Below are 144179 nucleotides of genomic sequence, written 5' to 3'. Positions count from 1 at the left end.
CAGAAGATTATGGTCTTCCAAAGTTAAACCACTTAAATCTGTCCTTCTAATGGAAATGCTTTTTTTCAGTAGTTAAGAAGGACATTGCTCTTGACATGACTGAGTCTAAATTTCCTCCCTCATTCTTTTATGTAGCTTTTATTTTCTCACTGTCCACATTTTTCCCCAAATGCCATTTTACGGTTTGCTTTTGGAGTAACATTGCCAGTGTTATAATACCTGTTATTTATATGGTGTTTTACAGCTTTATAAAGCACCTTTATTTCTTTGGTTTATTTATTACATTTTGCTTCTTCCAAATGTATTTGTCAAAACTTTTTTCATGTGGAAAATGAGTCATGAATGAGGCATATATTGTTTTAGACCATCTATTGTCAGAAATAGTTTTCTTTTCACTACTTTCAGAATTATACTAATCCTGGAGTTTATATCGTTTCTGAAATATACCAATCCTGAATTTAAAGCTACAAAGCACTAAAGGCCATTATCATAATTTCTCATCCTAAAGTTACTTTAGATAATGGTATGATTTCTTTATTATTATTTTCTACAGACTAACTATTAGAGATATTACCAGCTTCAGTTTTGAAGAACCATGCCAAGATGTTAGTGTCTTAATAGATAAGTATTTCTTGGGGAATATTTCTGGCTATGCATATGTCATTGTCACACATTGGATCTATTTTAAAGTGAGTGCTGAAATTATGAACGTAATTTTGATTTTGTTTGTTTAAGTTTATTTATTTTATTTGTTTATTTTTGGCTGTGTTGGGTCTTTGTTGCTGCACGTGGGCTTTCTCTAGTTGTGGCGAGCAGGGGCTACTCTTCATCGCGGTGTGCAGACTTCTCATTGCGGTGGCTTCTCTTGTTGCAGAGCATGGGCTCTAGGTGCACGGGCTTCAGTAGTTATGGCATGCCGGCTTCAGTAGTTGTGGCTCATGGGCTCTAGAGCTCAGGCTCAGTAGATGTGGTGCACGGACTTAGTTGCTCCGTGGCATGTGGGATCTTCCTGGACCAGAGCTCGAACCCGTGTCCCCTGCATTGGCAGGCGGATTCTTAATCACTGCACCACCAGGGAAGCCCTTGATGGTTTTTTAATCCTAGCAGGGTTATTATCTTCTTAGTGCTAAAGAGCAATAACTCTTCTCTTTAGTGAGGAATAGTAAACATTTCTTTTTTTTTATTTCTAAAGAAAACAAATGACTATAGTTCAACTTTCACTGTGAAAGCAGAACAAAATGAATTATGGATTGTCCATAGTGGTGAGCACAGCTTGTGATACTTCAGATATCTTTTATTTTACTGAGATTTGAGGATTTCATAGCTGAATTTGTTATGCTGAAATTTCTCTTTAGACACTTGAGGCATTCTGTCTGTTATTAGAGTTACTGGGAGATGGAATTACCCATGATGATATGTTGGCCTTTGGATAGTACTTTTATTATCGTTTTTTGGGAGCATTTTCTTTTATTTTACCCTTGTAACAGTTTTCCGAAGTAGGTGCTATGTAAGAAATTATATTCAACCGTAGCAGCTTAAACCATTTATTAGCTCACAGTTTCTGAGGGTCTAGCATCTGGAAGCAGCTTACCTGGTTGGTTCTGGCTCTAGGGTCTCTCTAGAGGTTATAGTCAAGATATCAGCTAGGGTTGTAGTCACCTCAAGACTTGACTGGCTGAAGAATGTTGTTTCAAGTTCACTCACATGGTTATCAGGAGGCTTCAATTCCTTACTACGTGTTGGCCAGAGACTTCAGTTTCTTGCCATGTGTGCCTCCCCATGGGCAGAATCAATGTTAATGGAAACCGTCTTATTCCAGAAGAAAGAAAGAGAATGAGAGAGAGAGAGAGGAAGATGCAAGGAGAAGAAGAAGAAGAAGAAGAAGAAGAAGAAGAAGAAATCATGCAAGACAGAAGCCCAGAAGCCGCAGTCTTTTATATAACCTAATCTCAGAAGTGATATCCATTACTTCTGCTGTATGCTGTTGTTCAGACCTCCCCTGGTACAGTATGAGGGGACTACACATGAATATGAACACATCACTGGGGGGGGTCATCTGGGAGGCTGGCTACCACAAAAGGCAATCAGACATTACAAGGCTAAGTCAACTGAGGCTTTGGGAAACAACTGACTTGCTGTAGATCATATACATGATTTTGTGGCTTTGAATGTGGCAGTAAATTTTCCACATGAGAATCTCATGCTCTTCACAAGTTTTTCCCCCCATAATCATGGTTTCCTACCTTATGATAAAAATTTACAAGTTAAAAAAATTGTTACTGGATTCTATGAAATATTTTTCAATCCACAACTAGGTAGTTTTTTAAGCACAAAAAATGAGGCCTGCTGCACGTCTACCATTCCCATCATTTGTGCATTGAACTAGGGCACCACTCAAGTAGAGAATGTAATACCTCCTGTATGATTTTTGATCACACTCTCTTCCCTAGTTTCATCAGCCAAACCAGGAACTGTAAGAATGGACAGCTGTGACTACAAAGGCCCTTTACACCCTGAGTGCAGAGATTTGGAAAAGCTGTATGAGAAAGCAATGTGAATGGTGTCTCAGAACTTAAGCATGGTTAAGGTTTTTATCTACAAAGCAGTAAGTGACAAAATATGTGGTAATTACCAGGAGAATTTTCTACATTGTTCAGTAACACTTGAAAAAAGCGCATATAACTAGAAATTTACAGTAATCAAATTGATGATCTACTATTTTCCATCACAAGACTGTTACGCCCAACACGCGGTGTTAGTCATCGTACTTTCTGCTAATTATTGTTTATAACTTCGCAGCGTGGCACCCGTGGTCCTCTGGAATTGGATTTTTACCTCTCTCAACAGCTTCCATTCCTCAGTTCCTGTGATTTGTATTTGATGATTCCTGACATTGAAAGTATTTTCCCCTATCTGTATTTCTTGCCACCTTTGTGCAGGCGTTCATTTACCTGATAAATGCAAAAGCATGTGACTGTGCCAGGCACAGGGTTAGATGACGGGAGAAAATGTGAAGAAGGCAGGCTACTTCCCTCCTCTTAATCTCTCTGTGGGAGATATTCCTGAATAAATGATTATAGATAAACTTATCAAATTATAATTGTAAAAATGGTATAAAAAGGGAGGACGAAGTGTTGCAGTACTGCGCAGGAGGGGGTCTAACCTAATGTGTATGGTGGGGGAAGGAAGTTGACAAAGTTCTCCCTGAGGGAGTTTTTAATAGTCGGAGACTTACATGAGGCTCGACACAGGCAGATGCTTAGGTAGGTTCAAGACTGTTCTTTAATATCCAATTAATTTAGTGGGAATTTCCGAATTGCCAAGTGCAAAGTTACAGATGTTATACTGCTATCCCCTGAATGTTACTGTAAATGCTTAAGTATTGGCCAACTGTTTCACGCAAAATAGGTGAAAATAAAGTATACATTTAAGCATAGAGTTAGTGATAACTTTATATAATTCGTCATTACAATTAAAGTGTTTATTCATACATTTAATAAACTTCTATTAAATAGTGTCTCATGGTGGCAAGAGAATGAGCCTTAGAATCAGAGATTTGGGGTCAGTCTTCACTTTAACATTATTGGTTTGGGGAATAAGCTGAACCTCATTGAGATTTAGTCTATTCATCTGTAAAGTGGGGACAGTGATGTATACTTTGAGAGCTGTTGAGATAACGAGATGAAGTATCTACCAGCAGTTGGGGCATTGTGGGTCTTCAATACATGGTAACTATCATCATCATCATTATTATTGTTAATTATTATTTGCCAGGGTTGAAAATAAATCAGATTTAGCTTGAACCATCAGAATTTTTCTGTAATTCAGTTGTGGAAATGTTATCAAAGTTTAAATATCTTAATACAGAGCCCAAGAATTACATCTGTAATTATCATTATCCAAGAATACCTGACTACTGTGTGAGCTTTAGAGAATGTTGTAATATATTCTAATTCAATAATTAGAGGTGTTGAAGAACCACAGGTTGTGCATAAAAGACCGGGAAATGACTAAATAGCCTTGATTTTGGTAACCTGTATTTATGGTTATGCTAATGTATGTAATTAGGAACTACTTAGTGAAACCAGGGGTGGTGGGAGTTGGCGGGAAGGAGGTGGTGGAATCTTAGAGGACACTGTCAGCCCTGCTAAAGCTCTATGTGGTGTGGGTGACAGAGAGAGTGAAATGTAAGCAGAAGTGTTATACACGGGCCGATCTGTTTTCGATGGCTTGCTTGGGGGAAGGAGTGGAAGATGGATTGAGTGAGAAGAGGAGTCAGCTATGAGTCCCTTAGTAGACTGGGTGAAAACTGTTGAGGAACTGAACTGGTCAGGAGATTACAAAGCAATAAAATAATCAGACTGAGAAATGGTGATGGCCTGAGCCAGATGAAATTAAAATGAATCTTTAGGAGATTTCATTGGCAGGGGTTTTTTGATGAGTTGAATGGAGCAAAGGTAGTCGTGTTTAAGGAAATGGATTACTGGGAGGTAGTGACAATACTGACAGAAAGTCAAGGACAGATTTGGAAAAAAAAAATATTTCAAAGGTAAAAATCAACTGGACTTGGTGATTAAGTGGATAGGTGGAAGTGAGTGAAAGGACTCACAAATGATCCCTGGGAGGGGCCACCTTTTGAGCAACAGAACATAGTTGAGAAATGCATTTAGAGGAGTTTACGATTTCTACTTTAATCCAACCTGTTGACTTTGAAGTGCTTATGGGACATCCAGGTGGTTATACAGGTAGATGCTGGATAACGTTCATCTGTCCTGTATATGTAAGTCTGGGAGACACAAACAGGTACGTGACAGCTGACCCCATGATTGGGGGATATCTCTTAGAAGTATGGGTTGAGTGAGAGCTGTGCCACCCTTAACTTCTTCCTTGCCCTTGTTCATCAAAAGAAACATCTTGCAAATGGGTCCCCTTTATTACATTATTCCACGCCAGGATCCTGATTCAGGCCCTTACTATCTGTTTCTCAGAGAGCCTCCAGAAAACTCTCCCTTTTCCCAGTTTTCTCCTCTAGTGCCACCAGAATTTTCTTTCTGTAATAAAAATTAAATCTGTAATCATCTGATTTGGTGATTAAAGACTGGTAATGGGTCTTCACTGCTCACAGTGTATAAATCCCACTTTGTAATGTGAAAATACAAGGGGTGCTGACCTCATATTACACCTTCCCACGTGCCCAAGATCTCACCAAAGTCACCACCACCTCCTGCACACACCATGTATTTTTATGCATCTAACATCTTTGCTCACGCTCTTGGTACCCACTAAAATATCCCTCTCTACCTTGTTTGCATGATGAGCTACTATTCAGGCTTCAAGAATCACTTGGATGCCATTCTACGTTCTGAACTTTTCCTTGATTCCTGAATTCTCATCCCATTCCCAATTCAACTGTCTGTATGTGCACTACTACATATGTGTTCACGTTTGTTTACATGCGTATGAGCTTTTTAAAGATAATGCATTGTCTTTTTCATCTTGTTATCCCATTGCTGGTACATAAAAGGCATCTAATAATTGCTTACTGAGTTGAATATGGCAGAAATGAATTCAATAAATTCTGTGGATAAACATATGAAAACAATGACTAAATTCGGTATTTGATTGCTGTGAAGAGAGCAATTTAGACCAGGGCTTGATTATTAGAAGTATATGTAGAGATGCTCATCCTTTCCCAAGAATCTAAATCGTGAGAGAAACAGCTCCTGCAGTGGTTTAAAGGAAGAAGTATGGTAAACTTGGAAGAGGGCTGGGAAAACAACAACTAATAGAGACAATCTTTATCACTGAGTGAACTTGGGCCAAGGGAAATTAACTGATGTGAGACTGTGAAAGTAGACTTTACCTGTTATCCACAGTTAATCACACTTTATCCTGCATAGTAAAGATGAGCTATTGCCCCTATGTGAACTTTAGACATAACTGAAGCTTAAGTTGTAACTGGTGATTTTAAATAATATTAACTATTTCCTGAAATAAATGCCTTTTAGAAAAAACTTAGGTACTTTTTACCCTTCATAAACTGAATAGAAAAACATTTCTTCCTAATTATCTCAGGAACATCGTTATAAGGATCAAATATAGTTTAGAATAAGTTTGTATATGTGTACATATGCACACATATAATTTATAGAAAATTAACACAGAATTTCAATAAAAAGAAACAATCTTTACAAAGTAACTTTTATTACTTTCTCTGTTTATAAAAATTGCACATATTCACTGTAGAAAAATTAGAAGTTATATGCACATTTAAAGAAAATGAAAATCACTCAAAATTTTTCCATCCAGAGTAAACAATCATTTTTAACATATCACGGAATTTCTTTTATATGAAAATGTTTTTTAATAATTGGGGTCACATCATGTATGTCATTTTTATTCTAGCTTTTCACTTTGGTATTGCAAAGTAAGTCTGTGAGTCAGTAAATATCCTTCAAAAAATCTAAATTTAACAGGTTTGCCATATTTCATCACACTGTCATTTCTTACTTTAATAATTCCCCTATTCCAAGCATTTGTGATGTTTCCATTTGCTAGTTATTAAAATTAGTCATAATCTTCATTTCCTCACTGCCTGCGCTCTTTTTTTTTAACACATTATACCCTATACTTCTGTTTGTAAGTCACCAAAGAAGACATTATGGCAAAGGTCACCCAAACCTTCCAATAGCCCAAATCATAGGATTCTTTGCAGCAACAGAGGCACAATGACTACAGACTCTAGAATTAGGTGCAACTGAGTCTAAATTCTGTCTTCACCACTTAGAAGCTATGTGATTGTGGGAAAGTGATTTCATTCTCTGTGGATCAGTTTTCTTATCTGTAGAATGGAGCCCATTTTTACAAATGTGATTTTCCCAGGATTGCTGGAGAATTCCTTGAGCTATCCATCTCAAGTGCTTGAGGAAACGTCTGCTGTGCGGTAAGCACAAAATAAGTGCTACGTAAGATGTTTAAAAACCCTTTACCCATTAATTCTTGTCTAAATTCTCTCCTCTCTCAGCTTCTGTAACTGTCTAATAGTACTTCCTCCACTTCTTTCTGTCCAGAGTCCTCAAGGTTCTTCTGTTAATTTTCTAACTCCATTCTACTTATGGCCCTTGGATGACTCTCCTCGTATTTCTCATACCTCTCTAGCTGCTCCTTTACTGACCTTTAACAAACTCACCCTCTTCTACTCACCATGAATTAAACATTGTAGCTCCTCAGTGTCGACACCTTTCCTGCCTGACACTCCTCTCTCTCCCCTGCTATTTTCTCCATGTGTTAAGAATTCAACTACCAGCTATGCAAAATTGATTCACAAACATGTATTTCTAGCTCAGACCTCTCCTCTGAGTTTCAAATTTTCATCCCATATGGGTGTATTTGCCATCATTTGACTGTCTATTTGATATCTCCTCTTTAGTTCCCAAAGGCACCAAAAATTCAACACGGCTCCAAAACAAAATTTTGATCTTCCCAATCCTATTCCTCTTTCAGTATCACCTGGGCATCATTCTTAACCCCTTCTCCCCCATCCTCATCCAATCAGTCATGAATGCATTGATTTTACCTCCTGAGTATTGTTTGAATCTACGTACGTTTCCCCACCAGCACCCTGGTCCAGACAACCGCCACAGCTTACTTGAAATTTTAGTAGCTCCCTGTTCACTCCATCCCCTAAGAGTGGTCACAAAACTCCATCATCCAACCATAGTGAATTTTTCTGTATACAAATATGATTGGGTCACATTCCTGCTTTAAAACTTCCCCTGGCTTCCTAGTGCTTTAAGGATAAAAAGGGGTGGTAGTGGATGACAATCTCTTTAGCAAAACATCTAAGACATTTTCCCTCAGTGTGTCCTTCCAGTTACAGCTTTTACAACCCTTTCCCCCCTTTTCCTTCCTCTTCCCCCATGTTTAGTACTCAGTCACACTAAGATCCCTTTTGATTTCACATCTTTGTTTTTCATGTAACATCCTCTGCTTGGAATGATTTTTTTCCATACCCCAAAATGCCCAGCAAATTCCTAATCTTCATTCAAGACTCAAATCAAAGGTTACCCCCTGTATAAACCTCTGGTCTAAACCAGTTGACTACTTCTCCCTCTGACCCATCTGTGCATGGCCAAAATTTAACTATACCACTGCAACATTTTATTGTGCTTATTTATTTATAGGCCTTATGTCCCTCTACTAGAAAGTAAGTTCCATGATGATAAGATTTAAAAGAACACACAGCACATTGCCCAATACGAGGTAATAAGAAAAGCTAACATCTATTCTACTCTTAGTAAATATCAGGCAGTTTGAAGTGCTTTACGTGTTTTAGCTCATCTAACTTTCAAACAGTCCTATCAGAAAGGTAGCATTAACAGATGGAGAAAGGGTTTCCCTGGTGGTGCAGTGGTTAAGAATCCACCTGCCAGTGCAGGGGACATGGGTTCGAGCCCTGGTCTGGGAAGATCCTACATGCCGCGGAGGAACTAAGCAAGTGTGCCACAACTACTGAGCCTGCGCTCTGGAGCCCGTGAGCCACAATTACTGAGCCCATGAGCCTAGAGCCCATGCTCCGCAACAAAGAGAAGCCACCGCAATGAGAAGCCTGTGCACTGCAACGAAGAGTAGCCCCTGCTCACCACAACTAGAGAAAGCCCCCGTGCAGCAACGAAGACCCAACACAGTCAAAAATAAATAAATAAAATAAATAAATTTATTTAAAAAAAAAAAACAAATGAAGAAAAAGAGACACAATTAGTAAATGGTGCCTTCAGACTTTGAAATCAGAGAAACTGGCTCCAAATTCTAGGTTTTAAGTGCCCCCCATATCGCCCTTCACAGTCAGTACTTAAAAATATTTGCTGACTGAATTAATGCATTTCTTTCTAGCAGAGCATCTTTGATTGACTTCTCTTCCCCCTTGCTAGAAACTAAGCTGAACCAAAACTAGGCTTAAGATAATTAGGCTACCTGGTGACTGCCCTTGTGTCACATGTGATGGGCACAGAGCTGAGGGTGTCCCCAGTCATACTGCAGGGAGAAGTTTTATTTCATGGTTGAGGAAGCACTTTCCTCTATCTCTTCTGCTTGACTTGAGCAAAGAAGATGGTTATCCCAGTTGTGCTGGCAGCTGTTTTGCACCCATGAAGGGAGCCAGCGTGAAGATAAAGCTAACCCAGAGAAGAGGACCAAGAGCATTGCCGAGATAAAACTGAAGACTTGATACTACCGAACCTGGAACCTGGCTTATTTCTAGATTCCTGTTCCTATAAGGTGATTCCTATTTTATATGCCCACTTGAGGAGATTCCTGATTCTTGCAGCATTTCATTTCCAAGCTGCTATGATTTTGCAATAGCTAACATTTCTTGAGTGCTTACTATTTGACATTTACAGCACTGAGTGCCATAAGCCACAAGGTAGGTGCTATTATTAGCCTCATTGTACACGAGGAAGCTAAGGCTTTGAAAGCTTCATTAATTAGTATTGCTCACGTCACTCATAAGTACTTTGATTGTAGTCCAAACCTAGGTTCGTCTGATTCCACCCTCATCCTCTAGCAGCACGGCACTCAGTTTGACATGAACTCACTTTTTAGACAACTACTGCATGACTGTACCTCAGTAACTCACTTCCAAGCAACCGAGGCACTGCCAGAAGCTTTCCGTCTACATTACCTCACATTCTGATAACAGAGATGAGGTCCATTTTTAATGGCCAATAGCATGTTTGGATATGGAGTTCAGTGTTAGGTAAAGAGTAACCGTAAAGAAATGTGTGGTCAAAACTCAAGCAGGAAGAACATTTTGAAAGTGAGATTACTGTTCACCTAGGTGATGATGATGGCAACTCATATAAATCATGCAAACTCACTGGGAAAACAATCAAGAATGTTAATGAAGTTCTAGGGTGGGTGCCTAGGGAAATAATTTGTAGATGATCTTACTTGGGGAGAATATGCCAATGTCATATTTTCAATATAAGTTTTAAATAAAGTTCGATATTATAAAATGCAAGCAGGACACAGAGATTAAAATCAGACTAAATCAAGTCAAAATCTTGTATTTGGGTTTTCTGACTCTGTGCCCTTTGTTTTAGCATGGATGTATCTTATGTGAGCTGAGTTGAATTTCCACACATCATCTCTGAATTACACTTTCAAAACTCCAATCCAGGACTTTGTTTTATGAGTCTTCCTTCCTCCAGCAACAACTTGTATTTATTCATAAGTATAGATCTCTTGGTTCTGATTGAAATGATTTTTTTAGAGTGCTGAAAGGAGAAAAATTCTGGCCTGGACCAAGTGTTTGTCTTCATGGGGCCGCTCTTTAACTGGTGTGACTAAATCAGATGAAGCAGCCCCATGCAGACACTTTGACACAAAGAATTTCCAAGCCACGTCTAATGACAGCATTTACTCTTAATATGGATGGTGTGAGAACAGAAACATAATGTTTATTAGCAGCCCTTACTAAAACAGTAGCTCAAAGAAAGAGCAAAGAAGATGAAAACGGGAAGTCCTCAGCAAAGAGCTCCCATTTTCTTGTGAAATTAATTCACATTATTGGGTGTGCTGCCTTGAATGAATTTCCTTCCTTTTACACTCCCACTTAGCTTTCCTTTAAGTGTCAAATGAAGCGGGTGGTGGAAAATGCGGTGCACCAGTCATTTTGACATTCCTTTGCAAATTAGTCAGGCTTTGATAGTACAGGTCGGCTCTACCAAGCAGGGGGGCTTTCAGCCTTGGGAGTCTGGCAGGAGTTCAAGAGCAACGCGTTGCTTTGAACTCACTTGTTAGCCGTGCAAAATAAACACCATCCACCTTGCAGTAAAAAAGCATCAGCAGGAGAAAAAAAGAGAACATTCTAAACCCCTCCCTTGAGACTTCAAAACCCTCGCTGGGGCTGCTAAATTAGGACAGGAAAAAGAAGGCTTGCTTGAGAAAAGAAAGGAGTGGGGAAAGAACTATCCTATAACAAACACACACAAAAATTACAGTCACTGAGAACTAATTATGTTTTCATGATCACAAATGCTTTGAGAGTTTGAAAGCTCACGGACGCATCCCGATGCTGCTATAAAATGTTTCCTGGCTAATTATTTGCCAGTACAACTGTTCACTTCCTGTGGTGGATTTATGCTAAATCCTGTTATTAGTCTTGCTCTGCAATTGCCATTGTCTATGACTAGAAGCAAGCCTGAAAGGCTACAGTCGGCCTTTTATTACACAACCTGTGAATGGAGATTTGACCCAATGTCCGACCACTTCCCCCCTCTGGTTTTTATGTGAGCTCGCTGGGCCTTTCCCTATAAATCACCAGGTTCCAATGAACTTTTACTCTTTTTTCTCTCCTTTCAACTCCTCTACTGTGTGTGTATGTGTGTGTGCACGCCCGTGCATGTGCACACTTTAAAAATAAACCTCGCAATGTCTTTTTTCTCATTAACAGTCGTTAAAATCTTTTCATCATACACAGCTTCTACAGTTCTTGCTTTTAAAAAAATGAAAGCAATTTTTGATGACTTGATTTAGTTCAGTGGTTGAAATTGGGAGTGGTAAAAAAATTTAAGAAAACAATAAGAAAATAATTTACATTTCAGCAAGGATATAATTTTAAATAAATATAATGTGCAAAATATCATAGTAGCTACAGTAAAAACTACTTTCTGTAGACCTCCAACAAAATATTTTCTAGAATACTTGATATTTTGCTCATTTTAAGCAGATTTGGTAACAACTTCTATATAATGTTTTTCTTCGGATAAAATTAATATAAATATTGTGAATCATCTCAAAGAAATCTTTTCAAATATAGTTTGTACTATTCTAAATCTCCAAAATACAAATATAGTATTTCTGATTTGTGGTACTACTATATTCAAGAATATATTCTATATTTAAAAGCTATTCTTACATTTAGAAGTCAAATCTTAAAGATTCATGAAAGCTATAGGTTTTCAAGAGCAAAGTAGATTATGAGAATGAAAAAAATTGGAATGGTAACCAGGACTTGATTTTTAAGTTATTTACTCCATTTTTTCAGTTTTTAATGGTTGTATACATATCTTTATTATGCACTCTTTCTTTAAAATTTTTTAATCAAAATTGTATCCCCACATATTCACAGGAATAATCCTTGTGGACTTTAAATTGTTCTCACAGATCTTTTTCTAATGTTCATGTAGACAGTTGATATTAACAACTTCGAAAATCTTATCTTAATTGCAAATACTCTTTGTTTTTAGGAATCAATCTTGTTAGAAAATTTCATCTACAGGTACTTGGTTATATCCTCGAATATTTTCTGTCCAGACTTTTAAAAAATTATGAAGTACTTTAGGCAACCAAAACAGATAATCAGTAGGGAGAGTTAAACAAATTATACCATATCCAAATGATGGGATTCTACATACCCATTTAAAAAAAAAAAAAGGAAGAGAGAGAAAGAAAGGGGTTGATCCTGCATGGAAGATGGATGCATGGAAAGATGTCCATGATCATTTTTGAATGAAAACAGTAAGTAGCAAATACTATGTATAGAATAATATCATTAAAAAAATACAACTGTATAAGCATATGTAAACACAGAAGAGTCCCAGAGGGTTATGCATCAGCATATGAACAGGTTGTTCCTGGGGACACAGGAAAGGAGGTGGGGAGACCTTTTTCACTATTTGCCTTGTATAACTTGGGAGAATTTGCTCTTTTTCAAAAAGTACTGCTCATTTAGACATTTTTTAAAATAATAATAATAATTATTATTAAATGTGATCTAGGCCTTTGCATCTTTGATGTGTGTCTGTGTCAGCAAATCTTTTATATCTTCAATAATATTTTAATTCTGCTTTATGAGAAATCTGTAAGGGGGTGCTTTCTGGGGCACATCCTCTCTCTGAGGCAGTCTGTAGAAACTTGTCAACAATGGCCTAAGTCTTCCTTCTCTCCATCTTCCCCTCTAATAAAAAGTGGAAAAGGACACTGAGAGTACTGGCTGCATTCCACAGCAGCAAATAACCCTGAACTTCTGAGAGCGTGTGAGTGTCTCCTCCATACTCAGAATGGGGATCTGGAAGAAGTTTGGATAAAAAAAATCTCATCACCTCACTGCCCTCAATCACACTCCATTACTTCAGAGCTTCTTTATTGTGTCCTCAACCCTCCACCTCCACACACACACATACACACACACACAAGCACACAAACACAAATGAAATTCCCCCTCCTTCCTCTTCCAAAGATGCAAAATCCCTGACCTGATCCCTGTGTCAAGTATGTCTGGATAGGATGGGGTATCATTTTGTAAGAAGTCTAGGACCCTATAGCATGAATTGTGGAAAGGACTCAGGCATTGACTCTGAATCTTGGCATTTTCTTCTTTATACAAATTTTACACATTTTAAAATGGAAACTTGCCTATACTTGTTCAAAGTAATTTGTGTAGTAGTACCTCTCATATACGTTTGTGTGAAAAATAAACGCCCACCACGTTACCTAGCACATGGAGCTCAATAAGCAAAGAATGAAATAAATATTATTCATTTATTTTTACAAAATTTATATAAATGGCAGCTGTGGTTAGTTTTTTTGCTCTAATACAGTTATACAAGTTTCCCTGGGTTCTTAGCGAACAGGTCTGAGGATCAGGAATTTTCTTTATTCTGTTTCAGGGGCCAACTGTATCGATTATATATCAATACTATGCCTGGGCTTCCCTGGTGGCGCAGTGGTTGAGAGTCTGCCTGCCAATGCAGCGGACACGGGTTCGAGCCCTGGTCTGGGAAGATCCCACATGCCGCGGAGCAACTGGGCCCGTGAGCCACAACTACTGAGCCTGTGCGTCTGGAGCCTGTGCTCCACATCAAGAGAGGCTGCGAGAGTGAGAGGCCCGCGCACCACGATTAAGAGTGGCCCCCACTTGCCGCAACTAGAGAAAAGCCCTCGCACAGAAACGAAGACCCAACACAGCCATAAATAAATAAAAAGCTAAAACTATTAAAAAAAAGAATACTATGCTTGAGGTTTGCATATTACAGTAGTACCCCCTCATCCACAGAGGATATCTTCCAAGACCCTCAGTGGATGCCTAAAACTGTGGATAGTACCAAATTCTATGTATATTATGTTCTTCCCTATACATACACATGATAAAACTTAATTTATAAAATAGGCACAGTAAAAGATTAACAATAATAGCTAATAATAAAACAGAACAATTATAACAGTAAACTAATAAAAGTTGTACAAATATAGTCTTTCTTTCTCTCTCAAAATATCTTACTGCACAAAGTTAACGCCTTTTCCATCTTAATTAAGCACTCATCATGCACTGTGGCTGTAACTTATGCAGTTAGAGGAGCAAGCTGCAAAACGGGCACAAATTTCTTTTTCCTTCCTCATAATTCATGAATAGATTTGCTCTTACCACAGATCTTAGCAACCTCAGCATACAATTTTTTTTCTTTCCTTAATAAGTCAAGAACTTTCACCTTTTCACTTAAAGGAAGCACTTTATGGCTTCCCTTTGGCATATCCAAATTGCCACTGTCACTACTCTTGCCCTTTGGGGTCATTATTAAGTAAAAGAATGGTTACTTGAACACAATACAGTTGACAGTCGATCTGATAACTGAGCTAGATACTAAGTGACTAAAGGGGCAAGAGGATATGGGGTGGGGGGCCATGGGACAAAGAGGTGAGTCCCGGTGGCACAGAGCAGAACAGCGCAAGATTCATCACTCTACTCAGAATGGTGCCTAATTAAAACATACAAATTACTTACTTCTGGAAATTTTTATTTAATATTTTCAGACTGTGGTTGACCTAGGGTAACAAACTGTGGGAAGCAAAACCACAGATAAGGGGAGCATTACTGTACCTCTATTATTATTTATAAGTAACAATGTCAATATATGCTCCTAGGGTGAATTTTTGTGTAAAGTCACATACCTGAATCCCACCAACTAAACCAGGTAGCTTCATTCCTAATGCCTCAAACCTTGGAAAGATCATAATAATCCCCAAATACGTTTGGTGGAAAATATCTTCCCTAGAATACTTCCTTGTTGACAAAATATTTTCTCTGGGGAGTGAGAATGAATGGCAGCATGTGAACCCATTAACATCACGGTAGGAGTTAGTTCATGAGATTAGCTAGATTTAGGAAGTTGGAAACCAAGGAAAAAAGTAACAGGTTCTGGTGGAAGTCCATTGCTTTGTAGGTGGATTTGTAGAGCACAGAGGTGTAACTGACAGATGTAGCTTAGAAGCTAGCTGTAACATTTCCTTGAAATACGACCTTGAGTCCCTAATATAATCTCAGTTCCTTCTCTTGTGAAAAAAGAGCAATGGGACTTACCTGGTGGCGCAGTGGTTGAGAGTCCGCCTGCCGATGCAGGGGACGCGGGTTCGTGCCCCGGTCCGGGAAGATCCCACATGCCGCGGAGCGGCTGGGCCCGAGAGCCATGGCCGCCGAGCCTGCGCATCCGGGGCCTGTGCTCCGCAGCGGGAGGGGCCACAGCAGTGAGAGGCCTGCATACCGCAAAAGAAAAAAAAAAAAGAAATAGTAATGATACATACGTAATAGTGTTACTGTGAGAATAAAATGTGAAAGGCTTTTTTTTTTAACCACAGAAAGCATTTGATAAATATTAATTACTTTTTTTGTTCCATTGAGCTCAGTGCCTTGCTACCTACAATGGCCTAGCTTTGATTGAGAAGATAGGTACCAGGGAACCAATTATATTCCAGAAATTATAATAAGTATGAGAACACAATACTTATAAATGGATGTGTAAAGGAGTGATACATATTCCTCCTGGATATATTCTAGGAGCTTATGGTCTGGTAGGGGAACCAGATGAATAAACACATATTTATGCATCAGTGTGATAAGACTATGGGCAAGCACATAATTTTGGGGCAGAAAGCATAGACTAAGGAAAAGATATCTAGAGGACAAGACCTTTGAAGATAAAGTACTACCTAGAAACTGAAAGGGAAAAGAGAGGGTCAGAATAGTAAATATTTTAGACGTTGTGAGCAGTGGCAAAATCAAGGATATTATGTAAGAGAGTAAAAATTTCTACAAATTCTGCATCAATAAAATTTAAGATAGTAATAATAATAAAGTAAATTTTTTGTAATACAAGTCTACAAACAAGGAGAACACAATTCTTTTTTGGGGGGGTTGATAACATTCACATAATTAGGGTTCAAAATTAGTTATCTATCATCAAAATTGATTGTAAATGTTTATCTGATTTACAAATGCTGATTTGTAAAATGTGTACGAGATTTTATATATTTCATCTTTGAAAATGTCCTTTCAGACAGATAGGTATCCATTAGCATCTGACCTCAATTGAGTGTATTCATCATTTAGAAGGCATTTATAGAATTCTATTAGATTCATCTCTTGATATTGCATTTTAGCATGTGATTACATTACAGATTATTAACTTCCAGGAGAACGTTACATAGAAGCTCCTCAGTTGCACATTTAAATGAATTTTGAAATGTGGAAATTTCCTTCACACTTACATCATGTTTGGAAAATGTTACTGGAGGTCAGAAGATATATCCATGACACATTTGTGTGGAAATGGAGAGCTCACTCCTTACTTTTAACATTCGGCAGAATGGGAAGTGTATAAAGAAGCTTGACGTTACTTGTGATTCAAACAATGTTAGTTTTTGTCAAAATGTCTTTATTACAGTACAAGTTTCTCCTATAGTGTTGTTTGACCTTGTAAGTTTAGCTTGAGTTCATAAAGAAACAACATCAATTCTTCAGCAAAAGCTAATTTCCAAGACCATTCAGTATTTGAAAATAGTGGTTGAGGGTAATTTTCATTCAGAAAAATTTTAATCTTCGCCCTGAGCTAAAAAATAAAATCACAATAAAACTTTGTCACTGCTGAACCATCAAATTACTGTAGGGCAAATCAGAATATTCAGCTTCTATTTCTGACCAAAACTCACAGAACTGATGTTGGTTAGCCCACAGAAGTAAATGAGGTTTTCTGTCAACATTACTGGTTCAAAACCACACAGTAGATTAATACATTTTCTGCAAAGCCCTGCTGATGAAAAATCATGGGCTTTAAACACTTTGCATTGTCACAAACTTTCTAAATTTTTCCAACTACGCCTTTTTCTGCTCTGTTCATATTTTCACTACTATTAGTTATAACACATCTTAGCAGATTCCACTTCAGGTTGTACAGAATTAGTATTTTGTTAACACCTTTGAGGGCCTATAGTTTTTAAATGAAGACTATTCATAGTGGCTAATTCTTCAGTCACTTCAAACTGGGCATTGCCTGCTCAAGTAAACAACAGCTGAGCATCAACTTTAACATCCTCAATTCATCAAGAGCTGGATAAAACTATTCAAAGTCATTTGCTTTGTATTTTAATTGGCTATTGATGCTCCTGTCAATGTCCTCAATTCTTTACCCAAGAATTCTCACCAATAGGCTACTAATCTTAAGAAAATTTATTTTCTCTGGACATGTTTCTTTGGTCAGTGTGTCAAACATGATTTAATTACATCACCATCAGTAAACAGATTTCTTGGAATGGCTAACAAATGTAATGTTTTTGGTTGCAGCTCATTTAATTTTTAATTTTTTAAACATCTTTATTGGAGTATAATTGCTTTACAATGGTGTGTTAGTTTCTGCTTTATAACAAAGTGAATCAGCTATACATATACATATAACCCCATATCTCCTCCCTCTTGCGTCTCTCGCCCACCCTCCCTATCCCACCCCTCTAGGTGGACATAAAGCACTGAGCTGATCTCCCTGTGCTATGCGGCTGCTTCCCACTAGCTATCTATTTTACATTTGGTAGTATATATAAGTCCATGCCACTCTCTCACTTCGTCAGAGCTTACCCTCCCCCCCACCATGTCCTCAAGTCCATTCTCTACGTTGCAGCTCATTTTAATTCCTTATTCTTGTGGAGAAATTGTGCTAAGATGAGATGTTTTGTTTTAACTTTTCTAATTGTCCCAATCTCTGCTCTCCTGCCAGTTGGAAATATTGGGATGAGTGCTTGGTCTGGTAGTGTTGAAGCACATTGTATTCTGTTAGCACAGCCATGTTGTCTTTGCATAATAAACACAATGCTTTGTCATCCAATTTCATAACAAAATAATCCAAATTTAATTGTGCCTTGAAAGTGTGACATTCAAAATCCACTTTTTTATTTGCTTGTTATGATGTGATGTTACACTGGTAATAAAATTAAAGTAAAATGCAGTACAGTGACACGCATGACACTTGAAATGCTACTGAGTTATAACTGTGTCACTGTTGTTTGTACTGCGCTTAGCAGCAGTGTGAAAACAATGAGTGCACCCCATATAGACCCTGTTGCAACTATTCGACTGTGTCGTTGTAACAAGAAAGCAGCCAGACAATATGGAAATTAATGAGAGTAGCTGTGTGCCAATAAAACTGCATTTATAGATATTAAAATTTGACTTTCATAAAATTTTTATATGTCACGAAATGTTTTTTTTTTTTTTTAAAACCATTTAAAAACGTAAAACCTATTCTTGCTTCACAGGCTGTATAAAAACAGCTGGCAGGTTGGATTTGGTCATTAGGCCATACGCAGTTTGCCAATCTTCAGCCTAGAATAGTGCCTGGTATATAGTAAGTATTCAATCCAAATATTTGTGATTTAATGGATAGCTTGCAAATTATAGTGTACTTGTGAATCATATCCACTTATTAAAACAGGAATTCCTAATATTAACCTTCATAATTTGATTTAGTGGGTTTAGCAGTCCACAGAGCTGCTTTTTTTTTTTTTTTTTTTTTTGCCGTACGCGGGCCTCTCACTGTTGTGGCCTCTCCCGTTGCGGAGCACAGGTTCTGGACGCGCAGGCTCAGCAGCCACGGCTCATGGGCCCAGCCGCTCCGCGGCAATGTGGGATCTTCCCGGACCGGGGCACGAACCCGCGCCCCCTGCATCGGCAGGCAGACTCTCAACCACTGTGCCACCAGGTAAGCCCCAGAGCTGCATTTTTAACAAGTACCCTTTGTCATCTGTTGCTGGCAGTCCTCAGCCCATTCATTAGAAAAACTGCTGTGTTTTTAATTTTTTAAAAACCTCTCTGATAATTTTTCTCCTTAACTGTACTTTAATTAATCCTCCAGACAAAAATTGGAGTGCCTTAGTTGTTTTTTTGATATTGAAAAATCCACCTTAATATGTGAATTAGTTACCTTCTGAGCAGAGGGTATATAAATGTTATGGGATGAAATGAATGTAATTATCAGTGAGTAACGAAAACAATTTTTTAAAATATCAAGATGAAATGGCAAATTCCTTCAAACTTGATAACTCATCAGCTTCCACTGGGCCTGGGCAGACACTCGCAAAGTTCTCACACCCAATTAAGGCTATTTACCAAACTTTATATATTTGCTTTCCACACTACAGGTTTATGAAATGGTAAATCATTTCAGATATTGTGAGATGGATGAGTCAAATCCTATTTGCAAACGTTTGTTCCTTATTTCAAATTACAATGAGCTTTAAAATATGCATGTAGATAGTATGTCATACATTGGGTATGACTTGAGAAATATCTAAAATACCACACAATTGTGGTATTTTATAAAAGTGTGTTAGATGGACAATGTCAGAAGGCTTTGTCTTCAATAGGCCATAATTATCACACATTTCATTAAGAAATGGATACTCGGGGCTTCCCTGGTGGCGCAGTGGTTGAGAGTCCGCCTGCCGATGCAGGGGACACGGGTTCGTATCCCGATCCGGGAAGATCCCACATGCCGCGGAGCGGCTGGGCCCGTGAGCCACGGCCGCTGAGCCTGCGCTCCGCAACGGGAGAGGCCACAACAGTGAGAGGCCCGTATACCGCAAAAAAAAAAAAAAAAAAAAAAAAAAAAAGAAATGGATACTCATATGTACCATCAGCATATGGAGAATTTAGAGATTTCTAAGAGATAGGACTAAATGCTGAAATTTTACAATTTCATTTGAATGTATTTTTCCTGAATATCTACTTGAGATCTTAAGGTCCAAACCAAAGATATAGGTCAAATAATTTCCAATTATGCATATAGAAAGAATAATACTCATTTGTCTAAAAAATTTAAAGAAAAAAATGTAGAGATTGTATACTTCGGACTACATTAGGTATAATGTGTCTTGTATTATACTGAAGTAAATATGGGCGTAAGTTAGAGAATTGAAGGGAATCCTAGAAATGGTGGTGAACAGTGCTTCAAGAAGAAAAGATCATGTCATTTACTGATTTAAAATCACCTAGCCCTAAATTTTCATACAACCAGTGAAAACAAATATAGTAAAGTTTCATATGTGTCTGAATCAGACAGCAGGCTTTTACATTAATTTTGGGTGATTGATTAGAATTAACCTCGGAAACATGTGTTGAAAATCAATGACACCATAAAAAATAATAAAGATGACTCTCCAGTTTAGTGACTCCTAAAGTAGAGTAGTCAGATGTAGTTTCCTGAAGACAGATAATTTATGAGAGATAAACTTGGATGGTTATATATTATATTGAGGGTTAATGTATTAGTAGAGATTGTGAAGACCACGTATAACTCATGTTCCCTACGAGACTGACAGAATTACATCAGACTCTTACAACCTATCCATCAGGCAGATATTACTGAACCCATTTTAAAGAAACAGATATAAAGCTCACAGAGGTTAGGATATTTATTCAAGGTCACATATAAGACATAGGACTTGGATCCAAAGCTCCTCTTTCCACTATATGCTATTAAAGGTCTGCTTTCTTGACCTTTACTTCGGATTGCTTTATCAAATTCGGTTATTTCAGTGGATAACAAAGTTTCCATTTTATGACTTTCATGAGCCACTTTGATGTAAAATGATAAATGAGTCATGCTTTACTCCCTCTCTCCCTAACTTCTCCATCCTCCTCTTCCATCCCACATATTCATTAATACATTGCATCCATAAAGGTAAAGTATTTTTTTAAAAATATGAACTCCTGAGTCACTATGCCAATCAAATATAATAATTATATGTCAAGTAATGTTTTCTTTTCTCGGTGTTAGTCATAGAGTAAGGTTGGTTCTGTGTGTATCATTGGCTTATTCATTTTGACTAAATTTATTGGTGTCTTTCAAGATGAGTGTTTTCTTTAGGTTCTATTATTGACATTAGTTTCATACTTCAGTGTGGGAGACAGAATAAAAGTTTCCCAAAGACATCCACATCTTAGAACCTGCAAATATCTTACCCTTATATGGCAAAGAAGACTTTGCAGATGTGATTAAATTAAGGCTCTTGAGATGGGGAGACTACCCTAGATTATCCTTTTGGGCCCAATGTAATCAAAAAAGTCCTTGTAAGAGGGAAGTGGGAGGACAAAAGTCAGAGAGGAGACATGACAGTGGAAGCAGAAGTTGAAGTGATCAACTCTGCAGATGGAAGGAAGGGCCATGAGCCTAAGAATGCAGAAGACCTCTAGAAGCTGGAAAAGCAAGGAAAATGACTCTCTCCCAGAGCCTCAGAGGAAGTGTGGTCCTGCCAACAACTTGATTTTGGCCCAGAGAAACGCGTTACAGATTTCTAACCTCCAGAACTATAAAATGATAAATTAGTGTTGTTTTAAACCACTAAGTTTGTGCTAATTTGTTATAGCAATAAAAGGAAGCTAATACGTTCATCATATCCTCTTACAATCAAATTGAATTGAGGGGTATTTCACTAAGATATGGTAGCTAGTATGTGGTCATCTCTGAAAAACTGATGTGTGTAGGAATGACCTTGATAATCTTTTAGAGTCATATTTCAAATAGAAACATTAACAGCATCCAACTTTTCTAATTGCCAATACTTTGTTGCAGACTAGTGGTTTGTAACTCTTCCAGACCGTGGATGTCTTCTGCATTATATTTAAACCACCATCTTTAGAGCAGTGAATAGCAGACCCAAATTAGATATGTTTCCCATGATAACATATTCTTCCAAGGTTGACAAGTACCTATGAACCAATACAAAAACCACAGTGTGTCAACTCTAATATTTGAAATAGTCGCATTCTATAAGCTAATCTTTAGGAAAGTTATAAAGTAAATGCTGTGATTTTGCATATTTACTACTGGGAAACTTTGTTCTAATAAATCTTAAATAATTTCCCTCCCATCCATCTTCCATAGCTTTTTTAAAAAATCAGTTAATTAATTAATTACTTTTTGGCTGCATTGGGTCTGTTGTTGTGCGTGGGCTTTCTCTAGTTGCAGCGAGTGGGGGCTACTCTTCATTGCGGTGCGCGGGCTTCTCATTGCAGTGGCTTCTCTTGTTGGGGAGCACGGGCTCTAGGCATGTGGGCTTAGTGGGCTCACAGTAGTTGTGGCTTGTGGGCTCTAGAGTGCAGGCTCAGTAGTTGTGGTGCATGGGTTTAGTTGCTCCGCGACATATGGGATCTTCCCGGACCAGGGCTCGAACCCGTGTCCCCTGCATTGGCAGGCGGATTCTTAACCACTGCGCCACCAGGGAAGTCCCATAACTTATCTTTTTGGAACTACTGTTAATTGAATTTTGGATTTTCTGAAATGATTCTCTGTGTTGATTTCCTTCTTTTCTGATGTTTTATTTCTCAGTTTTTAAATTTGGCAATCATATTTTTAATTTCTAAAAACTCATTTTTCCCCCCTCTGGCTGTTTCTATTTTCATGAATTAAGCTCTCAAATCTCTTTGAACAGAATAAAGATGGAATCTTTTTTTCCTATTCTCTGATTTATATTTATTTTGCTCCATAAAAATAAAAATTAAAAGAATTTTCTTTTTTAAATGTTAGGTAGTGTTTCATAGCTTTTAAGAACAGAGGTTTTGGGCTTCCCTGGTGGTGCAGTGATTGAGAGTCCGCCTGCCAATGCAGGGGACACAGGTTTGTGCCCCGGTCCGGGAAGATCCCCCATGCCGCGGAGCGGCTGGGCCCGTGAGCCATGGCCGCTGGGCCTGCGCGTCTGGAGCCTGTGCTCCGCAACGGGAGAGGCCACAACAGTGAGAGGCCCCCGTACCAAAAAAAAAAAAAAAAGAACGTAGGTTCTGGAAGCCAGACTTCTGGCTTTCAACCTCAGCTCTAGCACTTATTAACTCTGTGGCTTTGGACAAGTGATTCAACTTTTAATGTGACTGAGTTTCCTAGGTTGTAAAATAGGGATTGTAATAGTGCCTGCCTGACAGAGATTTTATTTCTAAGAAGATTAAATACATGAAGAATGTAAAGATATTGAATGGTATCTGTTATATAGTAATTACTCATTTGAAACTATTGGTTACCCACATTGGTCTGGTGATCTGCAGTTTTCCCTTCTAACTGAAAAATGAAGGTCTACTTTATTTTAGGCAGCCAGTGTGGATATAGGGAGCTATAATGCAGCTAGGTCAGCTTCCACAAGGGCTTCTCTCCCAAATAGGAAAACTACTCAGGATGCAAATAAGGTACTTCAGCTCATTGGACAGACTTCACTTTACTACAGGGCAGCGTGCAGGGAGAAAGCCAGAGGTTCACCTGGCCTTGCAAGGCCAGTGAGGAGAGTTTTACCCTCATCCACACTGGAAGTCTGAGCTTTACACGGAAACCTTGCTCACTTTTTTCCAGATAAAGCCTTATACTGTTTTCACCTGGAGGTAAATGCTGGGCTGCAATTCCAGTTTTTCTGCCTGCAGTGAGGATGAGGGAGTGGGGTTGGAGAGGTGCAACGAGCTGCAGGCGGAAGTCCTTTTAATTCCCCCCGTTTTAGCTTCATTCCTCACTCCCACTCTCCGTGCTGTCAACTCTGAGCCCACGGTGCCATTGCCGAGAAGATTGGCGTCCACCAAGCTCCCACCTGGGCTCTGTCTAGAATGTAGATCCGTCTTTGTTTCTCTGGTTTTTCTGATCAGCAGCTTTCAGCTGCTCCTAACCTCCCGGAATTTGTTGAAATCTCTTATCTGCTAATGACTGCACCCACTCCCTGCCTTCCCCTTTATTGTTATCAGTTTACTCTCTTTTCCATTTCCTTAAGTCTCTTCAGTGCGGTCTGGGGGCAAGGGTCTTGACTCAGGAGACACAGACTTTGTGATTAGAATAAAATGTTGACTCCCAAGTCCCCCCACCCCCCTCATTTCTTTTTCTTTAAGTCTTACAATTTTATAATGAGGTATATATATTATTATTTCAGTTTTACATATGAAAATTTTAAAAGGATCAGAACACATGACTTGAGAGTGACAGCACTCAGATTCAAGTCCAGGTCTTCCCAATAAAAAAATCTCAACCCCTTCCTCTAAAATCCAAGAATGGGGACCCAATATGAGGATAAGCATTATGACTACTTAATATCAAGAAGTTAGAAGAAAATAAAAATATAAATCCTATAGATTTTGACAATATGTAGACCAGTTATTTAAAAAATTTTAAAAACTTTTAAGCTATGGATATTTTTCCATAGTGCTGGTGATGGTGTTTGAATTCTATAATTTGGAACCCAAGACTCTGGGAGGATTTTGAGTCCTGCGATTTGGAAGGCCTATGTCATGTATTCTTTGTTACCCAATTCCATCCAGTGTTTATTACCAGCTCAGGCAATAGAATCAAAGCCACAAGGAGATCCAGACTTTCCATTCCTTTCCAAGGCCCTTTAGGTGGCAAAAGCCCACAGCTATATTTCTCCAGAAGCACATGCAGTATGATTTAGAACCAAAGAAAACCACCACTCTAGCAGAAGTCTCAAATATTATCTCAGATCTACATTTTCACTTTCAAAGGCATGATGAGAAAAATGTTAAAAGTCTGTCAAGATTTTTATAGATTTGTAGCGAAAACACTACTAGTAACCATAACAAGCCAATACTCCTTGGGTTAAGTTCGAGAAAATGAATATGCTGTTATTATTATTATAAAAATTATTCATTGTATTGCCTCTCAACAATCTCTCAGTAAATGCAATCTGAGAGGAAAAGGAAATTATCTCTGTATTAAAAAAAAGTACTGTATTCAACTGTTGAGTCCAGTTGCCCACAGACCTACGATACCTATGGTTGAGGGAAATCATCAAAACATAGGCCACGGATTCCTTTGTTACTTTTTGGATGAAATTTGTGGTTTTAGCATTTGCGAAGTAAAGATTCTGGAAGAAAAGCGAGCGTGTTTCTTCTGATGATCAGTGGCTGCAACTAGATTTGTTCTTTTTGACCACATGACCTCTAAGAACAAACGTTGTGATTAGTTCTTTCTCTTGATCTGGTCTTGACAATTTGAAAGTCTTTAGTGGTTTGCACCTGAATCTGACTTGAAAAGCAATATATTCAGAAAAGCAATAAATAGAGCAATAAATAAGGGAAGAAAAAGAGAATTTCTTAACCAAGTCTGAAAATATCATTCTTGATCTAATAACACAATGTAGCAATACAATTTTAAGTTTCTACTGGTGCAAATTGTTGTAAGTTTCCTGTCCAATGTCGTAAGGATTCTTCTTTACATACAAAAGGTCTGATTCTATTGCACCTAGTTGGTATGCTCAGCAAATTATCAGCTAATGTGTACCTTTTCTCTTTCCTAGCTAAAATATTTTATTAGCCATCCTTTTGTATTTATTAACATTGCTATGACTTTCTTATTTAACTATAGAAATCTGTGTATGCATGAGAAATAAGAAATGGGGCCCAGTTTTTTGCAAAGTCAAGGACTACAGTTGAATTGAGAAATAATACCCATGTATTTTAACAACTAGTGCCTAAACGTGTCTGCTTGCATTCTTTATTTCTCTTAAGTGGTATTTCTTATGAAAGATTTTGTTTGCATTGCTACAGTCAGAGAAAAGTACACTCAATGGCAAGTTGGACATGGAAAGTTTTCTGAAAGAATAAAAAGCACATGTTCTGACCATCATCACCTCTCTCAGCTCAGATCTGAACCCCAAATTTGAAACACTTAAGAAGCATCTAAAATTTAATACTGCCACTTATGCTACTGTAGCTTCTGAATCTAAGAAGATCCCCAAAGAACCAGGGGTTGCTAAAAAGCAGTTCAGTTACAGAATATAGAAGGTGGATATCTTTACTTTCAACTTGCATTGCAGGGGAATTAATATCTCATCTTTTGTAATGCAGTATAATTTTGAACCTATTTCAGGAAGGCTATTTATTATAGGGTAAATTGATGTTGATCAAAATGTGTTCAAATACTTCACATCTGTTCTGACAGTAGTATGATCAGGCCCAAAATAAATCCCCACTGTAACCTGCCTGCATTCAAGTTGGAAAAAAGGATCTTTATATTCCGTTGATTTCTAAGGCCACTCTATAAGTGAGAATAGCATCAATCTCTCCTCCAAATTTAAAGTTCAAATGTGTTTCAGATTACCCTCTCAAATATATACGATTCAGTTAACTTGTTTAAAACATATTGATTCCCAGTAGGCAGCTCCACCTGGGAGGAACTGATTTCTATTTAACTATGTAAACTTTTGCTTTTCCCCTGGCCAAACATGCGCACATGCACTCACACATACACATGCACACAGAGTGGATTTTTTTCACATTGAAACTGAAGATGTAAATGAAGGCCTGCAGTCTCTGTCTGGTTCTAGTTACAAGCTCTGTTTGTTGACATCACAGATGAAGGCCTGCTGTGTCTCTGGCTCTGTCTACTCCATTTCCCCTCTAATTAGGCTTTGCCCTCAATTAACTTAATGATGCAACTTTTCCTATAGATCATTTGCCCTTTCAATCAATTAACAGAATATGAGGGTGCATCCCTCCTTGGCTTGAGATACATTTGCCTGAGGGCAGACTGTTCAGCTCCCAGAAGTATCACATAAGCAAAAGCAAGATGTTGACTACCTTATCATATATTATCCCTAAGAAAATCAGGCCTAATGGAAGCCTTAACTACACTGCATTTCATTATTGATTTGTGTCAGGGTAAAGAATTTATCTGAAACACTAGGGTAGGTCAAAAATATTGATGGGTGTGTTGTGAATTTAAGGCAGTTCAAAAGAGCAAATGAGGACTCCTATAATGTCAAGTAGAAGTATGAAACACACACACACACACACACACACACACACACATACACGCACACACACACACGCCCCTAAATGACCTGGACAAATCATTAAGGTTTCCATTATTAGCAGAGGAAATCAAAATGATCCCTCTGAGACAAGATTACTTTCCTTTTCCCAGCCTGTAATTAAGGATTACAGAATGGATTTTAAAATTATTTTACTTTAAATAATAAAGATAACCATTACGAGCTTATTTTAGAACCTACATCATCTGTACCAACATTTGAATGATGCAAAGACCAAGATTTTAAGATAAAGTTGACTAACGCTTTCTTGAAATGTGTAACAATTAGGCTAAGAAAAGACAAATATGGAAGTTTAGCATTTTTACCAAAAGGCAGGATGAAGTAGACATAGGATGGCCACAGGGTTCCACATAGACAAGAAATATGAGAAATCATGAATCTTCCCCAGAATATTGTTTGTTTGTTGAAAACAAAGGCATATTTTCATATATCTTCTTTTATTACTTGTAATATGTGATATCTACTTTTAATAAAATATAACTTGGTTTTGATAGAGGCTTCAGATAAGAAGAAACGCTTCCACTAAAAAATTTTTAAAAGCTATATTACTGAGCTAAAGAAATAGGGTTTGTAGATTTTACCTGTAGAAGACTCAAGAAGACTATTTCATATAATATAAACACATGTGAAGGAATGTTATTTAAGCAGATTTCTCATTTCACTAAGTATAGCAGGGAGGAGACTTACAGGAAGAAGTTTAAATTAGACATTAGTAAAAGCATTGTACCCCAGAAGGATTATAAATAATGAACTTTATACATGGCAAATGGAAGACTCTTCTCCAAAGATGTTGAATACAGAGGATACATGGATCATTGTTTTAAAGGAAGAACAAAGGAGACTTTTCCTCTTTTCAAAATTAAGGATTGGGTGACCCCTTGGGTTGCTTTCCTTGATTCCCAAGGATCTTTCATCTCTGGTTTGTGTGTGTGTACCCAGGTGAGTATCTGCTTTATGCTGTGACCTCCAGGAAGGGAAGGTCCAGGTCAAACCCTGCATAACCACACCTGAAGAGAGGAGGTAAGGCACACAGATAGCTTTAAGTTTCATGCCATATTTAGACTCGAGCCTGAAGAAAGCAAGGAGCCATGGAAGGTTTTAAAGCATAGAACAAGTTCAGGTAATGGACGTACCACTCCAGGGATATTCAATTTTACATCCACAACTAAGCTTCAGGTATGACTGCAAACAATAATGGGTTCACCTGGCTGTCCCATTCATGTCTATTCAAGTTCAGCATGTCCAAACTTGAACTCATTATTTCCCCTCAGAGACAATGTTCATCTTCTTTCCAGTTTGTTCCATTGGTAGCCATACAGGAAACCAGAATCACTAACAGAGTACCTTTGGGATAAGCACAATAGAGCCCAAATACCGAAGGTCCACTTAGACCTGGAGAAAGGGAAATGGTTTAACCCAAACCTCATAGCCAGGAAAGGATAGATATAGTATTCCAGTCCAGTTAGAAATTACTCTATAGCCCAGGTTCTTTCCAAAAAATCAAAGTTAAATGATAATTAATGGAAACCTACCATCCAGTTAGGGTTAGGGTTCAAGTTACAGTGGAAATGTGGGACCAGGGCGAGAGCTCAGGGGTAAAGCACGATGCTGAACAATGCCGCAGGAAGAGAGGAATGCTTGCCTATGTCCTAGGTTTTACTCAAGAGGAGAGGGACTCAGGGGAGAAGAAAATGAAGTTCTCAGACATTCTTGGGAAGGCATCCAAGTTTACACTGAATGGGACAAAGGCACGTTAAGCAGCTGTGGCCTTGGGAGTATCAAGATTGCAGCCCCTGGTACCAAAGGCATAACCCGAGTGCTAATACGATTAGGCTGATTTCCTATGGTCATTTTATAGAATTTATTTGATCTTGGGCCAATACATGAAAAATTAATTTTATTACTTTCATTATTTAAGAATTTACAGAGTATTATCTGGAAAGGAGGCAGATGATTCCCAATTCAGATATATATATATACATCCTGAATTCATTGGTGATGTTAAAAACAAATCAACCTATCCATATGTCTGTGGGCCACAATCTGTTTCATCCTCCTTCCTCTGTGATCATTATTTCACTTGGAACTTCTGGCCTTTCTCAAATTACTGAACTGTCTCTGAGACAGGAGTGGTTCCACTTCATTTAGTAGATTTGGATCTCTGGGGCACTAAAATTGTAAGTATACGTAATACCATTTTCTCCTTTAGCTCTGAATTTAGCTAATGGCATAATGCTAGATAACACAATAGCAGACCACAAAAAGATCTGGGCGCAAAAAACTTTGATGCCTTCTGCAAACACTTTCTTTATTTTCCTTCCTGAGAATACATGTCTTTCTCACTCTTCTTTGGATAGTCTTCCAAAGAGGAGACTCTCAAGTTAGGTGCTATGTTTGGTTGGTTGATTCCTGGCTCGTGAAAGATCAGGGCAATGTTGCCTCCGTAAACATCTTTAATTTGCACCTTTTTCTTGTTTATTTTTTCCGAAGTACCTTTGGCCCATGGTGTTCTTATCTTATTATAGATTACACAGTTCGCTAGTGAAAAATTCACAACTCGCCTATATTTGTTGTGGGAAAAATGTTGTGGCCCATATCAGATATACTTGAGGTAAGTTTAAAGTATGCATCTCAACTTACTCAAATAGACTGATGATGCCAGAAATATTGATTAATCTAGAGAGGTCTACATTTTACCATTTTTCAAGCTGACCTTGATATTACTGCTTTTTGTTTTTTCGTCCATACACAGACTAAGGCTAAGCTAATTTTGTGGACAGATATTCTTTGAATCCTAAGCAGACAACCTTCCTCCAGACTTCTACAGTTGTATTTCATCACTTCTCAATGTACTGTCTCTCTAGTGGCCCAATTCCCTTTAGACCAGCCACCCTCAGTAAGACACTGTTAAGTTTTTCTATCTCCTCTCAAGATCTGCACTCTTTCCCTCTTCTGAAGGTACCATGCATTTTCCACCTCTTCTTCCCTGGGTGGGGGTGTGTGTGACAGGGTGGGACGGGGGCAGGGGTGGTGGTGGTGATTTATGACCTTCTTTTGTAATGCAACACCTTTCCCTGGATCATTCTCCCCAGATTTTATTTTATTTTATTTATTTTATTTTTATTTTTTGCAGTACGCGGGCCTCTTACTGTTGTGGTCTCTCCCACTGCGGAGCACAGGCTCCGGACGTGCAGGCTCAGCGGCCATGGCTCACGGGCCCAGCCGCTCCGAGGCATGTGGGATCTTCCCGGACCGGGGCACGAACCCGTGTCCCCCGAATCGGCAGGCGTACTCTCAACCACTGTGCCACCAGGGAAGCCCCCCCGCCCCCGATTTTATTTTTAGCCAGTGCTCCTAAAACTGATGTCAGTGCACTCAAATTCTCTGAGAATCTGCAAAAGTGGATTTTAATATTGATGATAATTGACAGAAATCAATACAAACATATTTCAACTCACTATGCCATCTCCCTGTGAAGTAAGTGATGTTACTAAAATTTTACAGATGAAAACCAAAGTTAAGATTCAGGGAAATTAAGCAAATTTTATAAAGTCACACACTACTAGATAGTAAAGCCAGATTCAAAACCCAGGTATTTTGGGTTTCTCAGAGAGAAGAAGCAGATTTGAAGACTGCAGTTGCCCTCCTACAGTGATGACCCTGGGGACAGCTAAGTTATACAGGGCTGTTTGTTTCTGTAACGAAGTGTTCCCCACATTGATACTTCATAGCTTTTTGTGCATTTTATGTTGTCAGTTTGCCCATCCTGGAAACAATCTTGCCTCATGTTTGCTGAGACAGAAGGAAAACTGAAGAGTCCCAGACCAAATCAGATAGCTGAGGCTGCTTAATTACTAAACTGAATTTTATTCTGAATGTTAAGTCAATGGGTACTGGCCTGAGGCTGACTGCTCTTCACCTGGGAGAGTAAAAGGGAAGGGCTTTAGCACACTGATTCTGTAAGAGCTACAGCATTGCTGCTTGGAATGGAACTTTCAACTGGTTTCTGAATCGTTAGGTTGGGCAAAATGAGTTGCAGTTGAGGGACAATGTAACGGAACACATAATTTGCACTGAGTTTTTCCAGGCTTGTTTATGTGCATACCTCCTAGTCATTAGGAAACCTTAAGAGCCATCTGTCACTCTTGCAATAAGGATGTAAGCTCTTCACATAATTACCATGGCACTCTTTATTTGAAGCAATCGTGTTTCTTCTTGTCTTCGTGGCACTTATTACTACTTGATTATTTTTCCTGTTTCCTTGACTATTATTTTCTCTCTCTCCTGGAATGTAAATTCCAATGAAGCAACTATAATCTGTTCTGTTCACCACAGTATCTTTAGGCCCACACCCATGTCTGAAACATAGTAGGTATACAGTAAATATCTGTGTAATAGATAAAGCATGTACTAGAGATGATTTGGGTGGATGGACTAGATAGCGCAGATTCCTTCCGACCAAAGTGTTTATGATTTCATAATTTCAGTGTTTTAAGATGATTTTTTTGACATAAAATTAAAGGCCATTGGTAGAGGAGTTACATTTTAAAATCAGGGTTTTAAGAAAATCGATATGGCAGAATATGCTGTGTGGATGATGAAGGGAAGAAGCTGTAGAGAATTTTACTACTTAGAAGGAAAATAATCTAGTTGAGAATGATGAAGGTCTATACAAGGGTAATTGCAGGACAGATGAAGAAGAGAAAAATACATGTAGATATTGATTATAAAGCAAACCAATTTTTAACTAAATAAAATAGATATATGGTAAATCAATATAACTGGTTGGAGATTTTCATTTACCACCTCAGGGAAACTTCTAAACTGCCCATGGATTGTGGACTTGAGCTTACAAAATTCCATCACGAACTTGCAGATGAAAGTTTATATTAACCCAATAAGTAAAAAGTCCTTATTTATTTATACCTTTTGAATGATTGATGACATGTATATTTGAAGGTTTAATCTACTTAGCTGATTATAAAATAAGTATTTCAGAGGGTATATTCTGTGAATTAATGAGTCACCTCAACTCTTTTAGCTTAATAAATTCTAACTGGATTCCAGAGTGTTAAGTCATACCTTTTATTAAGGTTTTGATGGTTACTTTAGATGATGACTACTTTAGCAGTAGAAATCCACTTATTATCACTTATACCTAATGTATGAGGACTCAGCTTATTCTATAAAAGTAGATTTTCTTGATAAATTGAAAATTTACCTGAAAGATTTCTTGGGAAGACAAATGTTATTGATTTTTTTATTGTTTTTTTATTGACTTTTATAAAGGATAAAATATGTCAATAATAATTACAGAAAATGCTTTTCTTTTTCTGGATAGTTTCCAATATGTGATAGAAATACATCTTTATTGAAATAGTATTTCCTATAATTTGATTTTACTCTATTAATCTCAATAATATTCAAAGCAAACTAAAGCCCTGAGATGAGAGGCAGAAATGGATCAGCAATCACATTATGAAAAGAAGCAAAAGAGAGAGTTCTCCAGCAGGAGGAGAAGCTGTTGTCTGGTTTCGTTGTATCGTTCAGATACAGAAGGGGCTATCAAATCAGAAGTTTCAATTGTGGTTAATTTTTTTTTTTAACCACTTACCCATGGACATTTATGTTATGAATCATACATTTTACAAAGTAATTATAGATAATTTGAGGAATGTGAGGATTTATCTGTTGAAAGCCATGTTGCATTTTTTACAAAGAATTTGGGGGAAAAGTCCTTGTACTTTATAAAATCAGAACATTAAAATACACAAACAAGTCAGATGATCTCACCCTATGGGTAAAGGAGTAAGTCTTGTGACTGAATTAGGAAAACTTGGGATAACCTATGATATTACCTTTTTCCTCTAAAAGAACAGTTGAAAATTCTATAGGAGCAGATCATGAAGTTTGGAACCAGATGGCTGGAGACTCAAGGAAGGCTTGGAACTGGCCTTCAAACTGGAAGAGTATTCTGTGCTGTTAAAATTTGAGATCATTTAAGGCCATTTGGCTACAGAGTGAGAAGTCCTATGTTTGTATTTCACACTTGCATGTGAACTTGCTTGAACTGAGAACAAACTTGAACTGAGGGAGCCAAGAGTGAGTAGCAATGAGAGTGCTATTCTAGACATAGGTTGGAAAGCTTGCCCTCCTCATGCTTCCCTCTGAGGGATAGGTCCAAACTCACAGGCTCTGATCTCCAAAATTCCAGCATTTGGTCACACATGACCTCACTTCTTCGTCCACCTCTGGTCATAATCAATCTGGATCTAGGAATAGCCAGCCTACGGTTTATCTGGAATTAAAATCTATGTCCTGGCTCTAAAGGCAGGATATAATCACAAAGTTTAGAGTTTTGTATAGATTGAAGTTGTGCAGGAACAGAAACAAATATTAAGTGAAGGAAGCTAGTAGACAGAGGGGAACGGAGTTCATATAAGGAAAAAGGAAAGACACCATTAAAGAGACACGGGAAGTATCTGGTGGCTGGCTGGATGTTAACTAGAATGATTATGAAGATCACTTTGCAATACATACAAATATCGAGTCATTATGCTGTACACCTGAAATAATGTTATATATCAGTTATACCTCAATAAAAAACAAAAACAAAAAACTGGTGGTGGTTCCTTTGAGACTTTATTAAGCTTTCCCTGCATTCAATGCTAGTGTGTTCTCTCAATAAAGTCCTTTTTCTGGCATGATCTGGGTGGATAGGGTGACCCATCATCCCAGTTTTCATGGAACCTTCCTGGTCTTAGCAGAAAACATCTCAATTCCCAGTAAACTAGGACAGCTGGTCACCTTGTCAGAGTCTCTATTTCTTGCAACCAAAACAATCCTGACTAGAACAAATCTCACTTATAGAAGAAAGATAAAGGCAATAAATAGATTGATATAAATTAAAAGACAAGACTCGCAATGATATAGCTACAAATTTGTGAGTTTGAAAAAATTCTTAGAGAGTAATTCGTTATAAAAACCACAAAAGTTAGAGGAACACCACATTTTCCAGTTCACCTAATTTTAAATTATAGCTTTTTTCCACATGAAAAAATGAGGTTGGTAGTATAGTATTTTTAAGCTCTATTTTAATTTAATTGAATATGTTATTTATATAGTTTATATGTAATATATCTTAAACTACATTAGAGGTACTTTATTATATATTATACGTATCATATACTGTGTGTGTGCATGAGTGCTTTAAGTCAGGGCCTCTCCCACTTTATTCTGCATATGAATCACTTCATCTGAGATCTTTTTAAAATACAGATTCTGATTCAGTAGCTCCGGAGTGGGGCCTGAGATTCTGCATTTCTAACCAGCTCTCAGGAGATGCTTATGCTGTGAAGCTTTTCGTGAGATCATACTTGGTTTTCTAACTATCCTCATCTGCACTAAATTTAACCTCCATATCTGAGCTACCGCCAGGTTTGAAGAGTAGAGAAACAGGGTCAGCCAAGTTGGGTTGGGATATGGGACAAGTCAGCAAGAAGGAAGCTAAACAAGCTAGTCAATGCTCCAGTTACATACAGGACAGATATAAAGCAAAGGTTCTAGGACCCTAAGAGTCAGGACGGTCAAAGCCTAATACAGGCACACCTTGGAGATACTGTGGGTTTTGTTCCAGACCACCAGGATAAAGCAAACATTGCAATAAAGCGAGTCATGACTTTTTTAGTTTCCCAGTACCTATAAAAGTTATGCTTGGGCTTCCCTGGTGGCGCAGTGGTTGGGAGTCCGTCTGCCGATGCAGGGGACGCGGGTTCGTGCCCCGGTCTGGGAGGATCCCGCGTGCCGCGGAGTGGCTGGGCCCGTGGGCCATGGCCCCTGGGCCTGTGCGTCCGGAGCCTGTGCTCCTCAACGGGAGAGGCCACAGCAGTGATAGGCCCGTGTAACGCAAAAAAAGGTTATGCTTGCACTATACCGTAGTCTGTTAAGTGTGCCATAGCATTATGTCTAAAAATTATACACAGCTTAATTAACACTTTATTGTTAAAAAAGTGATGCTCGTCATCTGAGCCTTCATTGAGTTGTAATCGTTTTGCTGCTGGACGGTCATGCCTCAGTGTTGATGGCTGCTGACTGATCGGGGTGGTGGTTTCTGAAAGCTGGGGTGGCTGTGGGAATTTCCTAAAATAAGGCAACAATGAAGTCTGCTGCATTGATTGACTCTTCCTGTAACAAACAATTTCTCTGTGGCATGTGATGCTGTTTGATAGCATTTTACCTGCAGTAGAACTCCTTTCAAAATTGGAGTCAATCCTCTCAAAAGCTGCCACTGCTTTATCACTAAGTTTATGTAATATTCTAAACCTTTTGTTGTCATTTCGATAATCACAGCAAAATTATAAAGGGCGAAGCCATCAAATTAAATAGTACCTGGTGCAACTGAGGTCCAGTAAGCAGATTGAATCAGAGTCCCTGGGGACAGGAATATGAGCTGAGATCCAGGATGTCTCAGAGTGTCCATGTACCAGGCTGTGTAGGTGAGCCTTGATATCCAAGGAATTACATATGAGGCATAGGAATCATGCACCACGGGGAGTGTAACAACATCTTAGGAGGCTAGGGGTCCTCGATTAGGACACAGGTACAGTTAGAGTAAAGGCAGGACTGGAGCCCAAGTCCAGGCAAATAAGTATGCCTGATGGGCAGAAACCAGGCACCATGCATGAACCAAACAGCAAGAACAATTCACTGATGTAAAACAAGAGAAATCATTAAATGCGGAAGAGCAGCTAATACAAGAAAAGGGCAAATCTAAAACAAGAAGCCAAGAGAAGTAAATCTCCTTGCTTTCTTCATTCTTTCACAATCTACCCTCTAGACCACAACCCATGTTCCAGATTATAGCCAAAAGCAACATATATCATTGCTTCCTTGAGGAGATGGTGTTTAACTGGGAAAATGCGGCACTAAATATGTACCATCTGTATCAAGACACTCACAGCAGTATATGACCTTATCCTTCAAGGCAGTAATAAATGTAGAATATCAAGTTGCTTTATTTAATAATATTGTATATTTGTGTAGTACTTTTGAAGCTGAAAGTACTTTCACAAATATTATCTCATTTAATCTTCATAGCAACACCATAAAAATTATACAGCTGGCATACCCAAGTCATGAATACGGAAACTAAACTATGGAGAGATTAATTTGCCAAAGACCAAGTAGCTTCTAAGTGGCTGCACTGAAGTTTCTGATTTCAGATCAGTGCTCCTCTAATTTGACAAAATGTAAAATATTTTGTTCAATTTCAGATTTCTTTGCACAGGAGTTCTTGTTTCTAAAACCGCAAGTGGGTGGGGCAGAGTCTGTAGCTAAAATATTTGGAGAATAGAATAGATGGTAAGGAAAATCAGAGCAGATATAAGAGGAAAACAAGTAGATTAGAATACACTTAATCAACATTACCATCGTGAGTATCTTTGGGTATCAAAGAATACAAATAATTCTCAGGCAATTAAAAGCAAAGCTAACTGATTTACAATAGAATGAATGAAGCTTGGGATATGAATGACAAAAAAATGTAGCACGTGACTTGTTCCAGAAGAGAGAAAAAAAGTCATTTCAAGACAGCTGGGGAAAGGGAGATAAGACTTATTAGCCCAAGTTTCAAGGGACAAGTGAGTGAAGCCCAAGTTTGAAGGGACAAGTGAGTGAATAAAGCTGACAGTAACCATCTTACCTGCAGTCAATAGGAACACATGACTCACTGCAAGAGGCTATTTTTCTCCTCAGGACCAGAACATAAGAACAGAGACAGCCCTCATGGGGCTGTCTCGTAGCACCATTTTATCACCAGAAGAACTCCACTGGTGGAGGAGAGACAGAAGTTAAAATTGAACCAAAGAACTAGAAAACATTGAAAGGAACGTAGCAAAGTCTGGCTCTAACCTTGATTTTTAATATGGATCCTAGATATGTTAGCAAGTGAAGCAGTAACTACCAAGAAACATTTCTTTACAAATCCACACACTGAAGAACAGGAGACGTAGACCGGAGATTGCAAATGTGCTATCGTGTGCTGAAGATAGGCAGCAGACATATTCTGATGGCCTAAAATGTGTTTTACAAAGTCAGAAAATGTTGCCAATCCAGTAATTTCGTGTAAAAATGTAAGATAAATCTTCCCATAAAAAAATTAATTCAGGGCTTCCCTGGTGGCGCAGTGGTCGAGAGTCCGCCTGCCGATGCAGGGGACACGGGATCGTGCCCCGGTCCGGGAAGATCCCCCATGCCGCGGAGCGGCTGGGCCCGTGAGCCATGGCTGCTGAGCCTGCGCGTCCGGAGCCTGTGCTCTCCAACAGGAGAGGCCACAGCAGTGAGAGGCCCGCGAACCACAATAAATAAATAAATTCAGATCCGGCATTACCACAGGGCTACAATGAGCCAGACCGAATAGCCATCTTTTCTTAGGGCTCACCAGGCACCCCTCTGACCAGCGCTCCCTGACCTTTATAGAGATTTCAATCTGCTCCATGCCTCTCTCCTCCCCACCTTGGCAAGTATGCTTGTTCTAGGCTAGAATGACAGAAAGGAAGCTAGTGACCCAAGCTGTGAAGGCAAACCCTGTCTTTGATCTTGTATCCACTCAACATATATTAATTAAACAACTAGTGTATGCCAGGGACTCTGCCAGGTCCTAGAGAGACAGACTAGAATAAGTTGTAGTCCTTGCTCTCACGGGGTTTACAATCTAAAGGGAAGGACAGACATCATGTGAATAATGGTAAGCGTGGTTAATATTAAGTTGGAGAAATGGCAAGTGCTTGGGGACTGTGAATATGGTGATCCAACCTGGTGGGGCATCATGGGAGATTCCTGAAGAAATGTAAGCTGAGCCTCCAGGTCTCCCCAGGATTGTCTAAGTTTGGCCTTGGACATGATTTAGGGCTCACAGTTAATCACAGAGTATTTATAAAATGGTTCATGCTACTGGGATGCTGTATAGCAAGAAGAATGTCCTGAAGAATTGGAACAACTAATTCTCTCTCAAAGTGTTAGTGATTTAGTCCTACCTCAGTGATGCTGCAAAATAGTTGTACAACCCACCATTCTTTTACCCAAGAGCAAGGACTCTGTTGGGCAGAACAATAGCATTTATAAAATTAATATCTTTCCACTAAAAAGAATAAATTAAAAATTATTCTAATGGCTAAAACAGTTATCTAACAAGTTAGAAAGACAAAGAAAAATGTTTTGCTGTTGTAGGAATGACAAACATTCATGGGTAGCAACAATGGTATTGACTGAAACTAAATCTTGGAAAGAAACGCAGTCTGGAAAAGGAAGTCAATGTTATTTGATCTTTACTATCTCCATCAAAGGCTCTCGTAATTCAGTCTGACAGCATTTTCTGAGCAGCTTTGACCATTTCACAAGGCTGTAATTTACCTTAAGAAGAAAATGACAATTAACAAGGTGCATCACAAAAAGATAATTGTGAACTGAAAGAAATGAAACAAAACGATGAAATCCTAAGATTGAGTTTTATAAGTCAAAATTTCAGTTTACAAATGGACACTGCTTAATATTGGTTTTTGTTTGTTTTTGGTTCTTCAGAAAAGAGAGTAGTGTTTGAATGTATGGACACACATACAGACAAGCCAGGTGAAATATGCATGGCACATATTCTGTACCCAAACCTCTATAAATTGTTTTGCATGGTTTACTGTATAAGCACACACATAATAATGGTTAGATTAGGAGTTTAATTCCTGGCATAATCATTTACTCCAGTTTATAGAGACAAAGCTATTATTACCAACTAGGAGTCTTGCTTTGGTTGACAGGAAAAATTTTGCTGAAAGTGGATTAGAACACACACTTTAAAATTTTAGACGAAGAAAAAATGAACGCCTAGAGATTTCTTGACCCAGAATGAGATATGGCTTCATAGTATTAAAGCAAGTATTGCTCACAGAAGAATCATTTAACTTATGGTGATTCTGACCAGCTGTTTCCCTTCTTCATCTACTGAGCGGCCTCACTGAAAGCTCAACACTCCTTTGAAAGGTTGTTTTATCCAAAAATTAATTTAAAATTTACAGTCATTCCATTATACATTGTGTTTATTTTAGTATAAAACGTAATGCTAGAATTCCTTGTAAAATGGGGTGCATGACTTAGCCCCATTTCCCTGTTTGGTAGTTCAGGGAAGCCCAGAGTCCTCTCCAGCAAATGATATATGTAAAGCACTTAGCATAGCGCCGAAGACTTCATTCAACAAATGTTAGCAGTTCACTAATTTAATAAAGTATGTAATTTTAATAAATTTGATTAGTGGTTCACTTCAAATGAAAGTACAATCAAAACTGATTTCTTTTTTTTTTTTTCTGTTTCGGTACTTCATCTCTATGAATATTTAGCAAGGATTTCTACTCATGTTTATAGAATGGTAAAAAGGATACTATAAGTTTTAACAAAGAGACATCTACTTTAATTACTGTTTGTTACAACACGGCCAGTATAATTCACTGGGACAAATTTCAATTATACTAGAAAGCCAAAGCATAAACCAGTTTAGAGACACTTGCAAGTGACACTTGATCTTTATTTCAACCAGTTACAGTTTAAATAATTCATTTTATTTTATCATGTTGACCAAAGGGTCAGAACCACCAGTTATGCAAGAGGTGAGCTGTAGTTTAAATGAAACATTCATACAAAAATTCAAATAAATCTAATAAAGTTGTCCCTTGGTGTCCATGGAGGATTGGTTCCAGGAGCCCCGAAAATACCAAACTCTATGCTCAGATCCCTTATATGATATGGCGCAGTATTTGCACATAACCTACACACATCCTCCTGTATACTTCACATCATCTCTAGATTACTTATATTACTCAACAGAACGTAAATGCTATGTAAATAGTTGCCAGCATGTGGCAAATTCAAGTTTTGCTTTTTGGAAATTTCTGGAATTTTTTTTCCCAAATATTTTCGATCTGTGGTTGATTGAATCCACAGATGTGGAAGCCACCCATAAGGAGGGCCAACTATATTTATAATTTTCTATTACCTTGACTTCAGTAGGTTTTTATTGTCTGTTTATCTGTCTCTCAATTATCGATCTAGCTAGCTTCTTCCTAGGATTAAGTTGGCCATGCTTCTCATATCTATCCAAGAAAGTGTGGAAAGGTATATAGCACAGTATCTTTCATTCTGGGCCATCTCGCAAGAGAAACTTAATTCTTCAGTGAAATACAGGAAGGATCTGCTTAAAGAAGCATAATGATGTCTCACAAGCTGCAATAGCAACATTTAGTAGGGGAAGGGAAGAATTTACTTTTCAGTTGAAACTCTGGAGAATTTTTAGGTAGAAAAGGGAGGGTATAATTATGTGGTTTGGAATTTGGCCAGGGCACTGGAATTCATACCTCTTCACTTTCAAGATGTGTCACAGACCCTTTAATTACCCGAAGTGGATCTGGACCTCTGTTTTCTGTCTATCCCATCAAAAAGACAACACACTTTGTTACACATTTACCCAGTGTATCTTTGAATTTTAAATTTTACTGAGCAACACGCAGAAATAATCTTAATCTCTCCTATTGGAATATTTTGGGGTTTTTTGGGAAATCCCGACTTACACGGATGGCAAAGTAGAAGCCATCCTTTCATAAGAGGATAACCACAGGTGTCCATGGGGTTCTTAGGCAAAAGCCTGAGGCTACTACCTACTAGGAATCAGACTCCTTGGCTTAACATTGACCTTGGCTACTTACTACCTGTAAAATCTTGTATGTATTAGTTAACCTTTAGTTGAGCTTCAGTTTCCAAATCTATAAAGCAACCAATATTCTTTTTTTATATATATATATAAGTAAGATAGTGTTCAAAAGTTCTTAACCTTAAACTTGGAAATAGCAAACAGTAAGTAATAACGAATGTTAAGTATTATGATTATTATTTCCATGGCCTTCTCTATGTCTTAAATGCAGCACATAGTAAGCTATGCCTTGTGGAGAAGTGGTAAAGGCCCAGCTAAGAAATATAAATTACAGTCCGACTGTGAAGAGCTTTGAACATCAGGCTAAGAGGTTTAGATTATTATCCTTCAGGCAAAGGGAACCTTTGAAGGGTTCTAATCAGGGAAATGACAGGATGACATTTGTGTCTTAGAAATGGGGCTCTGGTTGCAGGGTGGAGGAGGAATTTGGGCTGGAAACAGTCTCAAACACATTGCAAACTCATCTGTGTCTTCAAAGAGAGAATGAACCTAATTTAATCTCAGTTATTGAATTGCCCTGCAATGCTTTGATGCCTTCATTGTCTTTTGAGAAACATAATAGATTATTTCATCTTCATATAAAATGACCCCCAACTTCTATCCACTTTTTTCTGCATCCCTTCCCCCAGGCCAGGCTGCTTTAGCTGCCTGCTTCCACATTTCAACATGCTTATTTGTTATACTGTTTCCACTTCCTATTTGTTACTTCTAAACTGTCAATGAGGATTCAAATAGCCAAACTTGTTAGGACTGTGGCTAAAACAATATTCGCATGGCTAATAGAAATACAGTTTCAATATAGACGTATTTCTACTTACCAAAATTCAGTTTATACATTTTTATAGAGATAAAACAAAACAAGCTACAGATGAGGACAAAAGTGTTCCAACTCTGGCCATCAGCAATAATGTACAAATAGTGATCTGTAATACTCTCTGTAATAGTGATCTGTAATACTCTCACAGGGATGTGAGGAAAGTGGAATAATGCTGCTCCCATTTCCATAAATTGCTGCCCTGCTGTGAAAAAGAGAATCAGGGATCAAGTCTTTGTCTTGCCTCTGAATCACATTTTTCTCCACTGTAAACCATTTCCTTTCTAGCAATGGCTCTTTGTACCTACATGCAGTATAGAAAGAGACAAAAAATTTTTTCATACCCATCATTTGTTTATGGCAAAACACCATTGATTTCCTGGAAATAAGCATGATACTATGTTGGAGGTCAGCACTGAAGCATTATCACATGAAAATATTAAAAATACCAGGTCATTGATTTAGCTGGCCTAATGTGAACTGTGTGGATTAGAGGGCAAGGAGTCAACCCTAATAGTGCTAGTAACAGAGAAAATGGAATAGAAATGGAAGTTGTCAAGCCTGAGACAAGGCTCAGATACTGATAGCCAAGGTGTAACTCCAGGGCTGAGATGTCAAGTCCAGATGTTGGCTTAAGGCCGTGGAACAGGAACCAAAAGACAAGAAAAGAAGAGACAAATGAAAATATCCAATGTGGCCAGAGATAAGGAAAGAGGACAGACAGGAAACAGAGGACACAAAAACTAGTGGCCCAAAGTTCAAAGGAACAGTAGAAACCTACAGGAGTAAAAAGAAGAAGGAAAACACACAGAGAACAAATCTGGGGTGCCAGGGCCTAGCTCCCAATAAGTAAGGCCCGTTTCTGTCTCATTCCTGTAATCTCTCTAAGCTTTACTGCTGTGGCAGGAACCAATGAGATTGTGACCCTCCTGGACAGTCTCTATCAGTGCCGCCAGTACATTTCACTGCAGAAGTCAAGAGTGGCCTGTAGCAACTACGGAAAACAGTATGGAGGTTACTCAAAAAACTAAAAATAGAGCTGCAATATGATCCAGCAATCCCACTCCTGGCCATATATCCAGACAAACCTAAAATTCAAAAAGATACATGCATCCCAATGTTCATTGCAGCACTATTCACAATAGCCAAGACATGGAAAACCTAAATGTTCATCAACAGATGAATGGATAAAGATGATGTGGTGTGTGTGTGTGTGTGTGTGTGTGTGTGTATGTGTGTGTATATATGTGTATATATATATATATATATATATATATATATAATGAAATATTACTCAGCCATAAAAAAAGAATGACATAATGCCATTTGCAGCAACATGGATGGACCTAAAGATCATCATACTAAGTGAAGTAAGTCAGACAGAGGAATACAAATATCATATGACATCACTTATATGTGGAATCTAAAATATGACACAAATGAACTTATCCACGAAACAGAAACATATTCACACACATAGAGAACAGACTTGTGGTTACCAAGTGGGAAAGGGGGTGGGGAAGGGATGGATTGGGAGTTTGGGATTAGCAGGTGCAAACTATTGACTTGGGAGAGATGCTAAAAGTCTGCCAAAGAAAGATGAAAATTACACTTCTTCACAATTTCTCCAATTCTAGAACTGTTAACTGGCTTATTACATCCCCCATTTTTAATTCTCTAATAAAAGAGTACACTCCCAAGACCCATAGATTTTCTCAAAAGACACCTTAAAAGTCTCAGTGATGAATGGAAGTGCCATCAGTAATAACAGTGGTGCTCTGTTCTCTGAAGCCTATGCTTGGAAATAGACATTTGATGTTTTCAACAATCTTGTTTAGTTTCTCACAAGTCATGCATCAATAATGAATTAATAGAGCTTCAAAATAACTCCCGAATCTGTTACCATTAAAAACAGTTGCCTGTCTTGAATAAATGTCTAATATTGAAAGGAAATGGCTTCACTTTCAAATATGAGACAGCTGTAAAAAATTATATGTATATACACATTTATGTACAGTACAGACTCTTCAAAAGAATTCTCAATGGAGAAGAAATATCAATCTATTCTTCAAAGATATCACACAATAGTTTGGCATCTCTATATATACAAATATATAATAATTCATCCACATAATTTATCTGATCATTTGTATTTTGAGAGTCTATTATATTCAATATAACCAGTATATCTAGTTATAGAAACATGTTCCTATATATAAGAACGAAAGATGAATAACGGTACCTGGTTCTTCCATTTGAAACAATTTCAGTGCAGTTTAATGGAACTAATACCTAATATTTCAAAAAAGGAATTATCCTGCTGGCAAAATCATCCTATACATAACCAACTTCACCCCCTCCCTCCCTCCCTCTCTCCCTCCCACCCTCCCTTCCTCTCCTCTCCTCTCCTTGCCTCTCTCTCTCTCTTTCTCTCTCTTTTTCCTTTCTCCACTAGAAATGTTATTATCCAGCACAGAAACCATGGAGAACCAACAGCTACAAATAATGACAACTAGTTCTTGGATGCCTGATATGGTGCAAGGTGCTGTGTTAGGTGCAGATACAACTATGTCCTAGACAGTGTCCTAGACACTGACCCCACTGTCATTGTTCACAGGCTAGTGTGGATCCAGACAGGGAGAGAGGACATTTCAATACAGCATGCGGAGGCCCAAGAGACATGATGTGTTACCGGGAAACATAGGACAGTCACAGAATCTGTGCTTGGGGGTGACAAAGCTTTCTCGAGGAAGTGGTATCTTAGTGGAGATCTGTGAATAAACAGGAGTCACTGCTTTGTTTTGGAATGAGGGAGGGTGAAAGGGAAAAAATGTATTCTAAGCAGACTAAATATTCATAAAAACTCAGAAGCAAGAAAGAGCCTAAAGAATATTAAAGACTCGCAGAGTTGGGGGTTTGCAGGTGGGAGGTGTGGTCAGTGGGTACCGGAATGTGGCTCAGTGGTAAGGGATAAGGTGGAGAGGTTTCCTAATAAATGTTTTGGAGTTTGGACTTTAAGAAAAGTAAACAGAAATGCTCATGAGTACAAATATTCAATCATGTCCAGATTACCTAAATATCTAGAATGCTTCCTAACCTCTGCTTTTAAGCACATCCTTGTGAAAATCAAGACTAGCTCAGCAGCAGGGACCTAAGGAAGCATCTAGTTCATAGATGAAGAGCTATATCAGCCACAGATTATTACTTGTTTTTTCTTACCAATGGCTAAAATAAGGTTACAGTACTCAAATGTAGACTCAGCAGATTTGAGAAATAGTTTGGAATCGTCATGTAAGCTGTTTTAACCCTGAATTACATAATATTTGAAATTACATGAATCTTCCCCAGGCAGGGGTTCTGGAAACCCTTAAGACCTCTGTGCACACTGCAGAGATTGCTGCCAAAGGAAACCCCCTGAATAGGGAGAGGCAGACCATGAGGAACAGGAAATGAAGAGCCCTGGAGGGAGGCGTGCAAGTCTGCACAGACACATCTGCCCAGATCCTATGAGTATCTGGGATGATGCAAAGATTAAATAATAAGTTGGGGTTTTTTTTTGTTTCTATGTCCTTTTGATTAAATTTCCACTGGAAAGTTTTTTTGAGCACTATCTAATGTAGTGACACTTGAATATCCCCAGATGAAGGGAGAATCATCCCCGTTGCTCTGTGGATATTGCTGTTTAGATCAATTGTTCTTTGTCTATTTTGAGTGCATGGAACATTTTGAGAAATCATTGAATCTTGACCTTTGACCTCTAAATATGCAATCTATATAAATGTAATCGCACACAAAATTCTACCTAGAATTTCAGAAGGCTCACAGATTACCATGGTCTATCCATGGACCCAGATAAATACTGTAATAATGGTAACATTGACCGAATTTGTATTATATGCCAAGCACTCAGCTGAACACTTTATATGCCTTATCTCATTCAATCCTCACAATAATTATCTGATACAGTTACTAGTATCCCCATCTTAAAGATAAGCAAACTGAGGCTTAGAGGGGTTAAATAATATGCCCAAGGTTGCTCACATAGAATGATAGAGCCATGATTAAAGCCTACTTAGGCTGTCTCCAGAGTCCAAGCTCTTAATCACTGCCCAGATCCCTGATCACATTTGCAGTCTAATGATACAGAATGACATGGAAATAAGACCATACTCAGACCCAAGAGACACATTTCTCATTCTGGTTGGGTTCTTCAAAATCAAAACAAGATAAAATAAAAGCTTTAAAATCATTTTAAGGAATCAGAAAATTCATAGAAGGAAAATGATATCAAAATCATCCATAATTGGTGACCCAGGGATATACATTAACATCGCGAAGTTTATTGAATAACTTCTATGTGCAGAAAATGAGACTTAAGGTTTCACAAGCATCATCTCACTTGATCCCCATGGTATTAACCTAGGGAAGTATCTAACTTTTATCCCTACTTTATAGAATAGGACACAGGCTTAGGGTGAACAGGTAACTGATTCAAAATTATATAGTCAATGATTATGTGGTAAATTCAGAAAATTATAATTCAGTTTATTTCACTGCAGATTCATGGTCTTAATCAATTTGCCATATTGACTCATCTCACGTTATACTTTTCCAAATATTTATTTCTAGGCATAAATATCTACACGTCAATGTGTATTTTAAAAATAGATCATACTGAACACATACTTTTATAACAATATATTGAAAATTCCTATATCAATATATACATTAGTCACAAGTATATTTCTAAGGAAATGCTATTTAATGACTGTGTAGTATTCCAGTGAATGGATTATCTTGATTTGTGGACTACCTTAATTTTAAATATTCATATTGGTTTCAATTTTTCACCAATCCCTTACTTCTATATAAAATTCTTATTCTATTCCTTCATCTTAATAGCATTGTTCTACCCATCATAGGGTTAGTATGAGGACTGAATCAAATAATAGCTAAGAGTAAGTCCAATAAGGGAAAGCAATGTATTATCATTTCTCCTTTGAGGAAAGAAATATGTCTAAGCAGTAGGAAAATGAAATGGTCACTTTGTGCACACAAATGAAATCATGACCTTGTGAAAATTCCCTACTGTTCTACTTTATCAACTGTGAGCTTTATGCTTTACTATCCAAGATAAAGATATGTAAGAAATTATCATTTTATTTGAGAATAAGACAGATCACCAAGAACACTGGCTGACTATATAGTTGGTTTACAAAAAAAAACACACACAAAAAAACGGATAACCACAGATTGGGAAATTTTAACTACCATCCATGCAGTCTCAGAGCTGCCTGGGGTGGGAGGGAGGGAGGGAGAATAAGAGAGAGGAGATATCACTTTATTGTACAGATACCAATGTAATCAGTAAATGGTTCTCCGAATATTTTGTTTAGACTTATATCTTAGTAGTAATATGAACTGCATGACCAAAACTGAACTTGTACTTGTCATCTGATTACACACTTTGGACTTCTTTAAAAATTGGACCCAAACATATAAATTACTAATCAACATGGAGGTACGATTGGGGATTCTCATTAGTAGACTCAGAGGGTTATGATGACATTTGTCTATAGAGAAACTGGCAGGTCAGCCTCATCCCTACTTGAACTAGTATGTTATTGGTGTGCTTGATCTTAGAGAGAAAAGCACAGGGAAAACCCAGGGCATCTCTCTCCTTTCTCCTGGTTACCACTCCCTGCCTGTCAAATCCTTCTCTCAGACTCTACTACTCTCAATGACATCTCCAATTTCACTGCTTTGCAAAGTGATGTGTGCATAGAAGTTGCCCCTCAAATACTGATTCAAACTTAGAATCATAGATTTTATATCTGGAAGGGTCATCTAGCCATGACTGGGTTTGGCTGTCTCTCTGGTTATGTAAAGTGTTATAGATTATTTCTATTTTACAGCTAGACACATGGAGACTTGAAGGATTAAATGACTTGTCGAGTCCCCCAGGTAGGAGACCAGAAATCAAGTTTTCTGATTCCTTGGGCAATAAAAATGATATCGAAATTGATGAAGGTTTGAAAAATATATTTCAAAGCAAAGAATAAAAATGTTTGGCTGAGTATTTTTTTCCTACATAATTCTGCTTTGAGTATATTTTAAATGAGGACAACACTGGTGTTACGTCATTACATTCGTGGGAAAATAAGTTCTGCTACCTAAGTCAACAGTGTTTTCCAGATTTGTAAATTAACAAACCTGATGAGATGTGTCTGTTTTCAGATGTAGATGACAGAAGGAAGAATGAATCACAGGGTAGTTTATAAGTGCATGTAAGGGTCCCTGAAACAAAATGGAAGCAATGGAAAAGCAGGAGGCCAGGTGCCAAGAACAGGAGAAAGGGACTGAGCTGTTCACATGAAAGTGAATCAATCATCAGCCTGGGGCTGCCAGGTTAAGGGAGAAAAAAAGAAGATAATCCAAGGAGTAAGAAAGAAGAAAAATGAAATATGAGAAAGGTCACAGAAAAAGAAAAAGAAGAAAAAATATATATAGAGAGAGATCACAGCAACAAACAAAATGCAGAAGGGGAAATGGTATCAATTTTTAAAGTTCACATAAGAAACATGTGAGACCTTTAATCAGACCCTCTCCCTTTTCCTGCACAGCAATGTTGCCGTTTGGTTGGGCCGCTCACTGATTGATTACATAGGCCACCTCCTCTGCAACTTTTAAAAAATTATCTCTGGTTTGAATATCTTTTGGAAACTTTAAGTAAATGAAAACATTGTTTTCCCTCCTTTTGAGTAACTTCTCCCACAACCTTAAAATTTAAAGATTTTTTCAAAACTCTTTTTAATTGCTAATAAATAGCCTATATGATCTGTAAGTATTTTACAGCCATGAAATTTATTCAACAGAGATTGTCGACTGCATAGTGTTGGCCAGGCCCTGTTTTAGGTGTTGTGTTCTCATCGGCTTTCAGTCAAATGGTTGTAAACACCTCTACATAAACTATCAAGGAGGGACTTCCCTGGAGGTCCAGTGGTTAAGACTTCACCTTCCAATACAGGGGGCTCGATCCCTGGTTGGGGAGCTAAGATCCCACACGCTTTGCGGCCAAAAAACCAAAACAGAAGCAATATTGTAACAAATTCAATAAAGACTTTAAAAATGGTCCACATCAAAAAAAAAAATCTTAAAAAAAAAAAAACTATCAAGGAGCATTCACTTTCTCAGAAACATGTAAATATACTCTACTTTACAATAGATTTAGATCTACAGAAATGTTAAAAAGACAATGCCTGAAAAAAAAAAAAAAAAAAGACAATGCCCGTATACCCTTCACTAAGTTTCCCCTGTTGTTATCATCTTTTTTTTTTTTAACATCTTAATTGGAGTATAATTGCTTTACAATGGTGTGTTAGTTTCTGCTGTATAACAAAGTGAATCACCTGTATGTATACATATATCCCCATATCTCCTCCCTCTTGCATCTCCCTCCCACCCTCCCTATCCTACCCCTCTAGGTGGTCACAAAGCACCAAGCTGATCTCCCTGTGCTATGCAGCTGCTTCCCACTAGCTATCTATTTTACATTTGGTAGTGTATTTATGTCCATGCCACTCTCTCACTTCGTCCCAGCTTACCCTTCCCCCTCCCTGTGTCCTCAAGTCCATTCTCTACGTCTGTGTCTTTATTCCTGTCCTGTCCCTAGGTTCTTCAGAACCATTTTTTTTTTTTTTTTTTTTTTTAGATTCCATATATATGTGTTAACATACGGTATTTGTTTTTCTCTTTCTGACTTACTTCACTCTGTATGACAGACTCTAGGTCTATCCACCTCACTACAAATAACTCAATTTCGCTTCCTTGTATGGCTGAATAATATTCCATTGTATATATGTGCCACATCTTCTTTATCCATTCATCTGTCGATGGACACTTAGGTTGCTTCCATGTCCTGGTTATTGTAAATAGAGCTGCAATGAACATTGTGTTACATGACTCTTTTTGAATTATGGTTTTCCCAGGGTATATGCCCAGTAGTGGGATTTCTGGGTCATATAGTAGTTCTATTTTTAGTTTTTTAAGGAACCTCCATACTGTTCTTCATAGTGGCTGTACCAATTTACATTCCCACCAACAGTGCAAGAGGGTTCCCTTTTCTCCACACCCTCTCCAGCATTTATTTTTTTATTTTTTAAACATCTTTATTGGGGTATAATTGCTTTACAATGGTGTGTTAGTTTCTGCTTTACAACAAAGTGAATCAGCTATACATATACATATGTTCCCATATGTCTTCCCTCTTGCGTCTCCCTCCCTCCCACTCTCCCCATCCCACCCTTCCAGGCTGTCACAAAGCACCGAGCTAATATCCCTGTGCCTTGCGGCTGCTTCCCCCCAGCTATCTACCTTACTACGTTTGTTAGTGTGTATATGTCCATGACTCTCTCTCGCCCTGTCAAAACTCACCCTTCCCCCTCCCCATATCCTTAAGTCCGTTCTCCAGTAGGTCTGCGTCTTTATTCCTATCTTACCCCTAGGTTCTTCATGACATTTTTTTCCCTTAAATTCCATATATATGTGTTAGCATACGGTATTTGTCTTTTTCTTTCTGACTTACTTCACTCTGTATGACAGATTCTAGGTCTATCCATCTCATTACAAATAGCTCAATTTCATTTCTTTTTAAGGCTGAGTAATATTCCATTGTGTATATGTGCCACATCTTTTTTATCCATTCATCCGATGATGGGCGCTTAGGTTGTTTCCATGTCCTGGCTATTGTAAATAGAGCTGCAATGAACATTTTGGTACATGACTCTCTTTGAATTTTGGTTTTCTCAGGGTATATGCCAAGTAGTGGGATTGCTGGGTCATATGGTAATTCTATTTGTAGTTTTTTAAGGAACCTCCATACTGTTCTCCATAGTGGCTGAACCAATTCACATTCCCACCAGCAGTGCAAGAGTGTCCCCTTTTCTCCACACCCTCTCCAGCATTTATTGTTTCTAGATTTTTTGATGATGGCCATTCTGACTGGTGTGAGATGATATCTCATTGTAGTTTTGATTTGCATTTCTCTAATGATTAATGATGTTGAGCATTCTTTCATGTGTTAGTTGGCAATCTGTATATCTTCTTTGGAGAAATGTCTATTTAGGTCTTCTCCCCATTTTTGGATTGGGTTGTTTGTTTTTTTGACATTGAGCTGCATGAGCTGCTTGTAAATTTTGGAGATTAATTCTTTGTCAGTTGCTTCATTTGCAAATATTTTCCACATTCTGAGGGTTGTCTTTTCATCTTGTTTATGGCTTCCTTTGCTATGCAAAAGCTTTTAAGTTTCATCAAGTCCCATTTGTTTATTTTTGTTTGTTTGTTTCCATTTCTCTAAGAGGTGGGTCAAAAAGGATCTTGCTGTGATTTACGTCATAGAGTGTTCTGAATATGTTTTCCTCTAAGAGTTTGATAGAGTCTGGCCTTACATTTAAGTCTTTAATCCATTTTGAGTTTATTTTTGTGTATGGTGTTAGGGAGTATTCCTATTTCATTCTTTTACATGTAGCTGCCCAGTTTTCCCAGCACCACTTATTGAAGAGGCTGTCTTTTCTCCATTGTATATTGTTGCCTCCTTTATCAAAGATAAGGTGACCATATGTGTGTGGGTTTATCTCTGGGCTTTGTATCCTGTTCCATTGATCTATATTTCTGTTTTTGTGCCAGTACCATACTGTCTTGGTTACTGTAGCTTTGTAGTGTAGTCTGAAGTCAGGGAGCCTGATTCCTCCAGCTCTGTTTTTCTTTCTCAAGATTGCTTTGGCTATTTGGGGTCCTTTGTGTTTCCATACAAATTGTGAAAGTTTTTGTTCTTGTTCTGTGAAAAATGCCATTGGTAGTTTGATAGGGATTGCACTGAAGCTGTAGATTGCTTTGGGTAGTATAGTGATTTTCACAATGTTGATTCTTCCAATCCAAGAACATGGTATATCTCTCCATCTATTTGTATCATCTTTAATTTCTTTCTTCAGTGTCTTATAATTTTCTGCATACAGGTCTTTTGTCTCCTTAGGTAGGTTTATTCCTAGATATTTTATTCTTTTTGTTGCAGTGGTAAATGGGAGTGTTTTCTTAATTTCACTTTCAGATTTTTCATCATTAGTGTATAGGAATGCAAGAGATTTCTGTGCATTAAATTTGTATCCTGCTACTTTACCAAATTCATTGATTAGCTCTAGTAGTTTTCTGGTAGCATCTTTAGGATTCTCTATGTATAGTATCATGTCATCTGCAAACAGTGACATATTTACATCTCCTTCTCCAATTTGGATTCCTTTTATTTGTTTTTCTTCTCTGATTGCCGTGGCTAAAACTTCCAAAACTATGTTGAATAATAGTGGTGAGAGTGGGCAACCTTGTCTTGTTCCTGATATTAGTGGAAATGGTTTGTTTTTCACCATTGTGGACGATGTTGGCTGTGGGTTTGTCATATATGGCCTTTATTATGTTGAGGAAAGTTCCCTGTATGCCTACTTTCTGGAGGGTTTTTTTCATAAATGGGTGTTGAATTTTGTCAAAAGCTTTCTCTGCATCTACTGAGATGATCATATGGTTTTTCTCCTTCAGTTTGTTAATATGGTATATCACATTGATTGATTTGTATATACTGAAGAATCCTTGCATTCCTGAGATAAACCCCACTTGATCATGGTGTATGATCCTTTTAACGTGCTGTTGGATTCTGTTTGCTAGTAGTTTATTTAGGACTTTTGCATCTATGTTCATCAGTGATATTGGCCAGCAGTCTTCTTTCTTTGTGACATCTTTGTCTGGTTTTGGTATCAGGGTGATGGTGGCCCCGTAGAATGATCTAGGGAGTGTTCCTCCCTCTGCTATATTTTGGAAGAGTTTGAGAAGGATAGGTGTTAGCTCTTCTGTAAATGTTTGATAGAAATCGCCTGTGAAGCCATCTGGTCCTGGGCTTTTGTTTGTTGGAAGATTTTTAATCACAGTTTCAATTTCAGTGCTTGTGATTGGTCCGTTCATATTTTCTATTTCTTCCTGGTTCAGTCTTAGAAGATTGTGCATTTCTAAGAATTTGTCCATTTCTTACAGGTTGTCCATTATATTGGCTTATAGTTGCTTGTAGTAATCTCTCATGATCCTTTGTATTTCTGCAGTGTCAGTTGTTACTTCTCCTTTTTCATTTCTAATTCTATTGATTTGAGTCTTCTCCCTTTTTTTCTTGATGAGTCTGGCTAATGGTTTATCAATTTTGTTTATCTTCTCAAAGAACCAGCTTTTAGTTTTATTGATCTTTGCTATCACTTCCTTCATTTCTTTTTCATTTATTTCTGATGTGATCTTTAGGATTTCTTTCCTTTGCTAACTTTGGGGTTTTTTTGTTCTTCTTTCTCTGATTGCTTTAGGTGTAAGGTTAGGTTGTTTATTTGAGATGTTTCTTTTTTCTTGAGGTAGGATTGTATTGCTATATACTTCCCTCTTAGAACTGCTTTTGCTGCATCCATAAGTTTTGGGTCGTCGTGTTTTCACTGTCATTTGTTTCTAGGTATTTTTTTATTTCCTCTTTGATTTCTCCAGTGATCTCTTGGTTATTAAGCAGTGTATTGTTTAGTCTCCACGTGCTTACATTTCTTACAGATGTTTTCCTGTAATTGATATCTAGTCTCATAGCATTGTGGTCAGAAAAGATACTTGATATGATTTCAATTTTCTTAAATTTACCAAGGCTTGATTTGTGACCCAAGATATGATCTATCCTGGAGAATGTTCCATGAGCACTTGAGAAGAAAGTGTATTCTGTTGTTTTGGGATGGAATGTCCTGTAAATATCAATTAAGTCCATCTTGTTTAATGTATCACTTAATGGTTGGGTTTCCTTTTTTGTTTTCATTTTGGATGATCTGTCCATTGGTGAAAGTGGGGTGTTAAAGTCCCCTATTATGATTGTGTTACTGTCGATTTCCCCTTTTATGGCTGTTAGTATTTGCCTTATGTATTGAGGTGCTCCTATGCTGGGTGCATAAATGTTTACAGTTGTTATATCTTCTTCTTGGATCGATCCCTTGATCATTATGTAGTGTCCTTGTCTCTTGTAATAGTCTTTATTTTAAAGTCTATTTTGTCTGTTATGAGAATTGCTATTCCAGCTTTCTTTTGATTTCCATTTGCCTGGAATCTCTTTTTCCATCTCCTCATTTTCAGTCTGTATGTATCTGTAGGTCTGAAGTGGGTCTCTTGTAGACAGCATATATCTGGATCTTGTTTTTATATCCATTCAGCCAGTCTATGTCTTTTGGTTGGAGCATTTAATCCATTTACATGTAAGGTAATTATCGATATGTAAGTTCCTATTACCATTTTCTTAATTGTTTTGGGTTTGTTATTGTAGGTCTTTTCCTACTCTTGTGTTTCCTGCCTAGAGAATTTCTGTTAGCATTTGTTGTAAAGCTGGTTTGGTGGTGCTGAATTCTGTTAGCTTTTGCTTTTCTATAAAGGTTTTAATTTCTCCATTGAATCTGAATGAAATCCTTGCTGGGTAGAGTAATCTTGGTTTTAGGTGTTTCCCTTCCATCACTTTAAATATGTCCTGCCACATCCTCCTGGTTTGCAGAGTTTCTGCTGAAAGATCAGCTGTTATCCTTATGGGCATTCCCTTGTATGTTATTTGTTGCTTTTTCCTTGCTGCTTGTAATATTTGTATTTACTTTTTGATAGTTTGATTAATATGTGTCTTGGCGTGTTTCTTCTTGGAATTATCCTGTATGGGACTCTCTGCACTTCCTGGACTTGACTGCTTATTTCCTTTCCCTCATTAGGGAAGTTTTCAACTATAATCTCTTCAAATACTTTCTCAGTCCCTTTTTTTTCTCTTCTTCTTCTGGGACCCCTATAATTCGAATATTGGTGGGTTTAATATTGTCCCAGAAGTCTCTGAGACCATCTACAATTCTTTTCATTCTTTTTTCTTTATTCTGCTCTGTAGTAGTTATTTCCACTATTTTATCTTTCAGGTCACTTATCCGTTTTTCTGCCTCAGTTATTCTTCTATTGATTCCTTCTAGAGAATTTTAAATTTCATTTATTGTGTTGTTCATCATTGTTTGTTTTCTCTTTAGTTCTTCTAGGTCCTTGTTAAACTTTTCTTGTATTATCTCTCTTCTATTTCCAAGATTTTGGATCCTTTTTAGTATCATTACTCTGAATTCTTTTTCAGGTAGACTGCCTATTTCATCTTCATTTGTTTGGTCTGCTGGGTTTTTACCTTGCTGCTTCATTTGCTGTGTATTTCTCTTTCATCTCATTTTGCTTAACTTACTGTGTTTGAGGTCTCCTTTTCACAGGCTGCTGGTTTGTAGTTCCTGTTGTTTTTGGTGTCTGCCCCCAGTGGGTAAGGTTGATTCAGTGGGTTATGTAGGCTTCCTGGTGGAGGGGACCGGTGCCTGTGTTCTGGTGGATGAGTCTCGATCTTGTCTTTCTGGTGGGCAGGATCACGTCCGGTGTTGTGTTTTGGGGTATCTGTGAACTTATTATGGTTTTAGGCAGCATCTCTGCTAATGGGTGGGGTTGTTTTCCTGTCTTGCTAGTTGTTTGGCATAGGGTGTCCAGCACTGTAACTTGCTGATCATTGAGTGGAGCTGTGTGTCAGCATTGAGATGGAGATCTCGTGGAGAGCTTTCACTGTTCGATATTATGTGGGGTTAGGAGGTCTCTGGTGGAGCAATGTCCTGAACTCGGCTGTCATATGTTAGAAGCTCAGGCTTGACACCCGGCTGGAGTACCAAGACCCTGTCAGCCACACAGCCATGTACGTGGGGATTTTCTTGCTTTTGGTAAGTCTGAGGTCTTCTGCCAGCGTTCAGTAGGTGTTCTGTAGGAGTTGTTCCACATGTAGATGTAGTTTTGATGTATTTGTGGGGAGGAAGGTGATCTCCACTTCTTATTCCTCTGCCATCTTGAAGGTCTCCATTGTTATCATCTTACATTACTGTGGCACATTTATTACAATTAAGGACCCAATATTCATATATTACTATTAACTAAATTCCACACTTGATTTGATTTCACTTGTTTTTCCCTAATGTCCTTTTGACTATTTTAGGATCTCATCCAGGATACGTTACATTAGTCCTCATGTCTCCTCAGGCTCCTCTTGGCTGTGACAGTTGCTCAGACTTTCCTTGTTTTTAATGACCTTGACATTTTTGAGCAGTACTGGGTAGGTGTTTTGTAGAATGTTCAAGGTTTGTTTGTCTGTTGTTTTGTCATAGTTAGACTGTGGTTATAGGTTTTGAGAAGAATATCATGGAAGTTAAATACCCTTCTCATAACATTTTATCAGAGAATGTATGACATCAAAGTGCCATATCAGTGCTGATGATAACCTTGATCACTTGGTTAAGGCAGCGTTTGCCAGGTTTCTCCATTGCAAAGTTATTATTTTCCCCTTTCTATATTCTATTCAATTAGCGAGTCATTAAAGGCAGCCAACACTTGAGGGTAGGGTGGGAGTGGAGATGGAAGAAAATTAAACTCCATCTCCTGGAGGAGGGAATATCTACATATATTTTCCTGGAATCCTTCTGTAAGAAAAATGTATCTTTTCTGCCCCCATTTATTTATTTAAATAGATTATATATATGCTAGTCTATATACTTTGGGTGGGTTATCTAATGCCATGTCTTTTGTTGCTCTCATTGTTATAGTTTTGTCCACTGGGAGCCCTTCCAAGTTGGCTTCTGTGTTCTTTGAAACGTCCTTAATTTTCATTGTTTGAGTACTTCCTTACTTTCTGGTACCACAAGATACTCTGGGCTCATCTTGTTTATTTCCTATCCCAGTCCCGGAACCAATTTTCTAATGAGTTCTGGTTCTTTTTATTGGAGAATGGTATTAGAAACCAGAAAAAGAGAAACATTCTTCATTATAACACTGTAAAGATTGTGCTTTTGTCTTTGGAGGATTTTTTTTCCTCAGGAAAGAAAAGCTTTTTCTAATCCCAAATGCTTTTAAGACAGCTAACGGACTGGTTTCTTTTTGAACAGTGGACAGAGTGCTAATGTGTGCTTGATCAGACAGTAAACGGGAATAGTATTTAGTATTTGAATAATTTAAAAAGGTTAATGGGAAAATCATTGTGAAAATATTCTTTTCCACAAGCAACCCTTGAAAACTCTAACCACAGAGGGACCTTCCAAACGACTACAATCTCTACCATCATTCAGCCTTGCAGTTACTGAATGGAATAAAGTAAATGTGGAAAATAGACATCTAATATACAGTTTTCATTTATAAACCCATATTTCTCAGATGAATACATATTTTAATTATTGAAGTAATAAATACAGCTCCCACTTACTGCAGACTACTCACTAGCTAGCTGCTTTACACACATATTCTCATACGTGCACTAGAAGTAGGATTTGAGATGCAATATATTTATGAGCCCAGAGCCAAAATCACGTGCAGAAAACAAAACAAACAACAAAAGAATCTCCTCACTTCTGTCTCATCCTAAATAACCAAAGGCAAAAGGTAGATATTAGGTTTTAATCTTCTTAAAGAAGTAAATTAAGAAAAAATATAAGCAAGTGAGAGTTTTTAACAAAGTACAATTCTAGCATGACACTTAGAAAGAGTCAAGTCACACTCTTTAACCTTTTGATAAAGAAACTAGAGTTCACAAGACTTGGCAGCATTCCCACCCAGCTGGTTAATGGCAGAAGTGAGACTGCAGCTCAAGGCTTTTGATTCCCAGTTCCATGAACTTTCCTCTAATCCTTTCAACATATGTGTGTGGCCTCCCCTGACACAGACCGACAAACAATGCTCTGGACAGTTGCTGGGTGTCCTGCAATCCAACCCAATTCTGACCCGATCTACCCAGAGAAGGTGTCAGATTCCACAAGGTAAGAGTTCTGTTCTACAAGATTGGACCTCCTCCCCACTTCAGACACCAGTCAAAGCCCAGATTGTCACCTGTGTTTCTCATCCACTGGCCATACACTGGGGCCCCAATAACCCCCTCCTTGGCCTTCAGACCCCAATCACAAGTCCAGGTTGTTACTGGTACTCCTGACCAACCAGCTATAAACCAAGTTCCCACCACCCCCTCCTTTCTTGGGTTGGATTAATTTGCTAGAGTGGCTCACAGAACTCAGAAAACATTTTACGTACTAGATCACCGGTCTGTTATAAAAGGATATAACTCAGGAATAGCCAGGTGAGAGAGATGGGCAAGGTACATGGGAAGGGGTACAGAGCTTCCATGTCCTTTCCAGGTACCACCCTCCCCAAATCTCCACATGTTCACCAACCCAAAAGCTCTCTGAATCCAGTCCCTCTGTTTTTTTAGGGAGGCTTCATTACATAGGCACCATTGATCAAATTATTGGCCATTGGCTATTGAACTCAATCTCCAGTCCCTCTCCCTTCCCCAAGGTCAGGGGGTAAGACTGAGAACTCCAATTCTCTAATCACAGGGCTGGCCCCACTGACAACCAGCCCCCATTCTTGGTGCAGGCCAAAAGTCACCTCATTAATATAACAAAAGACACCTTTATTAGCCTCAACATCTTGACGATTCCAAGAGTTTTGGGAGCTGTGAGCCAGGAATTGTAGACAAAACCAAATATATATGAAATATATTTAGGTCATCTGAATGACCAAATATATATTTTTTGTATAAATCACAATATCGCAGCACCATTTTGGGGTATAAGTGGTAACATTGCTAGAAATCAAATGCAGAGCAAGGGAACATATAAACCCTAAAAATGCTGTATACAGATTGATGCAACTTTCGCCTGGCATGAAATAAAAAGCTTATAACATTAAATTAATGCTTTGGGACAGTTTCTGTGAGATGACTGTCTTCAGCCCTTCCGTCCTCTTCTTTTTTTCTCTCCTTCCTTGCTTTCTTTTCTTCTCTCCTTTTTTTTTTCTTTCTTCTTTCTTTTTTCCCTCCTACCTTCTCTCCTACTTGCTTCTCCTTCTCTCTGATGTCCTATAAATCTGGGACATCTGACATCAGGGTTAGAGCTGGGAGAAGGTAGAATAAAGTGTCCTTCATGCTTCTGTGAGGTCAAAGAGCTGCTGGATTGAGCTGACTATTAAAAAGCAATAGATAATCCTACTGGGAAGAGTGCCATAGGGAGATGGTACTTAACTGTGCAGTCTTTTCCATTACTAGAGGCAAATTTCCCTCGGAAAATAATCAGGTAACTTGTCAAGTCATAGGCAGGATAATTATTCCTTTTTGCTTTTATTGGGAGTCAGGGACAGAGCCAGAGTTACCAACCACCTTTGAAAATTCAGTCTTGTCCCCTAGCGCCCCCACAGTTGCTCCTCCTATTGTGTGTGTGTGCGTGTGTGTGCGTGTGTGTGTGTGTTTGCATGAAAGAGAGAGAGTGATACACACACAGGCACAAAGGGAGAAAAAGAGCAAACTGAGGTAAAGGGCCAGTGTATTTTGGTATTTTTAACATCTACTCCATTATGGATTGCATTATTTCAAACGTAAAGCAATTGAATTTCATTACTAGAAAAATGAAGAAACATGAAAGACATAGAAAATTCAATCCTCAATGTGTTTATTATTAGATTCAACAGATATAAATTACCCTGGGAACTTGCTATAAACATTTTTGAACACTTAGTCCTGACTTCTGTATTTACCTTATTGTACAAACAAACAACAATCAAAATCAGTCCACAGACCGGCTTTGAGTAGCATTGCTAGACCAATTAAATCAGACTCTTTAGGAGTAGTGTCTAAATCTCTCTGTCCTTTTTAAATGGGATTTCTATGTAATTCTAATGTGCAGCTTTTAAAAGAAATGCTGTTGCTAGGTTGGGTCATCTGAAAAGTGGCCCTTACAGGCTCCTGTACTTAAAAAAGCCCTTCGGGGCTTGGAGATAAATTTTGGGGTGAAGCAGGGTCTTCTTACTCCTTTCCTTTCTTAAATTCTCACCAAACTTACGACCATTTTTTTTCCTAAAGGAACTTATCGAAAGTAGGTATTAGGGTACTGTGTGACAGCAGGGTAAATAGAGAGGTATGCTATGAAAAGGATGACCCTTTTAAAAACTAGCTTTTATTATTATTATGTTCGGATCACACTTTCAGAAAATAATAAACACATTTGAATCTCCTTTGATGTTAAACAGGAATGAGGTCTAATTCCCATAATTGAAAACTCATTCTTTTTTTTTTTTGCGGTACGCGGGCCTCTCACCTTTGTGGCCTCTCCCGTTGCGGAGCACAGGCTCCGGACGCGCAGGCTCAGCGGCCATGGCTCACGGGCCCAGCCGCTCGGTGGCATGTGGGATCTTCCCGGACCGGGGCACGAACCCGTGTCCCCTGCATTCGCAGGCGGACTCTCAACCAGTGCGCCACCAGGGAAGCCCCAAAACTCATTCTTTTATGCACTCAACAAAAGCAGTTGTGCAGGCACTGGGGATGCATTAGGGTGTTAGACAAAGCTCCTGCCCTCATGGGCTTAATGACCACTTTTATTTTAGAGAGAGGAGTTACTTACTTTCTCTCTAAGAAGTAATTCAATCTGGTTGAAGTTGATCCATTAATCTTACTTAGGCCCTGTAGATGCTAATGAGTTAGGACCACATGAGGATTAAGTCCGTTGAAAAATCAGAATTTAATTTATCCAGTACTAATTGCCTACAGGCTTACCTCCTGGAAAGCCACACGAAAGCAGCTATAGCTGAGTGATTCAGGCCATGGATCTTGATAGAGGGCTGAAGGGGTGACAAATGTCACCCATCCAGCACATCATGTAATCTGCGACCTCAATCCCATGGATTATGCCAGGAGAGGGGCTGGTGCTACCCCAGACATGACTGCAGATGTACAAGCCATGCAACCAGCCAGCCATATTACAACCACACAGCTTGGACCCCAAAATGTTTGCTTCCGTAACCGTTGAGTGCTTGGCTGATGAGCCAGGGCCCGAGCTGAGATTCCACCCATCACATTGCTGGTGTATCTCAGTCCATGACTGTGCCAGAGGAGGAGCTAGTATTTCCCAGTCACTCAGTTCAAAGGTCTGAGGTTCCTCTTCTGGAGACTGACAGCCAGACCTCTGGAGTTCCCGTGTAATGCTCCAGGGTGCAGCAGGCAGTGGGAGAAGGGCACATCTACTATTGCTCCCAGCTCTGAGAATTTCTCTATAATAAATCCTGCTCTGGCAGTCTTGGTAGATCTGCTTGGCTGTTGGCTAGATTTCTGTGGTATCTACCAAAAGTAAGAGGCACGGAGAGGTCACAACTCAGGGCAAACTTTGCCAGAGGAAAGAAGACCTTGGGAGATGTGAATCCAAGGAGTATTAAATAGACTAGATGGAATCTCCTGTAGGGTAGTAGAGGAGCCCAGGGAAGCACTCCACAGCAAAAACAGGGCCAGAGCAGTCTACCCACCTTCAGAGCAGTGGAATCAGCAGGTATAACCCAAACCCATAGGTATATGATTTGGAAAGCTGCCAGCACAGAATGAGTACTGCTTTCACTGACACATTCTTATGGGAAAAAATGATTGAGAGATAACTGCATGCCAGACTGTAATAGGTAAGTAGTAGGGACACAAAGATAAAGAGAGAATCTCTGTTGTCAAGTAACTATGGCTAGTCAAGGAGACCAAGTCTAAAGTGATAAATCTTATAATAGGTTATACATACAATGCTATGGAGGCACAGAAGAAGAAACAGCAAACACTATTTGAGAAAAATCAGAGAGGACTTCACAGAAGAGGTGACATTTGAGCTGTGCCTCAAAGAGTGGGTCTACAACCCATTCGAGGAAATCTCACATAGGACCCTACAAGTTGCATTTAGTTAAGACATATCTGTCTCTAGTTGATGCATAGAGCTTTTCCTGGAGACCTGGGATCTACATATCGTAAGGCCAACTGGCCCGAGGCAGGGGAACGCAATCAGACTCACAGGTTGCATCAGACCGAAACCGGACCACCCAGTTCCAGAAACTGACCTGGAGACTTTCTGGACCACCCAGTTCCAGGAACTGACCTGGGGACTTTCCATCCGGCCCAGCCTTCCCGCCTTTCGAGGGGCGGGACTAACGGTCCCAAGACTGATGCGACTGGCACCAGATATTGCCACGATACCCGAAAAGACCACCAAATAAGGAATACCCTGCGCCCTCCCGGATTCACCACAACCCTTTCCCTTCTTCCCCTATAAATTCAGCCCAAACCCTCACCCGGGCACGACTTCTCTGGCCCCTTTCTCTCGGACCAGTGAACCTCGCCCGGGAGCGTTCCCAAATAAAGTTTGTTTAAGCTCTCCTCTGTTTCTTGGTGCCGTTCCTTACACATATATGGTACACCCTTGACATCTGTAAAGGAAACATTTTGAGATGTTCTAGAATCCCTAACTTCACATATACTAATTAAGATATAGAGGATGAGTAATCAGTCAGTCTTACTCACCAGCTAAGTACCTGCTTCTACATTTGAGCCATGTGGCAGCATGCATAGATGTAGCCGAACTCTTAAAGGCTGAAAGTGTAACCATGAGTCCAGCATGCTTTAGAGAAGGATTTTCCAGGATTGTCCCAGTGCTGCAGAGAGGCAGTGATGCTGCTGGACCGGGACTGAGAGTCCTCGGCTCCCAGGAAGAACATTAAGGCACATCTGGTTACCTGGAAGACACAGCAGAGGTGACACTGAAGGAGGCGATTGGTATCTGGGGTCACGTTACATGACCTAATGAGTCATAATGGGCCCAAATGGATTCCTTTCAGCTGGAAGGAATTTAAGCATGTATCATCTACTGAATCCACTCACCACATTCCTGGCACAGTGCTAAGTGCAGCACAAACCATTAGTATTTACTTGTCACCAAAACCCTGTAAGTTAGAAGCCATTATGTCCCTATCTCTGAGATGAGGAAACTGAGCTTGGAGAAGTTAATGAACTCAAGGGCATACAAACTGGGAAGTGACAGAATTGAGGGTTAATAAGGATTATCTATCACCCGAAACTTCTGCTCTCAGCATTTTGACCCTTCTTCATCCTCAGTTAAAGATCAAGGACTACTGGTGAAGTTTGTGCAGAGAGGAAAAAGGCTGATACACTTGGGACCTTGAGGCTGGCTGGGGACACGTTCCTCTAGCAGAGAATCATGCTTATTTCCTGAGCGAATTAAGACGGGCTCCCATGCCAAGCATTGTCAGGAATCTGGTTTTTGTCTTTCACAGGTTGATGTGGCCCATGACAGGAATTATACATGTCTGGGCCGAATATATGTTACTAGAAATAGATTACTTCAGGAAGTCAGATTTATACAGTTTAAATAGAAGCAAAGGAAACTGGAAGTAAGATACAGCAGCCTAATCTGTGGTTGAATCATGCACCATAATTAAGCCTTCTCATTTCCTGCTCTTCATTTTGCAAATGTCTCCATCTGTGACTCATCTTTTTTTGCAGCAACATTACTCCCTCATATTTCTTTTTCTTGCCTTGCTATATTCTCCATCGACCCTGTCTTTTAACTTTTCTAGGAAGATCCTATTGATTTTTAAAATTATCAAAGAGAAAGGTGGAAGAGACAGTTCCTGGAGAAACATTAAAAATTCATATTAAATAAGTCAGGGTCCTCAGTAAAGCCAGAGGTTAGAATTTAGTAACTGATGTTACTGAGAACATTATATACATAAATTAGTACAACATATTACTTTAAGAGCCTAATTTTTGGCTGGAGCTATTCTAGGTATTGGGAATATGAAAATAAATCAGACACAAAACTTTTTGGGTGTTACGGACCGAATGTTTGTGTCATTCCCAAATTCATATGTTGGAGATGGGGCCTTTGGGTAATAATTAGGTCATGATGTAAAGCCCTCATGAATGGGATTAGTGCCCTTACAAGAAGAGCATGAGAAAGATGGTCTACCTCTGACATGTGAGGATATAAGGAGAAGATGGCCATCTGCAAACCAGAGAGAGAGCTTTCATCAGGAACCTAATTGGCTGACACCTTGGACTTCCCAGCCTCCAGAACTGTGAGAAATAAATTTTTGTTGTTTAAGTCACCCAGTCAAAGCAGCCTAAGCTAAGACAATGGGTAAAACCAAGACATAAAAAGATAATGTCAATAAAACATGATGCATGTTGTGATAGAGATGTATACAAGTCGCTACAGCAGCTCTTCATCCAACCAAGGGGTTCCAGGAAAGTTTCTGAAGAAAAAGATAACATCTGAGCTCATTCATTAAGCATGAATTAGAATTAATTAGGGGCAGGCAGAGGAGTAAGGGACGGGGAAAAGGGTATTTCAGGCCCAGAAAATCCAGTAGATAAGCAAAGGCACAAAGGAATGGAACCACCAGGTATGTTTGGAGAATTACACGCAGTGCAATGTTGATAAAAGGCAAAGTTGCAGGTGGTGAGAGGCAAGAACCTGGGGACAAGCAAAGGCACAAAGGAATGGAACCACCAGGTATGTTTGGAGAATTACAGGCAGTGCAATGTTGCTAAAAGGCAAAGTTGCAGGTGGTGAGAGGCAAGAACCTGGGGACATAGCCACATTAGAGGGGCCTTTTAAAGAGCATGCAATTCATCCCTTAGGTGATGGGCTGATGGAGTGGTCCAGAAGGATTTTAAGAAAGAGAATCGACATAATCACATAGCACTTTAGAGTGATCACCTGGATGTTAAAAAAGAAGATCTGAAGGGTGAAACACTAGAACCTGGGACACCAGTCAAGGGTGGAGATGACGGGGCCTTGGGCCCTCGTGGTGTGAATGGAGGAGACATAACGCTGTCAGTACTTGGATATAGGGATTGTATGAAGTGCAGGGAGGATTACAAATCTTTTCTGAGGCTTTTTTCTTTTTCTTTTTTTCTTTTGGTTGCGATATGCGAGCCTCTCACTGTTGTGGCCTCTCCCATTGCGGAGCACAGGCTCTGGACGCGCAGGCTCAGCAGCCATGGCTCACCGGCCCAGCCGCTCCGCGGCATGTGGGATCTTCCCGGACCGGGGCACGAACCCGTGTCCCCTGCATCGGCAGGCGGACTCTCAACCACTGCGCCACCAGGGAAGCCCCTCTGAGGCTCTTCTTGAATTGCTGTTTATGAATAGCAAAGGTTACCCTAATCAGAATGTCAAAACCCTAAGGAGGTCTTTCTGCTGTTCATTTTCCTAGACCAATGTTGGATCCCAGTGCAGCTCTTTCTTCCTGTGCCTCGGGTCAAGGGATTTCCCCTCCTTCAGTAACTTCTAGCATTCTGTTGGTTCTTTGGAGGACTTTTTCCTCTAGCCCAGAAGTGGTAAGGGTCCCAGGCTTCTCAAATATCTTCTTTGCTTGCTATCCAAAAAAAAAAACCCAAAAAAACAAATACGCCTTTCCTTCATAACACTTATTGTGTTTGCAATTAATGAGTAATGCCAACACTATTTAATGTTTCCTCTTTTGCAAGTATCTATTCTTGGTGGCAACCATCGGACACTAACTCTGTTCAACTGGGCACTAAAAGATATAGGAGAGAGGTTGACAGAGATTACTGAAAACTCAGGGAAGGAAAATTGGCAGGGAGCCCAAGTCTGGGCAGCTGAAAGGTGAGCCGATCACACCAGGCTGTCTGTTTAGAACCTCACCACTGAGCCTGCTGCTACACCGCTGGACTCAGAACTCTGTTGGCACTACATTCTTGAAGAATTTCTAGTTGTTCTGAGCCACTGTCATGTGCCCTCAAAGCTGAAATTCCTAGGAGAGAGCATGTCTGGTCCTGGCTGCTGGGAGATGGGAAAGGAATGAGGGCTTCCTATTAACTTCTACAGTGGGAAAGTGGGAAGCAAGGTGCACTCTTCCCTTGACAACTCTCTAGGATTTCCTGCTCAAAAGGGTGAATTCTGAGTTGTATATCTCCCTATCTCTATATCTAGACACACACACACACACACACACACACACACATATATGCACATTTACACACCTGCTGGACTGGAAGTTTCATGAAGGTAGAGTGTGTCATTCTCATTGACTGTCACATCCCCAGTGCCCCGCAGAGTTAATTGCAGACAAGGGCAGATAGTAAATACTCAGCAAATAATTCTTAGATGAATGGAAGAATAGATGAATAAATATGCCTTTTATAAAAGGCATTTTACTTCTAATCACTCCAGGATTTTAATAAATCTCTACTACTTGGTCCTCATCAGTAGCTTCTAACTGCCTTCTGAGACAGTAACTGGAATTGCTCCCACCCTCTGCTTGTTTCATGGGGTTTATCATGCCCACCTCATCCCCACTTCTGAACCTCAGACTTTAGCAAAGGTACTGTGGACCTTTAGTCCATGCTTATCCTGTTTGCCAGCTGGAAACTGATCAAAGCGATGCTATCAGCATTCCTAAAGGCAGCTAAGCTGTTTACCTTTCCTTGGATCTCCAGACTTGATAAGACCCAGCTCTGGAGACCTCTGGCTAGGGGAGAAAGCCTGCAGGTCCTTTCCTCCCAGAAGTCAGGGAAGAAGGACAGCTCCCTTGGCCCTGTTTAAATGCTAGTTGACAATGGATATGGTTTAAATTTAAAACCATTTGGGATTCAAACTAGTTGTTTTCTCAGAACCAACAGAAATATTAAAATTCTGGGGAAATACAACGTTTTGACGTGGATTATCTATTTTTGACTCTCTCATTGCCTTAAAAGAGTGAGCTAGTCAAAGTCATGTGACAATGATATAAAAAATATAACCCTTTTAGGACTTTGTAAACATAAAAATAGTCATAAAATCTTATCCAAGACTCAAACACTATTATTCAGTTGATGATGCTGGAAGTTAGAAGATTTTATCAACATAAACTAAGCAGTTTAATGCTAATGATCTATCTTCAGAAATAATTCTCCTTCTGTAGGATTTCTTAAACTAAAGGATTCTGAAAACACACACTTCAAAGATCCTATTATTGCCATCAGTTTCTTGATTAACATTGTCTCAGAACATGTGCTTGCTACGTTTCACTACATAGGCTATATTTTAAAATTTCTTTAACTTTGGTTATTGGTAGTTGCTTGCTTTAACTGGGATTCATAATTCTCCCTGCCGAGAATAAAATTTGTTGTCAGAATAAAGCACATTTGACTCTTTCTCAGCTGCCAAAATGTGAAGTCTTGTGGTTGGGTATTTTGGAAAACTGGCAGGTTTTGTTTACATATTGTGGTCTTTCTCCAAATTTATCCCACATCCCACACCCCACAAGTCTAGGACCCTTTCCAATGTAATTGCTGTGGACAAGTGCGAGGCGAAAATGGCTTCCGCAGTCACCAAAGCCCTTCCATCTCTGAATCACACGCAGCAACGCCAGAAGAGCTTCCCTGGCCTTAAAAAAAAGAAATTGCTGACCTACAGAAATACCTGATTCTAATTTGCTGTACAGATGGAAACCTTTTCTTCTCTAGATTGGATGCAGAGGACATTTTTTTTTTCTCAATGTTTATAATTTAACGATTGCTTAGAGCCTTTCATCTGAAAGCAATTTACGCATGTTGGGCCCAATTATCCTAACATGTTTAAAACTTACCAGTATTTTTCCTCTTTCACCTTGGTGCATTAGTCTCATTGCACAGCAAATCTAAATTTAATCATGGAAGTGCTTTATGGATTAAAATGCTAGAAAACCCTTCTTGCCCAGGAAAGAATAATATCGGGGAAAATGATATATTCTTCTCACAGAGATTAAAACTTTTGGTTTGGAGCTGGATCAGCCATGCCGTGTAATATTCAGTCAGAAGAGATGTTGAGTCATGAACCCACACTCACTTTCTGTTTCCATGGTGTTGGAAGAAAGCCATGCAGCAAATATGTTACCTTAATCTGCTGCCATCCAGCAGTCTAGAGCCATCTGCTTTGGCCATTTGTTAGGATGGCTTATTCAGTCAGTTCATTCAAGAAATGTTTATTGAGTGCTTACTCTGTGCCAGGGACTATGCAGGAAACTGGAAAGAAAAGGGTGAAAAAGCGAGATGTAAGTGTGCCCAGGAGTTTACACTCTGAGGGAGATAATCTGTACACAAATAGTTCATTGTAATACTGTAAAAAAAAAACATTGCTGAAAGGAGAACTTGGCCCCAGATGACCAAGAATTTGGCTTCATCGCCTGACTAAGATGGAGGATGTGAGGTAAGGCTTCCAAAAGAAGTGAGAGTTAAGATGAGGCAGGAATGGGTGTCAGATGAACAGGAGGGAGTAAGAGAATGCTGGGAGAGACAGGAGGAGCATGTGTGAAAACCCAGAAGTCACGTGCTTGCGAAACTGGAAAAGTTTCATTCAGCTGAAGGGTAGAGCTTAGGGTTGCGTGTTGTAAAAAATGTTGCTGAGAGATAAGGAGAATCCAGTTCATTAGGACCTTGTAAACCCTAAGAGGGAATTTACACATTTTCCCAAAGGAAACGGGGATCCACTGGAGGACTTTATACAGAGGAATGGCAGGAGTTGATTGCACTTTGGAACGAATATTTTGGCTGCAGTGTGTGGAGTAGATTGGATGGGGATTGAAGCTGGACCTTTGCTATCATAAAGGAGAAGGACGTTGGTTGTTCTGAATTATGGTGGCGACCGAGAAAATAAATAGAAGTTGAACTACTCAAGTGAAAATCAGTGGGTGACTGACTAGATGTGGGAGAGATAGGAGTCAAAGTTAAGGTTCGGGTTTTTGCTTAGTGATTTCCCTACTGCCATTAATATAACACCATTGGCCAAGCGTTCACGAATTCTCCTAAGTCAGTAGTTTCATGGAACGTTATTGCATGACATCTTCACCCCCAGCACCCTTGAGAGACACCTAGATATTGTTACATTGTTAAGAAGTAAATTAACAGGAAGCTAAAATACAACAAATGAAGTTTAGGAAACATTAAGTAAGTAAATAGCATAAGCACTGAAGAATTCTAGGTGACTGGTTCTGTGACTATATTCAACTTCACGTGCAAACATAGACTTCCGAGCTAGTAAATGACAGAGAGGTCCGAAGCAAGGTCTTCTGGATTCAGCATCCATGTTTGTGTCATCACTTCAGGGTTTTCAAGCGGTCCAAGTCCTAGGATCCTGTGAAGGTATCTGCCACGCACCCCTCCCCACTCCAACCCACACTCACACCCATCTCCATTCCAATCACAGCATCCCAGTGGTTCCTGTTTTATACGGTGGGGGTCTGCGTGATATTGTACTTGACAAAAATAACGAAAAGTCACAGGAAAAAGTTTGAAAGTTACTACTCTTCACACCTGCCTTCCTCAAGCCCCCAGAGTTACTAGCCACGGCAAGTCAATGCATCTCTTGATCTCCAGTCTCCTCATCCACAAAATAAGATCACAATTCTCTCCACTATGTCACAGGATTATGGAGATGATCCAATGGGGTTATTTTTGTTGCAGTGCATTTAAAAAATTAACTTTACTGAGGTACAATTTATGTCCAATAAACTGGATCCATTTAAGGTGTGCAGTTTGACCAGTTTTGACAACATACACACCTGTGAAATCATTGCCACGATCAAACTATACAATGTTTTCATCACTCTGAAAGAGCCCCCTTATCCCTTTGCAATCCATCCTCCTTCTGCTTCTCCTTCCCTACTCCCTACCCTGCCCTGAAACCACCAATCTGCTTTCTTGTGGCTACAGATTAGTTTGTATTTTCTAGTAATTTAGGGAAATGAAATCATATGGCCCGTACTATTTGCATCTGGCTCCTTTCATGCAGCAGTGTGACAATTCTGAGATTCATTTATTGTTTTGTAACGTGATTCCTTTCTTTTCATTGCTGAGTAGTACTCCATTGTATGATTGTACGTTTTATCTATTCACCTGTTGATGGACATTTAGATCATTTCCTGTTTGCTATTGTAAATATACTTGCTATGAATATTCACGTACAAGTTTTTCCTGGACTTAAAGTGCTATTTGAACTGCAAGATGGCATTTAATATAAACTATAAGTATTTAGATGTTCAAATAATTTTGACTTTTATAGGAAGTGTCTGTCTCATGTAAGAGCAGTTTCTGTTTATTGATTTCTTGAGAACAGATATGGGGATGATGCATGTAGCATTTCTATGAATGCTGTCAATCCGGAGCTCCGTTTCAAAAGAATTTGCAACACTTCTTATTAAAGACATGTGAGAATAAAGCTTTTAATTTGAAATATAAAATTGTAAAGAGATACAGTATTTTTTTAAATGGCAGAGTCATTCATGAAAAATAGGTTTTGGTTAATATATGTTCACACTCCAGGCTATGATACTCCCTTGACGCATGCCCTGAAGTCCCTTTGACTTCAGGGAATCTGTGCCCATAAATTGAGAAAAGAATATATGCAGGGATTGTGTTAATTACAATAGAGTTATTGTTCAGATCAAAAAGCATCTCCCTGAGGCCTTGCCTTCTGGGTCAGCACTGACATCCTATTTGCCCTTTGACTACTGAACTTAAAGGAATATCCATTTGTTTCTAACTCTATATTTTGGCATCTTCTTAAGTTAAGTTGCACTCTTGCTCCCCAGGAAGTAGATATGAACTGAAATATATATTGATTTTCCGAGGGTCAAATGAAACCTGGTTCTCACCTCCTCCTTGAAGCTCTTCCAGATTTCCTCGAAATGTATAATTTCAGTCTCTCTCCTTCCCTTATGTGAAAACAATGCTTTCCTTGCTCAACAATGTTATGTGCAATTCTCTGGTATGTATTTTTATTTCCTATTCCAAAATTCCTGGCTCTCATCTTTGTTAGAAAAGCAGAGTACTTCCTCACGATTCTGAGAGCCGCTCTGGGGCAGCCTTTCTCAAACTATTTGTTCCTAGGGGCCCTTTACACGCTTAAAAATTATTGAGCACCCCAAATCACTTTTGATGTTAGAGTTATAGCTACCAATATTTAACCCATTAGAAATGGAAGCTGAGAAAAAAATTTTAAGTATTCATTTGTTAATTCATTAAAAAATAAATATATTACCTATTCAAATCAATAATGAATTTCCAGGAAAATAATCATATTTTCTAAAGCAAAAATGCAGTGAGAAAATGTAGTGGTATTGTTTTACATTTTTGAAAAATCTCTTTAATGTCAAGCTAATAGTCAGTGTCTTGCATGTGTTTCTGCATTCAGTCTGCTGAAATATCCCATCTCATGTAGTCTCTGGGAAACCTCTCTCAATGTTAATGAGAGAAGGATAGTGAAAACATAAAAAAAAGTCTTACTATAATTATGAAAATAGTTTTGACCCTGCAAACCTCCTGAAACATATTGAGAGATTCCCGCCCCTGCCCAGAGTTTCCTGGATAAACTTTGAAAACTGCTGTTTTAGTCATTGCTGCAGTATGATGTATGTTTTATTAGCAAATACATATGTCCAATATAAATATAATTAATGGAAAGTGGCATATTTGGACTTTTTTCCTTTATCAAGTTTTTATAATCAATTATAACTAATATAGCTAATTTATTGGTGACTGAATTTTTAATTGGCTCTACTGTTGCATATCTGGGTAAGTGAGACTCTAGGGATATAGATATAGCTACAGATATGGATATAGATATAGATACAGATGTATTCAATGAGGTGAGAAAAGCTCTCTGTGCAAATTCCTATCATAGAAATTAACATCATATATTGTAATAGATCTTTTTATTGTCTTACTGGATTACGGTCTCTTTGAGGGCAGCTGCTGTGTCTGTACATAAATGCAATCTCATTGCCCAATGCCATTCCTGGATCCCTGTTTATTAAAACATGTGTTGAATAAGATAGACCAAGGATGCTCCCACAGACTTATTGGTGAGGAATCTAACTACATGATATGACTCTAATATTTTACTGACAAAATTAGTTCCAAACTTAGAGGTGACAACTGAAAAATTGAAGTGCACAGGCATCCAAGTACACAGTGCTACCTGTCTCCATCTTGGCACTGAAGCACAAGTGGGAAGACAGCACTGTCTGGGCTGGCAGGACCACTCCTCAGGTGCCCTTGGGAGCATTTTTTAAGAGAACAGTTTCAGAGCACAGCCACTGGTCAGTTTCAGCAAGGTCCTCCAAATGCAGCAAACCAGACAAAAGCAGACCTGGATGAGCTGAAACGGAAGTCAAGAAATGGCTACTTTGGAAAGGAATAGGGAAAAAGGGGAGGCCAAAAGATAGATCAGGGCATGTAAGGAGGGATGTGGTCAGAAACGGTGTATGAAGACATGGGAGTGAAGATGTGTTTTCCCTAGTGCTAGTCATCCACTGTGGTGTGCTTTCATGTATGAGTTAAGTGGCCCTGCCTTTAGAGGGTCTCAAATGGCTGGCATCTTATGATGGAATTATTGATTATTTGTGAATCTTTAACTTAATGACATTTGATGCCATATTATTACAGAACGATCCACTGTTCCTAGAGACTCAGTTGGCTTTTTTGATTCTTCTTTCTTGGTTTCTCCCTCCCTCCCTCCTTCCCTCCCTCTCTCCTTGCTTCCTTCCTCCTTTCTTCCTTCTTCTCAGTCTCTCTCCCTTCCCCGCCCGCCTCTCTTTCTTTCTCTTTTTAGCTGCCTCTTATTCTATCCTGTACTGCTGGGTACAAGTTTCACATCAGCCCTTACATCTGTATGGCCCCTGAAATCTAGCCTCACATATGGGGTTTCCTAGAGCAAGTCCCTAGAGGACTCCAGATTTCTTCAGGCCTATTGTTAGCATAGCATAGTTCTGACTCTACAAAGTGCATCATAACTCGTCCTGTCTTTTCCTAGGTGTGCACGTTCAAAGCAGAGTCATACGTGCATGGAATTTCCTGAACGACTCTCAAGGGCTTACAATGACTGCAGCCAAATGTTGAGTTGGGAGAACTTCCCAGAACAATATGAGAATATCTGTAGTACAAACTGATGCAGAGCACAAAATGCTCATTTTTATTAGTCATACGCCATAGTGACTGCACCTCCCTCGCTGAAAGAGACCTCAAACTTAAGTTCAAAACAAAACTTGTCATTTTTCCTCACACATGTTCTTCTTTCTGTGTTTCCACCTTCCAGTTAATTTCAGCACCAAACCCCCGGTCATAGAGATTAGCTCATCTGATTCATTCCATCCTCTCCCTTGTTCTCAGATACAATGAGTGGCTACATCTGCTTCTCCCACATCTGCCCTCTTCCTCCCAAGTGAAGCCCTCATCCCCTCCAATGTGGACTCTTGCAGCGTTACGAACCCTGCTCAACTTCAGCTCCGCAAAGGAGCAAACACTTGCACCGCTGTCAGGGTAATCTTCCAAAACATGTTTCAGATTATGCTGTTCTCTTATTTACAATGTTTTCATAGCTCTGCACTGTTTAAAGGAATAAATTCCTGATATCTGGTTTCAACGTACCTTTCAGTCCTTTCTCTGGTAAAACTTCCTGCGGCACCTTCCCCAGCCCTGCCCAATCCCCATTTTCTCCTTCTTACAAATGAATACACTTTCATGACACATGAATGCCAAGCTAACCACTACATTTCCAGCCTCCCTTGCAGCTACAAATGGTCATCTGACTAGGTATTAGCCAATAATTTGGTAACAGAATGGATGGGTACCCTTCATGGATTTACCCTTAAAATAAATGATGTGTGCTCCTCTAGGCTCTTCTCCCTTTCTGGGTGCCTGGGAAATGGTGCAACTAGAATGCAATCTCAGGTCTTCAAGTGAGGGCTTATAGAAGACAGCAGAGATACCGACCAGCCTTAGAATAGCCCTTAACTCTAGACTGTTAAACCACTATAGTTTGGGCTTCCCTGGTGGCGCAGTGGTTGAGAGTCCACCTGCCGATGCAGGGTACACGGGTTCATGCCCCAGTCTGGGAAGATCTCACATCCCGCGGAGCGGCTGGGCCCGTGAGCCATGGCCGCCGAGCCTGTGCATCCGGAGCCTGTGCTCCGCAATGGGAGAGACTACAACAGTGAGAGGCCCGCATACCGCAAAAAAAAAAACCCCAAAATCCCCACTATAGTTCAAGAGCGTTACATTATAGCACCTTAGACTGTACCCTAACTAATACATTCTCCTTTTTCCTTAAACAATAATCATTTTTGTTCAAGATGATCATGTACTCAATTAAAATTCATTACCTCCTCAGACTTCCCTGCAATTAAAAGTGACCATAAGATACATTTTGGGACATGAGATATGACAGGAATACTTCTCAGAGGAGCTTCCAGGAAATGTTATTTTCCTGATAAGAAGAAATAGACTAGACTAGCATATGTCATTTCCTCCCCTTTCTTTTTGATAATTTTTTTCTTGCCCCAGGACCATTTATGATGCTGTTTTTGTTTCCAATTCCCTATTGAAAATTCATATCCCTCCTCTCACAATGTCTAAAATACTATTAGATTTTGCATTTCCTACCTAGGACTTTCAAGTTATCCATCTAATAAATGGGTGCACACTTAACTAAAACACTGATTCATAAATTTGAATTAGACAAGGCTTTGCTTTTTAAAACCATCCTGGATTGACTACCTTGGGATTTCTAATCATTTAAGGAGAAGTAACACAAACAAATAAACTTGTGGTTGGATTTCTCTTACTTCCAGATGAACTATTCCTAAGTAATTCAATGGAAAAAAACGATTTGGGAAATTGCATTAATAATTGGCTCAAAATGAGACAGCTATATAATGGGGTTACTGAAGAAAATAAATATAAATTTAGGATACACAAACAGAAGTATATTCTCCAAACCAAAGGACACTAATTTCTATTGTACTTTCTTCAGGGCAAGGCACAAGTCATTATTGCAAAGATTACATTATGTTAACAATTTTCAAATTAATTTCAATTTCATTATCAATAAATCATCCAAGATTAGTAAATATGAATCAAACAAATAAGGAAGTGTTTTATAACAGCAGCCCCCAAACTTTTTGGCACCAGGGACTGGTTTTGTGGAAGCCAATTTTTCCACGGACTGGGTTGGGGGGGTGATGGTTTTGGGATGATTCAAGCACGTTACATTTATTGTGCATTTCTGCTATTATTACATTGTACTATATAGTGAAATAATTCTACAACTCACCATAATGCAGAATCAGTGGGAGCCCTGAGCTTGTTTTCACTTGCCACTTACTGATAGGGTTTTGATATGAGTCTGCAAACAATTGATTTATCATGGTCTCTGCACAGTCAAACCTCTCTGCTGATGATAATCTGTATTTGCAGCCGCTCCCCAGCGCTAGCATCGCCGCCTCAGCTCCACCCCAGATCATCAGGCATTAGATTCTCCTAAGGAGCTCACAGCCTAGATCCCTCGCACGCAGTTCACTGTAGGGTTTGCACACCTATGAGAAACTAATGCCGCTGCTGATCTGACAGGAGGCGGAGCTCAGGAGGCAATGCGAGCGATGGGGAGTGGCTGTAAATACAGATGAAGCTTTGCCTGCTAGCCAGCTACTCACCTCCTGCTATACTGCCCGGTTCCTAATAGGCCATGGACCTTTACCAGTCCATGTCCCAGGGGTTGGGGACCCCTGTTTTATAAGACCTTTTCAGGGCATAACTGTTCCCTGTCACACCAGTACAAAAATAAATGAAAATTGTAGTCCTCTTTTGAGAAATAAAGCAAAAGTAAAACATTATACTGCTGACCCAGCACTCCTTACTTTCCTTCTTTCCCTTCAGTAGCTTCTGACGGGTCTAATTTCAAAATGTACCTCTTGAATTGGCCCACTTCACTCCATCTTAATGTCTACTCCGGAAACCAGTGTGCATCACTGCTTATCAAGACACCTGCAACCTCCTTGCTGGCCGCCCAGCTTCTATACTTGAGCCCTATGTTCTATTACGCCCATGGTACCAGAGTCGTTGTTTAGAAATGTAAGTCACGTCATATCTGTATTAGTTGGGTTATGTGATTTGTTATAGCCAATAAATCCAACGATTTTGATGGTTTAAAGCAAGAGGTTTATTTTTTGCTCATGTAAATGTCTAGCACCTGTGTTCCTGGTTGATGAGAAGCTTTCTTTTGGGCTAATTTCATCTTGTAGATCTGACATGCTTAGGGCTTCAGAGTCCTTTATTTCCAGCATGAGAGGGAAGACAGAGGGTGGAGAAGGCACGCTTTTTTACTACTTTGGCCTGGAAGTGACACAGAGCATGTCTGTCCGCATGCCACTTGTGAGAACTGGTCACCAGGACCCACCCAGATGCTATAGAGCATAGCACTCAAGTCTTGCAGAAAGCATATGGTTTCTGTTACAACTAGAAAACCTAATTTAATCATGGCCTATAAACCTTTCATGATTTCGGTTCTACTTCTGTCTTCAACATCATTTTACATTACACTTCTCTGAGCACAATGACCTCAATCCTCATTGACTTTCTTTCTGAACTTCGAACATTTTCTGCCTCAGGACCTTTACAGTTGCTAATCCTTATGCATACAGCACCCTCTCACCCATGTTTGCAAGGCTCTCTTCACATTCAGATCTCAGCTCAAATGCCACTTCATTATGGAAGCCTTTCCTCATCAATTCATCTAAAGTAGCCACTCACCTAATCACCTTCAATGATATTATCCTGTTATATTTTTATCTTCATAGCATTTATCATTATATGAATTTATCTTATTTACTTACTTGTTTATTTTCCCTTCCCTTTATGTGCTAGGAGTGCAGGGACATTTTATTCCTTGTACTCTACTGTATCTCCACTGCTGGTACACTATAAATGGCAAATCAAATCTGTTGAATGAATAAATAACTTAATAAAGAGAATTAGTTATGGAATATTTTCATTTTTCAACCATTTAAGGAAATAATTGTTATGGATTAACATAATTGGGAACTGTTTTATGGTTGATGGATCAAATCCTTTAATGCTTATTCCATGATATAATTAAAATATATTTGGAGTTTCTATGTAAAAAAAAATTCTATTAAGCAACACATGGTGCACAGAGATAAGTCAATGCATCGGCAAGCATGTACTCTATTTAGGCAAGAATTACAATGACTATAATATAAAGAAATGTAAAGGTTTAAGTAAGTTACCATAAACCCATTAAAATGAAATGCTATGGAGAAAAAAGGAAGAAGGACCATAAATGATTGAGGGAATGTGACAGGGCTTTGGCATGGTCATCAAGGATGGTTAGATTTTTTTTGTCTTATCATCTGTCTTTTCTGTTACAAGTAACAGAGAGTTCAGAGAATTATTTTAATCACAAGTTCTCCATGCTCTATATGCAAGTCTGTATGTTCATCAGACCTCATCCTGATCCTATGAAAAGTCAGCATACTGCCTGGAAAGAAAGTGTATCTCTTTGACAGAAACTTCTCAGACTGGCCAGTTACAAGTAAACTAAATACAACCCAAACTGGTGGATCCCGGAGACCCAGGCCAGCTCCTTGTGACTTTGCACTCGGTATTTCCACAACTGTAAAATGAGAATGACTACAAATCTTGCTCCTTCCCGAAAAGGTCCTTTATGAAATATCATGGGAAAATATTGACAAAACATTTTGAATTTGTGGTTAAAATATTCCTGGAATATCTCAGTGAATGTAGAATTTGGGGTTTAAAGATCAAAGAATGGAGTCTGATAAATGATGTATTTCAGTTTTTGGCATCTTTCATTCAGCTTCCACGATTCCTGGAATTATTCTGCATATTCAATTTTTCTTTTAAACTATTTCATGGTATTTTTCTTGAGAAACCATATTACTGGTCTCTTAAATATCCTGTAAACTCTAATCTGTCTTCTGGTAAATCTGTCTTCAGTGGTGATTGGATTAGATCTGTATTTAACATCAGCCTACCCTTTGTCAGTGGCGGCACAATGCAAGACAAGACAGAAGAGAGCCCTTATCACTGACTGCACAGCCAGACCTTCTGGGTACCACTGCACATCACTTCCGGAACACTGACCTGCTCCAGGGCACCCTTACCTTTCACCCTCTTCCAACTCATAGTACTGACATCCTGCCTTAAATATTCTTCTACTTCTACGTGCCTTCTCTTATCTCATATTCTAGCCTCTGATTTGTCAACAATTTACTCAACCCTCCCTCCCAACAAAAGCAAACATCTGTCATTCTATGGTTTATAATTGTTGACATGAACAAAAATGAAATTAGAAACCTGAATGAAACAGAAGCAACACATGCTTGGCCATCTCAGTCTCAGTATAATACTAGCTATTATATCTTAAAATTTAGAGGATCAGTGTACGGTTTCTTCCATCTGAATAACCTTCAGGGAACGACATAGGCTCCAATCGTTTAGGCAAAGCCATTGTTCTACCAATAATGTTCAATCATTATTAAATGCCTAATAGGTTTTTAAGCATTGTTCTAGCCTTGCTGTTCAGTGAAAAATAAAGGGCTTGTGGCTGTGCTGAAAGGACAGCACAGGCCAGCGGAGGGGGGAGAAGGCACATCACGTTACATGAAGTTAGAGGTATGAATGTGATCAACTGCTGGCACGGCCATTAAGTATCTGGTGTGTGTGTGTGGCGGGGGGTGGCTGGCTGAGAAGATTCCCAGGGGAAGTGATATCTGAAGTAGGTTTCATAAGGTGAATATGATTTTGAGAAACCAGGAGGCTTGGGGCATAGAGCAGTTCAGGCAGGGACCAGCAAAAGCATGGACTTTGAATGTATTTGCTGACTTTCGAGGAGTGGTTTTGGACTGAAATTGTTTCTATCCTCGAGAAGACAGGAAGAGGAGAAACTTAATTGCCTTGTGACTGGCTTGTACCTATTTTGATTAAGGTATCTTGTCTTTCTCTACAGCGAAGCTAAGTATGCCATAGCTATATAATATAAACTTATATATCTTCATCCCATTTTATAGTTATTCAAGTGCTTTTGAAAAATTGCTCAAGTCTGAGCAATTTTTGCAACCAGCCTGTGAGTGAGGCAGAGATGGTATTACGTATCACAGTCATTAAGAGCCTGGACACTGAAGTCCAACAGACCAGCCTCAGATTCTCCCAATGCTGGGCCAGTTACTTCATTTCTCTGAGACACATTTTCTTCTATTGGCCTCTCACACATGCCTATAATGTCACACTTTTCTTGACTGATCAGATTTCCTTAGTATGGCTGACTTTCCATTTGACTGTAGGAAATCCAACCGTTGCCAATTTTAGAAGCAGCAGAGAATGGAGATGAAGACGAAGGCCTTTGGAGTCCTATTGCCTGGCTTCAAATGGCGGCTCTGTTCCTCTCCACATGGAAGGACCACGGCTCTTCTTTGGAAGGTAACATCTCACTGTCTTGAGACTGAGTGTCCCTCACGCCCCTGCTCTTTTTGCCTGGACCATATTCCCCAAGCATGGGCAGAGGGTCCTTCCAGAATTCACTGTAGCAGAGCTGAGGCATTCCTATAATATTAACAAGACCATGAAAGGCATGAGAAACTGAAAGGGACCCTAAAACTGATATCAGCTTCATTTGCTGTTAGAATCCACAATCCTCGGCCCCTAGAGAGTTACTTCTGGTGTTCTTCTCCATCTCCCACTGTGTGGAAGGGTCAGCTTACTGCCTGAGGAACCTGGCTCTGTAGCCAAGAAGCCCGCTCCCTGAGAGTGATGGGAGAGGGGAGGAAGTTTTTCCTCTCATACCAGAATAACACATACTCTTAGGGGTTCCCCTCCCCCTCAGGAATTCAGTCTTTCCAGGATGATTGGCAGAGGACATTTTAATTTCTTTCAGGCTGGAAAACTTTACGCCTTCCAAAGCTCAGTGAAGCCAGGCAGGACCCCTGGCAAGCTAAAATTTTGACTAGTCTTCCAACTGATATTTTTAAGTGTCCATTTATTTAGTGGGGCAAACATTGTCTTCTGTTAATAAAAACGGTAAATATCTTTTTAAGTTCAAAAGAAGGGATGACATAATTTGCATATAAAATAACATTTTTACATATTTGCCATCATAGGCAAGAAACTTAAAATATGTTTCCCTCAAAGATGATATCTATTTTGTCAGGAGTGAGAATATCCACTGCACCAGTCCTATTAGCCCAATTTCCTAAATATGGAACTACATTCACCTTCGGGACCTGAACTTTAGCTCATAAAATATAAATATATAAATATATATGTATATATATATATATATATATATATATATATATATATACATATATATATATAAAATCTGAGTGTATGATTTTTTAAGTCTGGCTTATTTAGTTTTCAATAATGTTGTACATGGGGCATTAAACGTCCAATCCAGGCTGGTTTTCAGTTAGGACTGGGATCTCAACTCCAGAGGTGTCTGCTTGAGTTGAAGACACCATCTCCATATTGACTTTTTAAAAAAATATATTTATTTATTTTTATTTTTTGGCTGCTTCGGGTCTTAGTTGCAGCACACGGGATCTTTGTTGAGGCACGTGGGATCTTTCATTGCAGCTTGCGGGTTCTTCATTGCGGCATGCGAGCTCAGTAGTTGTGGTGCGTGGGCTTAGTTGCCCCATGGCATGTGGGATCTTAGCTCCCCGACCAGGGATCAAACCTATGTCCCCTGCATTGGTAGATGGATTCTTAACCACTGGACCACTGGGGGGAAGTCCCTCCATATTGACTTTTATAATCTTCTGAGTCTAAGCCCCTAACCTCTTGCAGGGAATAGTTTAATGAGAACACTACACACACACACACACACACACACACACACACACACACACACACACACACCCATACATTTTTTTGCAGTAGCTAACTTTATATTTTACTATACATTATACCCTTAAACCTTTATTTCAGTAGACAATATTAATTACTTTCCTACTATAGATGGTGAGGAAAATAATATATTTTATCTTCCTCCTCTTCCTCCCTTTCTCTTCCACCACCCAATTTTAATCCATTACATGTATTTTCTTAGTGTTTGCCTTTCTTTATTAATAGGATTATACTGTTGTTACTTGGTTTGTTAGCTTTAAATAATATTCTTTTAATCCTGATTGATACAGATGAGAAATTAGCATTCTCCACCGTCTGCTTTCTTTCCCTCTTTCTCTCCGTATTTTTACTAGTCATACCACACACACACACACACACACACACACACACACGCACACACACAATTTACCCCTCTTCCATCCCACCCTAATGTCTACATTTGTTTTATTCTTAGTTGTACAGGTAAATATAGTCAATTCTTACTATCACCATCAGTTCTTTTTTCATAGTCCTCTTTGGTCTTCTGGAGATTCTACTAGATCTATAATATTGCCTGAGTTATTGTATGAGAAAAACAATTTGTTAGCTTCATACATAAATAGCAGTGTAGCTGGGTATAGAATCCTTATGGGGAACTTTTTTTCCTTAAAGGTTTTTTGTTAGGCTTACTCTTAGATACTGAATTAGGTATTGTGGAGAAGTCTGTACTCAGCCTTATATTTTTCCCCTTTGTAAGTAATCTTATTTGTTTGCCTGTTATCCAGGGAAGGCTTTATATTAAAAATTTATTAATATATGAGAATATGTCTCACTGTTGACAACACTAAGTAAATTTTCCCTGGCATATACTGCATGTTTTCTTATGTTAGATTCAAATCACTTTTTATTTCAGAAATTAAATTTTGATATGCTTATTCTGTTGTGTTGTTTTAGTTTTATGCTTTGATTAAAGGACTCCAGTGTCTACACTGCATTTCTTTTTAATGTTTTTGCTCATTTTAATCTTATTTTGTCACTTTAATCATTTCTACACTTTGTATGTCTACTGTATTTTTGGCACTATTTTCCCTGGTAATCTAATGTTGCCTTTATTTTTGAGATTTCTTTTTCCCTGTCCTTCTCCTGAGCAATACCAGCTCATTTTTTATTTCTTCCTCATATCTCAACATTATTTCCCTTAATTTTTGTATTTCTGCTTTGTGGTCTTGCTTCAGAGTGGCAATTACACCATTAAATTATTTTTTTAAATCAAGGTAAATTTACATGTATTTCATAGTATCATTTTAAAAAAATTAACATCTATATTCAACTTATTCTGTCATCATTACTCTTCTAAGCATTTTATAAATGTTAGTTCATTTAATCATCACAATAACCCCATGCAGTATGTATTAACTTAAACTCCGTTTTACAAACTGAGGAAAATGAGGCACTAAGGTATGAATTAACTTACTCCAGAGATGTGTATTGGTAAACATGCAGTCTGTTTCCAGACTCCACTGTATTAATGACTATGCTATGCTGCCTCCCAGATGAGTATTTCTTTTTTTTTGCGGTACGCGGGCCTCTCACTGTTGTGGCCTCTCCCGTTGCGGAGCACAGGCTCTGGACGCACAGGCTCAGCAGCCATGGCTCACGGGCCCAGCCGCTCCGCGGCATGTGGGATCTTCCCAGACCGGGGCACAAACCCATGTCCCCTGCATCGGCAGGCGGACTCTCAACAACTGCGCCACCAGAGAAGCCCCCAGATGAGTATTCTTGGTTATTTATTTTTTATTCTTTCTTTCTTTCTTCTTTCTTTCTTTCTTTTTTTCCTTCTTTCTTTCTTCTTGTAGTATCTCATTTTTGTTTTTGCTTTTGTAATCATTATTGAAAAAGGTGCATTTTTCTGGCCCAACTATTGCAGGAGTTTCAGATGTGGAGGAGGACCCAGTTCCAGGCTGTGGCATTTTGCGCATTGGTTCACGTAGCTACTGCTTCTCACCAGTCCATGGATATAGGCATGTGCGAGACAGTGCAAAGACTATCTTGAACCTGGTTGTCACAAGACAAACTGCTTCCCTATACATATGGCAGTTTTATGAGTGATTCTTTATTTAGACCTCCCTTTTCTGTGTCTCAAAATCAACGCAGGTCTGACATTGCTTCTTCTGCCAGCTGGTGCACCCCAATTCTGTGTTGCAAACAGCAGTCTAGTTTTAACAACTAGACTGTACCCACCACATCTGAGGGTTGTCATTTTGCTTCTTTCTGATATCTGCAGAAGCTGACCCCTTGCCTGCTGCCAGGGACTTCACTCTGTGGCATTTTCTCTCAGTTTCCTCCCACATGGCCCCTGCTCTGCCCTGCTTGGTCTCCACTGCTTTTGGCAGCCCTTACACCTATTTTGGGCTCTGGAGATTTGAGCTGTCTCTTACTTTTGCAGAAAATGAAGTTTGTATTTTTGTTTCCCATTCCCCTTGTTGCTTTTGGATGTCCTCCAGTAGGAAAAGGGGGCTATGCTAACTGCACGGACCACATTCAGACCACTAGTGCCCCCTTTATATTTTTATACTTCCATTTCTTCCACAGTCAAAGACCCTGAAATTAAAGTTACTAGACCTCTGACGGGAATGGCTAATAAAATGATTATAAAGTTTTTCATGAATGATCTGTTATTAGTGAGAGAATGGGAGAGAGTATGAACACTATTGGCCTCATTTGATTAGGCTCACGTAGCCAGACTCTATTGAAATCACTTTTTACCCTATTCTCATTGATGAATGTTACTAGCATGCTGTTTACTTCCTTTACTGGATTACAAATGAATGCAATTAGAATTCTAAAGTAAAAAACCAAACCCTCTTGCCCTCATTTAATGCACACCTAAAGGGTCTAGATTCATAAACAGTATCTATTTATCATGTACAATGATATAAAATAAAAATGCTATTCAGCTTAAAGGTTCTTTTGTGGTTATGACTGAATTACTGAAGGAAGAGTATGGTTCTCCCATGTCATTTTAATAAAATATGTAACAAAATGGAAAGTAATAAAATATGCTCCCTATCAATAATCAGCTAAGGAAACATTTATTTTAAAGTCATTCAATCCATTCTCAAGATATTCTAGTAAAGTGAGATTTTTAAAGTTATAGCTTTACTATATGCTTGGATTAAACATCAGTGTCATTTTCTACTCCAGATTTTAAAACTATCCAAAGTAAAACACTGTTCAGAGCAAAGATAGTCTCAGAAGTTTTCTTGCAGCACTCCAGCTGTAAAGGAGGAGAAAGAAATGTGTGCATTTACTGTTCTCTTAGATTTGAAGCCTCCTTCCTAATTTCCAGGCAAAAATATTACCCATGTTTTCGTATGAACATTATTTAAAACTTGTGTAAGTTTCTTCCCATGTTTAATCCCATTTGATTTATATATGTAGTTTCTAACATTCCATTTCCCTTTTCATTAAATATTTACTTCAGAAACTGAAAGAATTTGTAGCAGGAAAGAGCAATTTTAACAATGTTAAATGAAATTGATATTTAAGTTGAAACATGGCCTTCTTCACCTCTCAATTCCCCATAATTCCTCTTATGCCTTAATTATGGTTTGTCAGGCCTATGATTTGGCTATAATTTGCTCCTCTGAAAAAAGTTTAAGAAATGAATCATTTGTTTTTAATCCTTATTAGTGAGATTTCTTTTTCCTCTCAATTTTCTCACCTTCTAATTTTCAATACAAATGATGAATCATGAAGTCACTGGGATTTTCCTAAGCATGTTTGGCAACCTCTTCGAATTTCTTGCCTATAAAGAAGTCTAATTTGGGATTTTTATGACAGGAAGACATCATTTATTACCTGAATAAAACATGTGTTAGTGAAACTAATTAAGTGAAGAACTGCTATATGATGTAAGTTGAAAAGTTTATACTGTTACATTGCTTTTTTTAAATTTCGAGTAATATCCTATTATTTTATGTTGATATTTACTGAAGCCTGTTCATGTTAAAGTTGTCCAAATTTTAAAAGTTAATAAAGTAAAAATAGTGCCTTTTACAATTAGTCTTAAAATTACATGTTATATGATCATCAGATATAGCAGAGCACTATAAATGTTTCGTTTTAATTTGAAACTTTGAGTGTTGATTCAATGTTAGTAGGTACTCAATGTTAAATGAACAGTTGGATGAATGAATGAATGAGATCTAGTAAAAGAAGGGTGACCAACTCATCCCAGTTTTCCCAGGATTGTCCTGCTTTTCAAACTGACAGTCCCTTGTTCTGGGAAACTTTCAGTCTCTGGCAACGTTAATGGTAGGTCACCCTAGAGAATGTAAGTTTACTTCACATACCTTCTGCTTCGTTTTAGAACAGGGGTCAGCAAACCATGGCCCTTGGGCCAAAGCCAGCCTGCAACTTGTTTCAGTAGAAAAAGTTCTGCTGGAATATAGCAATACCCGTTCACTTAGTATTGTCTGGGGCTGCTTTCCCACGACAATGATTAGTTGCAACAGACTGTATGGCTGCAAAGCTGAAAACTTTACTACTGTTTTCTTTACAGAAAACATATCTATATTCATACATTCCATATTTTATCTATTTTACACAATTAAAAGAGCATCATATAGAAAATAACTTTTGAAAATGTGTGATTACATTTGATTAAAGATATTATTTATGATTTGGGGGTAAAATAAAATATATTCACTTACTTTAACCTCCCACTCTATGCCAGCTACCGTGCTAAGTTTTAGAAATAAATGTGAAAATAAAGAAGATACTTCTGTCCCCTTGGGGCACTCATTCTATAGTCAAGGAAATAGGCAGGTAATGTTGATAAAATGTAAGTAAAATATAAGTGAATGCAAATGCGTTCAGATGAAATATTTTAGATCAGGTGGGATAATGTTTTAAGACAGTGGTCATTGTTAAAAATTTTCAACTTTTTTTTTTTTTCTCCACTAAATCTATCCTTTATTCACCACCTCGGCGTAAAGATCAAGAAGAAAAGAGAAAAAAGCAGGTATCTTGGCTCCTTAATTTCTTGATTGAAGATTGTGACTTACACCTGCCACTTAACACTGCAGTGACTACACTTTCAGATTAAAGTTTTCTTCAGCATTCTCAAGGGTTTTTAAGTTAGTGCTAGCATGATAAAAATGGAACAATCAGGACCATTTAGGGGAAAGTTGAGATTTAAACCAAACTCAGAAAAGATGACACTTGTGAGTCAAAGTTGCTAAGATCTTACAGGACTTTCTTAGCAAAACACAGATGCAGAAGGAAAAAAAAGAGAGTCAGAAAGAGGGAGGAAAAATAAATTAATCCTTACTAGAGAAATAAGGAATGAAAAAAATCTTCAAGTAAGGATAATAGGAGCTTATTAAAATCTTATCATATGGTAGTGTTAGAATCCTGGATTCAGCTCTGCCTGAATTCCACCCCTGTACATTTTAGCAATGGGAACTATTAAATCCCATTTTTCACTTTTCCCTGATTCAGCTCATGTTTCTATCACTTATAATTGGTAAAATCACAGCTAATGCATAGTGATTCTTAAAATTTTCCTCTGAAATAGCAGAGGAAAATAAAAATGAATATGTGACAACTTGAAAGCATAGCCCAGAGAAGTCTAGAGTATGTATAAAACATCCATCTTTCAAATCTCACATTTTACCTTAAAATTCATGAGAATTTTGTGTCATTCCTCATAATATGGCTTTTTAAATAATAAAAAAGAATGTATGCTTCAGAAAGAAAGAAAAATAATAAAATCTTTCATGGGCCCTGCACTGGCCTAAGTGATCTACAAACCTCATTACATAAAATTTCACAAAAACAATTGGTATTATTATTCCTATTTTACATATGAGAAACCTGAAGCTCAGTGAGATTAAGTTCCTCAAGGTCACAGAGCTATAGATTGAAAAGTCAGTATTTAAATCCAGACCCAGTTTAATGCCAAACCTTAGCTATTGTCCTGAGACTCTACAGAATCACAGACCAGAAAGGACACAGAGCTGAGGGGCATCAGAATCAAGATGTGCTAAGAGATGTGTCAAGTTCACCTCAAGGACATGGAATATAGGCTTAGGTATAAGAATAACAACAAAAATAACCTTTTCAATGTGAGTATCTCATATGCATCAGGCACTGGGAACTAAAAGGCAACTGCAAGACCTTGGAAGGAACTACCAAGCTAGCAGGGTAATATGACCTTGTGCAGGAAATTAACTTCAGCTGTGCGCGTGTGTGGAGCTCCAACGGGTCTTGACATTTTAGTAAGCATTGTTGTGCCACTGAACTGATGTGGTATGTTGAGCTACAGAAACAAAACGGTGGAATGGGTAACACAAAAGAACCGCCAAAGATATACTGTGAAGAAAAGGGCGTCATCTTGGGAGAGTAGATCACCCTCCCCTCCCCTTCGGCACAGGTGGGCAATGGACCCTCAGTGCTAGAGTGCCCGGCTAGCAGGAGAGCTTTTTGTTTATCTCACGGCTATTTCAACCTTGATTAGTCTTCTATCCTGGAACCTGTGACTCACAGGCTGAGGATAAGTAATAGCAATTATCAGGTATGGTTTTTTTTTTTTGCAGTACGCGGGCCTCTCACTGTTGCGGCCTCTCCCGTTGCGGAGCACAGGCTCCGGACGTGCAGGCTCAGCGGCCATGGCTCACGGGCCCAGCCGCTCCGCGGCATGTGGGATCTTCCCAGAAGGGGGCGTGAACCCGCGTCCCCTGCATCGGCAGGCGGCCTCTCAACCACTGCGCCACCAGGGAAGCCCCAGGTATGTCTTTAATTAACATAGAAATATATTTTTAAAACTACCTTGAAAATCAATCTATTTCATAAGGATGGCACACAGTTTTTGACAGTTTCATCTAAGATAATATATTAGTATATTATGCAGGTACACACATATAAATGCCTTCTTATACACTCTTTTTCTTTTCTTTTTTTAAAGAATAAAATACTTTGTGTATCTACATGGCAAAAAGACACATGACAGGTGAATTATCACCCAGTTAATGATCCAGAATTGATGAAAGCTAGAAAACACACATTCTAAAGCAGATTTTTTTTTCCTACTTTGTGGAGGGGGAAAAGATAAGCAGAATTTTGTTTTGTTTATTCAGGTTACAACAGACACTTGCCTAGTGCTCTGCAGTTTCTAAAACTTTTACCCAAGTCACCCCATTTAATTCTCAGAACAACCCTTAAGGTAGATGGGATCATACTCCTTTTAGAGAAAAGGAAATCAAGACCCCAGAATTTAAGTGACCTACCGGAGGTCACATTGCCAGTAAAGGCTGGAGTTACAACTAAAGCCTAGGTGTCTGAACCCAATTCCATTCCTTCTCTAGCTCCAGCCCATCATCACTTCACTTCACTTGATACAATGTAAAGTCTGCGTGGATAGAATTTCTAAATAAACAAACCAACAAAACCCCAAAATGTTGCAATGAACTTGGGAGTGCAGATATCTCTTTGAGGGCCTGAATTCAATCCTTCTGGATAAATACCCAGAAATGGGATTACTGAATCACATAGTAGTTCAATTTTTCAATTTTTTAAACGGTCCTCTACAGTCGCTGCACCATTTTACAGTCCCACTAACAATGTAATAGTGGTCCAATTTCTCTACATCCTCACCAACACTTTTTATTGTCATTTGTTGTTGTTGTTTTATAATGACCATCCTAACAGGTATGAGGTGGTATTTCATCTTGACTTTGAACTGCATTTTCCTGATGATTAGGGATGTCGAGCATCCTTTCCTATACTGTTGGCCATCTGTAAGTCTTCTTTGGAGAAATGTCTATTTAGGACCTTTGCCCATTTTAAAAATCAGGTTAGTTGTGTTTTTTTGCTATTGAGTTGTAGGAGTTCCCTGTATATTTTGGATATTAACCCCTTATCAGATTTATGATATTTGCACTCCCATGTCCATTGCAGTATTATTCAAAATAGGCAAAACAATCTAAATATCATAGACAGATGAATGGATAAATAAAATGTGAGCTATAATAGATACAACTGATATATATATATGCATATATATATATCATATATATATTATATATATAATAAAATATTATTCAGCCATCAAAAGAAGGAAATTCTGTCATATGCCACAACATGGAAGAACTGCAGGACATTATGCTAAGTGAAATAAACCAGTCACAGAAGGACAAATACGGCATGATTCCACTTATATGAGGTACCAAGAACTGTCAGCTTCATTGAAGCAGAAAGTAGAAGGATGGTTGGCAGGGGCTGGCGGAGGGGAAGAGGGAGTTGCCTGCTGTTCAAGGGGTACAAAGTTTCAGTCATCACGAGAGATCTGCTGTACAGCATGGTGCTTATAGTTAACAGTACTGTACTGTATACTTAAAAATTTGTTAAGAGGGTAGCTCTCATGTGATTTTTACCACCGTAAAACAACAAACAAAAACAGGGTGAAGGAAAAGGTGGGAGCACTAAAATATAAAAATCTATTCAACACAGTAGTTGACTGTTTCTGAATACAAATCCACTGCCGAGGACAATTCAGACCATCACTCAGGGCCAGTCTTTGTTCCACTGATAGGCAGTTGGGGCAGTGACACCAGGAGGCCACCTGCTGAGAACTGGGCCAAAGAGTGACCAGAGGTGGGATCCATCAATTAACCTTTGACCCCCCCGCCTTGCCATTCACCACCACAGTGGTGCAGATCTGGCTGGCTCTCTTCCTGTTCACCTTGCTTCACCCTCAGAGCGTAGCTGCCCTCGATTCAGCTCCTTTCTTGAGGGGTGGGTATGTAAGGGTGTTCACCATCTGACCTTCTGGAAATGAGTTAAGAGGTGAACTCTTTTCTTCTTTCTTTTTCTTTTCTGGTTGACAGTCAAGGAGATCTCTGGTTTATGAGAGTAAACTCAGATTTTTGGCTACAAATGACTGGCTCTCTGAGGAAATACAGATGGACAGTTCTTGGAGTCGAGAAGTGTGGAAAATCTGATGAGGAAGGTGTGGGCCCGGCCAATGGAAAGCGTTTTGGTGGGTCTAATGATTTTGGGAAAATCTCTGCAAGGCTGGAACATTTTGCCACACATAAGTGGTTATTTCCTTAGCCTCTTCTACCTTCACTGAGGGCTCTGTGTAGCAGATCGGAGAGCGAGAAAACTGAAAAACAGCCTCAATGTGGGGAGAGAGATTTCAATTTAGGTTTTTCAAGTGTATGGCATGTAACAAAGCCTGTATTTCTTTTTCGTTTCAAATGAAATCTGCCTCATTCTGGTTCATTTAACTCTTGGAAACATAGTTTAATATGTTCCGAAAGCCCTTTGAGCCCTTTGAAGGAGGACTGTGAAGGCTTTCACCACCGTCTCCCTTCTGTAGAAGCAGGAAATCAAGTTTTGCCAAATGCAAATGAGCTCAGACTCCAAAAGGCCAAGTTTCAAAATGCAGAATGCTGTGGGATTTCAGACAGCACGCCCTGCACACATGGTATTTGGAGGGTCTAAGAAACGACAGAAGGTTATCACGACACACTTAAAATTTGTGACTTCAGAAAGGCTAACCTGCACAGGATGTCTTAGACTTCCGTTAGTGAGTTAGAATACCTTTCCTTCCTTTTCACGGTCGCCTTGGAAGCCCCTGCCCCTGAGAATTCTGTAGAACCCCCTGTTTCTACAGTTGTCTGTGTTCTGGTATGGAAAAGAAAGGCCTCTCTTTGATCCCCATGTCATAGTGGATGCACACTGACTGCCTGAAAAATGGCATTGGCTTTGGTGGAAGCAAACAGAAGCTGGTCCAAGAAAACCCCCTGCTGTCCCTCAAAGGGTTAATAGAGTCAGTTCCAAAGGAGTTAAGCAACCACTGAAATAGGATAATAAATGTGACACTCTCAGACTATCAGTAGCAAATATTTGAGCTTATCAAATAACGGAGGAAGTAGTTTAGTTACAAATCAACCAATCTCTCATAAAACAAGTTTTCACACAGGGTCATTTCATTGAGCTGGAGACAGCTAGAGGCCACTCGTAGGCAGAACTCCCACTCTGTGTGTACTGGGTACAGCCCCTGGTGATTAATGGACAGCCAGGGGGGAGGCTGCCCCCGCCGCCGCTCTGCTGAGAAACCAAGCCGGGCAGCCTATCAGCAGCACAGCCGTAAACAGCATCTCAGGATTATTGCGAGGAAGTGACTCATCTTCTGGGAACATAGCTGGGTTTGTCCTCCCTCTCTTTCACCACCCGCCTTCTTTCTCTCCCTTTTTCCCCCCTGTATAGCAGAGACCATCGTGTCCTAGAAACTATAGTAGATGTCACTGCTTGGCACTTGCTGTGCAAAGAGAGGACAAGTATGTGGGTGTGAGGGGGAGGTGGAATTCTACTCTTAAAGTAACAGTGACTGTGATGCCCAAAGGCTCTATGGAGGCTGTTGTTCTACCGCCTTTGAAATTAGTTTGTTGAAGGCATCTAATTTGGATTCCAGAAAAAGCACAAACGCTGTGTTAGGGTGGAGAGGGAAAAAATTAGAGCTCCTTGTTTCAAAGTAAAATTCTCATTGAGATTTTAGAAAAAAACACATCTTGGCATGATTTGATTAATTTAGCAAGTGAAAAGAAAAAGATAGAGTGCTGCTAGAACCTGGGGATGTGAATGTCACCTCTAACGAAACAGAAATATGCATATGATATTTCTATATTATGATATCATAGAACGTTTGTTTTCTCCCCCCAAGGATTGTAAAAATAAAACATGTAGATTATACAAAATACAGAAATAGAAATATAAAGTTGAAAAAATTCAACCGTGATACCACCATTTGAAGGCAACCATTATGAACACTTTGTATGTTTTCTTTCAGCGTCTTTAAAAATAGATTGTTGAGACCTTAACCATATGTAGAATTTTCTTTCTTTCTATTTTCAGCCAACGTGTTAGCATAATGATGTCCCCATCATGTTATTCAGTCTCTCCTTATACATAATTTTAAAGCTGCAAACTACGTATTTTTGCAACTTTAATTAACACAGGGCAGTTTTGGAATAGGCATAAGTTCACGCTGAAAGCAATATTTGCTCTATTTTTGAGGCGTATTTACTTGAGCTGTTTCTAATAAAAATGCAAGAGAAAATTCTATGCTATTATTCTCATGGTTAACGCATTAACTTTTGCATTTAAAATAAATATTCTGGCAATTGAATTTTCCACAGAACTAGAAGAGAATCAGTCTTGATCTCCTAGCCTTATAATGTACTTAACCCGCTAATGCCCTTTCCAAATGCACGAGCCCTTATTGACCAACCACCTTTAGATGTCAAGATGAATTAAAAAGTGAAGGTGTGACTTTCACATTCACCCCCTTTCCCCACCCCCCAGTACCTGCATTTAGATGCATTTTGTTTATGTGGGACATCTGGAATTACTTTTGATGACTATTATCTTTTCTGGGTCCCGGAACTGGACACATTTTCTCCTAATCAGCCCCGGAGCCATTATACATTCTGAACAGTAACTCCAGTGTCTCACCAACAATGCCTCTGCCTTTCTCTTACTTAATCTGGAATAAAAGTTATGTTGTGAGTGTTTGCATAGAAATATGGCACTGAATTCACTTAAAATATTCAGCATGCCTTCTGGTATAAGGTATGTCCTTTCCCTGTTCCCAGAACAAAATTCTCACTAAGGGTTAAAATGCTGTGGTAGCCCCATCCATGGGGGCGGAAGAGACGACTGCCTCTTTCCAAAACATGGGATTCAGCTCGTTTCCAAATAGAGTTCCTCTTAATTGACTTTAGTATTGATTCCTATGAGACTTAAGTTAAAGGACAGAAAATAGCTTTCTTTTAGAATAAAATTCAGGCTTACCTAGATTTTTTTCTTGCCCCAGAATAGATATAATTTAGAAGGAGAATTTAGAAGATAGTTTTGAAAGCTGTTTCTGTTTGCAGAATCCAAACTTTAATAGCCTTCCATACATTTAGTTAGTCAGAACTTACTGAGAGAGAAAATCTCAAATACTGTGACAGATTATACTTGCAAAATACTAAATTTTAGCGTCGTGTCTCTCTTAGAGTTTTTCTTTTAAGTTAATGGCAGTTCTCAGTTATAGGGATATCTGCAAGATAAAGAAACCAACAATTTGGACTATGGATTTGAAGAAATATTAATACATCTCTACCTTTTTTTCTTCAAATCATTTGCAGTTAGTAAAAACACTGTATGAAGATGGAAGTGAATGAACTTTTATTTAGCACATACTAAATATGTTCCAAGTGCATGTTCCAAGCTTTATATACACTTAGATATTTAAGTAAACCTTACAACAATTTTGGGTTGTAAGTATTGTTATCCTAATTTTATCAAGTAACAAACCAAACATGTATAATTAGTAAAGTGTGGAAGGTCAGTTATCTCAAATTTGACAGTCACAAAGGAAAGTTATCACTTTTTAACAGACAAAGATGCTTCCAGTAGCATATCATACAATATTGAAACATAAAACTAGGAAGTAAAATCCAATCAGAGGGAGAATTCTAATAGAAATTCTAAAGGTAAACTTCTCTAAAGATACAATATTGTTTTTCACTCCTGAAAATTCAAAATTGGAACTTCTGAAGAACTATGAAATGTTCTATCATAGAGTGAGCAGGGAATACACGAAGATATTGTTTTAGTACTCTAATCTGAGGTTCCCATCAACCCTCTTATTTTCCTTCTCCTAATGAATGAATATTCACTTTCCAGTTTCCCCAGTTATTGTTCTCATTCTTTCTGGGTCATTTGACCCAGTCCTATTTCTGCATGGTCAAACCCCACTTCTGTTATCGGAGCAGAGGATCCGAGGAGCCTTGGAAGGGAGGTAAAGGAAGTAAAACCTGTGGGCAAGAGAAGAATGCAGTGAGGGTCACAAGAGCAGCCACTATTTTTTGAAGGCTGTCTCTGTGGCCGAGTTTGTGCCAGGTGCCCTGCCTGTGATTCTCACAGCAATGCTGGGTGGTAGGTGTCCAATTCTTCTTATTTCCTGTTGAATAACTTGAGGTTCAGAGATGTTAAAGAATTTGCCAAAGATAACAGCTAGAAAGTGCCAGAATCATTATTGAAACTTAGATCTGTCTGACTCCAAAATGTTGTTGCTTTTTATTAATCGATTGCATTGTTCTCTCGCAGGTATAGTGATTTGCTAGTACTCTCGTTTTTCACAGCTCACAGGCAGATATTGACAAATAAAAAATTAAAAGGACCCAGACACATCATGTCTAAAAGTCAGTCAAGAGACTGGGTTCTCAGAGGAGGATGTATGTTCCTTATTCTCTAGAGTTTGAGAATAAGCTGAGACAATCATTTTTCTCTTCCTGATTTATGAGAACTACGTCAAAGGTATGGACCAACACTTTCTTGGGTCACATCGGTCTCTGCAATTCTGTGTTCTGTGTTGACTGCCTCTTCTAACCAAACCTTCCATGATACGTAACTAGACTGGCATAGTTACTTGAAGGAATAAAAGTTCCTGATGACTTTTCAGGATAGATCTCGGATAGAACATGTGATAGAATTCTTCACACCATCCCATTCTTTTCAAGTTCCTGATGAGAGTTGCCTTAAAACTAGCAGAGGCTATAATGGGAACAGGGTCAGCTGGCCCTGAGAGAACTTTCATACTCATTGGTTTGATTCTTGGCTTTCTCAACTCTTAGTGTATCCTGAGATGACCGGACAGACTTGACACGGCGTCCTCAACGAAGGGCTACACTCTCTGGGGTTGTGAGGAGTCAGCAATATTTCTGACTCAGTATTGTTTCATATCAGATTTGTATATGTTACACTTTGCACTTGGTATAGATCTCCCTTCAAATAAAATAGCGATTATTAAATACTCTGGTGCTTTCCGGAATTAATATTGAACAACTATGCTTGCCTACAGTTCTTGAGTTTGACCGACTCAACTTCAGTGTATGTACATGTTTTTATTACAGGAATAATATTTTTGCAAATATTAAACCCGTTCATTTAAATTGTTTCCCTCAAGTAAAATTTCCTTTGTGTAGTTTCAAGCTTAGCACTTCAGGATAGGACAGAACAGGGACCTGATCCTATGACAAAGTAATGGGCTTGAAAGGCAGCCTCTAGGGAGAGCAGCGCTGGGAATGTTTAAATCCCTACTTGACCTGCTTCCTTCTACAGCACCCCTCCCTGCACATGGGCACATACTAGTCTTAACATTTCAGCAATAGCACCAGGAAGACCTCCATCATGGGGTCCTCCAAATTTACAGAAACAATCTCCATGTTTACTTGATAAGGCTTAGCATAGAGGCTGGCATTTGGAAGGAGGGAAATAGCGTAAAGGGGAAAAAAACATTCTTTCCATTCCAGGGGATTATGGGAAGAGAAAGAGAAGAAACATTAGCCTTTGGAAATACATTTGCGGTCCCTCGTATTTTGGTTGTAAATAGCATCCCATCCTCACTGTTGAGAATGTATTATTTGAGATAGCACCTAAGAAGCAAGAGCTGAGCTAGTTCCGCCTGTACTTCATGCGGCACAAAAAGCGCAACGCGAAGAAAGGATAAACACATGTGGAAAGTTACACCAGTGTACTCATCTCGCACTCATACGTTGTGTTGCTTTTAGATTTGGAGAGTTTAGATTCTCTCTGGGCATCCTGCAGATGGACCTCAGCAGGTACTGATAGACCTTAGGGAAATCTTGGGGTTCACTCTTTAACCCCCAGCCATCTAGAGAAAATGGATAAGGTTAGAACACCAAGCAAACTCCTGAAACTTTTATTTACCTAGCTCATTTCCAATGAGCTGGACCCTCCAATGAATTTCTGAACTTGTTGCCATAGTGGCGGTGCCCACAGCTAGCATCAATGGCTCCCATCTCAGGCTGTGCATTACAATAACCTGGCAAGCTCCAAAAGCCACCACAGCCCAGGCCCAAACTGAGACCCATGAAACCAGCATCTGCTGGGGGCGGGGCCCTGGCACCAGGCCTTCTAAAAATCTCTCCAGGTAATTATAACATGCAACCTGGGCCAAGGATGACTTAGTTAGCTGCAAATTACTATTGTCCAACAGCGGCAAGCAATTTTCATTCATGGGCCTCTTCCTGAATCAGCTATACGTAATTTTATTTGTTATCACTCAGGAAGATTTAAGCACAGAAGTATATTTCCTTTACAGAAGGATATATTGTCCATTTTAGTTTTTGTTAAAGGAGCAAAATTATGACAAGAGCACTTATTGTGGCAAAATAAGTGCTGCTCTCAGTTGACACGCATGCTCTGATGTATAAGGTGGAATTAAAACAGGGCTACCCAATCTTGGCACTGCTGATGTGCTCGGCCAGATAATTTTGTGTGTGTGGGAGGGACTTTCCTATACACTGTAAGATGTTTAGTATTATTCCTGACTTTCACTCACTAGATGCCCGTAGCACCCCCCTCCCAGTTGTGACAAACAAAAATGTCTCCAGACAATAGAACAACATCACAGGGATCCAGACATTTGCTCAAAAGAGAGGGAGGTAGGAGGAGGTGAAAGTAGGCAAACACTAATCCTGGAGGTTAATCCATTACAGTCAAAACCGCTGTCAAGATAAGTAAAATTTCCAGTCTAGCCATCCTTGACAGCTACTTCCTCCTGAGAACCTTTTCTCTTTCATTGTGACAGTCACTGCTCTTAAGGAATGCAATTGTCTGTAACTCAAGAAAAGGAGGTGTCAGATTGGGGGCTGTTTAGAACTTCAGGTATGGCCTGGAAAGAAGGCTTTAAAATGCACTGAAATTAACAATAGCCTTGGGTTTTCATAATTTCGCATGCCTTCTTTTCTCTCTCCCTTCAACCACTCTCTTTTTTTTTTTTTTTTTTTTTTTGCAGTACGCGGGCTTCTCACTGTTGTGGCCTCTCCCATTGCGGAGCACAGGCTCCGGACGCGCAGGCTCAGCAGCCATGGCTCACGGGCCCAGCCGCTCCGCGGCATGTGGGATCTTCCCAGACCGGGGCACGAACCCGCGTCCCCTGCATCGGCAGGCGGACTCTCAACCACTGCGCCACCAGGGAAGCCCTCAACCACTCTCTTTATTTAATTAATTAATTTATTTTTTATTTTTTTGTGGTACGCGGGCCTCTCACTGTTGCGGCCTCTCCCGTTGCGGAGCACAGGCTCCGGACGCGCAGGTTCAGCGGCCATGGCTCACGGGCCCATCCGCTCCGCAGCATGTGGGATCCTCCCGGACCGGGGCATGAACCCGTGTCCCCCGCATCGGCAGGCGGACTCTCAAGCACTGCGCCACTAGGGAAGCCCAACCACTCTCTTTTTAGATGATAATCATGTGCATAATTAAAACCAATCGGGCTCTAGTCAATTCTGTGACGCTACAAAACATATTTCATCATTAGTGGTGTTAATATTGGTTAAGCTCATTTTATGTGAAACGCATCAGAAGGACGATAGGAATGTTGTGATAAAAAATTTATATGAATATGATGTATGTGAAGACAAGCAATCCTTTTTCTTCCTTGAGATATTAAAATTCCAAATTGAAAATATAGTGGGGCAGTCTTTTAAAAAACATTCTATAGAGTAGCTGCTATGTAATATCACAAGGAAACACAGATGGGTTAGGGGAGACTTTAAGAGGTCGACTAATCCAAATTCAGTTCAAACAAGATCTAAATAATGATCTGAGATTCTCATTGTTATTTTCAAAATCACTCTCTACTTTTGGGAGCATATGGGATGCCCTCCGCTGGCTGAAAAAAACTCAAGTAAGCTTTGCAGCTATGTGAAAAGAAGAAGCCATTAGTGTATAACTTGATTTTGCATGTCCCAAAGCTTCAGGGATAAACAAACAAACCACCCCTAACAACAAAAACCTACTCTTTTCCAGTAGCCTGAACAAATCTCCAGGCTTTCTCCAACTGGAAAGCCCAGCAGAGAGCTGTCCTACTTTGACAAATAATTTAAATTTACTTCTCAGGTCTTGAGCCTACCTTTATTATTCCTCTTCTTTCTTCAAATAATATGAAGACACTTGCATTTTCTCTCTCTATGTTTCTACCTCCTTCCAACTCCATAAAGATGGACATCTATCCAGGCTCTTGATGAACTATTAGACCCAAAAATTGGTTTATTTGTCACTTTCATAGTGTGAGGCAAAAAATAGCCTAAGTTCTTTTTAGGGAAGAGGGTGAGAGATCCCTCCTTTTTTTCCCCTGACTCATGGGGACCCTTAGTTTAGGCAAGTATGTCCTACAAATATGGTTTGTTTGTTATTTTCACTTTCTAAATTCAATATGTTGACATTTGCAGATGTTTGAAAGTTATTATTTTTCATGAGAAACTGACATTTCTCAGTTTACAGATTTGTTACTTGTTGCTATTAAAAAGCATGGTGTAAGTGTCCCTTTGTAACATTAGTCTAGAGCCTCAACATAAAGCCATAAAATTACTGAGTACAATGAAACAGTATGTTAACAAAGAAATCCATCCTAATATAAGTTTATCATGTCTCCAAAGTTAAATTTTACATATTTAGTCTTAGAAAGATACTTGGATCTGATTTTTTTTTTAGTAAAACACTTCAAAGGTAAAATGAGTTAAAAAATGAGTGTGTCTTAAGGCATTTTGGGTTTTCCACATAGAAAGTTTTCCAAACTCTCAGTTAAAAGCTGTGGGTCTCAAATGGGAGGAGGGCACTCCAGATAGACAGCATTCAAAGCTTGACTAACTGACTAATCAGATAAACCTTAGTGAGACTCTGGACATTCCAGGAATATGTCTGGAAACTATCTCAATTACCAAATTTCCAAGTACTGAAATGTGTGGGCATGCTCCATCCTGGATTTCTGCTGACTCACATTTTTATTCCCAGCAACACCTTTCTTCTGTCTCCCCTCACACCCCAATTGCAGCCTCCCTCCTAGTCTTCATCCAGTCGTGCCTAAGTTGATGGTCATTGCACAAAGGAAAAAAGGCTGTACAGGAATGAGATCTGGGGGATCCAAGATCTGCTGTGAGGTAGAAAGGAGGGGAGACTGCCATTGTCACTTGCTTGCTGCGTCCTGCCAGCACTGCCACAGCACACGACTCAGGCGGGTCTAGGTCATTGCCGATGGTGGATCTTCAGTGTTGTTTGCAAAGAGCTAGGAGGCTTTACTGCTAAATCCGTGAATGTAAAGGAACTTCCGGAAAAAAAAATTGTTTCAGGAGAGTTTTTCCTCTCCCTTTTCACCTTCCTCCCTTCCCCCCTCCCCTTTCCTTTTCAAAGAGGGAGGCGGTATAGATGGTGGGTAAGAACTTGGACTTTGGAGCCGAGCTGCCTGACTCAAAACTCACTCTACCACTTACCAGCTGTCCATCTTAGGCAACTATTTCACTTCTCTGTGACTCATTTTGTTCATCTGTAAAACCTCTCTCTCAGGGGTTGTTGTAACAATTAAATGAGTTAGTATGTACAAAACTAGCAGTATCTAGCACCTGGTAAGTACTCACTGAAAAAAAAAAAAGGGAGTTCCCACTGCATAGCAGGTGGATCACGCAGGATAGTCTATGTACAGGGACAACACAAAACCCACCTTAGTAGACCCAAGTCCAAGCCCCACTAGAGATAGATGAGCACTTCTGATTCCCAGGCTCAATTTCACAGAAGAAAAAATATAATTGGCACCAACTTGTATTGGGAATCCACCACAAATCTGAGCCTCTGTAACCATGAGGCCAAGATCCTTTAGTACATATGTAGGTTTAGGGATCCACTCTGTTTAGGGATAGTTCTTAGCAAAAGGGGAGGCACGAATTGAACAAACTCCTCAAAAAGCGCCTGCTACATTATTGTATGAGTCTTCTAGGGCTCCCATAACAAAATTGTACAGAATGAGTGGCTTAAACAACAGCAATCTATTTTCACACAGTTCTGGAGGCTGGAAACCCAAGAAAAAGTGCCAGCAGAGTACGTTTCTCCTGACTTGCAAATGGCCGCTTTCCTGCAATGTCTTCATGGGGCCTTTTCTCTGGGCTTGAGCATCCCTGGGGTCTCTTTCTCTTCTTACAAGGACACAAGTCCTATTGGATTAGGGCTTCTCCCTTATGACCTCCTTTAACCTTAATTACTTCCTAAAGGCCCTATCTCTAAATGTAGTTGCATTGGAGATTAGGGTTTCAACCTATGAATATTGCGGGGGGACACAGTTTAGACCATAACATTTATCTTAGATAACTTCTATGAGGTCCCTGTCTTAGAAACTAGTGAAGAACATGTTTGTCTGTTTTCTAGTTAAGCCTTAACCTTAAATCCTTAAATGACTGATATACTAGGAGGTGGTGGGGCAGTGAATAAAAATTACTCTCTTCACGTTCTTTATCAAAGGTGACCTGGAGTTTTGATAGCATGGAGGACTTCTAATAACTATATCACAAAATTGTTGCTGAGAGCGTACTTGTTTGGTAGAGGGCATTGGTCGGATATTGTTTAAATATGTACATGATTAAATTAGTGATAAAATTATATGTCTCTATATTTCAAATGATTAATTTGTGGAAATTTAAAAATGTTTATGTGCTTTAGTTCTTGATCCAAGCTGCAGAGCAGATGCAATTATAGAAATGCATTCCACAAAGGTATATCCCTTTCCCAGGCTTTTATCTTACTGCTTAAAACTCTTCTTATAATTTTTCATTTACCTGAAATAAAAACCTATATGTCATTATTATGTTAGGAATGATGCCTACTTTCCAGGTCCTTATACTAAAATTAGAAGGCTTTTCTTCAAATAGAACAATATCTCAGTTAAGCAACAAATAAGAAAAGACAAATGTCATTAATTTAGGTAGAAAGTCATACAGAAAGAGACCAAATGAGTAAATTCTAAATCCCCATAAAAGTTCTTTCTAATTTGGAAATATTTTTTTCCTCAAACCATAATTGATACTGTCTCCTTGGAAACAATCCTAAGAGACTAGCTGGGTTACTGGAAACCATGTAGTTTAAACCTAAATTATAGTAATGTGTTGCCTCTTCCTATTAATGCCAGTCTTACTAGTAAAGACAATTTGTGTACCTTTCTATCATGTTATAGGCTAAATATGACGAAAAAGTGCTCTACGTCAGAATGTGAGCTGAGAGGGGTGAGTGCATATTTTTCAGTGCAAAGTAATACACTGACATTTTGATTTTACTCATTGGTTTCTTGGGCTACATTAATGCGGCTGTGTGCCCACAAGACAAGGTCAGCTTCCTGAGCTTTCAAAACTGTGTGGGACATTCAGTAATCTCATACGGTGAGTTTTGGAGGCAGGGGTGGAGGAACCAACTATTCTCCCACAAGACATTGGCAGCTACTTAAAACACAGTTAATAGCAACTTAGTTGAATTTAACAAGCACCTCCCTCTCCTGTTAATTACAGTATGTAAGGCACTGTCCTAGGAATCTTGGAGATGAGAAAGCGAAACAGACTTGGCCCTGGAGAAAGACAGTTCAGTAAAGGGAATCCAATTGACTTTAGGACTCAGTGAAGTGTAATACATTATACTGGAGACACAGTTACCATCTGGAAGTGCAGAAAAGACAAACGTGTAGAGAGAGAGAGATATGCAGGGACAGCACACCCACTGTTGGGTGTCCACTGCTGCATGTCCACTGCTGCGTGTCCATGGCTCTTCCCAACACAGGAACCTTACCAGCAGGGAACAGGGCAGGTGACTTTCCACCAAAGCCCATGAGTGACTTTGAGATGCACAAGTGTGAGGAAAGGGAGAAAGACCTTCAGTCATCTCTCCAGAAGTCAGTATTAACTGTGTTATTAATAATAACTGTGCTATTAATAATAACTGTGCTATAATAAATAAAGATTTATTTTCTTTTATTCTTTATCCTCTGCTACCTAGAGGCCAATATTCTTGGAAGCAAAGAGACTTGGCTTCCCACTTGTGGTTTAGGATGGGAGCTTAAACCTGTGGAATGTGATAACATTCTGGTCAACATTCTGGTCAATGAAATACTTGATGTTAAAGTAAATTTATTAAATGCGAGTTCCCCTATTTCTCAAATAATTAAATCATTACTTATGGCAAACAAGCTTATTTATTAGCATGTATTTACTTTGTGATATTGTGTTTTATGTATATTATAATTGAATATGCAAGGCTGAACTGTTTCTTTGGCATAGCCACTAGAAATTTGGAGTTTAGATGCTCCTTTTTCTACTAACAAAGCCTAGGCTTGGAGCTATTGTTTTCTGTGGAGCATGCTTTATTTAAAGTTGGAATTTAGATATAAAGTCTTCATCAATCTAATACTAATTTTATTTTTTTGGCAAGTGCCTCTGACGTAGCAAATTCACTGGTCACTATGATTTGATTTGGGAACCTGGGAAGTAGAGGTGATACCTTTACAAAGTCATGGTAGGAGAGTAACAGCTGGCTAAGCCTGGCTCTGATACTTGATGATCACTTAGTATTTCTTGAAATATGCGGAAGAGTGTGAAATTGAAATGGCGTGGATGATGACAATTATTTATTACATGAATATTCGGTGGTAGGACTCTCTGGAATATATTTATTCAGAAACTAAAGGAAGATAGATTCAACATTGCAGCTTCGTCAAATTACTATGCCAGCTTGAGCAGCTTGAACCAGACAGCATGTGAAGAGACTCTAAGACCCCCTTTTTCTGAGCTGTCTTCTCAATCTATTCACTAACGGAAATTTTGGTCTTCTCATCATCTTCAGAATCGACCTCAAGGTTTTATTCTTCCATTTCCTTTCTTTGTCACCTAGTCTCAGAGCCCATTTCTCTATCATCTTGGTTCCTTTGGCAGTAATTCTACTTCTTTCCTATTCGATACTGCTTTAGAAAATACCTCAGCTTGCCCCAGTACAAAGAAATTAACCAAGGAACATGCTTCAGTAGTTTTAAGTTACATTAACTTAAGAGCTACACAGCTTCTTAGCATGACAGCTTTTGAGCTTTTCAGTTTCTAATGCAATTTAGAGTAGTAAATTTGAAAACATAAATGGAGCTTATCTATTAATAACCAAATGGCATTAATAACCAAATATGATGAGGACATTGTGCCTGTAAGTTGAAACCAATATCAAAAATTTTTTAAATATTTAGATATTTACTATTGAAATATCTTTAAAATAGCTTTTATTGGTGTTTCAGATACATAAAATAGGATTTGAAATGCAGGCATTTCCATTAAAAAATAGTAAATAAAGTACATGCTATCTTTTAATCACTTTCAGTTTTGCCTGTAGCTATGATAAAGTATAGGAAAGAGTTGGATGATGGGATGATAATGATGACAATTTAGTATCATGTAAAGGTGTAAAATCTCAGGCTAGTTGTGCACATTCCATTGGCTGACTTTGACTAATGCCTTTTGACTGTGTCAAATGATTTTCCAGACTATGCTGAAAAGAAAAATCAGCTGATTGTCTATGAATGTTAGACATCTGTGGCCACCTATTGCTCTTCTGAGCTCTTGTAACACTTTATTTGTACCGTGATTACTATACTTATCACTTTATCCTTGTGTTATAGCTATTTGTATATCTCAGTTCTCCCAGCAGCCTATAAACTCTAAGAAGTCATGATATAGATCTAATTCATCTTTGAATGTTCCATAACACCTATCCCTGAAGTCAGTAAATGCTTATGGAATGACTGAATGAATAACAGATGGCATTATTTTTATATCACCGCTCCATAATTAATATTGACAAATTTATATGGTCATGTAACAGATTTTAACAGCAAAGCTTTGTGCATGTGGGAGTCGAGAAGAGTAATGCACATTCCTGAACGAGTGAACGATAGCTGATGACTTCAGAACCACCAGACAACCATTTACTTTACCTGGATCAAGGACTCTGCATGGATAAAAAGCAAAGAAAGTCATCCTCCTTGAAAAAAAAAAGTTGTCTTAAAATAGAGGTGTGCTATCTAAAGCTCCTTTAATTCTTTGGGTTCAGCCCTATGAAATCACTCTCCTTGATGTTTAATCATCCCAAATCCCATAATAATAACTTGGGAAAAGATAAACGGCCATAGAAAACATAGAGCATGGTAGAATTTTAAGTCTAGTATTAGGAAGATTTGACCTGGTTATAAAACTCATTCATGGAAGCATCGTGGTTAGAATTGGTGCAAAACCACTCACCTCTACACTTGCTTAAAGGTACCAACAGGATATAGGGAGAGAGGCCTTCATAGAAAGCAATGGACAACCATAATGCCTAAGTTACTTAAACTAAAGCAGATGTTTTCATATGTGTGTTTGAAGTTGTAATTGCTTTTATGTTTGTTTGTATGTTTGTGCTAAGAAAAGAAATAGATATTGGAGGGAAACAGACAAAATGTTCTACACGTGCATTTCTTACAAAAAAGGAATTTGCAATACTGTTAAGGAGTAGAAATACTTAATGGTTGATCAATAAAATTCTTCCAGACTTTCTCATTACACTGACCTTGTCTCTCTCTCTTTCTCTATCTTTTTTTTGCCTTGGATTTGGCAGCTGCTACAGGGATTGTGGTTTTCATGAAAAAGTAGATCTTCTTCTTTTTAAATGTCCATATATTACAAATGTAAAACTTTAGAATTTCAAAATATGATAAAAATTTTTGTTACTTTATAGGTTTAGATTTAATTTATTTTAGAAGCTTCACCATTCTTTTGATAGTAGCTGACAGATCCAATCCTGTTCCCATATGCTTCCTGCTATTTTAAAAGAAACAGTACACAATTGCCTCAGAGAAGCACCATGTGTTTCTGAAGTGTGAATCTGAAAACCATCCATCTGGTCATGCTGGCATCTTTCTGAATTGTATGTGATTGAAAGAAATGTATTCAACATTTTGCAACTCTTTGGCTAGATGAGGAAGATAATAAGATAAAGGAGATCTTTTTCTCATTTCCATTTATTGAAAATCAACCTTTCAGCCTGGAATACCTTGCTTACCCTTCCACCTGGTTGACCCTAATCATCCATCAAGACCCAAATCCCATGCCTTCTCCTTAGTGAATTCCTCTGTAACCCTAGCTCTGTTTTGTTTGCAAAACTCTATTCATACTGGTAAGAAAATGCTTATTTACTTTGATTAAAATTGTTTTTTAAAATATTGCCTCTCCTATAATCTGTGAACTCCTAAAATGGAAAGCGGATGGTCTTCAACGCAGTTTAATTTGACAAAATATAATACAATATTCCAGATTCTAGTTCTGGGCTAGAGGGCTGCAGAGATAGTATTGAATAAGCAGAGATCATTTTTCCCTATAGAGATTACAATCAATCTGGGAAGAAAAAACTGAACAACTAATTATACTTAAAGGTGAAGCTCAGTGAGGATATAGCTACATCTGAAACCTCATATACACAAAAATAAATCTGAAAGTTCAGTCTCTTTAAGGTTGCTTCTATTATTAATAACTTCTGTATGACATAAATATTCAGTTTGATTTTCTAGATTGGTGGAAACGTTGGATGGATCAATACTACACTTCAGTGTCTCATGAAGGTAATGAACAGTCCCTGAATTATGAGCTAAGCATAATGCTGGGTTTTATATATATATACTATTTTATGATGCATTTGTAAGCCCTCTATGCTAAAGTTACTTTATATTTTTGAAACTTAATCCCAAAAGTAAGAGTTTTCTTAAATTCTTTAAGAAGTAGGTAAGCTGTATTAAATCATTATAGTTTCAAATATATGATATTAAAATATGTCCACATATCAATCAAAAAGAACTTATAACTTTATGGTAAACTAAGAAACTAGGACAAAACACTAAGGGTAGGGTAACTTCCTGTATTTTTACTGCATCGAAATACATAATTGGATCGACTGTAAAAAGAACAGTAAAAAGACTCAGTAAAAAAGACTCAGTCCATAAAATTTTAGCTAAATTGATAGTCACAGAATTTGGTTCATTAATGAAATAATCTGTTTCTGCCCTAAATGGGGACACCTTGTTTGTGGGTCCTACTAGAGACCAAATTCCTCAAGGGCAGTCATCATCTCTACTTCTTTTGAATTTTGTCAGAGTCTTTGGACTAGAATTCTGCACCAAGTGGAACTTACTGAAGGTTGAATAAATCAACTTTGACCCTCTTTTCATACTACTAAAATGCAATAAATTTAATCAATACACATTCTTTTATCCCTACAAGCATCCTCTGCTATCTGCACTCTTTCTTATAATGAGAGCTCTTTTGCTCTGCAAACTCTGGAACTGTGTTGAAGCACTTACACTTTAGAGTAGAAAACTACTGAATAAGATGGGTTTCGGGCACTCTTTGGAAAGCTAGTGATCTGTGCACTTTTGGTAGGAAAAACTGCCTACTCACTGGAAGAGATAAGGAAAAAAAGGGGTGTTGTTACAAAGTAATACTGGAGAAGTGTAAAAGATGGCCTGGACAGGAGAGAAAAGAGAGACTGGAACACCAGCTAGGAAGCAATGATATTGAAAAAGTTAAGTTTTAACTTCTTGTAAAAGGAAGCGTTTACTTTTCAATTTTTAAAAGTGGTAAGATATAAATTTCAAATCCAAATTATTGTCCAACAATACTGAGAATATTTGCCACTCTGTTCTGTTTTGAGAAAGCTCCACTGAAAGTTGTGTGATTTTAGAGTTAGTGTAATGAAGGAAAAAAAAAAAAAAACTTGAAAATCTCTTACTTTGTCATGACTGGGCTGAGGGCAGATGACTCACAGTGTGAATTCAAATAAAATCATTTAACCTTTTTCTCTTATTCAACCCATCTGGGAAGCTGAATACAAGCACTTTACCATGAAACAGATGGTGCACCAAAGCTAAATTTTCCCAGATTAAAAAAGAAGAAAAAATGTGTTATAAGCACTAAAAGAACCAAACGTAGAAAAAGACCAAGGATTAAAAGAAAAAGAGCTATAAGCTGGATCAAACCTTTTCCTCTGTAAAAAATAATGTAATACTTAAAAAATAAGTCCTGTGAGATGCTTTGGGGACAAAGTAAAACATTTCCTCAGCACCATATGTGTAAAGATGTTCATGATCGGTGGTATGTATGGAAAGTAAAATGCTCTTTGTTGGCACAGAATTGTGTGTTCATTTACCTATATGTCTCAGAAAACAGGTATGATTACTTGAGTATTTTAGGTTATTTATTTGATATCTGTAAAGTTAAATACTAATAAAAGTATTTCTTGAGAAAATGTATGGGACCTATCTGATTACAGCCCTGATGAACATCAGCACTAGTTGACAAATTTAAAATATTTCTAGTGTGTTCTAGAATAATTATGTTTTCTAATCTATTCTCTCTCTATAAGTATATATATATTGCTTATATATATGTGTATATGTATATATTGATATATATTGCTTTGAAGAAAGGCAAGCTATTGCCCTTTGGTAACTCTGGATGATTCTACTTTTATTGTATATAAAAGATTATTAAGTTCAAATGTATTTATATGCCAGTATTAACATCTGTCATATTTTATGGGAGAAGTGTCCTGTTGCAGTGAAAGCAAAGATATATTGATGAATAAAGTAGAACATAATAGAAAGTATCTGTACTTTCTTATTTCTTGGCTGGTTGTGATAAACTTGGGGGAAGTTAGCTTACTACTTAAATGACATAGTTCATAGATAAGCTAAATGTGAAACCCGGGAAATTCATATTGTAGACATCCAGATGCCACAGTATAAAAACCCAGATTGGACTCTGGGCCCAGGACTGCTTCCAAGGGGAGGTTCTACTGTGGATGAGGAAAATGGGCTCTCACTAACCCAACACAACCTTTCTTTTAGTTAATTCTCAAAATCCTGTTTATAAAGCAAAAGAAAAACATGTATATATTTTTTCTTTGAAGAATCACTTTTTTATTAAATTTGGGTCATACTCCTATTACTGAGAAATACAGATGAGGCATGGCTAAATGGCTAAGAAGCAGTGAAAACTGAAAGGCAAACATAGCCTGTTTTAAGAAAGTAAAGTTTCTTACGTCTCTTATTCTAATTTCCTATGGAGAAAAGATAAAAGCCTCGACTATCATTATGGCTTTTAATGTGTGCAATAATCAATATCCAGATAAAGATAAATTCTCCAGTTTAACATAGCCCTTGTTCAAGGCAGCAAATGCACTTTGGGAATATTTGCATAAATAATCTAAAGTGAGCCAATACAATCTCTTGAGACTTCCAAACCAATCTGTAGATCCCTCCATTATTCTTTTTGGGTTATATATGTTCAATTATATTTATCAAGTATATATTCCAAATATATATTCAATTATATTTGCATATTATTTGTTATATGCATATATATATATATATATATATATATATATATTCAAACTACATTTGCCCAATTCTTTTTTTTTTTTTTTTTGCGGTATGCAGGCCTCTCACTAATGTGGCCTCTCCCACTGCGGAGCACAGGCTCTGGACGCGCAGGCTCAGCAGCCATGGTTCATGGGCCCAGCTGCTCCACAGCACGTGGGATCCTCCCAGACTGGGGCACGAACCCGTGTCCCCCGCATCGGCAGGCAGACTCTCAACCACTGCGCCACCAGGGAAGCCCTGCCCAATTCTTTTAACAGCAAAAATAATGAGAGGGAAGTAGAAAAAATAAAAAATGAAGGATAAATCATTTATGTGAAGAATTAAAATTCCCAAATAATACTGAATTTGTGATTAAGTGTTATTCGGAGGAAAAGGGGCTTAGGTGCCAATTTCAAAGAGATTATTTGCAAAGTGCCTGTCACTGTACACAGACCTCCCAAGACTTGTACTGGCTCCTTGGCCTGTAAGAGTTTCTCATAGAAGCACTCCAGCTATACTTTTAGGCGGTTTATAAAGGGAAATGTCTGGAATGTGTAGGACCACCGTGCTGACTTCTGGTATATCACATCCAGCAAGTTCCCAGGGCTTTGCGTAGTACAAGACAATGTTGCCTTTGATGGAGAGACCTGGCTCTCTTAGATGATGCATATTGATTTTTCCATCATTATCTCTAGGGTATCTTCTTATACTCTCCCTTCTAATCGAAATACTGAACAGAAATTCCTTAGTATCTAGTACTGAATTTTTCTCCCATCTTTTCCCTAAACTAATCCTGAGATGTGACATGGTATTTGGGCTCCATGTAAGTTAGACTCATTTCTAATCCTTCACCATAACCAGAAGTGAGTCATTACTGACAGTGGTTAAGTAGTCAGGCTCACTTAAGAACAGTGCATTTACATGTATATATTGATAGTCCATAATGGAATTTGCAAAGTGTAAGCTCATATAAACACTTTCAAATCATTTCTACTCTCTCCATAAATCTAGCATAAAAGCATCTGGTGCTGTGTCTATATTTAATGTTAAAAATGACTAGTGTTGCTTCATAGAGCCATTGTTATCATTTCTCTCTGAGCATCAATTCTCTATATATGCAAATTACACAATCTATTCCCCTTCCTCACTGCACAGCAAGAACTGCAACCAAAAATGGATGCAATCTGAACACATCACAAAACTCTAATTAGTGGCTTCAAGTTTTATGTGCTCCATAGTTGTACTAACCTTGTAACTCTCCAAATAGGTAACAGATTTAGAAGAAAGATGTGAAACACATTTGCTTAATGAGAATCCTCCAGATTATTGTCTAACCTGACTTTTTATTTCAACTCTGCTATAGTATAATGTCATTTAAGTTACAACATTTTAGAATAGATAACCAAACTTATGGACACTCATATGACTGGTGGTTCTATCAACCAGTCATATGAGAAAACATGAATCTTCATGGTTATTCAGGTAATTGCTTATAGCATACTCTTAGCACACTATGAAGAAAGAGAAAGGAAACAAACACTTTTTGTATACCTTCTATTTCCCAGGCACCATGTTAATAGCTTTTATTTTACCTTATTTAATCTTCCAAACTCCATCTTGGGTAGATGTTATTATACCTATTTTACAGGTGAGTAAATTGAGGCACAGTAAGTTTAAATCAGCCCAACTCTAGTCTTTATAGATCTAAAGTCCAAGCTCTTTCCACTATATTGTATCACCTGCCCAAGAAGGAGAAACATATTTATATACTCGTTAATGCTTTTAGACCTCTTAAACCCAAGTATTTTTATCTTAACTTACAGTCCTGTTTAATTCCATGTGGTTTATTAGGGAGAGTTAGGCTTCCCCAGAATGAGTGCTTGCAAATTCTGGTTTTCCACTCAAGAGTGTAGAGAAATAGCACGGATTTCCTTGTCCTTCTTTCTGAAATAAAATGAAACTTCTATTTTGCAGTGTGCTGATATTTTTAACATGTGTGCTGATATTAGCTTAAAAATCTCTAATATTATTCTTTTTTTCTTCCTTTTTAAAAAATTTATTTTATTTACTTATTTTTGGCTGGTTGGGCCTTCATTGCTGCATGCGGGTTTTCTCTAGTTGTGGTGAGCAGACGCTACTCTTCATTGAGGTGCGCGCATTGGCAGGCAGATTCTTAACCACTGCGCCACCAGGGAAGCCCATCTAACATTATTCTTAAAGCACTATCTTGTTTGAGATTTTGAGTGCAACTTTGTGATTAAATTAACCCTCTTAATTATTATGCGCGAAAAGACTATCCAGACTTCCAGCAACATGGCTCTTTTGCTTCTGCTTTTTAGCCTTTTCTCTTCTTGGAGTTTGCTTTTCCCAAAGGCACAACACTAAGAGAACTTTAACTTGTCTTGAAAATTGCAACAAAATAGCTAAAAATATTGTAGCATTATTTATTTTCCTATTATGGCTTTCATAAACAATATTTCTCAACATTTAGGCCAAACAACAATATTGAATCATAAAGGACGTGAACAGTCTGATCTGAACTAGATTTCTTTAGGAGTTGGATATATCAAAAAGACACATGTAAGAATAAGAGCATCTCTGATGGCTTCCTCTCCAACTAGAGTTTAAATGTTACACAGATAATTCATGTATTAATCACACTTTCAATCAATATCATCGAGGGCTTTCTAATCTAGCCCTTGAGCTGGTCAGTATAATAAAGGATTCTGTGGACAAATACGTTTTTAGGGAAGTTCTCAATATTCCATTGACCTCTTGGAGTGTCATCTTGTACATCCATTCATCTATTTAATAGTGACTTTGAGGAGATTTGCTGTAAAGGAGCTATTTAACCTTTTCTGGTCATGGAACTCTTTTCATTTCTTGGCATTCCAAGGAACTACTGCTTCTTGGAACAGATGTTGGGAAATTTTGGTGTAATCATTTGCAAGTGGAAAGATTTCTATAGGCTGTAATGTTTTAAGCAGCTGAAGTGTTCATTAATTAATTTAGTAGATAAAAGAAAAAGAAATAGGACATTTATAGTTATATGTGATTAAAAGAGACAGAATACCTAAAAATTTATAACCTTTGACTTTCAGTGCATTAATCTAGTTAAACTTCCCTTAATAGAGAAGACTGCTAGTATTTGAATGTATTTTCCAATAGCTATTTTTATTTTGTTGGTAAATAAAGTGACACTGAGTTGCACCAAGAAGACTCCCTAGATCTTATTGTTCTCTAATGCAAACATGTGGAACTCTTTGGAAAGGCTTCCAAGGACTGCTTATCATTTGAACATTGAGAATCAGATCATCAAGGTAGACAGCAAACCATGACTTCCATTCTGCTCTCCCATGAAACTGTCCACAAAGATTCCAAATGGGAGTTTGTTACAAATAACAGGGCTTTGTGGTTATCGATGGTCTTAAATTTTCATGCTTTTGTGTTCATTTTCACTTGCAAATATGGAGAGCTAATATCTAACCTCCTGTCCTTTTACCTCTTACCTAAAAAACATCGTGTTCACATATGGCAGTAGGAAACTGTGCTCACTTTGGAGAGCTCACTCAAGTGTCTATAGTTTCAAAAATACCATTAACAATCCATCTGCTTTTTACTACACACCTATTAGAATAGCTAAAATAAAAATACTGACATTACCGGATGCTGGCAGGGATACCGAGAAACTGGATCTCATAAATTGCTGGTGGGAATGTAAAATGGTACAGCCACTCTAGAAGTCTGGCAGTTTCTTTTAAAATTAAACATTTCCTTACCATATGACCCAACAATCAGACTCCTGTACCCATATTCTAGAGAAATGAAAATGGATGTTCCTGCAAAAAACCTATAGATAATGTCTACAGCAATTTTAATTGTCCTAGCCTAAAACTGGAAACAACCCATATGTCCTTCAGTGGGTGAAGGATAAACACTGTGATAATCCATCCCAGGGAATACAACTCAGCAATAAAAAGGAACAAACTATTTTTATATGCAGAAACACAAATTAATCTCAAGAAAATTATGTTAAATTTTTTAAAAAGCCAACACCAAAATGTTGCATACTGTGTGATTTCATTTATATAACATTCTTGAAATGATAAAACTATAAGAATGGAGAACAGATCAATGGTTGCCATGTGTTGGTGAAACTACAAACGGTACCACAAGGGAGCCCTTTGTGGTGAGTTCTGTATCTTGATTGTTGTGGAGCTCATATGACCAACATGTAATAAAATTTCATAGAATTACATTCACACGTATGCCAAAAAGAAAAACACATACTAAAACCTCTAAAACCTGAGTAATGACTGTGGTCTAGTTAATTGTATTGTGTCAATGTCAATTTCCTAGTTTTGAAAAATGTGCTATAGTTATGTAAAATATTACCATTAGGAAAAGCTAAGTGATGGGTACAGAGGACCTCTCTATACATTTTTGCAACTTTCTGGAGTTTATAATTATTTCAAAATAAAATTTTTTTAAAACTTTCAAAATTTCATCTGTTTTTCAGGGGGTGGAAGTGGGAGACGTGAGTGAAGGTACAAATTTCCAGCTATAAAATGAATAAGTCCTGGGGATGTAACGTACAGCATGGAGACTAGAGTTAATAATACTATATTGTATTATTGAAAGTTGTTAAGAGAATAGATCCAAAAAGTTCTCATTACAAGAAAAAAAATTTCTAAACTACGTATGGTAATGGCTGTTACCTAGACTTATTGTAGTGATCATGTTGCAATATATACAAATATTGAATGTTGTACACCTGCAGCTAATGTTATGTCAATTATACCTCAATTTTAAAAAGAAAGTAAAAAATTACACCTGTTTTTAAGAAGTCTTGTGTCTTAGGTCATCTCTCCAAATTCAGCTACACAAAAGAAATGATCTGGGCTTCCCTGGTGGCACAGTGGTTGAGAGTCCGCCTGCCGATGCAGGGGACACGGGTGCGTGCCCCGGTCCGGGAAGATCTCACATGCCGCGGAGCGGCTGGGCCCGTGAGCCATGGCCGCTGAGCCTGCGCATCCGGAGCCTGTGCTCCACAACGGGAGAGGCCAAAAAAAAAAAAAAAAAAAAGAAATGATCTAACCAATCAGAAGTGCTGTCTCTGTCTGAGACCTCCTCCTCATTTTGCCCTCAGTACAACTCCTACAGTGAAACTCAGAGGTAAGACTTACGTTGATGTTTTTGGTTATACAAAGCTAAGTTAGGCCTCGCAGAGAGCAAATGAAAATAATTTTCAACTTTAAATTTAGAAAAAAGATGTTATCTAAAGACACTTTCTAAGAACAGTGGAATTTAACATGGTAGGTGAGGCTTCAACTGCAGTTTTGTGGACAACACCCTTTAAGCTACAGAGGAATTACTAACATTTTCCTTGGTATGAGTGCATAAGGGAAAAACTAAAATAGGGTAATCATGTCATGTGAACAATGATCTTATTAAACGCTTACGTGATTCAAAAACAGTGGCAGATGTGTGATATTGGGAGTGGCATATGGTGAGATTATCAGTGGAATTCTGTGAAAAGTTTTAAACTTCTTACAGATGATTTGAAGGTCTAAATATACAATGTTGATTAAAAAAATAAAAATGTCAGGCCATGTCTAAGATATGGCATGAAACTGAACAGGTTTCTTGAGTGACCCCTAGAAAGTCATTTATATATTTCCAAAGTTGTCTTTGGCCATATTTTCATTATGTAAAGTTGTAGACGATTGGTTTAGTGCTGAAAAAAATATACGTAAGTTGTTTAAAATATTTTTTCATGACCCAAATCATGACTAGATCTACAGCTATGTCTCTCTTTGCATTGTCTTATCTACTTCCAAGGCATTTATGGTCTCTGCTTTCCTTTGGGTACTCATTCCCAAAGACTTGTAAATTTGTTGTCCTGAATGTCCCAGAGGCCTTAAATACCTCAGCCTTAATATATCAATACTGAGTTCATGATTTGAATACAATTTCATGCAAACTTGTTTCTCTTCCTGGAGTTTTTTTTTTTTTTGCGGTACGCGGGCCTCTCACTGTTGTGGCCTCTCCCATTGCAGAGCACAGGCTCCAGACGCGCAGGCTCAGCAGCCATGGCTCACGGGCCCAGCAGCTCCATGGCATGTGGGATCTTCCCGGACCAGGGCACGAACACGTGTCCCTTGCATCGGCAGGCGGACTCTCAACCACTGCGCCACCAGGGAAGCCCTGGAGTTTCAATCTTGATTAATGATGTGGCCATCCACCCATTCCCAAGGGGAAATACTCTTTCTCCTTCATCCACATCCCATCACCAAATGCTGCCGACTTGCATGAATGTTTTCAAACTCAGACTCCACTGGCCATTGGAATTGCCATCTCCATCTGAGCATGTCATCACTCTGTGTTAAAACCTCCATTGGTTCCTTAAGAGACTAGAGCTTAATTGTTCTCAGCACAAACAAGAAATGACAACTATGTGATAAAGGCATTAGCTAATGCCTCTGTAGTAACCATATCACAAAATATAAATGTATCAAGCCAACACACTGTACAGTTCGAACGTACACAATGTTACATGCCTATTATATCTCAATTTAAAAATAACAACAAACAAACAAGCAAAAAAACAAAAAAAAACCCTCCACTGGCAACTTGTGACATTGTATTAGTTTTCTGTGGTTGCCATGACAAGTGACCACAAACTGAATGGATTAAAATAATGCAAACGATTGATTACCTCACAGTTTTATAGGTCAGAAGTCTGACACGGGTCTCACTGGACTAAAATCAAGGTATTAGCTAGGCTCTGTTTCTTCCTTTAGACTCTAAGGGAGAATTGATTTCCTGCTCATCTGGGTTGTTGGCAGAATTCAGTGCCCTGTAGTTGTAGGACCAAAGTCTCATTTCCTTGCTGGCTGTTGGCAGGGAGTTTATTCTCAGCATCTAGAAGCTGCCCACATTCTTTGCTTTGTGACTTCCATCCTCCATGTTCAAAGCCAGCAACGTCTGGTCAAATCCCTCTCAGGCTGCATCTCATCTCTCTGACCCTTCTTCCATCGTGGCATCTCTCTCTGACCCAGCTGGAAAGACTCAGCTTTTAAGGACTCATGTGATTAGATTGGCATAATCTAGGATAATCTAGGATAATCTCCCCATCTCCAGGTCCTTAAACTTAATCACATCTGCAAAGTCCCCTTTGCCACATAAGGTACCACATTCAGGTTCAGAGGATGAGGATGGAGACATCTTTGAGGACTAGTATTTTGCATTCCACAGATGCGTTGTAGTTTTAGGAAAACCAATAGGTAAAGTCACTCTTCTTCCAAATCAGAAAACAACTGAGAGAGAAAATGCAGAAGTCTGACAGACTGCAGGGCATAGACATATCAGCTTTATTAGTGATAACACCGATTGAGGGATGTTGACTTTAGATCCATGGCAAAGGGTCTTTCTAATATTTCACCCCTGAATTAGACAGGTTTTCCCCTCCAGTCCAGTCCCCTCCAGTAGGGGCAGGCACAAGCTCCCGTGAGCATCCCTGTGGAAGACCAGTGTGTTTGAACTGTGCATGTTCAGTCCCTCCCCAGACTCATTTTCCAACCTACTCTTCCTCTTCCAGAGTGCGAAAGGGGTGTGCTGAGGGGACACTGGAAGTTCTCCATGAAAATATGGCAGAAGGAGACTAAAAGTGTCCCTCACCACAGTCCACTGACTGAATCCATACGTTAAATACCCTATTTTTCAGAGCTGAGCCCCACCCACTACCTTAACTCCAGCCAGTGCCCTTCTTGTACTCTGCATCCCAGCAGCTGGGGCTTGTCACTGTTCCTCTGAAACATACCAATTCCCTGCTTTCCTCTTTGCCAGCTTCTCTACCTAGACCATCCTTCCAGGCTTTGTGTGGTAAAGTCGTACTCCTCCTTTAAGACAGCATCGTTTGTCTTCTCTGGAGACAGCTCTGTAGCTTCTCTCCAGATTGCCTTCTCCGGAGGTCATACCTTCTCATGTATTTTCAATGTCTCACACAGTGGTTGGATTAGGGCATAATAGGATCTCATTAAATGTTGTTGAATGAATGTCATTGATTTTGAATAAAATTTGTGAGTGAATTTCTCTGTTTACATTTCTGCCTTCCTCTTGAGGGAAGGAAACATGTCTTATTCATTGTTCTAGCCCCAGCACCAACTCCGTGGTTGATAGATACAAAGATCTGCGTAAATTTTTCCAAAAGAATATGTAAAGTAATGATTTAATTAATTCTGGAAAAAGCAGAATATGTTATTGGAGTTGTCTGTATATGTATACCTAGATTCTGTGGTCAATTGGTTCCTATTCTTTAAAGGGAACTTATGATACATAAATCAAGAGCTCTTCTCATGGCCCCAAAAATCTTCAACAGTCTGTCCTCAGGACACTTCTCTGATCTGATTACCAAACACTCTTTCCTGGCTCGTTCCCCTGTTTTGTTTTTATTTTATAGTAGGTATATCGACATACCCAATATTATACTATGTTATGCTATATATTGGTTTATTTCCTTTCTGTCCAACTAAACTATCAGCCCTGTAAGAAGTGACTTTGTTTTATTCAATAGCTCAAACAGTGCCTCCTACATAATAGGCTTTAAATTAATTCTTGTGCAGTGAATGAAAGGATGAATGAGATACTGTGGAATGGGAGGATAAAACCAGGACTTTGTAATCAGAGAGGACTGGATTAAAATCAAGGTTCTCCAATTTTGCTAGCTATCTGGCCTCAAGCAAATCATTTAATATTTAATAATATCTATCTTGCATGGTTGGTGGGATATTGACAATAGTGTATGTAAAATATCTGGCACATACTGAGTGTTCTTGCACTGTTGGTGGGAATGTAAACTGATACAGCCACTATGGAGAACAGTATGGAGGGTCCTTAAAAAACTAAAAATAGAACTACCATATGACCCAGCAATCCCACTACTGGGCATATACCCTGAGAAAACCATAATTCAAAAAGAGTCATGTACCACAATGTTCATTGCAGCAATATTTACAATAGCCAGGACATGGAAGTAACCTAAGTGTCCTTCGACAGATGAATGGATAAAGAAGCTGTGGCATATATATACAATGGAATATTACTCAGCTATAAAAAGAAATGAAATTGAGTTATTGGTAGTGAGGTGGATGGACCTAGAGTCTGTCATACAGAGGGAAGTAGGTCAGAAAGAGATAAACAAATACCATATGCTAACACATATATACGGAATCTAAAAAAAAAAAAAGGTTATGAAGAACCTAGGGGTAGGACAGGAATAAAGACGCAGATGTAGAGAATGGACTTGAGGACACGGGGAGGGGGAAGGGTAAGCTGGGACGAAGTGAGAGAGTGGTATGGACATATATACACTACCAAATGTAAAACAGATAGCTAGTAGGAAGCAGCCGCATAGCACAGGGAGATCACCTCGGTGCTTTGTGACCACCTAGAGGGGTGGGATAGGGAGGGTGGGAGGGAGGCTCAAGAGGGAGGGGATATGGGGATATATGTATACGTATAGCTGATTCACTTTGTTATACAGCAGAAAGTAACACAACATTGTAAAGCAATTATACTCCTATAAAGATGTTAATAAATAAACTTAAAAAAAAGAAATGGTGGATATAATTTTGTCACTTTTACAGTTAAAGGCTTTATGTTAAAATTATTAAGGAAGATCAGTTTTCCTTTGCTGGCAGAATATATTTTTGCATACATCTTCACAAGGAATGAAGTGAAATTCTAGGGTACATACTCCATCGCTATCAGCAGAGTCGAGTATCTTTTATGGAGTATCATAATATCCACTAAACTTATTAAGAATGTTATAAAAGGATTTTAAACATTCCTAAGCCAGAAATATTTCAAAGGCATCCAAAAAGCTCTCCAAATTTAGTGCTTCTCATTCAACCCCAGAACGCTAGGCCAGAATGGCAGTTGTAAGACACCCATGGCCTCTGCAAGGCTAAAAGGCCTTTGTATGCATATACCATAAGGCAGGTTCATAAAACAAAACCCAGCCTTTCCATCATTCCCAAAGTGTTTTGTTGCATCTGCATTTATCTTAGATTTTACAATAAATTCAATTACAGTTTCAAGTTTGATGATGATAGAGGACTTTTTGTATTAAATTATACTGATTATTTTTAAAGTAATCATTATTTTCTATCTGGTATTTTATGGATTTCAAAGAAATGTATCCATCGTGTCTGCAGGATAGGGAAACATAAACTGTAAACTGCAGGCACATTATCTTGATTAAATTTGAACCACCCTGTAAAACAAGGTTAGTTTTCATTCTTCGTTAATGAGGAAGCTGTGGCCCAAAGCAATCTCGACTTCCCCATGGCTACAGGAATCAAAATCTGGTTGGTGTATGGTGTAATGGAAAGAGTAGAGCTTTTAGAAAAGTCTGAATCAGTTCTCAGCTCTGCAATTGGTTTTGTGTACTTGGCAAATTTTCCCTAAGCCTTAGTTTCCTTTTCTGTAAAATGGGGTTATTAGTCTCACACAAGGCTAATTTCTACATTTAAATGGAAAACCTATATATAGTAATCTTTGAATGAATCTTCTTACAGTTTTTAATATGGTGGTATTAAAGCATAAGTCTCTGACAGAATTTAGTGTCTTAATACACTCCCATATTTTCCATGTGGAAAAAAAAAAAAAGAAACATGCAATATGCCATTTCTCTGCTTTGTTTTCTACCCTTGTGGTTGACTCTTACAGTGTTCCTGAACCACTTTTAAAGGACGTGCTCTACCTGCTTTACTGAATCATGGTCAATTCATTCATTTGACAGATATTTATTAAACAGCTATTATAGGCCAGACACTATACTAGGCATTGGACTTGCAGCGCTGAATGAGACAAGCAAGGCTTATATTCCCCTGGGACGGCTAAAAAATATAAAATTAAATAATGAAACAAAACAAAATATTGGGTCTTTGGATTATGATTAGAGCTATAATGAAATAAAATAGGGTGGAGTTACACAGTAACGTGGGGCAAACATATAGACTGGTGTCTTAGGGACACTAGTCTCTGGGAAGACTTAGAGAAGACATCTCTGAGAGACTGACAAATTAAAACCATGATAGGGAGTCACCTGAGTAAAGACCACAGCAAGAGTTTTAGCTTTTATTCTTTATTTAGTGGGAGCTCACTCTGGAAGCTTGGAGGACTATGCTAGTAAGGGGACAAAAGTGGAAACCATGAGATGAATTTGGGAGCTGCTCATCAAGAAAAAGTAATAAAGGTAGTAGTGTAACAGGGAAGGGCCAATCCTGGCTCCATGTTGGATCTGTTTCTTTTACTTTAACCTTTGCTTCCCATTGCTTTTGTTCCTTAAAAGGATACTGTCTATACATAAAGGCCTGCCTCAGGGAACACTGCCCCTCTGCCTGAATGTTAAACCAAAGGGCCTTTGTTCAGGGAAGTATCCTGACCCTGTTCACCTGTGAATGGCTACAAGAAAGAAGAAAGTAACACATCCCCTCCCCTAGGATGACCATTCCAGGAGATATTTGCAAGACTTATGGCCTTTTTACTTTACTTCCCCACCTCCTCCCCCTCTTTTCTATAAAAGAAACTGGCATCCAAACCCCAATAAGATGGTTTTTTGGAGACATTAGTCTGCCATCTTCTCAGTCTGCCGGCTTTCTGAATAAAGTCATATTCCTTGCCTCAATACCTCGTCCCCTGATTTATTGGCCTGTCGACTTGGTAACAATAGAAAGTAATAAGGGCATAGAAAAGATGGAAGGTGGGTGCTACTCCAGAAAGGGTGGCCAGGGAGGGCACCTCTGTGGAAGATTCTATATTTGAGAAGAGATCTGAGTGATGTGAGGGAGGAAAGATATTTCAGGTTGCTGGATTAGGCAGTAACAGTGGGCATGGGAAGAAGCAGATGGACGTAGGATGCAGAGATGACATTATCTGCAGGTGGATTGGATGTGGGGTGTCTGGGATGAGAGAGACCCTAAGGCTTGTATAGTTTCACAGGCTGATACAGAAATCCAGGAGAGGAGGAGATTTTTGAAAGGCTTGGTGAATCAAGAATGTGTTTTGCTTATCAATGACCATTTTAATTATCTGTGAGACATAAAACAGGAAAGCAGCAAACCTTTACATAGAAAACCAACTGCAGTTTTCTCATCTGGCATGGCTCTATTTTCCAAAGGTGGTCAAACTTCGGAAACATTTTGGTCAAACATTTGGTCAAAGGTGGTCAAACATTTTCACAGAAACACAAATACAGATAAGTTATGGAGCAGAGTGAAATAGTTATGGATTTTAAAGATGAAATAATCCCAGAAAATGTTAAAATGCAAATACAAATGCTTGTGTGTGTAACAGCTTAGGGAAACAACTTATACATAAAGGAAAGATTTTATAGTTTTGAAATGTAGAAAATGAGAGTTATTGATCTTTTCTTTCAGTTTTGCTGCTTAAAAAAAGAAAAATTAGGGGAAATATGTAAACTAGAAGCAGAACTTGTATAGCAAACTATATTGATACTGACACATCCTCAGAAATCAGGTAAGAAACAGATTGCTTTTCTGTCACAGTTTTTATATGCATAATTACCTGTTTAAGAACTTCATTGTATTTTCTCTTTACTTTTCTTATCTCTAGAATCATAACTCTGAGACCAATTGTATTCTGCTTCTACAGTTTTGCCAACAACTTGCTAATCAATTAAGCAACCCATCAATTTTATGGGAGAAAAGTAATCCAGGCATTTATATACAAAGGGAGTTGATCACTTTTAATTGTTTGATTTTTATTTAGTTTGATCATCTGCAACTGAAATACTTGGGAGGCTTGGATTTTTTTTTTTTTTTTTTTTGCTGTACATGGGCCTCTCACTCTTGTGGCCTCTCCCATTGCGGAGCACAGGCTCCGGACACGCAGGCTCAGCGGCCATGGCTCACAGGCCCAGCCGCTCCGCAGCATGTGGGATCTTCCCGGACCGGGGCATGAACCCGTGTCCCCTGCATCAGCAGGCGGACTCTCAACCACTGTGCCACCAGGGAAGCCCCTGAGGCTTGGATTTTAATCTAGTAAATTCTCTGGGCAAATGTCACTGCCTGTTCCTAGGTCTGATTCCATTGTGTCAGGCTTCCCGGTGGCAATAATCTGTTATTCACATATATCCGTGGTGCCAGGTTCCTATTTAAGCACGAAAGGAAGTGATTATGTATTTGTCCCCCTTAGAAGAAAAGCCTGAGGGACAGATTATGGTCAGAGTAGCAATGTTTAAGTTATTGAGGCAGAAATAACTTGTGCGGAAAAAAATATAAAGTGGTCCCAAGAGGATTAACACATTTTACTTAAATGCCTCCACATCGACCTCATTAGACAGTTCAGGGATAATTTTTCCATTGTAAGTACATGGCACTTTTATTCACAATAGTTTAAGAAAAAAAAAGAATAATTATCTTTTCTTGCATTTTTTTTTTTTTTTTTTTCTTTTCTTGCATTTTAACAAAAGATTTCACAAAGACAAAACAGTTTACTGAAAATAGCAGTTGAGGGGTCTGTTATAATTCTATTGTTACTTTCAGAGCAGATGCCATGTCACATGCAAAATGCCAAGACCACAGAAAAATATTTTTAGCTGGGTAAAAATATGTGACATTTAAGAAAGAAATGGTAGTGCCTTGATTCATTTGTTAATTGAGCACTCCAACATTTTCTACACACAATTGTTTGAAGGTTATAGAATGTAAAAAAGATGCAATCCTTGCCCCCACGGGATATATATTTTTAGACAATTAAGATACAGTGTTCTTTATGATTTATAATATGGAAGAGGAAAAGAGAGAAAGGCAGATAGATCAAATGTATTCTTGGTCTCATCACGGAGAGGTCCCAGTATTGATTTCAATATGACAAAAGCTTGGGCTGGACTTTCAGGGGAAAAAAATGTCTTAAATGGGCAAAAGGAATTTGCTGGAGTAGGAGCTGGAAATGGGAGAGAAACACTGTAGGATGTGGGAGAAGCTTACATAAACTTCAGATGAGATTAGATAGGGGTTTAGAGGAGACAAAGGACAGAAGTTACATTAACTTGCTGGCAAGTTCTTTCAGCAATATTTAAAGTAAAGAAATGTAAGGTAGGATAGAAATAGGTGACGTTTATTGCTTCAAGTCTGGACACAGACAACAAAAGCAAACATCTTAAAATTTAGGAAGTCTTGCAAAATCTATCATATGGGCATCAAAGCTATAGATGGTGAGACTATTTTGTGTATTGGGCACACTGTAAATAGGACCTCAATAATTTTTAAACAAAAAACACTCTCATTTATATGGTGCATATTGTTTTTCATCTCTAAAGTGAAGACCTAAGTTTAACTCTGGGACAGACTTTTGCTTGTTCCATAAAAAGGTTAACACTGGAAGTGGACACACACACACACACACACACACACACACACACACACATATGTGTGTATACACACACACACATATATATATATGGAGAGAAAGAGATATAGAGAGAAAAACAGAGAGGCCATTTATGTTCTGAGGGATGAGCTAGATGCAAGGAATTAAATCGAACAGAAATACTACAAACAAAATGGTTGGTTGAGCAGTTTAGAGTTGTAAATTGCAATCGTAAATCTGCAAATGTTATTTCTGATAGAGACACATTTCCTTTCCTAAGAGTGGGTCCAGACTGTTTTTACATGTATACTGTATCTTGCTCTTAGGAGGCATGTATTATACATTCTGCTGCCTAAAGCAGCTGCCTACAGGGGATGGGTGAGGAGACCCTGGAATATGAGAGAAAGACGTAAAGACCTGATGTCCCCCTCATATTATGGCCACATGCTATAGGAGGTGGACCCACATTTATGTAGCACATCCTGGACAGAGTGAGGGATGTCTCATCTGTAAAGATATTTAAGACAAATATCATGGAATTTGGTGAATGTATTGATACTAAACTGTTATATGCCTTTTTAGAGCCATTTTGTAATCCTGGGCATAAAGCAGGGTTTGTCTCTGTGGTAGGCAGATGGCAGACTAATGGCTCCCAAAGATGTCCATGTCTAACTCCCCAGAACCCATGGACATGTTATATTACATAATGAGGGGGGATTAAGGTTGCTAATCAGATGACCTTAAAATAAGAAAATTATCCTGGATTGTCAGGGTGGATCTAATGAAATCACAAGGGTCCTTTAAATGTATAACAGAGAGGCAGAAGAACCAGAGAAGGAGTTGTGACAACAGAAGCAGAATCAGAGTGATGTGATGTGAGACTCAACAGACCATTGCTTGCTTTGAAGATGAGATTCCTCAAGCCAAGGAATGCAGGCAGCATCTAGAAGCTGGAAAAGGCAAGGAAACGAATTATCTGCTAGAGCCTCCAGAAGGAATGCAGTCCTGCCAACACTTTGATTTTAACCTACTGAGACCTGTTTTGGATTTCTGACCTTCAGAACTGTAACATAATATATTTGTGTTGTTTTAAGCCACTAAGTTTTTGGTAATTTGTTACAACAGCAATGGGAAATGAATACAATTTCAAATGCAGTGGATTACTGAAGATCAGTCACCCCAGAGAAGAGTCAGCTAATAGCAGAAAGACAGGACTCAGGAGAAAAGCCTGAGACTGCAAATTTCTCCTCCTCCTGGTGGGGGTTAGGGTCAGAGCTCCTGTTTAAGACTCCATGCCATGGAGATAAACAGAACACCTCTGTCGTGGAGAGTAAGGCAGCTCTTGCCTAATAGAGTTAGACCCAGAGTGAGGTAAGGAAGTGGCCTGAAAAGAGAGCCAAAGGCATGGTCACAGACTGGTGAAGGTCTCTTTCCTTCTCTTAGAACCTTCAGCAGAGTACCACTAACCATGACCTATTAGTCTTGGCTGAGAAACTGAGCCGGCTCAGGAAAGAGAGGGCAGTGTGTTTGGTACCTTCTCCCAGAAAGAGAGTGGTGAGGGCTGTGGCCTTCTTTCATCAGCAGAAAACAGCATATCTAGCAAAGCGCTGATGCCACAAGAGGAATGAGTAGAAGTAAGTTGGGGGGCTGGGTGGGAGGACATTTCTGTGCTTTTTTAAGCTGTTTTTGCAGAAAAAGCTGGGGTTAATATATGACAGTACTTATCTGGCATCAGCCTCAAGTGATCGTAATTTGGGTTCTAGCAATAAATACAAGATTTCTGACTCACAGCAATAAACAAAAATATGAAAGAAAAAAATTAAGTAAATTTAACTGAGCTCAAAAATAAAATGGACAAAATGAACCAGAAACAGAATAAGCTGGAATTGAGAAACACGTGAAGAGGTCAGTGCCAAGCAATATCTGAGTCAACAATCTAAAAAAAAAGTAATGATTAATTCCCTGACATATCAAGGACCTAAGCTGATAGTCTGATAGTAGTTACCTTTTGAATACTCAGAGACAGATCCATACAGATAGCTATATATGCAAATTGGTACATAGCAGACATGGCATGAATAGTCATTGGGAACTTTTAAATAAATCATGCTGGGATGATATTTTTCTATGTGGGAAAATGTAAATTAAAACACTACTTCACACAATATAAAAAAAAATTTACAAGTGAATCTAACCTATAAATATGAAAAGCTAAACTTTAAATCTTTTAGAAGAAAATGCAGGATAATGACAACATGATAATGGGTTAGGGAAAGATTTCTTAGACACAAACCCCACAAAAATGTAAAGGTTAAGGTACAATATTGATAACTTTGACAGCATTGAAATAAAAATAATGTGAACAGAAAAATAAACTACTAGTAAAATGAAAAAAAAGTGAAAAAATAACTGCATGAAATAATTGCAAAAATAGTTGCATAAAAGCATAAAAATGACAAATGATTCATATATTGAATATATAAGAAATATATAAAACATTGAGAAAAAATGAGCAAACTTTTGAATAGTTGTAATTCATATAAATAAAACTTGGATTTCTAATATATTATATATATAATGATTATACACATAACGATGACATATATAAAATGATTGCAAAGTCATAAGTAATCAGGTCAGTGCCTATGAAAATACTAGTCTGCAAATTGGCAAAATTTTAAATCTGCCAGTATCAAGTGTTGTCAAGCATATTTGGAAATAGTAATTCTCAAAATTTGCTGCTTGTGATGGAAATTGTTACAATTACTTTGGAAAGAACTTGACAGTATTTAACATAGATGAAAATATATCTAGATATATCTAGATATATCTAGATATATCTATATATCTATATCTATATCTATCTATATATATATATATATATACCTATATATCCTAAGTCCTCAAATCCCACTTCTAGGGGTAAAACTCTCCACTGTGCTTCCCCCCACTAAAGAAACGCACTCTAATATGTGCAAAGCAGACACGTACTAATAATCTTTGTAATTGTGCTAATTTAATAATAAATTATAAATTACCTAAATGTCCATCTGCAGAAGAACATGTTAAGTAATCTGTGCTGTATGTATAAATGCAGTATTATAAAATGGAATGAATAAATTAGAGTTACATCTATTAAATGGACATTTAAAAAAATCTGGTGTGGGCTTCCCTGGTGGCGCAGTGGTTGAGAGTCCGCTTGCCGATGCAGGGGACATGGGTTCGTGCCCCGGTCCGGGAAGATCCCGCATGCCGCGGAGCAGCTGGGCCCATGAGCCATGGCCGCTGAGCCTGCGCGTCCGGAGCCTGTGCTCTGCAACGGGAGAGGCCACAGCAGTGAGAGGCCCGCGTACCGCAAAAAAAAAAAGGAATATGTACTATAGTTTTACAAGTTTTAAAACTTTGCATGAATAGATTCATACTCTCTCTATATATAATATGACCAGATTTTTAAAATTATTTTGTTTTTCAGTAGGCGGGCCTCTCACTGCCGTGGTCTCTGCCGTTGTGGAGCACAGGCTCCGGACGCGCAGGCTCAGCGGCCATGGCTCACGGGCCCAGCAGCTCTGCGGCATGCGGGATCCTCCTGGACCGGGGCACGAACCTGTGTCCCCTGCATCGGCAGGCGGACACTCAACCACTGCGCCACCAGGGAAGCCCCATATTGCTTTTAATAGTTATATAGCTACATAGAAAAACACAAAAAATACATGAGAATCCAGACACATGGTCTGAAGGAAATATTTTTAAATGTTAAGATTTGTTAGAGAGACTTCCCTGGTGGCACAGTGGTTAAGACTCCATGCTCCCAATGCAGGGCGCCCGGGTTTGATCCCTTGTTGCGGAACTAGATCCCATGTTCATGCCACAACTAAGGAGCCTGCCTGCCTCAACTAAAGACCCAGCACAAGCAAATAAATAAATATTTTTTTAAAAAAAGATTTGTTAGAGCTAAGAGGTGATTTTACAAATATTGATTTTTATTTCTATAATTAATTTTTTCCCTGGAATTTCATAATTTAAAAATTCAATAGAGAAAGCAAAAAATGGGTGACTTTGGTTGGTCGAGTAATATATTTTAGACACATGAGATGTGATGATATGAGCTATTTCATATATATGAGACGGGAAGAATACTTGGAGGGGACTATACCTCATAAACAGGACAGCACTATGTCAATTACTCATGCTGTTAAGAATATTAAGCCAAATAAGTGAAATATCAATCATGTGACAAGTTTTCCATTCAAAAGGACATGAATTTTGAAAAGTCTTTGGGAAAACTCAAGCTCACTAAAATCATAGTTTTATAAACTGAATGAATATAACCTGCTATAAATCACCATTCAGAGAGTGCTCACTACGTAAGATCGAATTCTATTATAGCTCCATGTTTCAAGGGCTATAAGAAAAGCTTTTATTTCCAGTTTCCAAGTTCCAATCCATTAAAAACAAAACAACTTAAAGTCTTTGTTACAATTTCGAATGCCAGAATATCAAGGGGACTGATTCAGAGAAAATAAGGTTTAACCCCAGATGAGCCAATATATTAAAATTAATCATGAAATCTATGTTAGTTTTTAAAAAAATGTTATGCTTTTTGAAAAACAACTGTTTAAAAGTACACATTTTCTTCTGCTTTATCTTCTGATTTCCCAATAAAAAGAAACATTTCTTCTAGAATTACCATCTAAATAATAATTGAAATGTCTAGGTAAATAAATTGTACTACTTAATCACTCTGCTTTTTAACACTTAACATGGCACTTATACAGATTTATTCACAAACAAAATTTTAAATTCTAGTTTTAGATTATTCTCGCTGATGTACTTCTATTTTAATCTTATTTGAAACTTTGAATATAAGAGAAATTTTAAATTAAATTTCATATGTAAAACATTAAGATGCTAAGATGACATATACATTTGATATAAAGTGAACATATTGGTGATTGTTTAAGAAGGAATACATACATTTATAAAATTGAATCTCAATTAAAAAATATTTACAGGTGCCTACTATCTACCCAGAATTAAAAAATATAATAAAAGATTTGTAATATAACTCTAAGAGTATTAGCCAGTTAGTGTTCAGCATGCTAAGACCAAGTTGTAAAGCTTGGAGCTTTCTCAACTTCTAATCAACAAAATGCCTGATTTATTTGAAAAAAGAAGAAAAGGAAAGCCTACAACCTTCTTGTCTAATCATTGCCATCCCACTCACAGACCTGTAGTTGTGTTGGGCATAAGTTAATGACGTACTGCAGCTGTATACTAAGGCAAGAGCAGGCACAGCAGTTAGGGGAGAGGAAAGGGCAGGAGAAGCTGTTGAGAATGACCTGTCAAAGAACCAAAGACAGCAAGGAAGGTTCCATGTGAGGCCACAAAGGAAGAGCTTCTGTAGGTACTGGAGGGAGAAATGTTTGTTGTGGAATGAACTTCATGCTAGCCGTTTCCACCTCAAATATTGTGTAACAAAGCGTGATTATACTTGAGTCAATATTAGAAAACCCTCATGATTCACCCTAAGAACTGAAGATAACTGTTGATGGCCAGTCCCGACTCTATGAGACATAATTGCCTCATCCGCCTTCACCAGCACCACCAACTCCCTCCCGGTAAACTCATCACTCTCTATTTAAAACACACAATGTTATCACTGGCAGAATTATTGATGTCCAAAAAAAAAAAAAAAAGTACAACTCATAGAAAAGCCCAAACAGACTGGCCACTCATTTGGTCCAGCAGCAACACTAAATGGCGCTCTAGTCACCGACACAGATGGAGAGATTTTGGAGATGGCCCAAAGTCAATGGAGAACACAACTCAACTCTCATGCTCTGAAGAACTCAAATATAGAGAAAAATGAAGAATATAACAGGCACATAGATTTAATTGATATATTTTGTCATATTTGAGTCAGATCTCTCTCATTAAAAAATAAATAAACATACAGAGTGCAAGCCCCACCTCTAACCCTTCACTCCCCTTAATGTCTAATATTGGTCTCTATCTTACTTATGCAGTTAAGAGTTTTAATTTTTCTCTTCATGCGTTTTGATTACATATTAGAACTAGTAACAGAAATACCAGTTGTCTGAAAGAAGAAACATGGGTTCTTAGAAAGCAAACAAACCAACCAAAAAACTTGTTTAAAAGAAGAACGAGGAAAAAGAGGACAAGAATGACGGAGGAAGAAAACAAAATTGGACCACGGACACCTTAGCAGGTGGTTTCTTGGTGTAATTAAAAATGTATTCACCTGGGAGATCTGCTAAAACATCTACACTTCAGAATTCTCTCCCTACAAAATATTTTAGGGTCTCCAAACTGAGAGGATACATTGAAAGAGAAGAAATACAGGTTTTTTTGTTGTTTTTTTATTTTTTTGAGAAAAATGGTGGACAAAAGGAATCTGTGAAATTTCAAGGTCTGAAAGGACAAAGTATTTAGGTACAAGCTTGAAGCTTAGTTATGCTGTTCTTTTAAAATAACTGCAAACTATGGGAAAGAGGAAGGTTTAGTTCTAGTTATCAGTGTAAACTTGATGACAGCCATTCTGGTAAGTCAAAGGTTGTTCAGAATGTGTTGAGTTTATACCACGGTATTCAGTCCAGTCCAGGCTCCGGCCCTAGGGACTGAAGAGCAGAGAGAAAAGGGGAGAAGACCCCCTCTGAGAAAAATATCTACACTGCAAAGTGCTAATTGCCATAGGAATGAGGTCCTGGTGCAGAGTGTTTCTCAGTAAATCCCTATTACCATCTTAGAGACACCTCACATGACCACCTTATTTAAATATGCTAAGGTGAATAAATCACTGGATATACTGAACCAAAATATCTCATTGTGACACTAGAGTTGCTTAGATCCTTGGAAATGATATGATACTGTTGATGTTCATAGGATACCGTTGCATTTACTAGGACGCCACTGCCAGAGAATCAATTACTTGAGTGAGGAGGACAAACATGAGCAAAAAATTTGAATTAATGAACAGATATTTGTATTTCACATCAAGGTGTATGATATATTTCTTTTTCCCTGGAGAGGTTGCTATGCCAAGTGGCAGAATTTAGGCATGGCTTATTGGGTGTTCTTTTTTGAGCCATACATATCTGTGGACAGAGATTTTCTTGAACATTTTGATAGGTATTATGGGCTGAATTGTGTCCCCCTCAAATCCATTTGTTGAAGTCCTAACCTCCAGTATGTTCAGAATGTGACTTGCACTTGGAGACAGGGTCATTAAACAGTAATTAAGACTAAATGTCATTGCAGTGGGTCTTGATCCAATATGACCGGTGTCCTTATAAGAAGAGAAGAACAGGACAGAGACATGCACAGAGGAAAGCCCACGTGAAGACACAGGGAGATGGTCATTGACAACAAGGGGTCCCCAACCCCCAGGCCTCGGACCAGTACCTGTTAGGAAGCAGGACACACAGCAGGAGGTGAGAGGCAGGCAAGCAAGAGAAGCTTCATCTGCCGCTCCCCATTTCCTTCATACCTCCCACCCCTGGTCGGTGGAAAAACTGTCTTCCATGAAACCGGTCCCTGGTGCCAAAAAGCTTGGGGACCGCTGATCTACAAGGTCAGGAGAGGCCTCATAAGAAATCATCCCTGTGGACACCTTGATCTCAGAGTTCCAGCCTCCAGAACTGGGAGTAACACAGAACTGGTCTGTTACCTTGTTACGACAACCCGAGCAAGCTAACACAGCTATTGTCTGTCACCTTTAGATTTCATAGTTTGTGGCCACTTAACCATCTACAAGTTAGTAACAGACTGACCACATAAATACTCTTTCATGAGGGTCTTAATAACAATGTCAAGAATCTAGAAAAGTTGCCATCTCCATGGTTATGGAGGACTAAAACAATATTTTTATTAGAAGATTTCCCCAGATAGCCAGAAATAAATTTTAACACAAAGTTCTGGTTCTTCCTTCAATCCTAAAATCAGGGTGATTGGAATAAGTGAAAAAAATTCTATACCTAATATTAAACCTGGTTTACTTGATCATTGATAAGAAATAAAATAGAACCACTCTAGGCAATGGCTTTTACTTAATGACTGCCTTACTTTCTTATCCATGGTTTGTTTCTGTGTTTGTTGTTTGTTTTAACCAAGATCAGGGTTACCTGCAAAATAATTTTTAACTGACTGATAAAGGTGGAACTCAGTAAGAATCATATTATCTACAAAGATATTCAAAGAAGAAAACATTCTTAAGAAGGTTCGGTAATTTGACATCCCATTATTTAGTATTTACCGTATGCTCCAGTACTCTCTTGGTGTTGGAGCTACTACACTGAGTAGTATAAGCTTGCCCCATGAAGCTTAAACTTCAGTAGAGAAGACACATTTAGCCATCACAGTGCTATGGGCACTTAAGGGCATCAGTTTACTTAATTAAGATGTTTAGGGTAAGGGCCGGCAAACTTTTTCTTTTGGTAAAGGGCCAGATTGTAAATATTTTAGGCTTTGGTGCCACACAGAATATCACAACCAATGGTATGTTTTAAGAAGACTTTATTTATGGACACTGAACTTTGAATTTCTTATATTTTCATACGCCATGAAATGTTTATCTTTTGATCTTTTTTCCAACTCTTTAAAAATGTAAAACTCATTCTTTGCTAATGGTCACAGCTAGGGCACTAGAGAAGACCTTGTGAGGAGCGAGCATCTAAAATGAGAGTTGGGGGCCAATACAATCAGACAAAAGGAAATTGGGTTGGATGGGGTGGGGTGGGTGATGGAGCTCTCTAGTTGCTGAGCAACGAGGAGTAATCGAAAAAATTGCATGAAGATAGTTCACCTTGTTGAAGCTGTCTAACCTTAATAAAAGCAGCTTAGGGGATACATAGCAGGAAGAAATTTTCTGTATCTCTACAATCACACAACATATGTGAGCACCTACTCTCCCTACCAGGAAACTGGACAGACTCCTTATATAAGCTGTGCGTAATTCTCACTTTACTCCATTCCCCTGAAGGCCTGTGAAAGTAGCAAATGATTCCCTTATTCTCTTGCTACTCTGGCAAAGCAATGTAATGAGTTCAGAAAAAAAATGAGATCACAAATGTATGTTTACTCAACAATGCTTTAGCAGTAAGTTTGGTGATCTTTAACTCCATTGGTGTAACTCTTTATGACATTGCATAACTCACTTCACTTCCTCTGCACATCCATTTCCTTCCTGCTAAGTAAAAATAATATCTACCATCAAATGTACCAGAGTTATTCTTAGAGTACACAAAATATTTTGGCATGCACATCACAAGAAAATCCCCAGTTTTAGAGCAATTAGATGAATATGGATCTAAGATCAAACATTAATATTTTCCAAAGACTAAGTAATCCAAATTCTGATTTTAAAAAATTTGACTGGGTGTGCTATTACATATTTGAAAATAAGATACAGTTTTCACTGTTTGGCTGCTGCCAAAACAAATGTATTTAGATAATTTAGAAAGGAAGCTACAGGCTTGTTTTTTTTTTTTTAAACTGCTCTGGAAAATAAAGTAGATTTATTGACTTTAAAGTGACATTCAATTTTAATCAGTATCATATTTGTTCAATGTACTAAAATGTAATGATAATCTGGCAAAAATAGAGAGCATGTGTTTGGCCGTGGGCTCAATACTTGAGTGGGGATGAGGCAAAAAGTTTTTTCTAGTAACCAAGCCAATACCGAGTGCCTGCAGTCCTAATATAACCGCAGTCACTAAGGTTTTAAAGTGCTATCAAGAGCTTGAGTCCACACCGGTTGGTAAATAAATAAATAAAACAGTCCTTCTGCTCATTAGGAAACCATCCAAAGCCAGTGAGAGAGAATCAAGTTCCTAATTTATGAGTCAGCCACTTAAAAAAAAAAAAAAGGCAATGCTAACGTAGTCGTTCATGCAGCCTTTCCTCACGCTGATCTTTCTGGAAAAATCAATTCCTGCAGGACTGCTCGGAATCACTACCAGTAAGATCTATTATACTGCCAGACTTAGAAAATAAAAAAAAGTTTCCCTGGAACTTCAAACAGGAGATTGAAGAAATGATTATGGCAAATTGTTGTCCCGAATTAATTCAAATGATTAACATGACACGCTGTGTAACTGAAAAATGCAAAGTGAAAACAAAGGTCCCCATAGTAAAGTAGATGCACATTCAAGATAAATGGAATAAAACTGGAAGAATAAGGCTCCATTAGTGTGTTCTCCAAGTAAGCCTTCAATTTAGTCTTCACTGTTGGCAGCATATTGACCAGTGGATAGACATTTACCAGAAAATTGTTGACCACAATTATTAAATTCTACAACAAAAAATTCTCAGATTGAACCTCATGCTGTGGACCGCGAGACAACTGAGAAGACGCAATCTATTTTGCTTTTAATTCTCAAAATCAAGAGTTTGTTTTATGCGTTTAAAACTCCCCATTAAAATAGCTTTTCATTCTATTCTCATTGTCTCTTTTGCTCCTGGTTTCCTCCCTTCACTTCCCCCGCTGCTCCCTCCAATTCTGACCCACTCCGCTCTCCTGGCATTGTTCTCACATTTGCCTGGCAGAACATAAAACAACAAATATGTTCAATTTGAGTGGTTTCCTGCAATGTTATTCTATCAAACTGGCAATTTCCGAAAGGATTTAGAAAGGAGTGTACAATTCCTTAGACACCCGGGAGGTCCGACAGTGACTGCCAAAGCAGGCCATGCTTCCAGCGGGTCCTAGATCTGAGCATAGAAAAACAACCCTTTCTCTCAGGTTTATTTTTTATGCTGAATATCGAGCAGACTTCAGACACCATCTAAGTAGCCTGAAAGCACTATATTTAGCACCTTAAAACTCAAAGGAATTTAGGATATTTTGATATGGGTGGTGCATGGACACACAGTTTTTTTTTTTTTCCAGCAGTCATGTAAAGTAATAAAATGTTATCAAGACATTTAAATTATATCTAATGGCCTCACATAAGGACCAGATGCAAAATTCATTAAAATGGGCTCTATTTATTCCCTTTATAGTCATTTCCTGCTCCCCTACCCGGCTTTTGACATTTCCAAGATGGTGGCAGCTTTGGAAATTTTATGATTTGATTGTGGCTTGGCTTGAACTCAAATTATAGGGTCTGATTTTGATCAAATTAGACATCTAATGACTCAGGCAGAACAGTGCATGCCAATGTCAATGGTGGCAAGATGTACTAGAGCACTAACTGAAGACAGAATCCTGCAGACTCTCAGGGTCCATGATAGTACAGCTCATGTCCTCAAAGTACCCCGGCTCTAAAAACCATAACAGGTTACTGTGGCCCATCATGTATTACTATTTCAGCTCTTGGAGGGCTGAAATCTTCTAATCTGGCAACGTGGACTTCTCGTGGGCCAGTTTGTTTGTTCATCAATGCCTGTAGCAACTGAGTCCCTTACCCTCAACCCTCTGCAAAGGTAGCAATAGCATCCAGTAGTTGTGGCACACCTGTGTGACCCTCTCACTCTGCTGCAGTTATGCCTTCACTTTTCCATTTCATGTCAAATTTTGGCACTGGGTTGAAAGATGTTCTTGAGTACTTTTTGCTTTAAAACCAGAGAAATGAGCTTATGGATTCCTGTTCAGAAGATAATTAAATAAACAAACCCTTACATTTTTACCTTTGATAAAAACTCATCTCATTATTTCCCCCTTACACAGACTGTCTTCAATCCTGTAATTCAGCAAGCACGGGGACTTCCAAAACAACCTTTGGGCTTCGTGCAGTGTGACTACATGGCCTTTTAGCAAAACATCCCGGCGCCAGGCACTATCCTAAATACATCGTCAATGGTGGTAAGCCCTCGGCTCTGAAAGGGCGCCCATAAGATTGCCCTTTCCCAAACTTCCAAAGCCCTGTTGGCTCCTGGATCAGAGAAAGAGATACTGTGCCTTACAGCATCTACCTCCAATCGTCCTCTCCTGCAGGACTTGGGAGTCCAGCATTTCTTAGGGCTAAGAGGAAGTCTCTGAACAAAATGTGGTACCATGAGAAAAAGTCGCAAGACTGGACTCATCTACCTGGTATCTTCTTGGCAACTAACTGCGTGCTCATGAGCAAGTCACTCAACCTCCCGAGGCTTCAATCCATTCAACAGTTCAAGTAAGAGGTTACAACCTATGGTTTGATAACAGGAACCGGATTCTCTTTTTAAAAAATTAATTTAATTTATTTATTATTTTTGGCTCTGTTGGGTCTTCGTTGCTGCACGTGGGCTTTCTCTAGTTGCGGCGAGCGGGCGCTACTCTTTGTTGCAGTGGGCGGGCTTCTCATTGCGGTGGCTTCTCTTGTGGTGGAGCACGGGCTCTAGGCACGTGGGCTTCAGTAGTTGTGGCGCACGGGCTCAGTAGTTGTGGCTCCCGGGCTCTAGAGCGGAGGCTCAGTAGTTGTGGCCCACGGGCTTAGTTGCTCTGTCGCATGTGGGATTTTCCCAGACCAGGGCTCGAACCCGTGTCCTCTGCATTGGCAGGAGGATTCTTAACCACTGTGCCACCAGGGAAGCCCAGTAACTGGATTCTTAAGCTGGAAACTAAAAAGAAATACAGCAGGGGCTTCCCTGGTGGCACAGTGGTCGGGAGTCCAGCTGCCGATGCAGGGGACGCGGGTTCGTGCCCTGGTCCGGGAGGATCCCGCATGCCGCGGAGCAGCTGGGCCCGTGAGCCATGGCCGCTGAGCCTGCACGTCCGGAGCCTGTGCTCCACAACGGGAGAGGCCACAGCAGTGAGAGGCCCGCGTACCGCAAAAAAAAAAAAAAATACAGCAGGAGTAAACAGCATGAGTATTGTTAAAATGCAGAGAGGGGTTCAACTCAAGTTGTTGAATCATTCCCTCATCTATGAATAACATTCTCCTTGCCTTTTTGATAATTTTCTAGCAATCACTTTATTGTGTGCATGTTATCAAAAGGTGACATTGGGAGTTTGGGACTTCACCTCTGGTTTTATCTGAACTAGACCTTAAAGAGCTGTGCATCTTGGATGACTTGCTTAACCACTCTGGACCTCACTTTTTCTCTACCTGAAAAACAAGGAGGGGAGAACAATTTCATGATCTTGAAGCTCTCTTCCAATCTATTCCATAAATGATTCCTGTTCCTAGCCTGGTGTCTTTGGGAAAGTTAAGGAAAGCAGACATAAAATGATTAGGAGCTGAGCTTTCTCTTTGGCCTCCGACCTAGAAACCTCAGGATCAGAAAACAGGAAGACAGGTTATTGTACATCTGATTTTTCCTTAAGGTGTGCATTTTCAGTTACCAGGTACCATGTCCAAAGCCATCTCTGTACTGGGGTCTTTAGTTGTCAAATGTACAGCTTCTCTCCTTTTAGTGTATTCGCAAGGCTCTGGCCTTTAAATACATCTCTCTGCTGCGTTTAGGATCTAACTACCAACTTGACTCACCACTATTGGATCTGCCTCGGTTGCTGTCAGAACCTTCGTCATGGATAGGGTGATTCCCTAGTTGAAGAAAAAGACAGAATAGCAAAACTAGTTTCCTACAATATACTGTTTCATCTGGTATATTCTGTGCTGTCTCCACTAATCCCCAGCCCCACATATATTTAAAAATGAGAAGTGAGGTAGAGGTTGGTCTTTTTTTGGTCCATTGCAGAGATAGCTGACTAGTCAGACCCACAGCCACACTTAGGAGTTCAGATAACATCCCTGAAGCAAGAGATGGAGGCTCGTGGTCTGCAGTTTTATTAGGTCCCCAAAGTGTGTGCTGTCCCAGTTCAAATATTCCTGGTTTGTGCTTTATGCATCTTAAATCCATCCCAAAACTTTAATAAGAAAAACATGCTTTTATTAAAACAATATTGAAATTGTCTTTTTATCGTTTTATATGTTTATTTTTTCAGAGTCTCTGAGTTTGGTTTTTGTAAAAAAAAAAGATTTTGTTTCATTTTTTACAAGGAATACAAGAAATATTACATATACAAATCCTGCAATAAAATGATTCACTTTTTAAATAAATTCATTTTCAGAAAAGATGTAAAACAGTGTATTTGTAACTAAGCATTTTCAGAGGAAATAGCTTTCAAATATTGGAAGTATTTCTTATATATATTTGTATATATATATATGTATGCATTTGTATATGTTAGTTTGTCTTGTTCTCGGTAGAAAAAATATGGCTGAATTCTTCTAAGAACTCAAATCAATAAACTTGAGAAATCAGGATTACAATTGTGACTTTATCAAAAAACTGCCCTCTTATCTAGGGAAAAATGAAACTTTTTCCCCTTTTCTTCCTTTTTTTTTAAACTTTTCTATTTGTCAAGAGGCTTGTTTTAAAATTGAGTATGTGTAGTTCAGTGATTAAAGTATGGCTTTCTCTATCTTAAAATGCATTGCCACTATAAAAAGATAGTGAAAAAAATGATTGAAAAAAATGAACAATATTTGCTGAATCCTATACATTTTCAAATATCTGTGACATATTTGCAAGTGATGTTTGTTCAGTGACCCTGCCTATAAAATAGACATTTTTGTCAACAATGCCCCCAATTAGATTGTATACTTAGGAGTTTATAGTTCACAGATATCAATCTTGATTAACCTACTAATGTTAAAGAAATGATTTCTCAATAGGGCAAAAAACCGTTAGTAAGCAAGATGTCATTTCTTTGAAAACTTTCATTATGATAAGGGCCATATGATTCAGAAATGCCAGCTAACCTTGTGATTCATGTATGATATTTAAGGCTTGTGCAAAACTTGCCAATTAACCTTTGTCCTGGAATCAAATTTAAATTATTAGACTTCCTATGAACCGTCCTAGAGAGCAAGAAAATGTGAGCGCTTAGACATACAGGAGAAATGGGATAAATACATACATTTATGCCAATGTGAGTGAAAGTGAAAAGCATGTGTAGACATCATAATTATTGGATAATACAATCCTGCTAAATGATAGATACGAAGGTCTAAGAATCATTTATACCTCTGATTATTAACCCAGTTTCATTCATTTAGGCAAACCTATTTACTGAGTACCTTCTGTTTGCTAAGTCCAATGCCAGATACCATGGATTCACAGAAGAATAGACCAGGACTTTTCCTCTTGGAGAGCTTACAAAAATTGTAATACTGTGGGTCAAGGCTCAAGGAGAGCTTTGTAGAGGCTAAAATAGCGGTGTTAAGGGAAAAATGGCAGCAACCAAGCATAGTGTTTGAGAATGTGACCTCTGGAGCCCAGCTGTATGGGTTCATGTCCCAGCCCTGTCATTTACTACCTGTGTTCCTAACTGCTCTATGGCTTATCTACAAAACGGAGGATGATGATAACAGCTCTGGCCTCCTCAGGTAGTAATGATGAGAAAATGACTTAATATTTAGAAAGTTCTTCAAATCACACCTGTCACATCATGAGCAGGATGGAAGTGTTTGTTGAATAAATAAAGCCCTCTGGCTTGGGAAAATGATTAGAGAAGAAGAAACTATTTTGAGGTATGTGGTTCATTTTTCATGGTGAAGAAAGAAACATGTTATCCATACCAGGTACTTAGTCCTGGAACTTAGAAGTCGACACATAAAATAAGAATTCTCCCATTTAGCACAGAAATCGCACACGTGGCAATCCCAGATGGGATTTTGTTGTTGAAAGTCAGATTGCCTTTAAGTTTCATAACTTTATAAATGCTCCTTCCATGAGCAACTTTTGAAATTCTTCGGCTCAAATTTTAAAAATAGACATGGTGGGGGGGTGGTTTAGAAAGTGTTAGTTAATCAATGCTTATGTAAGTGTGTATAGAAAATGGACTCTGTCTACATGCTTCATAGAACCAGTTACTCATGAATTACTACAGAATCAGATCAGCTCCTTTAAGGTAAGTTACTATTGCACTATATAAAAAAGGCAAGGGCTTCCCTGGTGGCACAATGGTTGAGAGTCCGCTTGCCGATACAGGGGACACGGGTTCGTGCCCTGGTCCGGGAAGATCCCACATGCCGCGGAGCGGCTGGGCCCGTGAGCCATGGCCGCTGAGCCTGTGCGTCCGGAGCCTGTGCTCCGCAAGGGGAGAGGTCACAACAGTGAGAGGCCCGCGTACCGCAAAAAAAAAAAAAGGCAACACCCATCTCCCAAGATCGTTTAAGTCTCCCACCCCAAAATAGTCTCTGTGTAAATCAAAGCAATAAAACTAAATGAGAAATTCTGAGTACTAGGCAAAGGGCCTTCTCTCCAATCTCACGTCTTATCCACAATGCATCCTGGTCACAATTGCATCTCTTTGTTCTTAGGACCCATCTGTAGGCATTAGAGAATTTCTCTGCAGGGGAGCAGTACTGGAAGAACATTATAATCCTTTAGAATTGAAGACTATTACATTAATCTTTACCTTCCCTTTTGGTTCTCATGTTTCCACCACAACTTTAGAAGAAAGGAATCTGTTGTATCTTGTCTTCAGCTGTAACATCCGGATGTTAGTATTTCCATAGTTAAAACCTAAACTGGTTCTAACATTGCCTACCAGATAAATTTTGAACATGATCGAATGTCATACAAGGCCCTCCTGAATATAGGCAGCCTCTTATCCCCCACGTCTACAGCTCTGCTTCTCATCACCCCTTGAAGCAGATTCAAAATGGCCACACGTTCTTTGACTCTTCTCTAATCAAAGACTTCCCCAGTGGTGCAGTGGTTAAGAATCCGCCTGCCAATGCATGGGACAGGGGTTTGAGCCCTAGGCCAGGGAAGATCCCACATGCCTTGGAGCAACTAAGCCGGTGCGCCACAACTACTTAGCCTGTGCTCTAGAGCCCACAAACCAGAAGTACTGAGCCTGCATGGTGCAACTACTGAAGCCCGTGTGCCTAGAGCCCGTGCTCCACAACAAGAGAAGCCACCGCAATGAGAAGCCCACGCACCGCAATGAAGAGTAGCCCCTGCTCGCCGCAACTAGAGAAAACCCGTGCACAGCAACGAAGACCCAACGCAGCCAAAAATAAATATAAATAAACAGATAAATTAAAAGAAAAACAGTCCCCTGAATCTGGACTGGTTTGTGGCTCCTTTAACCAACAAAGTATGGTGGAAATCTCATTGTGTCAGTTTCCAAATACACGCCTTAGGAAACTAGCAGCTTTCACTTCCTATCTCTTGGAACTGTCCCTCTAGGGGAAACTGCCAAGTTAAAGGTATGACTACCCTGAGACCGCCATTCTGTGAGAGAGCCCAAGCTAGCCACGAGGAAGGGCCCCATGGAAAGGGAGACACCTAACTAACATCTAGCTGTTCCAGCCATTCCAGCCCAGGAGCCAGACCTCTAGGTAAGAAGTCTCCAGATGAATCCAGACTCATATACCATCTTACTGCAATTGCACGAGATCCCCCAGGTGAGCCCATCAAGCTCCACAATCAAGAGAGATAATAACAAGTTATTTTAAGCACTTAGTTTGGGGATAGTTTTGTCATATAGTGACAGGTAACCAGAAGATTGACTTGGAACACCCCTGAGCCCCTATCTATTCTAAATTACTTAAGTACCCAAGCAGCCTAAGTTGTTTTTGAACAGCTTTTCTATCTACTCTTGTCTCTGCTTCAAGAGTTTCTGCTCCAAACCTCAAGATTCAGCATAACAATTACACTCTTAAAATCGTTTCTTTACTACTTGTCACCAAGCGCAACCCCACGCTGAAGCTGACTGTATGTATGTATGTATATATTTAACAAACACACATAGCTCTTTATTCAAGTATTTAATACATTCAGTCCCCTTATTATCTCCATTTTATAGATGAGGAAACTGAGGCACAGAAAAGCTAAGGAGTTTGTCCATGACCAAACAGCTGGTAATTGGAAGTCATGATTCAAACCCACAGAGTCTGGCTCTGATTTTGTGCTTGTAACCAGCACAGGATGCCTCCACCTGGAGCATTTCCCCCACTCCTTCTAGAGCTTCTCATGGCTGCCTTTGCTTTCCTGCCAGGTCTCAGCTCAAATGGCAGTTCCTTGGAGAACTGATCATCTAAATCAAGTAGCACTCCTCCTTCTGCCCCTCTCCCCAGGTGGGTCAGGTTCTATCTACCCTGCTTTATTTTCTGCCTAACATTTATTATAGTGAAAACAATTTTTTTTTTGAACAGAGATATTGTCCTTCCTATTCCCCATTATATCCCCAGAATCTAGAGCATTGCCTGATGCATAGTAGGGCTTAATAAATATTTCCTGAAAGAATGAATACATGTACTTTCTGTCTTCTGCATCCTAAATACACAGGATCCACTCAAACTGATCATCATCACTAGCAATTTGCTTCATGACCACTCACCACTGTTATAGCAACAATGAAACATGAGTTTAGTTCATATCAGTATAACTCAGCCACTTTTGTTTATTTATTGGTGACTGAGTATATCTGAGTTCCTAAAAACATTCTGTAGCTAATGAAGGACACTGTTCCCTGATAACTGACTGCATCTCAATAACTTTCTCAGGAAAAAAAAAAAAGTGGTAGAGGGCTGTAGGGTCTAAATTATATTAAGACTGATACTATAATGCCTGGGACCAATATTACCTAGAATTATGGTGGTGGTTGTCTGGGTATTACAGAGGTCATTCAGAGTTGGCTAAGATAAAAATAGAAAAGTTTAGGAAAACCAAGGATTCTTGGTAAGCAAGGTTGTTTTTTATTGCCTAAAAATTTAATTATGTACTTTCTCTTTCTCTTCTATCAGCTTGCCTTTCTTCCTACCTCCTTTCTCCCTTACACAACCTCATCACATCCACACTCTCTTCCCACGCAATATCCTCCTTCTTCCTTTGCTGCTCCATTGCACGTCATATTTGAAACAGGTCATCATATACCTTTGTTCTCTTGCTAGTGATCTTATCGCTTAATTTCATGCCATCTTCTTTATCCTTCCTTACACTGCTTCAGGTAAGGCCCCTATTCTATTCTATCTTACCTAACCCAGCAGTAACCTCATACCTCTGTCTCCAATCTCTCCCTATCCTAACCCTACACTGAGCCTGTCACCAAAGCAGTGTCTCCATGGAAAAAGAGCTGATCTCATTATATGCTAGCAGCAGGGATTCAGATTCCTACATGGTGCTTGCTCAGTCGATCATGGATTATGAATAAATGTTCTGTAGTCGTTTCTTTGAATTGCTTAACAATGCAAATAATTGTTTGTTTGCCTTGTAGTCACCATCACTGGAATCTATGAAGTATGAAGCATTCCATTTATAAGATACCACGTAGTTGAGGAAGGAATTACCTGACCTATTTGTATGAAAGCCTAACTATGTATATGGAATGAAATATCTGCTTCAAACTAAGGTCTTCCACAGTTGATAAAAGGGATTTCTTATCAGAAAGGTTTGAATGCTGTTTGTTTTGCTTTTCCTGGTCAATAGCATCGCCTCAGCTCCTAGTTTTTAGCGTCACAATCATCTTGTCCTCAGGGGAGAACGATATCATGTGGACTCCGTAAATGCCCTACAATTTTATGTGCTTGCAAGATACTGTCTGTCTCCATGAGGTCTTAGAAGAGTCAGCCCATGTGTGTCCAAATGTCTGTAGTGAGTGATTTGAGAACGAACGAAAATCTGCTGAAGCCTCCTCTATGATTAATGCAGATTATTTCTCAGCTAAACAAAACAAACTTAACAATTTTAGACTTAACAGGAAAGTTGCAAACATAGTACAAGTGTTCCTTTATACCCTCACTTCACTTCCCCTTGTGTAAAGATCTTAGTCATAGTATAATTGTCAAGAACAAGATATTAACAACAGTACAATATTCCTAAATGAGCAACAGTTCTTATTTGAACTTCACCAGTTTGCACTGATGTTCTTTTTTCTGTTCCGAGATCCATGACATGACATGTAAAAGGCTTCCATTTAAATTCTGCCCTTTGCCAAAAGTAAATTAACCTGGAGCACATTTGCAGTGACAGAGAGAGGTTTGCAGGTATTCATAAAGCAAACAATAGAGTAGAAGCCAGACCCTGCCTGGTGATTTCTGAGTGGATAGAAGAGCAGGTGGCCTAAGGCACATCTTCTAACTTAAGGCTTCCTAATTGTGCCTCTGCCTTTTTGGAACTTTCTTTTAAATTATGATATGATGATAACATCTTTGATAAGCTGAAGCCAAAGTTTTTTCTTACCCTGCTAGTACCAACTGCTAATTTTTACTGAATTTTTTCTCTGGAAGAAGCACTTCTTTTTTTTTGTTTGTTTTTTTTTTGCGGTACGCGGGCCTCTCGCTGTTGTGGCCTCTCCCGTTGCGGAGCACAGGCTCCGGACGCGCAGGCTCAGCGGCCATGGCTCACGGGTCCAGCCGCTCCACGGCATGTGGGATCTTCCTGGACCGGGGCACGAACCCGTGTCCCCTGCATCGGCAGGCAGACTGTCAACCACTGTGCCACCAGGGAAGCCCGGAAGAAGCACTTCTAAGCATTGTACATTAATGGTCTCATTTAATCCCCCAGATGCTATTAGTATCCCCATTTTTCAGTAAGGAGAATGATGCTTAGATATTAAGTCAGTTCTCAAAGTCACATAACTTGCAGGTGTTAGAGCCATCTTTGGAGCCCAGGCCTTCTGACTCTAAGATAACACAATTCGTTTTCCTCTGCTCCTTCTTTTCCCCCTCCACTTTCTTCTCTTCTTACCCAACTCAAGATAAATTTCTGAACTATAATTCAAAAAGATACATGCACCCCAATGTTCATAGCAGCACTATTTACAATAGCCAAGACATGGAAGCAACCTAAATGTCCATCAACAGATGAATGGATAAAGAAGATGTGGTATACACCTGCACACTAGTTTACTAATATACATACATAAAGAAGATGTGGTATATACATACACACACTGAATACTAATCAGCCATAAAAGACTGAAATACTGACATTCGCAGCAACAGGAATGGACCTAGAGATCTCATACTAAGTGAAGTAAGTCAGAGAGAGAAAGACAAATATCCTATGATATTGCTTATATGTGGAATCTAAAAAAAAAAAAATCAATACAAATGAACTTCTTTACAAAACAGAAATAAAGTCAAAGACATAGACAACAAATATATGGATACCAAAGAAGAAGGGGATGGGGAGGAATAAATTAGGAGTTTGGGCTTAAAATATACACAGTACTATCTATAAAATAGATAACCAACAAGGACCTACTGTATAGCACAGGGAACTATACTCAATATCTTATAATAATCTGTAAGGGAAAAGAATCTGAAAAAGAATACATACATAACCGAATCACTTTGCCGTACACCTGAAACTAACACATCATTGTAAATCAACTAACTATACTTCAATTTAAAAAATAGATTTAAAAAAAAAAGATAAATTTCTGAGCTCTAAGTCAAGACCAAACTGACATAGTTTCAATATGAAGTATATATTATTGTACCTTCAGGATTTCCCAGGAGGTGACGAACGTGATTGACAATCCATTAATACATTAAAAAACCCAAACATTTAATAGGGATTTGCCAAGATGGAGATGCAGGTGCAAGCACTGGCAACCTGGGAATACAGCCTGGCTCTGTCCTAGGAAACTCACACATAGGAAAGGAGATGAGAGCTAAATAAATAACTGCCACGCAGAATTACAGGTGCAATAGTAGAGGTGAGCACAAGGTACAGAGGTGGGATAAACTCTGCCTTTACAATGGCTGACAGAAAGCTAAAAGGGCCTAAACATAAGAAACAAAGCTGAACTAATTTATAATATATAATGCTTTCACAGGTAAAATAATTTCTGAACAAAACCCATACTACGTGTTATCTGTCGCACTTACATTATTTCCAACTATATGGAATATTAAGAAAACATAAAATGTCAGTCAACCCACTATAGGGACATTGAGGTTATGGATACCCCTCCCCTTAAGAAATACCCCACAATCACTGTGCCTATGGTCATTGGTCATATGGTCAGAAGTTGCTCCCTTTATGATACCGATATCACAACTCCTCTAAGAGTTTTCATCTCTATTTGAGCTGCCCTTAGTAGTTAGGGTTATTTGAAAGAGACCTTCCTTGTCAGAACAGGACCCAAACTTTGAGGCCCAATAGGCAGGAAATTGATCTCTTGTGTCTGTCACAGAAGTATGAAACTCTGCATGGTACAGTGTCGTGTTACGGGTGCAGGTGCATTGCT

The sequence above is a fragment of the Phocoena phocoena genome, chromosome 18 (genome assembly GCF_963924675.1).
Source record: "Phocoena phocoena chromosome 18, mPhoPho1.1, whole genome shotgun sequence".
NCBI lineage: Eukaryota > Metazoa > Chordata > Mammalia > Artiodactyla > Phocoenidae > Phocoena > Phocoena phocoena.
Note: the sequence above shows the minus strand (reverse complement) of the source record.